Source organism: Stegostoma tigrinum, chromosome 9 (assembly GCF_030684315.1).
Source record: "Stegostoma tigrinum isolate sSteTig4 chromosome 9, sSteTig4.hap1, whole genome shotgun sequence".
In the NCBI taxonomy this organism is placed as follows: domain Eukaryota; kingdom Metazoa; phylum Chordata; class Chondrichthyes; order Orectolobiformes; family Stegostomatidae; genus Stegostoma; species Stegostoma tigrinum.
In genome coordinates this window covers 10,754,855-10,899,033 of record NC_081362.1, presented here as the reverse complement: position 1 = coordinate 10,899,033, position 144,179 = coordinate 10,754,855, and the positions used below count along the sequence as shown (strand labels likewise).

The window sequence follows — 144,179 nt, the reverse complement described above, 5'->3', positions numbered from 1 at the left end:
GACGTTTCGGGCCTAGACCCTTCATCAGAGAGCATGCATGCTTGTTACCTTTTCATCAGCCATTGTCTCAGACTGAATGAGACCGGCTGCTATAGAATGAGCATCCAATCCCATATCCATTCAATCACAAAAGTGACATACTCCAGGTCTGGCCAGCAGTAGCTGAGGGAAAATTCTGACCTGAGAGCCGACATGTTTCAACCAGAAACCAGTTTTGACCAGGATTGTAATTTTGAGGTACAAGTGAAAGCAGCATGTAACATTGCCACTCCGTCCATTCATATCACTATTCAGTCAGCTGATTTTTAAAGTATAATGAACTAACTTGGAAAATTCCACCCATATTTTTCCCTGTTGCATAAACAAAAAAAGGAATAAATGTATAAAATTCCAACAAGACAAACAAAAATGACCAATTTACCTGACTGGCTGCTAATTGGGCCAAACTGAATTGACACTAGCTTTCTAGAACAACACGAACAAACAACTATTCACTGTAACACACCACCTTAATGACAGCAAGTGGATGAAAGCATTTCTACACTCTCACTGTCTCTCTCTCACACACACACACACACAGTCTCACACACACAGTCTCACACACACACACACACAATGTCTCTCTCTCACACACACACACACACACACACACACAGTCACACACACACACACACACACACACACAGTCTCACACACACAGAGTCACACACACACACACACACACACACACACACACACACACACACAGTCTCACACACACAGAGTCACACACACACACACACACGCACACACGCACACACACGCACACACACAGTCTCACACACACACGCACACACACACACACACACACACACACACACACACACGCACACACACAGTCACACACACACACACACACACACAGTCTCACACACACAGAGTCACACACACACACGCACACACGCACACACACGCACACACACACACAGTCTCACACACACACACGCACACACACACACACACACACACACGCACACACGCACACACGCACACACACACACACACACACAGTCTCACACACACAGAGTCACACACACAGACACACACACACACACACACACACACGCACGCACACACACACACAATCTCTCTCTCTCTCAATTATGACTAAGACAGACCTATGGCTTGAAAAAGAACATAGACAGATTAATCAACAATCTGAAGATGTAAAGCCCAGACCGCATGGTTAAATGATATTTTTCGCACAGCCTTTTTGGTTTTTACAATGATACATTGCCCGGCAAGTGATCAGTTTCATTTGATTTGATGGTTGGTTCTTGAAGTCTTTTTTTTTCAGATTTGCTTGTTTTCTTTTCTGCTCTTCCCACAGAGATAGAGGATGCTTTCTGTTTGTAGTGTCTCGATGTTTCTTCCATTTTTCTTTGAAAAAGTCCATTTTTAACACTTTGCCATCAGCGTGCTGTTGTGCAGCAGAATTTCCTTAAATTGAGAGTCTGACTGCCAATCAGCCATGAAATCACCCTTGTACTGTTTTGTTTCAAAAAGCAACATTGTACTTACAGCTCAGCAACTGCAACACTTAATTTTCAAGTTGGACATTTTTTGGTTATATCAGTCTAACTTTCATTTTAGTGTATAGTTCTAGAAAAATTAAGATATAGAGTTTCCTGCAAAGGAGGCAAAATGCAAGCAAGAGGAGTAAATAGATTTGTATTTGAAATTGGTCAGATGTGGAGTTCCTGCGATTGGTAGGATGGATCTTTAGATTTCCTTGTATATAAAATTTGAAGTAGAAGCACAGGAAGAATGACACCAAAACGTACTGAGATTGGCAAATTAGAAAGCTTGGCAAATGTTGAGGAACAGCCCAGCAAATTACAGGCCTATGCAATCAGCCAAATGGACAGATGGATAGCGGACACACTGCAATATAGAGAAATGTGACCGACTTTGATCGGTTAGTGAATTAATAATGAGAGATCTGCACTTACAATAAATAGAAGAATGACATGGTATGTTAGCAGAATTCTTTACTTGGAGAGCAGCTGGAATTACTTGTGGTTATTCAAGCCAACACCATAATCAAACTTAAAATGAAATGGAAGCATCTTTGAAAAGGAAGAATATTAAATGATACAAGGCAAGGTGAGAGAAATTAGATCAGCATAGATTTCTCCAGCTAGCACTTAATTAATGCAAAGAACTGAATGGTTCCCTTTTGTGCTATAATTTCTAAGTCAGTAATTTTTCATCCTTAGTGTCTTTAATGCAGATTGCATTATGGCAAGAACTCATATCAAGAATTCAGGCACATAACTAATTTGTGTGCCCATGATTTTCTATTCCAGAGTACTAAAGATGGATAATTACTTATATCATTCTATAATTTTCCTGCAGTCTAGCCAAGACTTGTGTTTGCTTGTTTTGTTTTCTTTCCCATCCTCTTTTAGATGTTTCAAAGTGACTTCATGGCATTTAATATTTTTTCAATTATAAGGCATTTGTATGCCATTCAGTCTGTATTTGGCAAAATTCCACACACCTACACATTTTCAGAAATGATAAATTCTCAACCTGATTGTTACTGTATCAAAGTTCCATTTACAGTTGACTTGGCTATTAATATTCAGAAGGGTTTTACTCCTGAAAGTTTTGCCTTTCACTCTCAACTTCTGTTAGCCATTACAATACTTCCCAATCCAATTTTGTTGCCTGGAATGGAATCATAGAATTATAGAATCACACAGTGCAGAAGAGGCACTTTAGCCCATCAAGTCTGCATCTACACAACAACTTTAAATTTGTACTAGTCCCATTTTCCAGCACTTGATCCACAGCCTTGAATGTTTGCAAGTGCTCATTCAAGTTTTTTTTTAACAGGATTCTTCTGAATAATCTTTAATCATGGTGCATTTAATTAAACATTACTACATAGTCTCAAATTGATTTCCATTTTAAATATTTTTAAGGTAAAGGTAGACAGATTCTTGATTACCAAGGGAATGAAAGATTATGGGGAATTTGCAAGAATGTAGAGTTGGGTTTAAAATCAAATCAGCCATGATCTAATTAAAAGACAGAGCAGATTGGAAAGGCAGAGTAGCCTATTCTTGTTCCTTGTTGGTATATTCCTATGTTTGACAGTGTGTAAGATATGGGTATTGAGATATCAGCTTGAATACCAATTATTGCAAATCATCATTAAAAATACATCTACAGAAAATTAACTTCTCTTCCATTCCTTCTCAACTTATTTACATCCAATGAATATATAAACAAAATGATAATGAGTATAAGAGCAAATCTCTCCATTTTAAATCATTGTGAATTCGCAGTTAATTCAGTCCATTGTTGAGACTAGAATTTCTAGCATCAGTTGTAAAATTAACTACTTTACGCAAAGTCATGGGAGGACCCATTAAGCTCCACTTCAATAATTCCACGTTGATGTTTAAAACTCTGTTACTTGATCTAATAATAAGAAATGAATAATTGCTGAAGGGATCTAAGGGTAAACCTCATTCTGTGGACAAAAGAAATATCGGGCGAAAATCAACAGATAAGAAAGCAATAGCAACCAAGATACTCTCCCAACTCATTTTCTTTAACCTCACTTTAGAGTTGCTGTACGGCTCGAAGATTGCTGTAGAGAATCAACGACTGAATAACTCAAGGGTGAGTTGGATTAGATAAATGAATGGGGGTGACATTCTCAGGTTTGGTATTTGAAGTTTGTTTTTTTCTAAAAAAAAGACAAGTCCCGCATTAAATATTGGATGGAGATGAAAACTTAATGATATAACACGGGTTCTATCTATGTGTTTTTGTGTGGGGGCGTGTCTGGTGATTTTTTTTGCTAGAAGCGAAGTTTGCACTCCGCCTTCTCTGGCGAGCGGCGCGTTGCGTCTGTCGCTTTAAATTGGGGCCGGTGAGGCTGGGCTCTATCCAGAGACAAGCAGGAAGAGACAGAGAGAGCAAGCGCCCGGGGAAGAATCCACAGAGTGTTCCTCTCGCACGGGAGTATGCAGCTGCCGTCTCTCCTTATCTTCTTCATTCTGTCTGCCGTGACAGGTAAAAAAAACCCCTTAATTCTACTCCAGTATAGGAAACATTCACTTCAGCACCATGGACAGCGACTTCCATTTCAGACCCTGACCCAGTCCCTGGGTGAGCGATGTATGTAGGACCTTGTCCGGCATTTCTTTTGTGAGCATGTGTCTCAATCCTCATTACCTGGAAATTGGAGACTGGTCTGACCTTTACTTACGATAGAGAAGCGCGCGTTGGTAGCGATTCGGAAAATCTGCCATTACAAAGGCCCGTTACCTTTTGGAGACTAAAGTAAAACAAAGTATTGTAGGGATTCCGTGATTCTATTCCAGTAACCAACCGAAGATCTGATAGAAAAACAGAAATAGGTGGAGGAGCTCAGCGGTTCTGGCCAGTACCTTTGCAGAGACAGCAGAGTTTAAGTTCTGAACTGGACTCTAAATGTTAACCCTGCTTTCTCTCCACAAATGCTCAGCTTCTCCTGCAGTCTCTGTTTTTCTTTTGTTCGTTGCGGTGAGGCTAGGGGCAAAGATTGTCAAGGGGCTCACGCAGACGTCTCCGGGACGTGGGAACAACGCTGAAGAGGAAACTGAGGCGAAACTTGCTATCTAAGGGGAAAACTTGAGAACTGAGTGAACAGATTTAACGAGAGAGAATAGGTGGCCTCAGATTCAAACTAGTAAATTGGAGTTGGGGCGACTTCCACTAAGCTGTAAATTAACCGTTATCAGCTTAACTTAAACTGGCATCCACTCGCTGGTCTGAACGTGTTTTGAGGTGGGGGAGGGGGGAAGCTACGCATTGTGCAGCTGTTTGACATTGTAATTTGTTTCTTTCTTCTCCCTATCCTTGCCTTTATTCTTGATAGTGGCCAGATCACTGCCGGTGGAGAGAGAGACACAAGACGATCAATTGGTAGGTTTGCAATACCCATGTTGTACCATACACACTCAATTGTTTCGGTTCCGAGTCTGACCCAGAGGAAGCTGAGGCCGATGATGTTGTCTCGTCTGTTTCTGTTTGGACATTTAGGTGACGCGCTGCATAATCGAAGCCCTTTCCACTACTCTTTCCAAAGCCAACGCCCCTCCAGTGAGCTCAGACTGCCAAGCAGTCCTCCAGAGTAAGTAGTTTCAGAGATAGTAGGAACTGGAGATGCTGGAGAATCTGACATAACAAGGTATGGATCTGAATGAACACAGCAGGCCAAGCAGCATCAGAGGAGCAGAAAGGCTGATGTTTCAGGCCGAGACGCTTCTTCATTTCTGAAGAAGAGCCCAGACCCGAAACAACAGCCTTCCTGCTCCTCTGATGCTGCTTGGCCTGTGGTGTTCATTCAGATCCATACCTTGTTATCTCCAGCATAAGTACATTTCTTTTGTAATGTTAATAACATCTGTGTTTCCCATACCCCAGCCTTTAGGTGTTTAAGTACCTCAAATAGCTGACTAGAGCCACCGTTACAAGTAACTAGAGATAATGGGAACTGCAGATGCTGGACAATCCAAGATGACAAATTGTGGAGCTGGATGAACACAGCAGGCCAAGCAGCGTCTTAGGAGCACAAAAGCTGACGTTTCGGGCCTAGACCCTTCATCAGAAAAGGGGGATGGGGATAGGATTCTGAAATAAGTAGGGAGAGAGGGGGAGGCAGACTGAAGATAGTTAGAGTAGAAGATAGGTGCAGCGGAGAGTATGGGTGGGGAGGTAGGGAGGGGATAGGTCAGTCCGGGGAGGACGGACAGGTCAAGGAGGAGGGGTTGAGTACTAACTACTTGTGACCTGAGCAGTTTCCTTATTATCAAGACTTCACTCTGAAACACTGTACAATAACAGGGTATTAGGAAGCTGAATATTTGTTATTCATATAGGATGGTGTCAAAAACAACCCAATAGCTATGGCTTCTTTACTTGATCTGATGAGATTCATTTCAGACAAGGGCTATTTTCCCTGTAGCGTCGGAGGTTGAGGGGTGACCTTGTAAAAGTTTATAAAATCATGAGGGGCATCTATAGGGTGAATAGTCAAGGTCATTTCCCAGAGTAAGGGAGTCCAAAGCTAGAGGGCATAGGTTTAAGATGAGAGCCAAAAGATTTAAAAGGGACCTGAGTGGCAGCATTGTTATGCAGAGGTGATGCATGTATGGAATGAGCTGCCAGAGGAAAAAGTGGAAACTGGTACAGTTAGAGCATTTAAAAAACATCTGAATGGGTATATAAATTGGAAGAGTTTAAAGGGTCAAATTGCTGGCAAATGGGACAAGATTAGTTTATCTGGTTGGCATGGATGAGGTGGACTGAAGTGTCTGTACATCTCTATGACTCTATGAAAGCTCGAAAAAGTCAGTTCTGGAGTGTTATTGCTCCTTTATTCTAAAAAAGTTTCTTTTCTCACATCACTTTTCAGTAATGTTTGGTTTAAGGCCATTAATAAGTGATAGAAGTCAGGAACCTGGGAGATCTGGGGATTTAGCCTTTTTTAGGGGTTGGATAGGTGCAACTCAACAAAACACGTCTTCCAATATCACAATTTCTGTGTGTTTCATTAAGTATCTGCTGGGTCTGCACTTAAATTTGCTCCAAATTTCGGCTATCATGCTTTCCATTTGGACAGTCCATTTAGTGTTCCTATCTTTGAGCTTCATGTATAAGTGGGACTTTTGTTGGAAAATGGGTTGGTAAACATTCTCAATCAGCTTTCCACCATTGAGAAATGCAGACTGGCTTGCAGATATTTTAAATCAACTTGTTCAGACTCCTCTAGAGCAGGTGGGATGTCAGCCTTGGCCTCCTGCATCAAAGGTAGGGACACTATCTCTGTACCTCAAGAATCTATTGTGGCATGCAACTAGTGCAGAATAAGACATCATTGTAGTTGCAGGGCCCTTTAACTTAATGAGAAATTTTGTACAGAAACTTTTGAGGATTGAAGGATTCCGATGAATAAAACGGGAGATTTGGCCACGTCTGAAATCCTGGTCTTTTGCATTAACATTGCTTTTCTGTCTCAGATCCTCCAATACTGAAATCTTCTGAAAATATTCACTGGGGTATAAGATCCAGCATTTACCAAGGATGTTTGGAGGAGGATCAGTGAATGTAAATGATCTTTTATATCACTGATACTATAGTCCTGTAAAGAAGATAATTTAAATTACAATTGTACCACTTCAGCAAGTCCGAAAGAGGTTCAGTCATTGTCTTTTGGGATTTTTGAAGAAACTTTTTTTGATATACAGTCAGTATTTTGTTAACAGCAATGATACAATGATCAGCTGATAAGTTGATTGATGATGGATGAGCGACCCACATTAACCAGCATAATATGAATGACATCTTAATCTAATGAGAAATAACAACAAATGATTTTGGCCTTCATGCAGTGCAAAATATAACTGAGAACTCATGTCCACAGTAATGAAATTCTTAGTCCTTGATGCAAAATCCTTAAACCTTCATGGCATCTTATTCCAGGTGGGAAACATGAAGTAGCAAGAAAGAAAAATACAGAAGAAAACCAACACTACAAGGATGAGAGGCACATTCAGGAATCTGAAAAGCATCACTATGAAGATGAAGGAAGCCAGGAAGATAAGAAGCATGGAGGAGAGCAATATGAGGCAGACGAACGAGATGATGGTGAAAGTGAGGAACAAAAGCATTTCAAACAAGCCAATGGTGAAGAAAGAAACAGTGAAGATGACAGCAGGGAAGTTAAAGACTTCAAATCATTCAAAAGCCCCCATCAAGTGAAAGACCTCAGAAATGACCACACTGGCCAAGAGCACTTTAGCAATGAAGAAAGAAGGTATGCAGATGATCAAAGTGAAAATGATGAAGAAGAAAAACACGGGAAACAAAGACACAGTCAGGAGGATGGTGGGCAAGAACAAAACAGTCCATCAAAAACAGATGCTTCTGAGCTTACAAGCCATGGATTCCATCAAAGATGGCCTCATGGATATGACAAAGGAAATGAGGAGTCATCTAAGGAAGATAAGACAATTGGTTTAGGTGGACAGTCAGATGAAAAAAGACATAGTACTGGAGAAAGGGACAGTCACCAAGAGATGGATGGGTCTGAGGAAGATCTCAATAATCAAGACAAAAGAAATGGCTATTATGGCCATAAGAAAGCTGAATCTGAAGAGTCAGAAGAGAATGATACTGAAGAAAGAGGAAAAGTTCTTCATGATCATATATATTACAACAAAAGAAACAGTTACAGTCATTTCAATGAGGATAGGAGGAATCCCCACCAAGATGAGAAGAATGCTGATAAATCTGAAGAAACCAATAAAGAACTGGAACACATCAAGAACAATCACAATTACCTTAAGGGAAATAACAACCAGGAAGCATATGGGAAAGGCAAGAGTCATTATGAGGGTATAGTAGATGGACACAAGAGGAGTAACTCAGAAGAATCAGTGGAGGAAGAACAATACCATGGCAAAAGTACCCACAGTGAAGAAAAAGTACAGTCCAGTGAAGAAAAGAAACACCATAGCATAGAGGAGAAAAAGAGACATTATGAAGGGAACAAGAGACACAGTGAAGAGGAAGAGCCAGAGAAGGATGTGGAAAATAAGCATCACAGTGAGGAAATGAGGCATTATAGTGAAGAAGAAAAGAGACATATTCACGATGAAAAATGGCTCCGAACTGATGAAAGCGCAGAAGAGAAATTTGCCAACAATGAAGAAGATGAAGGAGTAGGGAGAAATACAAAACACTTGCCGAGAATGCAGAAAGTTTGGTGGCAGATAAAGCATAGCATGGACGACAGAACCCCTGGCAGTGAAGAAGAAATGAAGCGCAGTGAAGAAAACTACTACTACCCAGAATATGAAGGTCATGGTGGTAAATGGGAAAAGAAGCATGTGAAAAAATATGAGAATGAAGACCAGGGGCAGGAAGAGGAAGATAATGCAGAACATGCATCGAGACAACATTTTGCCCACAATTTGGATGAGAAAAAGATATATAATAGAATGGACAAGCTGGCACAATATTTGAAATCTAAGAAAAAATCATTTGAAATCCCAGAACTGTATGATTTTGAAGAAAATGAAAAACAACACCATGAAGATGAAAGAAGGAATATGAATCATAGGATGCTGACCAAAGAAGAGGTGAGCCAATTAATATTTTAGTTTGTTGAATGGGACTAAAATTCTTCTTTACTTTGGATTTCTTGTTTTGGATGATCAATAATTCAAAAAAAATTAGTTTATTCATTTTTCAATGTTGCTGTTTGATAAATAATCTAAAATTTGATTGACACTAAAATGTTACTTCAACACTCATGACAATTAATTTGAAAAATAGCATCCTGCTATTTTCAAGGTAAGTTTTGCAATCATGTATTTGAGAAAGGAGGCAAATAGAAACAAAGGGAATTACAGCAAAGTTAGCTAAACACCTGTCATATGAAAAATCTCATATTAAGGTGCTTACAGCAGGGCATGTTCAAAGTCTGAATTGGAATTCATGAATTAGAATTAGAATTAGGTTTTATTATCACTAAAGTATAAAAGTATAGGAGTACAGAGAAAAGTGTGCAATGTTGTCACACGGCACCATTTTACGTACAAAGTATCTAGTTACGAACCTTAGGTACTAAAATAGATTAGGTACAAAATAGAAAAATAAAGAAAAAAGCTAATGTTCAACATTACAGTTCCTCATACTATAAATTAGGCAAATAAAGAAATAACAACTCAAGGAAGTTAGGCAGCCTGGAGTACTGTATACAGTCCTCCCACCCACAGCCTCCAACCTCATTGTTCCCCAACCCCGCACGGCCCGTTTCTATCTCCTTCCCAAGATCCACAAACCTGCCTGCCCTGGTCGACCCATCGTCTCAGCCTGCTCCTGCCCCACCGAACTCATCTCCACCTATCTGGACTCCATTTTCTCCCCTTTGGCCCAGGAACTCCCCACCTACGTCCGTGACACCACCCACGCCCTCCACCTCCTCCAGGACTTCCAATTCCCTGGCCCCCAACACCTCATATTCACCATGGACGCCCAGTCCCTGTACACCTGCATTCCGCATGGAGATGGCCTCAAGGCCCTCCGCTTCTTCCTGTCCCGCAGGCCCGACCAGTCCCCCTCCACCGACACTCTCATCCGCCTAGCTGAACTCGTCCTCACACTCAACAACTTCTCTTTTGACTCCTCCCACTTCCTACAGACTAAGGGGGTGGCCATGGGCACCCGCATGGGCCCCAGCTATGCCCGCCTCTTTGTAGGTTACGTGGAACAGTCCCTCTTCCGCACCTACACAGGCCCAAAACCCCACCTCTTCCTCCGGTACATTGATGACTGTATCGGCGCCGCCTCTTGCTCCCCAGAGGAGCTCGAACAGTTCATCCACTTCACCAACACCTTCCACCCCAACCTTCAGTTCACCTGGGCCATCTCCAGCACATCCCTCACCTTCCTGGACCTCTCAGTCTCCATCTCAGGCAACCAGCTTGTAAATGATGTCCATTTCAAGCCCACCGACTCCCACAGCTACCTAGAATACACCTCCTCCCACCCACCATCCTCCTGCAAAAATTCCATCCCCTATTCCCAATTCCTCCGCCTCCGCCGCATTTGCTCCCACGATAAGACATTCCACTCCCGCACATCCCAGATGTCCAAGTTCTTTAAGGACCGCAACTTTCCCCCCACAGTGATCGAGAACGCCCTTGACCGCATCTCCCGTATTTCCCGCAACACATCCCTCACACCCCGCCCCCGCCACAACCGCCCTAAGAGGATCGCCCTCGTTCTCACACACCACCCTACCAACCTCCGGATACAACGCATCATCCTCCGACACTTCCGCCATTTACAATCCGACCCCACCACCCAAGACATTTTTCCATCCCCTCCCCTGTCAGCTTTCCGGAGAGACCACTCTCTCTGTGACTCCCTTGTTCGCTCCACACTGCCCTCCAACCCCACCACGCCCGGCACGTTCCCCTGCAACCACAGGAAATGCTACACTTGCCCCCACACCTCCTCCCTCACCCCTATCCCAGGCCCCAAGATGACATTCCACATTAAGCAGAGGTTCACCTGCACATCTGCCAATGTGGTATACTGCATCCACTGTACCCGGTGCGGCTTCCTCTACATTGGGGAAACCAAGCGGAGGCTTGGGGACCGCTTTGCAGAACACCTCCGCTCAGTTCGCAACAAACAACTGCACCTCCCAGTCGCAAACCATTTCCACTCCCCCTCCCATTCTCTAGATGATATGTCCATCATGGGCCTCCTGCACTGCCACAATGATGCCACCCGAATGTTGCAGGAACAGCAACTCATATTCCGCCTGGGAACCCTGCAGCCATATGGTATCAATGTGGACTTCACCAGTTTCAAAATCTCCCCTTCCCCTACTGCATCCCTAAACCAGCCCAGTTCGTCCCCTCCCCCCACTGCACCACACAACCAGCCCAGCTCTTCCCCCCCACCCACTGCACCCCAAAACCAGTCCAACCTGTCTCTGCCTCCCTAACCGGTTCTTCCTCTCACCCATCCCTTCCTCCCACCCCAAGCCGCACCCCCAGCTACCTACTAACCTCATCCCACCTCCTTGACCTATCCGTCTTCCCTGGACTGACCTATCCCCTCCCTACCTCCCCACCTATACTCTCTCCACCTATCTTCTTTACTCTCCATCTTCGATCCTCCTCCCCCTCTCTCCCTATTTATTCCAGTTCCCTCTCCCCATCCCCCTCTCTGATGAAGGGTCTAGGCCCGAAACGTCAGCTTTTGTGCTCCTGAGATGCTGCTTGGCCTGCTGTGTTCATCCAGCCTCACATTTTATTATCTTGGAATTCTCCAGCATTTGCAGTTCCCATTATCTCTGATACTGTATACAGTCTCCTTGTTTAAGAAAAACGGGTAAAAGGGCATTAGAAACAGTTCAGAGAAGTTCCACTTTGATTGATTGCTAGTTTGGAGTGGGGATGGATGTAGATGAAGTGAAAATACTGTGCTGGCTAGTCTGGTTTCTCACACATGAAGAAACGTCTTATTGTCATCCAATCTGTCCAGTCCCTAAATGATGGAACAAGCTCAGGGGACAGAATGATCTCCTGCTGTTTGTAATTTGCAATTTCGTAGATATCAATTTTCTAAATACTGCAATTTTATCTAAGGACATAGTCTTGATTCTTATTTCATGAGAAGTATAGAATTTCAGTAACATTTAGGAATTAAAATCATAGTATGCTCAGTTTCGAGCATGAGTTGATTTAAATATTTTCTATTCAACATATTTGAGCCTACAGTTGGCAAAGCAAAAGGTTTATGAAGTTTGATTTAAGGAAATTCATGTTTTGAAAACTAAATGAAGGTTAAAAATGTGAGTAGGATTTAATCAGGTAATGTCTGCTTGTAATTCTCCATGTCATCAAATTCAAGTGCTGTTGCTTGTGGCTCAGCTTACCAGAAGATGTGCTGTGATGGTGCATCATGTTTAGTACTAATTAGTTTGGTACTAATTCCTGTTTATGTGAGCTGAATATGTTTTTATTTCACATTTAATAAGTCACTATTTGTAGGTTTGTTGTGTGATTATACCCTTAAACATTTTTTTAATCACTGTAGATAAGATAACGATAAGTCATTAATTACATTTAAAACTAATACCTTTGATTAATTTCCACTTTCTGAATAATTTTTAGGTGTTTTAAACAGAAAATGATTCTTAAACTGAGATTCGGTGAAAACATGGGCAGCTTTATACCTAGATGGAATACTAAAAGTGCATAAAACACGTCCTTCTTGAAACCTTGAAATAAAATTCCACCTTAGCATGAATTATTAAACAAGCAGCACTATTAACTGTTAATTGAATAAAACAAGTGAAATGGTCTTGGTGACAGGAATTATTATGCACTAAGTATTACAGATACATAAAAATCAGTATAAAATTCAGAAATTTGTGAATGGCATAATCTTATGCAAACTAAAGTGTTCTGGGATCAAGACAGATAAAATAAAGTAAGAATACTCGGGGCAATACTGAATAGTGTTTATCTGCTAATGAAGCAAAATGCACAGCAGGTTAGATAGCATCTACTCAGAGAGAGAAGCAGAATTAATGCTTTGAGTCCGTGATCTTTCTGGTCCTGACGAAAGATCACAGACCTGAAGTGCTAACTCTGCTACTCTATCTACAGTTCTTCCAGAGGTCCTGAGCATTTCCAGCCTTTATTTTAAACTTTCAGCTGCTGTACTGTCATACATGCTCCAGGGTAAGCTCTGAGGCAATGGGAGGTTATAATCGGGATCAGAATATTAGTGAGAATGGGACTGTAGAATGCAATCAGCAGTAAAAGGGGACTAAGGGTGAATAGCTGTCAATGCTCTTAGCTCTAAGGCTGCGAGGAGAAGTCTTGTCACTTCTTGTTTTACATTTGGGTAGTTACTTTTGAAAAAACATACCTTTTAGATGACAACCACCCTTTAAAAGCTGCTGAGTAGGTCAAATATGGGCTTGGTTATCCTAAGGAAAGCCTCTATTCACCACATTCATGGAAGTTCAATTTTGGGAAGCAGGACTGGATCAGGTATAAAGTGTGCACTATTAAACGATTCAATCATAGAGCAATAACTATAATTAATAACACAACATTGTCTTATCAATAAAAACCAAAGGAACAGCAGATGCTGCAAATCAGAAACAAAATCAGAAATTGCTCGGAAAAGCTCAGCAGGTCTAACAGCATCTGTGGAGAGAAATCAGAGTTAATGAACTGGAAGGGTCACTTGACCTGAAATGTTGACTCTGATTTCCCTCCATAAATGCTGCTGGACCTGTTGAGCCTTTCCAGCAATTTCTATTTTTGGTACCTTATCAATAGAATTAAAATAATATTTTAATATGTATTCACAAAACATGTAGCTCACAAAAACTTCTTTACCAATATGGTTGCAGTGCATGACCAACAAAGAAAATACAGACTGACACCCTCCACCAGTTTAGAATATTGGGAGTCTATTTCATGGTTGTAAAATTGGCACAGCACCAATACATTTCTAGGTCACTGTGTTCCTGCACTGCATCTTTCTACTGTGGTAGGCCAACAGATAGTTCCCATCATTGTTTTTTTAATAATTCATGGAATTTGAGCATCGCTGGCTGGTAAGCATTCATTGCTCATCCCTCGATGCCCTTGAGAATGTGATGGTGTGCTGCCTTCTTTAACCTCTGCAGTCCATTTGATGCAAGTAGATTCACAAGTTAAGGAGGAATCTCCAGTGTTTTGCGACAGTGAAAGAACAGCGATATATTTCTAAGTCAGGATTGTGAATGGCTTACAGGGGAACTTGCAGGTGGTGGTGTTCCCATGTATCAGCTGCTATTGTCCTTCTAGATGGTAGTGGCTGTTTGGAAGGTGCTGTCTAAGCAGCCTCATTGAATTTCTGCAGAGCACCAGTAGATAGTATGCACTGTTGCTATTGTGAGTTGATGCGATGGAAGTGAATGTTTTGTGAATGTGATGCCAGTCAAGCAGCCTGCTTTGTCCTGGATGTTTTCAAGCCATGAGTGTTTTCGGAGCTGTGCTTACCCAGGTAGCTGCAAGTATTCCATCAAACTACTGACTTCTGCCTTATAGGTGGTGGACAAGTTTTGGAAAGTTATAAGGTGAATCACTTGTTGCGCTTGCGGTCACAGTACTTATATGGCCTGCCCAGTTTCTGTTCAATGGTAATTCCAGGACGTTCATAGTGGGAAATTCAGTAGTGCTATTGAATGTCAAGAGATGATGGTTAGATCGTCTGTTGTTGAAGATGGTCATTTCCTCGCACTTGTTTGGCATGAATGTTATTTGCCTCTAGTCAGCCCAAGCCTGGATATTGTCCAGGTCCTGCTTCACTTGGTCATGAACTGCTTCAATATCTGAGGAGTCCTATGAGGTGATGAACATAAAGATTTATCAGCAAATATCCCCACTTCTGATGTTATGATAGAGGGAATGTTATTGATGAAGGAACTGAAGAAGAGTGGACCAAAAACCCTACCTTAGGCACCTACTGCAGAGATGTCCTGCAGCATTAGTTGGCTTTGTGCTTATCAGTTTAGTCTCCACAACAGTTTACCCTATATATTCTTATATGAAAGTACCTAACCAGTTCTTTAGTGTCTGATCAAAAATATACGTGAAGACACGTGTGCTTTGATATAAAGCAAATTTATTAGTTTGGCCTCCTTTAGGTATATCCAAAATAATGGATGACTCTTTTAACTTAAACTACTTAGACATATTCAACAAATGAGTCTCACTGCCTTTTACTCATAGGGGATTCCTGGGTGATGGCTAGCACTTGGATGCCAGGGCACCAGTCTATGAACCCTAGTCCGATGGTGAAGGTCTATGGCCCCACTCCCATGAACCCAGTCTGGTGGGACTGTCACTGGTATTAATATTATTCTGGTTACATGCTGTAACACCATTTCATAATAACTTCAGTGTGTTTCCATCCATGAAAAATAGGCTTAAAAAAAGCCCAGGTGCCCCATGTAGACTGCTTAAGTGGATGGTTCCCACTGACCCTCAAGGTCAGGCAGCATCCTTCAACCCCCAACCACAGTCAAAAGACAGTTTTTGCATCAGGCCTGTTTTTCATCTACTTTTCCACTTCAATTGCTCATTGTCATAGCCAATTAATCCTCAACAACTAACCCTTAATGGTCTGGTTTGAAAATATCATTTTGTAGCCTAGAACTACACTCTTATTAATGTGTGAAATAGAAATAACACAGTACCCCCTCCTAAGGAGATGGAACTGTACATTTCCTTAACTGGTCAGATTGAGTGATATGGAACAGACAATGCAGAGGCTGAGCAAGCAGTAGTTAGCTAGAATGTTTTCTATACTGAATTTCCCCAAAGTGGAAATTCAAAAATTACATTGAGAGAAAGACAAAGTAAAAGATTTTAATTTTAATTTAGTAGATACCCAAAAACAAATTGAATATGAAATGAGACTATACAGCTGTTGAAATTAATTGAGTGTTCAAGTAGCTAACCAGCAGCAATTTGCACTTAATTGATTGGGGCAACTCGTCATGAAATGATTTGCCCTTACTTTCTGTATCAAGGTTAGGTTGTAGCTATTGTGCAAGCGAATGATCTTCACACCTCCAGTCAAACATCTGAAGGGAAAACAAGACAGCAAGATGTGCTTTTGCAAGCTAACTGCAGATCGGTGCATCTTGAACGGCAGTTTTTGATTTCCATGCTAACATGTTCAGCTGTCCTGCCCTGAGGGTGAATTTAGCCAATCCTTTATACATATCAGTATATTCCACCCCGCACTGTGTGCTTTAATTTTGATAACAAACCTCCTTTAGGGGACCTGTCAAGTCCAGCATGCTCTGATAATTAAAGAGGGAGGGGAAGCAAGGCCAAGGAAGAGTCAGGGCAAGTCAGGCATGACGAGTTGATATTTGGGACCAGAAAATGTCCCCCAAAATATATTTACAGAGCTTCCCATTTTGGAGTGTTTTGGAATGATATCTTTAAGGGATCGCTGGTTAAGCTGTGCTGAGGAGCAAAGGACCGAGAGCATGTGGCTTTGAGATTACAAAATCGACTTGGAGTCCCCTTAATGACAGATGATCTCAATTTGCATGAACTAGCATGACTCCTATTTGAAGATGTACTTGGATAGATGATCAAAAAGCTTAGTCAAAAAAGGAGATTTCATGGAACATTGAAGGCAGAGAGAGAGAGGTACACAGGTAATAGCATTTGGAGAGGCATTTCCAGAGATTGGGACGTCAGTCGGTTTTCTGCCAATTGTGGAGCAAGTAAGCTTAACTGAGAGGTCAGAATAAGAAATAGTATGAAGATCTGTAAGGACAGCAGGGCTGAAGGTGGTTGTGGAATTAGGGAGACAATTTCCTGCCCTATTCCTGACTAATGGGGACTGACAGTGAAAAATATTCTGTGTGTCTGCAACAACAAAGAAAATAGATAACATTGTACATACCAAAATAGCAAAAAATATCATTTCAGCTTCCACAGAGTAATGGCCAGAGTCAAAGAATTTGATCCCCAAAAAAACAGTAAAAATCTGCAAAATATCATGTAATAAAAAAAAATGGATTTAGTCAGAGTAGATCAGTGGCACTGCTCTTGTCCCCCAGATTGGAAAAAAAAAGTTATGTTGTCATATAAAAAAAACAGAATCCGCTGATTCACCATGTTCATGACCACAGGAGGTTTGCCAGTTATATTAAAGAAATGAAATCATCCTTTGTAACACTGAGGAAGGTCGAGGTGCCCTTAATGACTGGAAAATCACATTTCTCAAACATGCAATGTGCTTAATTACACTTCAATTTCCACAGCAAACTTGCAACATTGATTTATCTTCCAACACGAATACTATTAATATATGTAGAACTGTGACAGATTAGAAGACAGAAAACCATATATAGAGAGGGGTTGGATTGATGGATACAATAGAATACAATAAACTATTGACAGAGATATTTTAGCAATTTAGCTGAGGCTACAGGGTATCAGTTGATCAGAATTGACTTGTCATCTCAAATTGTGTTGTGTGATGTAAATTATGGGAATGGTGTATAATTTTTAATGTTACTTGTTTTGAGTTTGGGTTTATGGCTTGGAGTTAGTAACTGGTGGGTTTTCTGTGGTGTCTGATGTTAATAATCAATTTGCAAGTATTTTTGTAGCAATGGTGATTTCTCCTAAAAATGTTTTGTGTGCCATGAATGGATTTTTATTTACTTAGATATCTTTGTGACCCAGAATGGCAGATAATGGAGCATCAAAGTTCAAGTGTTCTGGACCTTGATTTTTAAGCTTAAGAGAAGCACTCATCATTGACATAGATACAGAAAGAGAGAGAGAGATTGAACCTTGATGCGGGTCCTTAAAACTAAGCTATTTCTAGTTGCAATGTAAAAATTGAAGTCACAAATGACTTAAACCTACTGAAGTGTTAAAATCAGGGTTGCACATATTTTATGCAAGCAGTATTTTTGAGTAATATACAAATTCTCATTTATTTTCAATGGAGTGTTTTGGGATTGATGGAATTATACATGCATTGTGAATTTGTGTGATAAGTAGGTGAATTAGATTATTTTATTTTGCAATAGACATCCATTTTCTTGCTAAAGTAAATCTTTAGCAGTGTGAGCTTATGTTTCATGTAAGCAGTCACTTTGATAAAACCAAAAGAAATAAAGATTTCAATTTATCAAGCCAGGCTCCTCGGATCTGACAATGTTTTGTAATAAGATTACCTAGGATCATAAATTAGCTGATAATTTTCATACTGAATGATCCTCAATTTCTAGTAGATGATACTGAATACTAAGGGCATTGAATATGTGTTTAATTGGTTCTTGCTATCTTGTTGCAAAGCTTTGAATATTATATACTTTGGAGGAGACACTTAAGTGTTTCCCCATCTGTAATGGATGCAAACATTGCATATATTAAAACTACACGAGAAGTAACTTATCCCAGTAAACATTATGGCCCATGGTTAGTTCATGAATAGAAGTTTGGGAAGACTTCAGAAACTCATTCCACATCTCCACCTAATGGTTGAAACCTGCAATTTAATTGTGAAAGTTTATACAGCAAAACTAAAGATGAAAATTATAGCGCAGTAATATTACAAAAGTAAATGTTGATAGAAAGGACTGATTTTTAAAAAAAAACTGGAAATACAGCTTGTGGATATGAAGTGCACATTAATCTTAAAGTTTTATGGAGATAAAGATATTACAGAGAAGGGATCATTGAAGACTAGGACAGGTGCAGCAATTTCAAAGTTATTTTACTTCCAGTAGATCCAGTGTTTGAATGTAACTTCAACTTATGGACTGCATTGCAGATTGTATGTGAGCTTAATAAATGACAGCTTAAACTTATCTCTTACTACTGACAGGTTTCCATCTCAAACTACATATAATTCACTTAGAATCAGCTATTCCTTTCAACAGGGATGGCTAGTGTGAGAAATTGAAACATCCTACTCGAAATGAAGCGAGTAGACAAGAAGAACTTTTGATTGAAACTGGCTTACATCTTTGAGGGCTATGTAATGTAATGCTGATATTGGCATCCATAGTATTCACACAAATAAATAACTCACATTTAATGCAGCTCTTCCAAAAACAGAAAAAAAAATCAGAAGGATGTTCTAAAGGACAGTATGTGTTCAAGAGATTATCTGTTTTACTGGAGTAAAATAATCTGATTTCTGTTTGAGGACAACCTCCATTGCATCAGGCAAAATATTTTAACCAATAGTTATTTTTGAAATTGAGTTGAGAACCAGAAGACACCAATTGAAATGAATGATTAATGAACCAAACAAATTCTTAAAAATATAGCCAGTGGTTAGAAGCTGGAATACAGGGACAATGCGTGATGGGGATAGATTTAATTGTTGCTTTCAAAATGAAATTGGATAATTATGTGAAAAGAACCGTCAGGTCATACAGAAAGTGTTGTAGGGCCTGATGCCCTTCAGTGATTTGTACACATACTCTCCTGGATCTCGGATACTATACTTCATTTAGAATTGTGTCCTTTATTTGACACTGATGCTCCATATTCTGTCTACCATAATGAATTACTTCACACATTCCTGCATTGAACTTAATTTACTACTTGTCACCAACCTACGCCCTCTTGAAGTTTATCTCTATTCTCTTCACAGTTCACAATACTTGCGAGTTGCATCATTTACAGATTTTGAAATTGTTTGCACACCCAAGATATTTATACCAGGAAAAGCAGATTCAAACAGCAACACATGGAATGCCACTCCATCCCCTATCCAGGCTGCAGCAAACTCAACCATTTACCATTACTGATTCCTAGACATTGGGCTTAAGGAATAAAACAAAGAGAGTATCAAATTTAATGTGCCATACAACAGACATTTCCTCAATGAAATCAATTGCATTACCTTCATCAGCACTATTACCTCATCAAATAACTCGTTAAAAGTGCTGCTGGTTTTCCATTACTAACATGCAGTTGTTCAAATGATTTAACTTTGTTCCAATTTGTTGTTTCAAAAAGATTTTCCACAATAGATTTGCCTGAATTTACAAAGTTTATACTTGTACCCTTTTTTGAATCAGGGTGCAGCATTTACCATTTTCTAGTTCTCTAGCAGCATCTCATTTTTTAATCAGTATTGGAAGATTATCATCAGTCATACCATCACAATTTCCACACATGCTTCCTTTTGTATCCATGGTCAAGCAGTTAATATTTCAGGTCTGGACTCTTTCAGCAGAACTGCTATTTCTTTCTACTTTGATGTTGCCAGGTCTAAGATTTTCAGATTTCCCACATCACCAAAATAGCATTCAGTTCTGTTGAAGTAGCATTTATTCTGTTGGAAAATTTCTGCTGGCACGATCTTGAATAGAGTTAAGACAAAATAATGACTTGTTTTTCATTGTCCCTAAAGGAGAAGGAACTGGAGAATTTGGCAGCTATGGATTTAGAACTGGAGAAAATGGCAAAAAAGCTACATGGAAGTCAAAGAAATTAACAAAATGTCAGAAAAGTCAATTAGCTTCTCTGCTATACCATATTTTTAAAAATAAAGAAGAGCCACATATATCATGCACTTAAAAGTGGAAAGGTGACTTGCACAGTATCACAATGTCTTTTGTTCACTAGGTGCGATGTTTTAGAATGCTGGTAATATTTCCATTGTGCATTTCCATATTGTTAAGTATTATGCAGATTTAAAAGCATGAAAGATTAAAAAACAGGTTGGGTTCCTTGTTCATGCAAACTGTCAGATCTTATCATCTTCACATTAATGTTGTACCATGGTTCAGCCTATAATTTGCTTTAAATAACAATAAAGATGAACTGACTCCAATCCTGCGTCACTGCTACTTTCAGCCAACTATGAAAAATAAGCAATACTGAATTGGCAAAATGCAATTGAATTCAATAACAATTACTTAAGTGCCAAGGCCTGAGCAGCATTTTGACATCAAATAGTTCTATCTTAAAACACATTTCTGGTGGGCTACAACTGTATGTTTTTTTAAAAACAGGTAAACAAACTGATGCCATTTACAGTCCACAGTTGGGATAGATATTTCAACACATTCATGAAAATAAGTTCAAATAAATTAAAAAAAAACATGCATTTATACAGCATGTTTCATGGCCTTACTATGCTTGTGTGTTACAACTGAAGGAGTAAAGTGTCCAATGGCATCCCACTAATGTTGGAAATGTTGCCATTTGTGCAAATGATCACCAACATTTTTAGCATTAAATCACCAGATTAATTAATTTCATGATTTTGATCTGGAAGTAAGGTAGTTGAGGTAATGATGGTGGGGTAGAAACGACCAATCTGAAACAAGGCTAAACATTACACTCAAGTTTTCATTGGGGATGAGGTGGTAGGACATGCTAGGACATGTAAAAGAGGATTGGTAGCCAGCCCACAATGTCCCCACACATCTCAGAGTTTACTGCATAATTAAAAACTCAATTGATCCCAATAATAAATGTCTCCATACAGTTGAGCAGTAGTGAGCTGTCTATTTACAGAAAATGGTGTTTATTTTGGGAGTGGATGGTGGTGGTAAGCAGGGAGACAAGAAAGAAAAACGAGTTCTAGTATAACAGGGTCCACCTCTCCACTTCCCCAAGTATATTCCCCTTCCTTTCTGGGAAAGCAAAACAGTTACATTGGAAATCTGAAATTAAAAGAACAAAGTGCACGAGAATCTCTGCAAGTCTAGCAGAAACAAAGTTAATGCTTCAAACCCAGTATGACTCGGATTCCAAAGAGGTCAAACATGCTGCCGTTAGTGTTACTTAGTTTACATTTCCTTCCTATCCAACTGTACTTTAAAACCTACCCTACACCTCTATCCAGAGGCCTCCAACGTACCTCAATTTGGGAATCCATTGGGTCCCAGTGCAGAGTCAACAGTGGTGGCAGAGCCCACTTCTGAGTTCTGATTACTAGCAGCTTGTAAAGGGTGCAATTTCCTGCCAGTGAGAAGTCTTGCTCAGCACTAGTTTAACCCACTGACAGGCTAGAATCTGGACTTGAACACTTCAGTACATGAGCTGTGTACTCTTTCATGGAGGAAGCAGGGTACCTACCTCTCCAGTTCAAATTTCTGCCCCTAATGTTTGGGGATCTTTTGAAAAATCACTTTTGTGGTGGTGGTTGTGAATGAAACCTCAATTTATCACCTCTGTTGAGATGCAGATGTTTTTCCACTTATTTTCTCATTCGCACTACTACAGAATTAATACCAAATACAATGCACAGCATGTTTTCAGGGCTGTGTGATGTACAGCATTTGATCAACTGGTCAGATGATGAGAGTTGGGAAATAGATACCCATCAATTTCTTTTTGAAATGGTCTTCCTGCATATGGTTTCAAGCACACAACTGCTTTAGGTCCACATTTAATCTAAAGTTGCAACTGAATACTTAATTCTCCACGCTTGTGGGAAATTTTATTAGCACCCGTTTTGAATAGGTAAATCTTCTTTGATAATGTCTACAGTACCTTTAAAGTGCATTGACCTCAGTTCCCATATTACACAAATAATCCAAATTCAACAAACTTTACAAATTGCTTTGTTATTTATCAAGACTGAAGTCACGTTACTTGAAATTGCAGATATGGCATTTTTAGGAGCTGCATGGTCTCAATCTCCATCTTTGCATTAATCTCAAGTTACTGCACAGAGCACTGATTTAAACAGGATGGCCCAGCTAAATTACAAGAGGTCAGCATTTACTCCAGCGTCATCACTGCACACAACAGAACAGATTGACCACCTCCTTCCTCTCACCCCTCCCCAACCTTCCCCAACAGGGACATGACTTGTATTACAGACAGTGAAATGCAACGTTCCTGAAATTCTGTAGTTCATGTCAAATATCAATTACAACAAAACAAATTAGGGTTGGGCTTTTTTTTTTCCAAAAAAAAAATCCATACTAACAAATATGAATCTGACTAAAAGCATAAGTATTAATATATAACAATCATGCAATAAGTGGAATAAATAATATTGCGTTGGGAAACTGAGCAGTAGCAGATTCAGTTCTAATATATTAAAAAATGCATGTTAATATAAATGGAACAAACTGTACAACCTACAAAAGGATACTAAGAAGAAAATTTCAAAAATGTTCAACTATCATGCAGGGAAGATGGCAAAAGCAATTATTTGGCTCCCAGTAGCCCTGATGAGCTGAGAAAGTGGGAAGGTCACTTGTCCTGCATTGGCAGAAGCTGAGACGACCTTGGAAGCATTAGTACTTCAGGGCAGCCGAGTGCATGAGGGTTGGAATATCTGCCGTAGTAACTGCTTCATACAACTGAGCAAGATTAGAGTTAAGGGAAAAACTCAAGGACATATCTGGCTTAGAGTGTCCAGCTGCTAGTGAAGACCAGGAGTTATGCTTAGAAGTTCACAGTGCAGATCTATAACCACAGGGTGATAAACTGGAAGAACATTCATTCAGTCACTCCATGATGAAACAGTCCTTGAAGGGAATTAATGCCAAATGAACAAAAATGAGGAATCGCAATCCCTTATAATATCTAATGATCCACGACATTAACAATTGGAGCAACTACTGAGAAATGGAAGGAATCTGTTTTGATAGTATTTACCAATTGATGTGCATTGTGGAATGTTTTATCACTGTATATTACCCATGCTTACAAGGCAACTGGGGGTGTTAGAAATAAACTGGACAGGTACTGGTAGATTGTATTACAGTTCTAATTTATAAAATATTGGTCTTTGTTCCAATTTTTGGCTTCAGTTTAAGTCCTTTGGAAGTCATCATTATCCACTTTAAAAATAAAGGGGAATGGTGTTAACCAGGTGGTAGCATAATTTGGTGACCCTGTCCAGGATAACAAGATATAGAGCTGGATGAACACAGCAGGCCAAGCAGCATTAGAGGAGCAGGAAGGCTGACGTTTCTGGTTTGGACCCTTCTTCAGAATTGGTGGAGGGGAATGGGATTCTGAAATAGAGAGACAGCGACAGCGAGCATGGTGGTGGGGAAGTGGATGGAAGGTGATAAAAAGGAACAGACAGGTGGAGAGGAGACAGACACTTCAAGCAGATGGGGATGCAGCCAGTAAAAGGACTTGATGTGGAAGGTTTTCTTGGGGCCTGGGATGGGGGTGAGGGACTTCACAAGTTTCAAATCTCCCCACCCCTGATCTCATCCCAAAACCAGCCCAGCGCCGGCCTCCTTGACCTGTCCATCTTTTCCTCCCACCTATCAGGTCCCCTCACCTCACTGACCAACCCCCAGCCCCATCTCCTACCTACCAGCCTCATTCCTGCCACCTTGACCTGTCCGTCTTCCCCTGACTGATCAACACCCATCTCAACTCCCCACCTACACTCACCTTTACTGGATCCATCCCGCCTTCTTGACCTGTCTGTTTCCTCTCCACCTATCTGCTCCTTTATCTACCTTTCATCCGCCTCCCCCTCCCTCTCTATTTATTTCAAAAACCCCTTCCCCTCCCCCATTTCTGAAGAAGAGTCCAGACCCAAAACATCAGCTTTCCTGCTCCTCTGATGCTGCTTGGCCTATGTTTATCCAGCTCTACACTTGGTTATCTCAGATTCTCCATCATCGGCAGGTCCTACTGTCTCTGAATCAGGATTATATCAAGATGTCTGGTCTGGTCCAGGATCAAATATTAAATCTATAGAATACATAGCCAGGTCAGAAACTATTAAACACAATTTTGGGTCACAAGTCAAAACTGAATAAAACACTAATTAGGAAGAATAAAATCCCAACGCTTGCATTTCATTTTCATTACAAAGATTAAAGAAGCCTAGTACACATTCCAAAAAGACTAAATTGGGGAAGTGAGAGGAGATTTAACAATAACTTGAGCTGTACCAAATAAAAGATCTGGTGAACTCTGTGTTACTGCAGGACAAACCAGTATGAACAGATGGGAATAAAGCATTTGGAACAGTCTAATTAATGAGACAGTACAGTGATGTAAAACATCTGGAGATCTCAAAGTATGGCTGCATTTTTGACTGGGGCGTTGGTTTGAGGTACAAAATTTCATTGGGGTTCTTAAAACATCAATGGAAGATAACGTTAGAAACAAAAGAAAACTAAACTGTTTTGTTTATATTTTTCCATGGCAAATTTAAGACAAGGCCGTTTGAATTGAAGAATATTTAAAATACATAAGCAGTACTGTAACAGTTTGACAGCCTGTCAAGTCTTTGCGATCCAAGCAGGTTTTCAATACATGCAAAATTCTGATCAAAAGTGAACTTTTTAAACACTGTAGAAATTGAATGTATACCATATTTGAACTTTCAAATTTTAGTGCAAGAAGCATGTAACTAGGGACAGAAAATGTTTTTGAACACTGAATCAAATCTTCCATACATGCAGTTCATGAAAACAGGACTATGTTAGACTAAATAATTATTTAGAAAGGTAATTAAGTTTAAAATAAGCTTGATTAAATGGATTTATCTGAGACAACTCAATTTTTGATAGTTGATTCCAGTGATGACACTTTCACTACAGATAAACTAGCATATGAAAACTACTGTACAAATTATAAATAAAATCAATTTAAAATAGCTAAATCCATCAAGAAAAATACTTCAGTGCATGAAGTTAGTTTCCATAACTTGATATGAATGAAACTGTGGAAAAAAGTCAATGTATTTTACAGCTGGTCGCAATTCCTAATTAATTAGGACCTTGGTTTTGTAAAGTTAGAGTCCCTCGACAACTCGGAGGTTGCCTGGAACAAATATTCAGGGAGAGTTTTACAACTTTCAAACTAAACTTTTCTTGTATGTAATTGCAGCATGCGCACATTTTTCAAAAAGACACTTCATTTCATTTCTTTTACTTTTTGCAGGATTGTGGATATAAAGAAACATTGTACACTGGTACATAGCAATACTTGTCTTTGCATTGAGAGCACCTACATCACAGATGCAAACTCACTTTTGCTGATGCTCCACATCATAGCAGAAAATTTCAAATGGCACAAATACCATTTATAAGAAAATAAACATATAGCAGTCTGTAGAAACTTGCAGTTTGAGTTTTACAATGAGCTCCACAATCAGCTCCAATATCAGTTTCAGGATTAGCTACAGTACTTGGAGGAAGGCTAACTTCTGGATTCCTCAATTTTTTGTCTTTTGGCCGGACGTTCTTCAGCTCTCTGAGAATTAGAAATATTGTCTACTGATTTCGTTCTGTCCATAGCAACAGTAATACCGGTCAGGATGTAGCCACCACTTCCACTCATTGTCAGCTTGGGATGAGTCCGGTTTGGCAAAACCTGAAATATTTGTACAATTTTTATACATTTTTATATATTGATGTAAATTAGTGCCACAAATTTAGAATATTTTTCTTTAAAAAAAGACTTGTTCTTTAGATAACTATTCAAAGAAAATGGTAAAAGGAGCGCAGGAGCAGGGGACCACACATACGTACACATAAGGAGGCATAACCAGTTGAGAGCAAGGTTAATAAAGCATACAGCGTTCTGGACTTTATTAACAGGGACATGATACAAGAAAAAGGAGAATATGTTGTTCTTGTTCAAAACACTTGGGCCTCAGCTTGAGTACTGCATCCATTTCTGCATGGCACATTATTAAGGACGTGAACACACTGAAATGTATGCAAAGAAGAAATTAATTACAAAGACAAAATGCAGATGTTTGGACTATTTTCCATAGAAAAACAAAGACGGTTGAAAGAAATTTTGACAGGTATTCTAAATCATAAGTGTGGACAGTTTGGAATAGTTACGGAGAAAATGTCACAATTAGTGGAAAAATCAATAATGAGTGCATATATTTAAAGTAATTGGTAAAAGCTGTAAAAGATTAAAACAAAAATTATGCAGTGAGTAGTTAGGTCTGGAATGTACTATCTTAAGTGTGTGGTGGAGGCAGGCTCAATCAAAGCATTCAAGGTTATGGGGAAACTTTTGGAGATTTGCACCAAATAACTTGTTCATTCAGACAGAGCTGGTACAAACAATGGACAGAATGGCCTCCTTCTGTAGTGCAACAATGCTATGATTTTGTGATGTTTATTTGGTCTCTCTCATGATGACAATCTTCAGAGAAACTGGATTTAGGCTGGACAACCTAAACTTAATAGTTTGAACATGTAAAATTAACTCAAGTATGTGGTGCTGTTCTGTACTATGGCCCCTTGCACAGTTCTCACTAACTGATTAAACTGCCATGTTAAAATTACAATGCAAGACCATTTCAGCAAAAGTACCTTTGTAATCTGACTTTGCTGAGAAACAAACCAGGTTTGATGGACTAAAAATCTAATAAAGCTATAGTGATAGAGCACATTCAACAGATATAATTGATGAGGAGTGGTGAGTTGGAATGAGTTAGCGGGAAGAAAACTGATGATATTACTGCAAAACAAGTGGAAAATCTGTTGATCTGTCTGGACAACAATTATTTGTATAAGCTGAAGACAGTCTTGGGCAAATTAATGCGCTTGGCTCAGGAAAACTCAGTTTAGAAAACATCACATGAATTAAAATACCCACTGCATTAACAATGTATCTACCTAATAGAGTACATGCAGCAGCGTAGCTCAATAGGACGTAAGATCATGGGTGCTAAAATTCTGCCTCTGAAATTCTATACTAGAAGTCATCTTGTTCAGTGTTTAATTTAGGTTCACCTGGTAGCCTCTCAGCCATGTTTCAGATAACCTCAGGTTGACAACGCCGCCCCTTTCTCGTAGATTTGAATAGCACACAAGCAAAGGCTACATGGAGGAAGAAAACAAGATAATGAACTGAATCATGGTCCCAAATATTTAATCAAACCAATCTGCTTTTATATAATTTTTCTTTTACCTCTTTGTACTGGCAGTAGATGACAAACGGTCTAGATGGTGCCACAAATTCCAAAAGACAAAGTAATAAGGGGCTGGGGTACAGGCGACTTGCAATAATTAACCTTCAATAAATAAAAACATTTAACTCTAAAAAAACTGAAGCTACTATTCACAGCAAATAGACTGACTTAGAGGACACAGTATTTATCACAGTAAAACATCCTACAGTGTTATATAAAAGTACGCTGGCCAAAGTAAACCAAAGGAACCAATATTTGGCAGACCTGTGGATTTTAGGGTCACATGTTGTCCCCATAACTAAGCCAGCACAACATGTCTGGGGTGTGGTGTATCAGTAATAGGTCCCTCAGATCAGTGGGGAGAAGAATCCAGTTGTCTTTTTGGGGTTGCAGAAGGCTGTCCTGCTCAGATCCCATTTCAGGGGACGGGGCATTTTACCCTGAAGACACTGAACTTAGAGCAGCCACGTCTCATAACATTAGCAGGCTCTGCACGTTAACTGATTGTGCCGATAGCAAAATGCTATTGAGCTGGTTATGTTACTCCTCATGGAAGCCTTAAGTGCACTGGCTGCTCATTTCCATGGTGCAGGTGGTTAATCAGCTTTCCTGCTCACCATTGGGATCTTCAAGGGCCATGGTAATATGTTGGGTGGTGTGGATCAGATATTTTTGAGACCTTACCTCCAAGCCCGTCACTCACTAAGGTGAAGAGAATTCAGCTCATTTGGACTGGTGATCAAAGTCTGACCAAAAGGGATGATTTTAAGGGGCTTACAGATGTTAGGTGGTTTAGGGAGCAAATTCCAGAAATTGTGGACTGAGATGATTGATAGTATGTTAAAGGAGATGAGACGTGGCCAAGATGCTGGAGTTGGAGGAATGCAGATTTCTGACAGGCTGTTGAACATTAAGAGGAATTTGAAGACAACATGTGAATTCTAATAAAGGTGGTGGTTACGGAGAAAAAGGTAACACGGTGGAGGCAAAGCACATGGGTGATGGATGAACGTGGCTTTGTGCAAGTTAGGATACAGGTAGAATTTTATATGAACTTAGGTTATGAAAGGTGAGGGTTGACCAGGGCAAAACTGGGATAAATTAGCTTTGTTTTACTTTCGCAATTTCTGCAAGTTTTAATTCACACTGGATAAATGTTGATTACTATTTGTACATGAATTTGTAAACATCAGGTGCATTCAAACTATCACATTGCCATTTTGAGGGCAGCACAGTGGCTCAGTGGTTAGCACAGCTGCCTCACATCGCCAGGGACCCAGGTTCAATTCCACCCTTGGGTGACTGTGAAATTTGCACATTCTCCACGCGTCTGTGTGGGTTTCCTCTGGGTACTCTGGTTACCTCCCACATTCCAAAGATGTGCAGGTTAGGTGGGTTGGCCATGCTAAATTGCCCATAGTGTTCAGGGATGAGTAGCTTAGGTGGGTGATAGGAGGATGGGTCTGGGTGGGATGCTCCAAGGGTCGATTTGGGCTTGTTGGGCCGATGGGCCTGTTTCCACACTCTATGAATTCTACGATTATAGAAAGATCTGCAACAGAATTATAATGGAGTTCATTTGTTACATCTGCTGACCCATCCGCATTTCTCTCCTGAAGCACAGCTGCAGCAGTCTGTAATTTCTTCAGCCGATCTTCTTGCTTACTCCTCCTCTCTTCAACCTGCCAAGAAACATATCAACAAAGATGGAGTCCAGTTTGACATTGGAAGGCCTAAAGTTGCACCAGAACAAGCATAAAACTAGGTTAGAACCTGGACTATACTGGGAAAGAGCAGCAAATAAATAAAGAAGGTTTGGTTTCAGATCAAGAGTGCTTTAAGTTTTGAGAATTTTAAAACACTTGTTTTCTTATAGGAAGCACGCTAAAGGAAAAAAGAACAAAGTTGCTGGAAAAGCTCAGCGGGTCTGGCAGCATCTGCGAAAGAAAAAACAGTTAATGTTTCAGGTCCGGTGACCCTTCCTCAGAACTGGGTCACAGGGCCCAAAACATGAACTCCGTTATTTCCTTCACAGATGCTGTCAGATCTGCTGAGCTTTTCCAGCAACTTTGTTTTTGTTTCTGATTTACAGCACCTGCAGGTCTTTTGGTTTTTAATGTTAAAGGAAAACATTGACTGTCTCTGTGACAGTCAGAATAAAGATGTATGGAGTCCCAAGGGAAGGGAAGGCATGATTTTAAAGGAATACTGTTCCAGTGCATTTAAAAAAAATGAATTGTGTCCATAGGTATAGGAAGCACTCAAGGATAGGAGCAATTAGCTACACATGTGGGTACAACAGAACTCAGACTATCAAACTACAGAGATATTACAAGAGTATTATGAATTTTGGGAACAGAGGGGAAAAAGTTCAATTGTTCATTGTCCTCTTAAGAAATGCATTTCAAATTATCAAGCATAGTAACCAAGGGAGTTCTGATGATAATGGTCAGAAATACACTTGCTGAAATCTACTTTTGCTTGAGAAGGCCTGAGCAAACTAGCAGCACCTGAAACAGCATGGTACCTAGAAAAGATAGAAATTTGCTAGTTTGACTAGAGTATTTGACTGAAGCAGAACAAAATGTTGAAGCCTTAGTGACAGAAAGCAATGACTTCCCACAACTAGCATCATCAGTAAATGAGTCTAAAATGTTTAGAATGATATAGCATAAACTAACATTACAAAATGAAAGGACAAAAATTGGAAAGATGTCTTATTCGAGATGAAATATGGAGAAGTGATTAGCACAAAAATTTTATAATACAGCTAATGACTGAAGCAAGTGTATTACAGTAAAGTGTAAGCATCTTTCCAGTTTAAAAAAGTGCAATGACAAAATTATATTTAAATAGGTGCAATTATTTAGCATTTTGCTAGGTCACAACACCATAAACCCTGCTTTAGTGAATCAATTTATTTGTCAGAACAAAAGCAGAAGTTGCTGGAAAAGCTCAGCAGGTCTGGCAGCATCTGTGAAGAAAAATAAAATTAGAGTTAATGTTTCAGGTCTGAGGAAGAACTGAGGAAGGGTCACCAGACCCGAAATGTTAACTCTGATTTGTCTTCACAGATGTTGCCAGACCCGCTGAGCACATACAGCAACTTCTGTTTTAGTTCCTGATTTACAGCATCCACAGTTCTTTCAGTTTTCAACTTATTTGATGGCCATTTTCTGCATAGAAGAAAAACATATCATTAAAACCAATATGCTTTGTGACATTGTGAATATTATCACTATTTCAGTATCGCTTTACACCAACTGTATCAGCTACCAGTAGATAAGAAGTCACAATCAATCTGGAAAAATTTCTGCTCCCATACGGTAACTATTCAAAACGCCTGGGCCATTGAAATTGTTGAAATTTACTACATTAGAATTTAACATTCCACATTACATCCGACAAGAATAAATCTTACATTGAACTTTCTGTCTGGATTTTTTTCTTTATTTTCAGCCTCCTCACAAGCAACATCCATGGGCTTAGTTTCCTCAGATTGGTTGTTATCCATCATGGTCTCACCACAAGGCATCCCATCACCCTGGTGGGTGTTCAGTGGGCTCCCACTATCTTCTTCCATCATAACTTCAGTTTGTTTTTGTAGTGTTTCCTTCTCAGCTGAAAAACTTCCAGAAAGAAGACTGTTCAATTTGTTGATAGGAAAATCAAATAGATGGTTATAGAAGGATCTTGGAAAGCCAAAATTCTCCATTGCTGACCTGACCGGCAAGCTACCTGGATACACGTGGATAATGGAGCCAAAACCTGCAGGAAAAGATTAAAACAGGAGACACAGAATAGATAGTTTATTATTATTTAGACACTCTTGCTGGGTGGTCACTTTGCAAGTGAATGACAAATTAGGATTTCAAATAACACTCCTGAACCAATGTCAGTTTAGTAAGGTGGGCAACGTGAAGGGAAGCAATTAAACAGGAGGTTCTTATAAGAAAGAGGCTAATAAGCAGCTCAAACAATAAAGATGGTGAAAAGTTGATTGGAGAACTACATGGAGTGGGGTATAAGTAGATTGCAAAGGAGGATGAGAATCAATCGAGCTTGAGATATTCTAGCCCGATCTGGTGATGGGGATTTCAATAAGTTAAACACCAAACACGCTCAATACTTTGCCCCCTGTACTAGAGTAAACATGGGGCCACACCAGGAGTGACAGATAGATAAAACTGATGACTGTGCTGGAATTATGTGGAATGGAGGATTGAAGCTAAATGGTTTGAAAATTCCAAACAGCTTAGCAATTCAGGGGAATATATTCTTACAGGGCAATATCAAACAGGGTTAGCTGACAGAATATGAGATAGCAAGAGCTGCACATGCTGGAATCAACACCACCTTCTGGTCACAGAACATTTTAACTCCCCTTCCTAATCCCTGGGTGACATGTCCACCCTGGGCCTCCTCCAGAGTCACAATGATGCCACCCACAAACTGGAGTAGCAGCAGCTCATATTCTGCCTTGGGAGCCTAAACATGGATTTTACCAGTTTCAAAATCCGCACCCCCTCCCCGACCCCCAGCCTCATCCCATGACCAATCCTCCCTCTCATCCCCACCTCCTTGACCTGAAACAACCTGTCCATCTTCCTTCCCACCTATCCACCACTCCCACTTCACCGACCAATCCCGACCACTGCCTACATACGCTCACCTATCACCATCCCACCTACCTTCCCCAGCCCCACCTCTCCTCTCCTCTCTCTATTTCTGAACATCCTCGCCACTCTCCATTTCTGAAGAAGGGTCCCGACCTGAAACATCAGCTTTCCTGTTCCTGTGATGCTGCCTGGCCTGCTCCACACTTCAGAAGACAGAAAAGTTAGGATTTGTAAGTCACGGTAAAACAATGATATTTAATGAGAGATTTGGGACTGGGAAATTGTGGTTTCCTTTTGCGTGTTATATTTAGTGGCAGAACTAATTCTGTCTGATCCTTCTTTCTTGATGATACTTTTGCTTGGTTTTTATATTCTTTATACGCTAAGTACATTGCTAATGATTCACTTCCAATGTATACACCACGATGTTAACGTTGCAAGTGCGATAAGGGAGGGATGTTCAATTATGAAATTAAAAGTTACACTGTTACAGAAAATAACGATAATTAATATTGCAGCCCTCCTCCAAACTTGCATTTCTTTGCAGTGAACCCTCATTTCTCTCACCAATCCATTGTTCACCATGTGCTCAGGAATTGAGCATGTGCCACAAAATTTGATTTTTTTTCTAAAATTGTAAAGAAGTGATAGTAGCAGATCAATAAACATGGCTGTGAATGAAGAGCAAAGCATGAATTTAAACAAGATATTCTGAACTCATTGTAACATTTGTACTTGAAGGTCAATTTGCACAAATACTTGTTGTGGATGATGGTTACATTTGGACGTACAACATTAAAATTTGAACCAGTACTCCCAATTGAGCTTTTCAAACTGCTAATAGGTTAAGCTTCACTCAGTCAATTAAAAGGTCAATTGGAAAGCTTCGGTAACCAAACAGGTCAGCTAAACTTACTACAATAAAGTTTCAACACATTAGGAATTCTCAAGTGAATATGGTGTAAATTCAGATTTTATTACCTCCTAATCTCTCCATTACAGCACCAAGCACCAGACCAGCACAGGTTTCTGCTACAATTACTTTGGAGCCTGCATGGATGTTCCCAAGAGTTAACATCTGAGCCAGCGTGTCATACCTTAAATAGCTAGAAAAAAATTAGTAATAATGCTGTTAATTCTGTTGGGGATAAAGCAACATTAACTATGCAGTTTAAAGATGATTGTGTAAGCAAGTAAGCCAGTCTTTTTCTCCCCTCTCACCCCACCACAAAGCTGTGAAAAAGTAACAGCAGACCGAGCAAATAGTTTCAAATGGGCAGAACAATTAATAAAACTTAAGTATGTTAAGTGTAATCCTATTTAAACTAAAACAAAAATAATACATGACATGAATTGGATTTCTTCCGATTCCTTTCCATATGCCCAAAAAGAAAATTCAGATATGCTAATATGCCAATTCACCTCTAACAGCTAAACTTAGATATGAATTAATACGGGACTGTGTTCAGCAGGTGCACAATAAACCAAATTATTGTCCCCAGCTATGCATCTTGTGTGTGAACTACTCCTAAATCAGATTTCACACCAGCTACTTCCAGTAAAGCAAGCTATTGTGCTTGTTTAGTCATGGGTCAAAGGTGATCATGGGCCTAAGACATTAATGAAGCAGATTCGAAACAAAACCAGTTAATGAAGGATTTAAAACAGGTAAACCAGGAGGAGGATGGGTCTCTTTAAACCTCACTTGATTAAAAGAAAGCTATCTCACAGCAAGTAGTTTTATTCATCTCAACCTATCCCAAGTGGTTGCAATTTTTATCTGAATAATCCACCGTGCTACTTTAGCACTCTACCTTGTGTGACCACAATAAATCCATAGTTTAGTGATGGCCTCAATTTAGTGGCTGTAATGTTAGCAAAGTGGTCACTGTCACCACTCAAATTAGCCAGCAACTTCACTGTACACTTAACTGACCAGTTAAAGGCAGAAATTCAGAGATTGCTGCCTGTGACTCTCCAATCCTCCAAAAAGGTAGATAATGTTATTAAATCCCTCTTACGGAAATCCTAAACCATTTTCATTGACGCAAACATTTTCTTGTGCAAGTAGTCTCATTATGAAATCACATTCAAAATGCTGTAGTATGTTCACAAGGTATAACAGAGTAGGACATTATAGTGAACTGAAAATACTGTCGAACAACCCTGAACGATTAATTTTGTATTTGTGGATCCTCTCTCCATTAAGCTCCAAAGATGGTATTTTCAAAAATTAAATTTAAGCTATTTCATTTTCTGCTTCAATCCCACATGTCAAAATCTTTAATACTAATTTTACAGAACAAAATAAATGAAATAATAAAAGATGCTTTTTTATTTCCTGCTTTTCTGCTGGTAAAAATCTTCCATGCAATGAGCTGCTTAGCAACTCTGATGACATTGCTGTTGCTGATGTCAGAGATCCACTGTAGCTGATGCCAGGATGAACTTAACATCAGGAAACATGAAATTCAGGCCAGAGACTACTCTGTTGGCAGCCTTCTTTGAGCACAGTGGTAAACGCAGTCAATTTGGCTGTAAAACTGAGACTAATAGCTCATGTTTTTATTATTCTTTGTTCGGGGGATGAGGGCGTTGCTGGCTAAGTCAGCATTTATTGCCCATCTCTAATTGCCGAGACTGTTAACAGTCAACCACGTTGCTGTGGGTCTGGAGTCACATGTAGGCCTGGCCAGGTTTCTTTCCCTAGAAGAGATTATTGAACCGGATGGGTTCAACAAGACAATGGATTCATGGTCACCACTTGACTCTTATTTCAGATTTTTAAAAAAATTGAATTCAAACTTCACCATCCGCTGTGGTGGGACTTGCACTCAGCTTCTCAGAATATTACTAGTCTCTGCCTTAACAGTGCAGCAATAAACTCATTAAGCTATTGCCTCACGTGACCAATCCAGGCAGAGTCTATGGTCTTGCTGTTGAAGCTGCAATCTCACTTCACAAATGATGTGACAACCACTAACGTGGCCTGACAAGCGATATCTTTCGAACACAGTAAAACAGATGCAGAGCTAGACCATTCATTCCTTCAAGCCTGCTTTGCCATTCTAGATCACTGCTGATTATCCACCTCAAACATATTTACCCATGCTATCCCTGTAACACTCAATGTCAATAGTATTTAGACATTTATTACACTACCCTCAGCATGCTCAATGATCAAATTCCCATAGCTGTCCTGGTTAGAGAAGTCCAAAGACTCACTACCCTCCAAATTAAGACATCCCTCATCACAGCCCAAGTAGTTTACCCTTTATTCTGATTTGCGTGTCTATCAGACAGCTGTCGTCAACAGATCATGAATTAATAGCCTCGTGACATGGAATTGTATTTCATTTATAACGCTTAGAAATGTTCAGCAATGTAACTTACTTGACTGGCATCTACTCAATTTCACGGAAACCAAAAGAAACAACGAAGAATCTACTTGATACATGCAGAAAGCATTCTGAACAATACTTTAATTAAAACAATATTATTTTTCAGATGGAGAAGTGATCTTTAAACCAACAGCAAAAGTAGTGTTATTTTTAAAATCAATAGAAGTGGATTAAATTCAAGAGTCAAGAGAAAGATACTGCAATTAGAGGAATAATTGGCGGACAGAATTAAAGTAGCTAGAAAAGATCAGATTTAGAACACCATCCTTCAATCAATCTGCCAATATAGGCAGGAAATAGTTCTCCATCATGCCTTAATGCCCAGCCCAGTTCTAACAAAACAGGATTTAAAATCGACCTCTTATCAGGCAGAAACCAAAAGAAATATAGCACGAGCCCTGCTAAAATTCAAAACTCAGTCACTAGTCTGAAATATGCTTCAGATATCAGAAAGCTAAAAAGACAGAGCAACTTTATTTACTCACCAAATTTTACCTGGCTCACGGGAATGATACATCATAGCCATTATGCGAGTGGTAGGCTTTAGGATAGTTATAAATGCTTCGTACCTATCAATAAGATTTAACTATGTTAGAAGATGTTGAGAATTATTTCTCTGCAAGGTGAAAGACATCAACATTTGTGTTTTAAACAGTGACATAACTGAATTTCTTGTTATAATCTGTGACGTCAAAGTGCATTTTAAACAAACAACTTAAGAACAATGCTTCTGAATTTTAGCATTACACTGTAACAGTTACTGATATTTCTTTGCCATTGTACAGCCTCAGACTGATTCAATTAGGATTTTATAATTAGAAGGCTTACTACTTGCACAATTAAATTATTGTTTTTAAAAAGAAGAAAAAACATATCCTGGAATGTCAGTTTATCTCAATCAAGGCAATATCTCTTTCTACTAAGATGAGACCCGATTCCTATGCTAAAAACAGAACCTTACTTTTTCTTTTTCTTCTTGATGTACTTTTCTTGAGCAAATCCAGTTTTGTCTCTAAATGTTGTGCTATTCTCTATCAAATGTTGGACAATATCCTGCGTAAAATAAAACCTTGGTTTTAACAACAATTAATTGGGGACACAAACAAAATTTCTGTGGAGAAAATTCTTTGTAAATATACAATTTCACCAGTATAAAAGTCATTTCTCAGGTTTTGTAATATTGGAAATGTCCTCATCTCTGGACTAGAAGTTCAAGTCCCACTTGCTTCAGGAGGTGTATCATAACATGTCTGCTGATTGAAGAAAAATCAAAAAGTCATCCCTACCTGACCTTTTAATCCTTGCTCTTTAAGTGCCTCAATATCATCTCTGCTGAGCTTTTGGGACTTGCCATCATCAATTATGTTTCGGTTATCAATACCAGCTTCATTTGCTTCTGGTGGAATTAAAAACAAGTCATGGACTGCTTGAAAACAAACTAAAAACCACACAAATCCATTTAACTTGCATAAACCAAGGTCAAACTTAGCAAACAGCATTAGACTGAAGATTTAATCATTCCACATGAAATAACTGGCCAGCTTCAACACAGATGCAAGTGTAGAGCCCTGAATATTGTACCCAACTCCGTTAAACTCATAAAAACCAAAGAACTGTGGATGCTGTAAATCAGGAACAAAAAGAAAATTGCTGGAAAAGCTCAGCAGGTCTGGCAGCATCTGTGGTGGAGAAAACAGTTAATGTTTTGGGTCCGGTGACCCTTCCTCACAGTGGTCCTGAGGAAGGGTCCCCGAACCCAAAACATTAACTCTGTTTTCACCTCCACAGATGCTGCCAGACCTGCAGAGCTTTTCCGGCAACTTTGTTTTGTTCCCGTAAACTAGTACCTACAGTTAATGTTACTTTTTAAACACAAGAGCTAAGACAGCTTTGACTGAAACAACTACATATGGATTATTTTCTTAACTATAACATGTAGAAAAGAAAAAGAAATAACAATTCATTTTGAAAACAAATTTTCTTTTACTGCTTTATTAGCTTTGGCACATAACATGGGAAATATACCATTTGTCTTCTCTTTCAGTTCAATAAACACAAGCATAGAAAATGAAAACATAATATGGAAAACCTAATCGCGAATCAGAAATAACTGACTCAGTTCTGGAACTGTAAATGTTCAAGTTGCACATTTATTGAATTAAATCCCAACTGAATCATCTGGTCAAATTTTACCCACAAGGCAGAGGATGTAAGTATACAAAGAATAAGCATATTAACAATCACTATATGAGGTTATAGCTTCATACAGAGCAAATAAAAATTGAAAGAATAATATTCATTATAAAGTCTACAAACATGGCATTTGTCAAACCTGGGAAGGAGTTATCAAAACAAACAGTTGGAATGTACACACACTCTGGTAGAATATCTAACTTCAGAAAACTGTTTTTATTTTTCAGCAAAACTGACATTAAAATGTCCATGACACAACTTACAGATACAGATAGCAACACTTTCCAATATTACCTTTGGCAACTTCTTTAGTTTTTACTTTAAGTGGCTGGAGTACTCCTCCACTGGAAACCTCAAAAGTGGTTCCATACTGCTGGCCAATTGCATTGTCCAAGTAAAACCACTGTTTCTCAAAGGTGACTTTTCTGGAAAGCAAATTTTGAGATCCATCAAGTTCTGAATGGAATATTAAATTCATCCATTGTCATAGCAAAAATCAGTGACATACGTTCAAAGTATTCTTAGAAAATTCCAGATATATTTTAACATATGTCATGTGAATGGCTGTGGTCCAGACTTATTTCACTCACTCAGAAGGGTTTAGACTCAAGATACCAAAAAAAAGGTGTTTGCTTCACCAGGTTAAATAAAATGACAATGACACAGTTTTAAGGCAGTGGAGATCAAACATTTTCAACTAGTATTGAAGATGTAAATAAAAGATGCTTTTGGGTTAGCACAGCTTGTTGGCAGCAAACGGAAGCACCCTGAAATGTAATATTTTTCCTGCTACTCCAAGTTCCCAGTTTTAGCCACACTGCTGTGGGGAAGCAATGAGCATCTTTCATACCTGTGGATGAAAGCTAGGGTTAAAAGGACGAAAGTAACGCAAGAATGGAGCAATAATTGGACTGCTTCAACATCAATTCGTGGCTGTAGGAAGCACAAATTGTCAGATGAGGAGAAAGCTTTTTATACATGTACAAAATGGAAACTATACTCAAAGATTTGAATTGATGCTGTTTTAAACAAAATTTCAAGTTATATCATGCAAGTAAGCAGCTTTTTGACAATCAAGCTGTGCTGACATTTACACGGATATAGAGAAACAAAGAGTAGTATGCTATTCTGCCCTTTGAACCTGCTCTGCCATTCAATATGATCATGGCTGATCATCTAACACCGTATCCTGTTTCCCAACCCATATCCTTTTGTCCCATTAGTCCAAAGAACTATGTCTAACTTCTTGAATACATCCAATATTCTTGCCTCATTGCTTTGAGGCAAGAAGTTCCACAGCATCACCACTTCCTGGGTGAAGACATTTCTAAATGGCTGAACCTGCATCTTTAAGATTGCGACTCCTGGTCCTGGACTCTCCAATCTATAGCAATATTTTTCTTGCATCTTGTCTAGTCCTGCTGGAATCTTTTAGTTTTCTGAGATACCACCCATTTTTGTAAACTTCAGTAAATATAAACCTAACTGATCCAGCCTCCTTTCACGATGTCAGTGGTGGATAAGTTGTTGGAAGGGATTCTTAGGGACAGGATTTACATGCATTTGGAAAGGCAAAGGATGATTAGGGATAATCAACATGGTTTTGAGCATGGAGAATCTTATCTCAATAACTTGATCGAGTTTATTTTTTGAACAGGTGATGGAAGATTGATGCAGGTTGAGTGTTAGACATTGTCCCTATGGATTTCAGCAAAGTGTTGGACAAGGCTCCGCATGGTAGTTTGGTTAGCAAGGTTAGATCACATGGAATCCGGGGGAACTAGCCAATTGGATACAAAATTGCCTTGAAGATAGGAGACAGAGGAAGGTGGTAGAGGGTTGCTTTTCTGGAGGTCTGTGACCAGTAGTATGCTGCAAGGATCAGTGCTGCATCCACCGCTTTTTGTCATTTATATAAATGATCTGGTTAGGAATATCAGAGGTTTCGTTAGTAAGTTTGCAGATGACACCACAATTGGTGGTACAGTGGACAGAGAAGAAGGTTACCAAATTACAACAAGGCCTTTATTGATGGATCAACAGGCTAGGTCACTGAATCCCTATAGTGCGGAAACAGGCCCTTCGGCCCAACAAGTCCACATTGACCCTCAAAGCATCCCATCCAGACCCACATTGCAAAAAATTTGGAGGCATGGGATTGAGGGTGGTTTAGAGGTTTGGATCAGAAATTGGCCAGCTGGAAGAAGACAGAGGATGGTGGTTGATGGGAAATTTTCATCCTGGAGTTCAGTTACTGGTGGTGTATTACAAAGATCTGTTTTGGGGCCACTGCTGTTTGTCATTTTTATAAATGACGTGGATGAGGGCGTAGAAGGATGGGTTAGTAAATTTGTGGAAGACACTAAGTTGGTGGAGTTGTAGGTAGTGCGGAAGAATGTTGCAGGTTACAGAGGGACACAGATAAGCTGCAGAGCTGGGCTGAGAGGTGGCAAATGGAGTTTAATGCGAAAAAGTGTGAGGTGATTCACTTCGGAAGGAGTAACAGGAACACAGAGTACTGGGCTAATGGTAAGATTCTTGGTAGTGTGGGCGAACACTAGAGATCACGTGAGATCTCGGGGTCCATGTACATCGATCCCTGAAAGTTTCCACCCAGGTTGATAGGGTTGTTAATAAGGCATACGGCGTGTGTTAGGTTTTATTGGTAGAGGGATTGAGCTTCAGAGCCATGAGGTCTTGTTGCAGCTGTACCAAACTCTCGTGTGGCTGCACTTGGAGTATTGTGTACAGTTCTGGTCGCCACATTTTAGGAAGGATGTGGAAGCATTGGAAAGGGTGCAGAGGAGATTTACCAGGATGTTGCCTGGTATGGAGGGAAGGTCTTATGAGGAAAGGCTGAGGGACTGGAGGCTGTTTCTGTTAAAGAAAAGAAGGTTAAGCGATGACCTAATAGAGACATACAAGAATATCAGAGGACTAGATAGGGTGGACAGTGAGAGCCTTTTTCCTTGGATGGTGATGGCTAGCATGAGGGGACATGGGTTTAAATTGAGGGACGATAATTATAGGACAGATGTCAGAGGTAGATTCTTTACTCAAGAAAGTCGTAAGGGCGTGGGATGCCCTGCCTGCAACAGTATTAGACTTGACAACTTTAAGGGTATTTAAATAGTCATTGGATAAACACATGGATGGTAACAGAACAGTGTAGGTGAGATGGGCTTCAGATTGGTTTCACAGGTTGGCGCCACATTGAGAGCCGAAGGGCCTGTACTGCACAGTAAAGTTCTATGTTCAATTCCCCTTTAAACAACCTACTCGACACATCCCTGATCAGAATGGGCAATTTAGCACGACCAATCCGCCTAATTTGCACATCTTTGGGCTGAGGGGGTAAACCAGAGCACCCGGAGGAAACCCAAGCAGACACTGGGAGATTGTGCCAACTCCACGTGGGCCTGGCAGGGGAAATCGAACCCAGGTACCTGGTGCTGACCCACCATGCCACTCCTAGTGGCAGATGGATTTTAATTCACATAAACATGAGGCTTGACATTTTGGTCAGGCTAACCAGGGCAGGGCTTAGAGTTAATGGTAGGGCCCTGGAGAGTGTTGCCAAACAAACAGACCTCGGGATGCAGGTGCATAGTTCCTTGAAAATGGAGTCACAAGCAGACAGGGTGGTGAATGCAGCATTTGGCATGCTTGCTTTCATTGGATAGTGCACTGAGTACAGCAGTTGGGACATCACGCTGTGGCTGTACAGGACATTGATTAGGTCACTTTTAGAATACTGCGTACAGTTCTGGTCTCACTGCTCTAAAGACTTTGTTAAGCTTGAAAGGGTGCACAAAAGATCTCAGGATGCTGCCAGGATTGGCAAGTATGAGCTACTCTGACAGGTTGAAAAGGCTGTGGCTATTTTCCCTGGATCATCAGATGCTGACGTGTCACCCTTAGGTTTATATAATCACGAGGGGCATGGATAGGGTGAATAGCTAAGGTCTCTATCCCCAGGGTAGGGGAGCCCAAAACTAGAGGGCCTAGGTTTAAGGTGAGAGGGGAAGACATGAGATGGACCTGAGGGACAGTTTTTTTTAAAATGCAGAGGGTGGTGCATGCGTGGAAAGTGGTGCCGGGGAGGTGGAGGAGGCTGGTAAGTTACATTTAAAAGGCATCTGGATGGATACATGGACAGCAAGGGTTGAGACGGATATTGGCCAATTACTAGCAAATGGGACTGGACCAATTTAGGATATCTGGTTGGCATGGGCGAGTTGGCCCGAAGGGTCTCTTTACATGCTGTATCACTATGATTGATTCTTAGGATGAATCAGTTTTGTCAACCTTTATAGCCATATCATTTTGCCCTCAGATAAGGAGATCAAAACTGCACACAAAACCCTAGAATAGGCTCATCAATGCCCTATACAATTGCACCAAGACATCCTTGCTCCTATATACAAATCTGCTTGTTATGAAGGCCAACATAGCCCCTGCCTTTTTTAAAACCACCTGCTGTATCTGCATACTTACTTCTAGTGACTGGTGTACAAGACACTCAGATCTCATTCCACCACGAGCTTCCCAAATACATTGCCATTATAACAATCGTCTTCCTGCTTTTGCTGCTAAAAAGTGGATGAGCTTATGTTTATCCATTTTCTATTTCATCTGCCATGAATTTGCCCACGAATCAGATCAAATCACACTGAAGTATTTCTGCAATCTCAACTCAACCTCCCATCCAGCCTGTTGTTGTCTGAAAACTTGGGAAACATTCCATTTAATTCCCTCACCTAAATCATTTAATGCTGTGAGTAGCCATGGTCCAAGCACTGATCCCTGTGGTACCCCAGAAGTCACCGGCTGCCACTTGAAAAATGATCAGTTTATTCCCACTGTTTCCTGTCTGCCAAATAGATTTCTGCCCATGTCAGGACATTACTTAAATTCCATTCACTTTAATTTTCCATGTTAATCTCTCAGTTTGGACCTTACTGAAATATATATTCATTTGCCTTACATTTTCTCTTTGTGATTTAAAGCATTACTTCCATAAATCTACATGAAACTACTATCAAAATTTGACAATTTTATTTTGCAAAAGTGGAGTTATAATGTGTAACTTGACTTATATACCAGTCAAGTAACTGGAGTGATTAACAAACTTGGTTGCAAGTAGGTATATTAGTTGAACATTTGTATCAGTGATAATGGGAACTGCAGATGCTGGAGAATCCCCCTCCCTACCTATCTTCTTTTCTCTCCATCTTCGTCCGCCTCCCCCTCTCTCCCTATTTATTCCAGAACCCTCACCCCATCCCCCTCTCTGAAGAAGGGTCTAGGCCCGAAATGTCAGCTTTTGTGCTCCTGAGATGCTGCTGGGCCTGCTGTGTTCATCCAGCCTCACATTTTATTATCTTAGTTGAACATTTCTTCAGTTTCTGATTTTTCTTCTTATAATGATCGTAGCTAATGAAAGTTAATGACTGTACATAAATGTTATCTGAAAAATTCTTGAATGAGAAGTGTAAACCCCCCTTAATTTTCAAAGACAAACCCTAAGAATGGTATAAAAATAATTCAATGGCACATTAGTTTAGTAGCAGTTGATGTCATGTTTTAACAAACCATCCAATTACTTCGCTCATCCCTGCCTGGAACAAAGTTACCTGTCACTTAACCCAGTCTTCTGCCACACGCATACCACTTGCATCAAGGATGGACTGTGAATTCCACTACATTTCTCCAACAATATTCAGAAGCTGTGGAGATGCACAATAGCATCCAATCACAATACCCTCTCTCTCAAAAAAAGATGAGGTTATTACAATAACCTCATAAGTGCTGTTTTGTGTCCAAAAGCTGTGTATAATACTTTCCACAGATCATGGTATGACTTGCACTCAGCAAATACATTCCTGATAAAATTAAATAGCCTCAGCTAAAACACAATGAAATGTTCTTATTTTGTTCAGTCTTATAGAATTCTGTAACCTTAGTCCAATATTAACTATTCAATCTACAATGGTTGCACTCCATAGACAATTTCAGCATGCTCCAGGATAACAAAGTGTGGGGCTGGATGAACACAGCAAGCCAAGCAGCACCTTAGGAGCACAAAAGCTGACATTTCGGGCCTAGACCCTTCATCAGAAAAGGGGGACAGGGAGAGGATTCTGAAATAAATAGGGAGAGAGGGGGAGGCGGACTGAAGATAGATAGGAGGAGAAGATAGGTGCAGAGGAGAGTATGGGTGGGGAGGTAGGGAGGTCAGTTTGGCGAAGACAGACAGGTCAAGGGGGTGCGATGAGATTAGTAATCCAGGATATCAAACTTCTGTTTCATGTTAGGAATCAGCAGCCTTCTTTTTAAGAAATGTAGATCGAAATCCAGGGGTTATACTAATCAAATAAAGCCTTGCGATCACATGGTTGTGAACAAATAACAATAAACTTTGCCATACAATTTCTTCATGTATTGTACATTGTATTCGAGTACTCAGAATTATCGTATGGTCAATGTTGGCAGTTGACTAACCAAACATCCATAGTACACATGAAATTGCAAAGCCAGAGATCCTGTGAATAAATGTGAAATTATTTAAATGTGAATAAATGTTAAATATGAATAATACTGTAAATCCTAAAAACATTCCGCTTGCCTTCCCACATCCCTAGCTGTATTTGTTTAATACAGTCAAGGCGCCATAGTCTTACCAGACCAGAGCGCTACTCTCTCATTAGACAGACAACACTGGTGATTTAACCTGACAGCCAGTGTACCTCAAGCAAGGGGTAGAATTTGAGAAGGAGAATCATTAATGGTAACCTCGGCCATGTGGGGATTGAGCCTGGGGATCACCCTGCTTTGCAATCCAACAGTCCAGCCAATAATGCTCCTCGAATAACTTACAAAGACATCAGATCCTTCTGCACTGTTCTGCAACCTCTCCTCATTTGAGGATGTTGAAAGTGGTGGATGGGGTATCAAACAGGGTGTTTTGTTCTGGGTAGTGTCAGGCTTCTAAATATCAGAGCTATACCCATCCAGGTAAATCAAAAGTATTCCATCACCCTCCTGATTTGTACCTTGTACATGGTGGACAAGCATTGGGAGACAGCAAGTGATTTTCATATTGCAGAATTACTAGCCTTTGATCTGCGCTTGTTGCCACAGCATGTGTGGGGTTGGTCCGTTTTAATCACTGGAAAGTGATGTTAGCTTGTATGTTGACAGTTGGCGATTTAGCATTGTAACACCATTGACATCCAGGGCAACAGTTTAATTCTTGATTACTGGAGGCATTGCCCAGCAATTGTGTGGTGCAACTAACCTGGATGATGTCCAGGACTTTCTGCATATTGACAGACTGCTTCAGTTCAGAGCAGCAGTGAATGCACAATGCTCAGAATCAATCATCAGCGAACATTCCCATTTCCAGCATTATAATGAAGTCCATTAATGAAGCAGCTGATGATGATTGGGCCAAAGGCACAAACATTAGGGGCTTTTGCAACGATGTCATTGGACTGAGATGACTGACCTATATCTTCCTTCGTGCTTGCTATAACTTTAACAAGTGGAGAGAGTTTTCCCCGATACCCATTGACCTTAGTTTTGTCAGGGTTTCTTGATGCCATATTCAGTCAAAAGATGCTTTGATGTCAAGGGCTGTCACTTGCACCTCCCCGCTGGAGTTCAGCTGTTTAGCCTAGGTTTAAACAAAGGCTGTAATGAAATCAGGAATCAAGTGGCCCTGTTAGAACCCAAACCAAGCGTTAATATGCAAGTTATTGGTGAGTAAGTGGCACTTGATAGCATTGTTGATATCTTCTTCCATTACACTGAAAAAGATTGAGAATTGACCAATACGGCAGTAATTAGCCAGCTTGAATTAATTTCACTTTTTGTGGAAAAGATATCCCAAGCAAGTTTCCACATTTCTGGGTAGATGAAAATGTTGCAATTGTACTCGTACAGCTTGGCTTAAGCCAATTTTAAATTATCCACTACCATTCACAACAAGATGTGGCAGGAATGTAAAGCTTACACCTCTGCTTCTTGCAGAAAATTTTGATGTGGCACTTTAATAAACAACTTCTGGATAGACAAGTACTGTACAACTACCAGCTTGAGGTGGGTTGACTTGCCAAGCTGGTTTCATGTTTCAGATGTTTCGTTACCATGCTTGGGAACATCCTCCGTGCAGCTTCCAATGAAGCGTCAGTGTTTTCCTGCCTGGTTTATAACTCTGGGGTCTGTTGAGATGGATTGCCTCACTTCCAGTTTTCCTCCATAGTGGAAAATGCATGGGGTCGAGTTCAATGTGTTTATTAATAGCATGCTTCATGGAGTGCCATGCTTCTAAGAATTCTTGTGCCTGTCTCAGGATCTTGCTGTTGCCCCAGTTGAAGTGGTGATTCTCCTTGTTCATGTGGATTGAGATGAGTGTGTATTGGTTGTGTCTTTCAGTAGCCAGTTGGTGTTCACGTACTCTTGTTGTTAGTTTCCTTCCTGTTTGTCCGATGTAGTGTTTTTTGCAGTCTCTGCAGAGAATCTTGTAGACGACGTTGGTCCTGTACGTGGTGGGGAGTGAGTCCTCAGCTTCCTTTTATCTACATGACTTGCTACTCTTAAAAATCAATTAGTTAAACATGATCTCTTCCACAAAAACCAACTCAATTGCCTCAGTGCATCAAGACGTTTGAGTCCCCTGTTTTATCCCCTTATGAATGGATTCCATTATTTTCCCCTGCAACACATGTTAGGCTAATGGCTTGCAGCTGCCAGCTTGCTGTGACAGCTTTCTCCTTTCTTTCTCGGATATTTAAAAATAAACTTGCATTTATACAATGCCTTCAACTTTAGGACATTCCCTTAACCATTTTTCAAATGCAGTAATGTCTGGAATGCTTACAGTCAATTTATGGAGAGAAACCCCATATGTAACATAAAATAACTAAATAGAGATAATGGGAACTGCAGATGCTTTAACTTGTCTGCCTCCTCTCCACCCATCTTCTCCTCTATCCATCTTCAATCTCTCTCTCCCCCCTCCATATTTATTTCAGAACTCTCTCCCCCCTCCCCTTTTCTGAAGAAAGATCTAGGCCCGAAACGTCAGCTTTTGTGCTCCTAAGATGCTGCTGGGCCTGCTGTGTTCATCCAGCCCCACACTTTGTTAAAATAACTTCGTTTTTTTTTGCTGATGGTGACCACCAATAAACACAGATCAGAACACATTTCTCTGAATTGAACCTTGTGATCTTTAATACCCATCATTCTTACAAGTACGATAACAGCTACTGGACAAATTCAACATCAATAGTACAGATACAAACAACCATGGGGCATTTCAAACAAACCACGTGTTAAATGCAAAACTAACTTTTACATTAATGCAAAAACTGCAGCGATGATAACAGAGAAGCAAATTTAGCACAAACGTGACCTAGAGGACAATAAAAGTTGCATTTACATAGTACCAATATTAGTTTTCCAGGCGTCAGTTCAGTATAACCAAGCCAGAAATTCTTCAGGCATATTACATCCGTGAACCTTTGATGGCTCTACATTCTTAAGAGCATTCAAGGATATGAAAGCATTGTAGAGACTGCACAGGGATTAATAACTTCAGTGACCAAGACACATTGCAGAAATTGGGGCTATTTTCCTTGGATAATTAGAAGGTGGAGCGGAGATCTGATACTAATGATTAAACGCTTAAATGTTACTGCTGTTACTACACTTTCTCTGTGCGTTTGTATGGGTTTAGAAGTCACCACGCTCTAAGATTTAATGTATCTCGAGCTGAAACTTTGGCTGAAAGTATGGGCAACGTGCAGCTCTCTAAACAGAAGGCGGCGCGATCCTCTGCCCCCGCCCCGGGATCAATACTGCGGTGACCTTACCTTCCTCTGTGCACTTGCACGGCTTTAAACACCTCTTCTCTTTTCAGCACCACATGATCTCCCTCGCTGACAGGCTGGGCCTGGCCGCCGCCGGGAGCCGGCACTTCCACGGGATCGGACATTAACATGACCACGATCACGATCACCACCACCGCACTTTCCTTCTCTCCCCTACACTTATGACAGGTGTCCTTCAATCCATTTCCCCCACCCCTCCGCAGACCGAAAGAAGCACAGCCGGGCGGCTGGTGTTGAAGCGATAGCAACGACCACAAGATGTCGATGCCGCCACGCGAACGTTAACGGCGCTCGGGCTGACCGCTGAAAGCGTGCGCACGAGACACCGGAAATGAGGACGGGGAAAGGCAACATGCGCACCACTGCAAACCCAGGCCACCTCCGTCACCTGAACACACGCATGCGCCTCTGCATTCTGCGCGCTCGCGCTGAGCCCAGTTCTCCGATCCCCGGAGGACGCAAATGCGTCACCTCGTGCCCGCTCAACTCCACCGCGCACGCGTTCGCGTCACAGAACACGTCCCAAATAGCCGCGTGCGCGCGTAACTGTTGGTTCAATCGCTCTTCCCTTTCATTGCAATCATCTCCCACTTTCCAGCGACGGCCAATGCGTGCCTCACGCCGCGCCTCTTTACGTGACACGCCCCTAGGACCACCCCCACCTTACGACATTACGTCAACGTCCCTGCTGCCAACGTTAACGTATTTTAGGTCTCGCTCCGAGATAACAAAGTGTGAAGCTGGATGAATACAGCAGGCCAAGCATCATCTTAGGAGCACAAAAGCTGAAACGTCAGCTTTTGTGCTCCCAAGATGATGCTTGGCCTCCTGTGTCCATCCAGCTTCACACTTTGTTAATAAAATGTGAGGCTGGATGAACACAGCAGGCCAAGCAGCATCTCAGGAGCACAAAAGCTGACGTTTCGGGCCTAGACCCTTCATCAGTATCTCTTTCACACTTTGTTATCTCGGATTCTCCAGCATCTGCACTTCCCCTTATCTGTTAGGTCCCGCTCCGTACGCGTTTGCGTCACGACTTTCTCCCCGCCCCCTTCCCAGTGCGCACGCGCATTATTGTTCGTTTCCCCACCCACCGAAACGCGGGAATTGGGAACTGTTTGGTGACCGTTTGAACTGATTTGGTGGTTCTGTCCTGATCGCCCGGTTACTGCATGAAAAGCAGCGTCTGTGAATGGGCGGGAGGAGTGGGGAGGGTGATTATCGGAGATAACACAGGCCGCTTGTGGCGAAATTTGGAGAGCCGTAACCGTGACCTGTGTGAGTGGGGCCGGCCAGCCTTCCATTTCCCCCCCGCCTTCCCACTGCTTTAGGGCCATCATCCACAATGTGCTCCGACTGGAGAGGCGGCAGAAGCTGGAGAGGTGCCAGAGGGAGTCCGGCAGGCGGATGGAGGGGCAGACCCTGGAGAGGGAGAGGAAACTGGGACAAGTCCAGAAGAGGCGGAGGAAGTAAGTCCAGTGAATTGGTGTAGAAGCTGGATGAACACAGCAGGCCAAGCAGCATCAGAGGAGCAGGAAGGCTGACGTTTCGGGCCTAGACCCTGCTTCAGAAAATGGGGGTGGGGGAGGGGAAGGGGGCTCTGAAAAAAATAGGAACAGAGGGCGAGGCGGAGAGAAGATGGGTGGACGGGAGACAGACAGACCAAAGAGGCGGGGATGGAGCCAGTAAAAGTGGGGAGTTAGGGGGGTGATAGGTAAGTCCAGGAAGGATGGATAGGTCAAGGGGTGGGGGGAGGAGGAGATGGAGATAGGTGGGAGGAAGGAACGAGCTGGGCTGTTATTGGGATGCGGTGGGGGAGGGGAGATTTTGAAATTTGTGAAGTCCTTCACCAACACCTTCCACCCCAACCTTAAGTTCGTCTGGACGATCTTTAATACCTCTCTCTCCTTCCTGGACCTCTGTTTCCATCTCTGGGAACCACCTGGAAACTGATATCCATTTCAAGCCCACTGACTCCCACAGGTATCTAGAATACACCTCCCATCCACCTTCCTGCAAAAATGCCATCCCCTATTCCCAATTCCTTCGCCTCTGCCACATCTTCTCCCAGGATGAGGCATTCCACTCCTGTACATCTCACATGTCCTTGTTTTTCAAGGTCTGCAATTCGCCCCCCACCACCCCGTTGGTCAAGAATGCCCTTGACTGTGTCACCTGCATTTCCTGCAACTCATCCCTCACGCTCCATCCCTGCAATAACAACCAAAACAGAATCCCCCTCATCCTCACGTACCATCCCACAACCTCTGGATCCAACACATCATCTTCTGACACTTCTGCTATCTGCAATCTGACCCCACCACTAAAGACATTTTTCCATCCCCACCCTTATCTGTCTTCCAGAGGGACCATTTTCTCCGTGACTCCCTTGCCTGCTCCACACTCCCCTCCAGCTCCACCACACCTGGCACTTTTCCCTGCAACTGCTGGAAGTGCCACATCTCCCTCCCTCACCCCTACCCAGGCCCCAAGAAGACTTTCCACATCAAGCAGATGTTCACCTGCACATCTGCTAATGTGGTATACTGCATTCATTGTTCCCATTGTGTCTTCCTCTACATTGGGACTGCTTTGCTGAACACCTACGCTCGGTTCGCACTAAACAACTGCACCTCCTAGTCGCAAACCATTTCAACTCCCCCTCCCATTCCTCAGATGACATGTCCATCCTGGGCTCCTGCAGTGCCACAACGATGCTGCCCGAAGATTGCAGGAACAGCAACTCATATTTCGCTTTGGAACCCTGCAGCCCAACGGTATCAACGTGGACTTCTTAAGCTTCAAAATTTCCCCTCCCCCTATTGCATCCTAAAACCACCCAGCTCGTCCCTGCCTCCCTAATCTGTCCTTCCTCCCACCTATCGCCTCCTCCCACCTCAAGCTCCACCCCTCATCTCCTACCTACTAACCTCATCCTGCCCCCTCGACCTGTCCATCCTCCCTGGACTGATCTATCACGTCCTGAAGTCCTCACCTTTCGTGGCTCTATTCCGGCCTATTTGACCTGTCTGTCTCCTCTCCGCATATCTTTTCCTCTATCCATCTTCTATCTGTCTCCCCCTTTCTCCCTATTTATTTCAGAACCCCCTTCCCCTCCCCCATTTCTGAAGAAGGGTCAAGGCCCAAAACGTCAGCTTTCCTGCTCCTCTGCTGCTTGGCCTGTTGTTCATCCAGCTGTACACCTTACTATCTCAGATTCCCTAGCATCTGCATTTCCTACTGTCTCTAAGTCCACTGAATGTTACTTTGGGAGTCAGTGTACCAACTCCTCAAATGGTTCAATACTGATGCTTTGCTTCAACTTGCTCTGGGTGCTGATCCGTTGTAGCCTCCCCTCAAGAGCTGCTTCCGCAGTATATGGAAAGCATTATTTTCTCTCCTTTTTCAGGGCTAGTCTAGTCACCTCCAACCTTCAAGACTACCACGCTGTCTGTGTTTGCTTTCATTTCCATCATCCCTAAATGAGTACTCACTTATCTCTCTCACATCATCCTGGTTGAATTTCTTTCAACAGGTTTCTGGTTTTAATGACATTAACTAATATCATGTCTTTATAGAATCCCTGCGGTGCGAAAGTAGGCCATTTGGCCCATTGAGTTCAACTAATCCTTCCAAGAGCCACCCACCCAGATCCATGCCCCTACCCCATCCCTGTAACCCTGTATTTTCCATGGCTAATCCATCTAGCCTTCACATACCTAGACACCACAGGGCACTTCTAGTGAATAGTCACTGGACTAATTTCTCTCCACATATGCTGGCAGACTTGCTGAGTTTTGCCAGCAATTTCTATTTTTGTTTTTTATGTCTCCACTTTATCAGTGATACTTTATTTCTACTTTTTTGTTGCAACTTTGACACGATCAATCTCTCAATCATCTGTGCAACGTTGATGAGGGCATTTCCACAGTGGCCTTTGTTGCTTTTTCCAATGTATTTCCATTATCTACAAACAACCTTTTTTGGTGATAGCTTCCAAAACTATGGAGCATACTTCTTTATGTTCCATTTATTTTCATTTCCTGATCCCTCTTCTGCATTACCTGGCTAATTATTAGGCATAGTTCTGATTTTCTTCAGCTTTCAAAACTGGAAAGACCAAAACTACCACCTTATCCCATGTCCCCACTGAAAACTTCCTAATTCCTTATCTGAAATAAGATAACAAAGTGTGAAGCTGGATGAACACAGCAGGCCAGGCAGCATCTCACGAGCACAAAAGCTGACATTGTGGGCCTAGACCCTTCATCAGAGCCTTATCTGAAGTTGGGTTGATCCGAATACATTCAACCTTACGACTTGGAAGAAATTGGAGATGCAACATCTTTTTGAGTAAGGTCAAAACTTTACAATGAAGAAAGTGGGAAATCATTGATGGGTTGACGACAGGGATAATTAGATGACAAGAGAAATATTTTAGCAAAGCAAGACGAGTACTAATAAAACAGGCCAAAAATAGATCTGGAACAACTGAAAATCGTCATTGTAAAATGGCAAATATCAACGTTTCATTTTTTTTTGAAGAAGGTCCCAACCCGAAACATCAGCTTTCCTCTCCTTTGATGCTGCCTGGCTTGCTGTGTTCCATCAGCTCCACACTGTGTTATCCATGACTCCAGCATCAGTAGTTCTTGCTATTTTATTTTTCAAAAATTACTTTTAGTGCAGTTCTGCAGTTTCATTGAGTAACAGTGTGTTTTTTGGACTGTAAAGTAATATAGACTACTTGATGCTGTTCTTTGCATTCTGTACTGAAAGTCATGCCTTGTGCCTCTCTGGACAAAAGTATGATTCTTCAGCTACCTGACAGAGGAGATTATGAAGATCCTTGCAATGATTTTTCCTCTGGTAAACCACCTTCAAACCTGAACAAAGCTCTTCAAATCATTGAACTCCGATCAGCAGATGATGTATACATGTGGGAATGTGGGTGGGATTTGCTTGGAACCTGAACTCCAGGTCAACGTTGACTCGTTTCTGCCAACAACAAGCATATAGGCTTTTCACTAAACACCTGGAAAATTAAGGTCCTCTTCCAACCAACTGTCACCTCACCCTTCATTCTCCCACATTTAAGATCAGTGATGAGACCCTGGAAAATAGAGACCATTTTCCATATTTTTGAGAGTCACGTCTCAATGAAATCAGGCATGGACTGTACAATTTGTCATTGCCTCCAATGTGCAAGCTAGTGGTTGTACTGACTGAAGAAGTGTTTGAGTTCCTGGATCTCAAACACAAAGCTAAGTTTACCATGAATTGTACTCTGCATGCTGCTGTCTGCTTTGGAGACTGAGACAACCTGCATCAAAAACTTCAAAGCACTGGAGAAGTATAACTGGCATTGTGTTGGCCACACCTTCTAAATACAGTGGCAAGAAAGGTGGTCCAACAGCAGAGATCTCTCCCAAACCAATATACCCTGCTTGGAGGTCCCTGAAGCAGTTGTTCCACTCAGCCTTTGGTCATAGCCAGAAACACACTGGAAGGCAGGAAAAATACTTTGTACGTGTCCTTAAAGTATCAGTGAAAATCAAACATCTCCACTGATTATCTAGAGTCCATTGAGGTGTGTTCAGGAAGGCATATAAACCTTGAGGGATTTTGGGAAGTTATGGTGTCAAGGCATTGGAGAAAGTACATAAACCTCTGTACAGCCCATCTTCCCCATGCTCCAAGCGCCACCTGTCCTGCTTTTGGCAGATAACACATTGGCTTTATTAGCCAACTCTGAACCTATCAAACAAGAGCGGAAGCAAGTCATCCTTCAAGTTGAAGGACTGCTGAAGGAGAGAAGATGAGACCATAAATTATCGCTTAGTCTGTAGGCAATTGGTGGCTTTTTGATTGGAACAGCAACTTCCTTGCCTAATTACAGCATGCTGTATAAAATGTAGCTCCAGGACAAGTAATCTCCTCCTCTGGTGTTGTTTGATGCTGTTGGTATGTCTGCTTCTTTGAGCCAGTTCTTTTGTTGTGATTATTCTAACAAGTCATTAATACTTTTGATCTCCTGAGGCTGGCAGTGCTTTAAGGCCGTCAAAGAAAGTTTGTTCCATTCTGTGTATACCATCTTTTTCTAATTTATCGTTTATCGTAATGGGCCTGAGGCACATGTTGTATTTTACCTTAAAAGGTGATCATGGATAAGTTCCTGATAATTTGGGGAAAAAAAATTAATCTAATTTTTTTCAAGTTACTTTGACTTATATTTTATCTGCCTTTGTACATCCAGATAAGGAACATTTGTTGGAGAATAAAGGCAAGTTTCATTTCAGCCATGCAGTGCTAGTTTTCAAAAATTCTGAAAGGTGCAGGAACCGAAGTAGCTCATTGAGCCTGCTCTGCCGTTCCAGATTATGACTGATCATCTGCCTTATTTCTGTGCTATCCCTTTACCCCGTGGTCTCATTATTAACTAGAAATGCATCAACCTCAGTTTTGAACATATTCTATGATTCAGCTTCCACAGTATTCTGAGGTAGAGAATTGAAAAGATTTATCACCCGTTCAGTGAAGAAGTTCTTCATTTCAATCTTAAATGGTTTATATTTTATTCTGAGGCTGTGGCCCATGGTTCTGGAGCACACAGGCACTCTATGTATCCTTATAACAACACAAATTTCGATGAGATCACCTCCAATTCTTCTAAACCCCTGAGAATATCCACATTGCCAGGAATCAATCTGGTGACCCTCCAGTGCCATCCCTCTATGGCAGGTGTGCAGTTTGATACGGGGCCTAGAACTGTAAGTAATATTACAGGTGTGCCTACTGAAGTTCCAGACAATACCACAGGTTAATGCAGCTAACTGGATACTGCCCCAACAAGGTGCCTTAGCCCTAATCTCAGAAGACCTTCAAGCATGCATACATGTTTTTCCAATTCCTCACATGGCCTTCCTAAGTTAGATTACTAAAAATAGCAAATTAGTTTTGTGCATTCTCACATGGGCATCACATTCAAGACCATGTCAGTGCCCAAGAAAACGTTGGTTCTGTAAGTCTGCATAGAGTTTGAGGTCAGGAAAATCCAAGTCTAACCAGATTCAACCTGGTTTAACTCACTTGGGTCACATTCACTTGCTTTTATAAATAAAATAAAGTTTTGTTTGTTGTTATTTCTACTGAAATTACTTTTCTGTTAGAAATTTTATGCTCATTTATAGCTTTCAGTTATTCCCAAACTTTGCTCTGATAGAATTGTATGTGTAACTTTGGATTGTTGTTTCATGCTGTCTTGTCAATTTTAAAATTGCTACTGACATTACTAGTTTTTAAAAGCTGTGATTTGTCATAGAAGTTATAGATTAAATGATTGTAAAATGTGAAAGACATGTTTGAATTACTAGGTAATTCTGACTATTGATTGACACATTTTGTTCTAAGCTTTTCAACAGAGAACACCTCATCCACGCCTAATTCAGGGAACCTTGGATCAGTTTATACCATATAAAGGATGGAAGCTTTACTTTTCAGAAGGTGAGCCTTCCTTTTCAAACAATTTGTTTTGGGAAAAGACTTCAATTTCCATATATACTCACAAAAATTTCTACAAATAATGTTTTGAGTGTTTTATATAAAGTGTTTTAAATAAAAATCAAGAGGCTAACCTTTGTACTGATTTTGAGTTAGATCCTCTAACTTGAGGGGGTATGTAGTTGCATTGGAGGCAGTTTTAAGGAGATTCAGTAATTTGATTCCAGAGATGAGGGTTTTGTCTTCTGAAGTGAGATTGAGAAGTTTGGCCTATGTTCTTTGAAGTCAAGAATGAGATTGGCTCTGACTGAGTTAAATAAGATGCTATTTGATTTCCAAAGTAGATGCAAGGAGGATGTTTCTCCTTGTGGGGCAATCTTGAATGAGATGTCACAGTTTTAGGATACAGGTTGCAGATTTGAAATAGCAATCAGGAGAAATTATTTCTATCACAGTGTCATGAATCTGAGAAATTCACTAGAGTGTGGTGGACGCTAGTTCATGAAATTTAAGGAGTAGGTAGATTTTTAATTAGTATCGGATTGTAGGGTTATGCAGAGTAGGTAAGAAAGTGGAGTTGAGGCTGAGATGCGATCAACCTTGATCATATTAAATGGTGTAGCAGGCTCGAGGGCCTGAATTCTTCTGTTGCTAGCTCTTATCGTGCATGCTTGATTTGACCCCAGATCAAATCCAAAAATGAACATTGGGATGGAAAGTAAAAACCAACATATCACTTATAACCAGGTGTATGCTACTTGGCCCTTTGAACCTGCCCGGGACCAAATAAGGTTGTGGCTGAATGAATTGTAATCTCAACCCCACGTTTCTGCCTATCCCTTGATAACCTTTACCTTCTTGCTTATCAAGAAGCTATCTATCTCTTCCTTAAAAACAGTCAAAGACTCTGCCTCCACTATATTTTGAGGAAGACAGTTCCAAAGAATTACACTTTTCTGTGAGAAAGAGTTTGGCCACGTTTACTACTTAGACGGATAGCCCGTGATTTCGAAATAGTGATCCCCAGTTCTACCTTCTGTCAAGAGGACATCCTTCCTGCATCTCACAAATCTAATATGTTTCATTCAAAGCACCTCCTGTTCTTCGAAACAGCAAATATACAAGGCTAGACTGTCCAATCCTGCTTCAGTGGTCAACCTCTGCACACCAGGTGTTAGTCCAGTAAATATTACTGAACTTTTTCGAAAACATTCGCATCCTTCCTTAAACAAGGGGACTGTACTGTATACTATCTTCCAGATGTGGTGTCTCACCAATTCTCTGTAAAATGCAAGCTTAACCTCATGAGTTTTGTATTCAATTTCCCTTGAAATAAACAATAACATTCTATAGCTTTCCTACTTACATGCTGTACCTGTATAATAATCTTTTATGATCCACGCATCACTGCACCCAGATCCTACTGCATCTTGGAGTGCTGCAGACTCTCAGCATTTAGATAATAGGATTTTTTATTCTTCTGGCCCAAATGGACAATTTCATATTCTCCCATTTACCCACCATTTACCAGATCGTTTCCTAATTTCACCTGCATCTAATCCTATTTTGGCCTCCCTTTGCTTTCTCCCTCACTTAATTTCTGACCTATCTTTGTATCTTTAGCAACCATACTATTGATCTCAATCCCAGTTAACTTCATAAATGTATAAAGTTAATACTTTACTCTGATCCTTGTGGCACATTTGTTACATCTCGCCAATCAGAACATGACCCGTGGGTGGCATGGTGAATCAGTGGATAGCACTGCTGCCTTGTGGCACCCGGGTTTGATTCCACCCTCGGGTGACTGTCCATGTGGAGCTTGCATGTTCTCCTTGTGTCTGCATGAGTTTCCGACAGGTGCTCTGGTTTCCTCCCACAGTCCAAAGATATGCAGGTTAGGTGGATTAGCTGTGTTAAATTGCCCCGTATTGTCAAGGGATGTGTAGGTTAGATGTGTTAGCCATGGGAAATGTAGGGTGGGAGATGGGTCTGTGTCTGATACTCATCGGATGTCAGCATTGACTTGTTGGGCCAAATGGCCTGTGGATTCTATGGAGACCCATTTACGCCTACTGTCTGTTTTTTATCAGCTAACTAATCCTCTTTCCCATCTAATAAGTCACCCCCTAACCATGGGCCCATATTTGCAGAGTGACTATTAATGTAGCATGTGAAAGTGTTCTTATTATTTGAATAGAACTTATATCACCAGGCAGTGAACACTTCCATGTATTAATGCAATCTTGCACTGTACAATGTACCTAAACAACATATATGTGAACTTGTTTGATGATCAAATTCAATGGAAAATTTGAACAATCACTTATACGGAGTATAATAATTCAGTGTGACTTGGATGATCAAGGAGCTCTGGGAAAACAAAAATCACTCAGATTTAATATAACATGCTGAGTGGCTGAGCATCATACCAGATGCAAGTGGAGGCGTTTGTTAGAAATCAGTCATTAATGTCTCAGGATGTGGGTGAAAGAGGATCATGGCGGAGTATTTTGACAGCTTTTAGCAACAATACCAATGATCTTCCATGCTTTGTATAGTTGGGAGTGGGGGCTGTTTACTGGTCATTTCATGATGGTCAATTCCATTGGCAACAATATATTCTAACAGAGTTGCATCAGAACTTGGGCCATCCAGGCTGAATGACAAATACAATTAATATAAATGATACAAATATTAGGCTATGACTATCTACCATAAGAGAAAAGTGAATCACCTTCACCTGACTTTACGTGACACTTCTAACTATTCAGCAATATAGGGCAGGGGGTCATCGTTACCCAAAGTTTATCAAGCTAATCCTTTCAAAACTATGATTGTATGAGTGGGATAGGTGCAGTTTAATCATGTAACATAGGTAACAATTGCAAAACTGGTACCCCTGGTATCAACAAAAGAGGGACTCCTTTCCAAGGTATCCCCACAGGAGGCTTTAGGTCATAACCTAATTTTAAAATCTGTAACAGGAAAATTGGGATGATGGAATCAAGAAATAAAGCAATGTGCCAGTGGGAAATGTATGAAAACGTAGCACTTAAGTACTTCAGAAGTACTTCAGAACTTAACTGCTTAATCCCATGGAACCACAATGTAATTGTGATTTTAAACAAGATTAAAATTTTCTTTTATGAAAGAATTTTTGTGATTTCTTATAAAGCTGATGCAGAGTTCTTCTTTATTTGGGAATGTAAAGCATTTGGAGTAATAAAAGCTATGGTGCAAATATTCCAGATGTCGCTAAAGTCAGACATTTTGCTTGATGCCTGGAATCTTTCTCTAAATTAGTTGTAAAGTTAGATAGGAGATAGCAGGGACTGCAGATGCTCTAGAATCTGAGATAACAAGATATAGAGCTGGATGAACACAGCAGGCCAAGCAGCATCAGAGGAGCAGGAAGGCTGATGTTTCAGGCCTAGATCCTTTTGTTTTCTTCCTTGTGTGTCGAGAATACAGATGCTATTCTGACGTTGTCCATGGTCTAATTTGCATATGGGTGAGGGAACATTGGAAATAGCTCAGCAATGATCATAACCCTTGTGTTTGTAGAGTGAATTGATTTGTTTTTAGGCTTGTAACGTTATCTTTTAATCTTCACTGTGGAAGATTGCAGCATAGCCTTGAGTGATTTAGACTATTTCTAACATCTGCTTTAGAATACCTATTCCCATTTGTAGCTCCAATTCCCATCTCGAGGTTTGGATAGTAGGGAGACTTGTTCATTTCCATGAACTGAATTCCTGAAGACTGCTGCTTGATTTTTGATAATCATTGGTAGTTTTACTTGTGATTGGAACAACTATTTGTTAAAATGTAAAGGGATTTGAAACAAAAATTGATCTCCTGACATTTTCTTTTAAAGCATATGTTGGAAACTCCCCTTTTGTACAGAAGATTAGTGCATTTGAGAAATTTTTCACAAATCATATTGACCTGTATGACAAGGTAAGAGTCCTGGTGCTTTGTTTTTGCTAATTTCAATGTTTGTGAGTTTCCTTTCTTAACTATGATGATCAATTCCATTGACAACATCAGCAGTGACAGTATACTCCAGAACTTGGGCCATCCAAGCCAAGAGTGACAAGTGCAGGTAACATTGACAGAAGTACTGGATTGTGGTCGTCTGCAACAGTGGAAAGGTGAACCATCTTTACCTGGCACTTGTAAATACCTGGCATTATAGGGCAGTGGACATCATTGCCCAAAAAATACCAAGTTAATCAGTTCAAAACTACAACTGAGAGAATCAGTTTGGTTAACTAGTGGAGGTGGGGTTGAAGTTGGTGCTAAGGAAATAATATTTATCAGGTGTTACTATCTTTTGTGAATAAATTTGGCCATTTTTTCTAATGGTGGTAATTTTAATGAATGAGTTGAAGGTGAGTATTTGGTAGAATTAAGAATTTGATTTACAGCTTATTTGTTTATCAGTAGAAGAATAGATTTACTCCAGGAGATATATTACCTTTTGGATCTTTGAATGCATACCAATGCTGCAGCAGTCAGTGAAGTTTTGTCAAAGACATGCAGCACTCTTTGATACCATTTTTGTATTAAGAAAAAGAAAATCCATTACCTTGATGCTACTTGTTATACAAAAACTAATAAGAAAATTGAAAATGTGAAATATTTCTTTCCAAAGGATGAAATAGAAAGGAAAGGAAGCATCCTGATTGACTTTAAGGAGCTTGTAAATGATGAAGAGTTGAAAGCTCTAATGCCGAATTTAGCCACTGAATTCAGGGATATGCCAGAAAAATTATTGGATTGCTTGGGATTGGCAGTTCATCAGGTTAAGTATCACATGACTCTTTTCTGTGTAAATATACCTCTTGGGCAACACCATTTATTTTTACAATATCAAGATGTACATTTGTTTTGCCTCACTTATTTTGAAAATATGTAAAGTGTAAAGGGTTGTATTTCTTTCTTCATTATATACCATGCAGTAGTACGAACTGCTTTCCACTTCTGCAGTAGTACCATCTTGAAAATGCAGTTTTATTGCAAATGAATTGAACTCTGTTTTACAAATGTAAGACTTCAGGCTTAATTTATGTTGATCATATTGCACACATTTAGGTAATAACTAGAGATCTTGAAAAACAGGCGGCTCAATTGGATCAAGGGCTACCAAATGAAGATATTCCAATTGTAAATGTCCCCTTCATTCATGCAAGGTAAGTTTTTAAAAAAGACGTTTTTTGGCTATTTGGGAGTATTTTTCAAAGTAGAATTTCTGACTCATCTGACTGCTGTTAAGATAATTGTTCCAGAACATACCTTCAGTTGACACTGATTAAATAATTATGCAGGTACACAATTCCAAGTCCAGCTGTGTCAAAAGCAGACACTTTTCTCTTTGTGGGTGTGCTAGACATTTACAACATTTAGTTAATTTACCTGGTCTATTTTTTTAACCAGTGTGAACAGTCCATAAAATGGACTATAACAATGTACCAAAAATGCTCAAAAGATGAACTACAGCAGTTCAAGAATGTGGCTCACAGACAGCTCCAGGGCAACTGGAGATGGGCAATAAATGTCACACCACATTTCATGATTTTAAAAACAAACTGTTATCTTGGCAAAAAAAAACCTTACACCTTTAGTACTCGTATGCAGCGTTTTGCCTGGACTGTGTTTTTCATATCTAATCTTTTGTGGAGTGATTGATATGACCTTTCACTGACAGTGCATGATTTAAAAACAGGCCTCCATTGTGAATTTGGACAATGTTTACATTCGTTGGGCAATGGGTAGTCTAAAGCCAGGGAAAATCTGAAATCCAGCACAGTCTTGGTCCTGATGGTGTTGGATTTCAGATATTAACTGTACTTTGCTTGTGCAACAAGTTGTTGTACATTGAAAGCATTTTTATTCTGGAAATGTTTTGTTGATTCTTGTGTAGTTTGCTTTGTCATGTGCACGAATGATGGAAATGTCAATGGATTCTAAGAAATCATGGATTTCTTCAGTTTTTTTTCCCGCATTCCCTGCGGTACTCCAGATATTAAAGATGTTGTCATTTCTTCAAGAGTTCCAGCTAAGCTAGAATTTGCCATGAAGTCTAGAATCATCACATTTGTTCTCTCACACAAGATTGTAGCTGTATGTATGATATCGAACTGAACTAATGTTGAATAAGCCATTAATCTTATGCAACTTTATTTCCACAGGGCTCTGTCCTTGGGCCTCTACTGTTTGTAATTTTTATTAATGACTTGGACGAGGAGATTGAAGGATGGGTCAGCAAGTTTGCAGACGACACGAAGGTCGGAGGTGTCGTTGACAGTGTAGAGGGCTGTTGTAGGCTGCAGCGGGACATTGACAGGATGCAGAGATGGGCTGAGAGGTGGCAGATGGAGTTCAACCTGGATAAATGCGAGGTGATGCATTTTGGAAGGTCGAATTTGAAAGCTGAGTACAGGATTAAGGATAGGATTCTTGGCAGCGTGGAGGAACAGAGGGATCTTGGTGTGCAGATACATAGATCCCTTAAAATGGCCACCCAAGTGGACAGGGTTGTTAAGAAAGCATATGGTGTTTTGGCTTTCATTAACGGGGGGATTGAGTTTAAGAGTCGTGAGATCTTGTTGCAGCTCTATAAAACTTTGGTTAGACCGCACTTGGAATACTGCGTCCAGTTCTGGGCGCCCTATTATAGGAAAGATGTGGATGCTTTGGAGAGGGTTCAGAGGAGGTTTACCAGGATGCTGCCTGGACTGGAGGGCTTATCTTATGAAGAGAGGTTGACTGAGCTCGGTCTCTTTTCATTGGAGAAAAGGAGGAGGAGAGGGGACCTAATTGAGGTATACAAGATAATGAGAGGCATAGATAGAGTTGATAGCCAGAGACTATTTCCCAGGGCAGAAATGGCTAGCACGAGGGGTCATAGTTTTAAGCTGGTTGGTGGAAAGTATAGAGGGGATGTCAGAGGCAGGTTCTTTACGCAGAGAGTTGTGAGAGCATGGAATGCGTTGCCAGCAGCAGTTGTGGAAGCAAGGTCATTGGGGTCATTTAAGAGACTGCTGGACATGTATATGGTCACAGAAATTTGAGGGTGCATACATGAGGATCAATGGTCGGCACAACATTGTGGGCTGAAGGGCCTGTTCTGTGCTGTACTGTTCTATGTTCTATGTTCTATAACTGTTTTAGTATTGAAGACAACAAAATGTGAGGCTGGACGAACACAGCAGGCCAAGCAGCATCTCAGGAGCACAAAAGCTGACGTTTCGGGCCTAGACCCTTCATCAGCTTTTGTGCTCCTGAGATGCTGCTTGGCCTGCTGTGTTCATCCAGCCTCACATTTTGTTGTCTTGGATTCTCCAGCATCTGCAGTTCCCATTATCACTGTTTTAGTATTGGGTAGGTTTGGAGTCTGAAGCATAGATCCAGGCTGAACACAATCAATACGAACTGTACAGCCTGGACAAGTAACTGGGGGACAGTGAAGTCTTTGATAAAACAGCACAGTGGTCAATGAAGTTTTAACATGATGGTTCTGAAAGGGATGTAAAGTTAAAATAGGCTGAATGGAAAGGTTAAATGCAGCTTTTTCGTGATTTATCAAGGCATTCAAAATACATATATTTTAGCTTCTCTGTCAGACTAATTTTGAGGTGCAACTCAAATTTGAGTGCGTGGGACACAAATTCTGTTTTAGATTCACTATTGGTTATAATATAGTTAAGTATATTGTTTCTGTTTTCAGTTTGGTGATTGATTTGGCATTCAATTTGTAGTAAACTCAAGATTATGTTAATAAAATATCTGCATACAAGATCTAACATCCGTATGATAAAATAGTTTCTTTAAGTTTTATTTTTACTTGATTAAACACTCAGATCTCACGTAACACATAATTTTTCAGGATTTTTAACTATGAGCCTTTGACATTGTTGAAAAATTTGCGAGCTAACTGCTATGGAAAATATGTTTCCCTTCGTGGGACAGTTGTCCGTGTCAGCAACGTTAAACCTTTCTGCACTAGAATGGCCTTTACTTGTAATACATGTGGAGATACTCAGAGCCTACCTCTTCCCGATGGAAAATACACACTCCCTACAAAGGTACATTTTCATGCTATTATGTCTGAGAAAAGAAAATTGTTCTTGTTCAGAATTTTGAGGAGACTTAAGTTCAAATTCTTTCTGAAGTGTTTAGCGCCGGAATGTCGTGGCCGATCATTCACGCCGAATAGAAGCTCTCCCTTGACAGTTACTGTAGACTGGCAATCTATCAAGTAAGTGAACGCTGATTAAAGATACTTTCGTTTCTGCATTTCTAGTTTGTAGAAATAAATTACTATTCAATTCAGGTCATTAGAATTTCCTGACCTTGGCATTGTGATTATCTTCGGCACTTTAAGTAGCGGAGTTATATAACTGTATTTGTTGAAGACTTACACTCTGCTACTAACTTGTGGAGAGGTTGCAAAGAAAGTTCATAGCCCAGAAAAAATGGAATACTTGACACAAATAAAATGCAATGTCTATCTCTGCTTCTTCCTGAGTCTTGTATATCTGATATCTGATTTTGACCAATTCAATTCACACCATGTGATACAAAGAAACTGCTGATTATATTGATAAGGTAAAGATCATGGGCCCTAACAATATTCCAACAGTGGAATTGAAGACTTGTACCCTAGAACTTGTGCCTCTAATCAAACTGTTACAGTTACTCCACTGGCATCTACTCAACAGTATGGAAAATTGCTTGCTTTTGTCTTGCCCGCAAACGCAGGACACGTTTAATCTGGCCAAGTACTGTATCATCAATCTGTTCTTTCTTAGGGGAATAATGGAAGCTGACTTTGGAAGTGCTACCAAGCAGCAGTAGCCTGCTCACTTTAACTCCTGGCAGGCCCCTTGACTCCTAAATTATTTACATCTTTGATCCAAACATGGACAGAAGAGCTGAATTCAAGAGATGCACTTGGCATCAAGGACATACTTGACTGAGTGTGGGACCAGTGAACGTGAACAAAACACAACCAGTCAGTAGGAGAGAGGGAAAAATCTTTCACTGATTGGAGTCATACCTAGTTCAGAAAAGAGCTTGTTGTTGGAGGCCAATTATCTTGGTACCAGATCATCACTGCAGGAGTTCCCCAGGCCTGACCATCTTCAGCTGCACCATCAATGACTTTACCTCCATTATAAGGCTACATGTGGGGATGTTGGCAAATAAAACATTAGTATCATTTGTGACACCTTAACTACAGAAACAGTCCATGTACACATACAGCATGACCTGGACAACATTCAATCTTGGACTGCTAAGTGGCAAATAATGTTCGTGTCACACAATTGCCAGGCTATGAGTATCTTCAATTTGAGAGAATTTAACCATCTCCCTTTGAGATTCAATGGTATTACTATCACAAATTTGCCTCTTTAAGTATCCTGGGGATTACTTTTGACCATAAACTGACTAGAAACCATACAAATGCAAGAGTAGGCAGAACTGAGAATTCTGTGGAGAGTAACTTGCCTCATAATTCCCCAAAGCCTGTCCAGCACCCACAAGGCACTGTCCAGAATGTGATATTTTCCATCTGTGTGGCTGGGTGGATCTGTAACAACACTCAAGGTCAGCATCATCCAGGGCAAAGCAAACTGCTTGACTGGCACTCTGCCCACTACTGAAAACATTCTCTTCCTCCACCACTGGCACGCAATATCATCAATGTGTGCCATTTACAAGATCTACTGCAACAACTTTCAAACCAAGGGCCTAGGCACGTGGAAACACCACTATTTGCAAGCCCCACCCTCCAAATCATACAACATTGTGACTTGGAGCTTTATTTCCATTCCTTCACTGCTGCTGAATCAAAAGTCTAGAACTTCTTTCTGAGCAGCGCCAAATGGGATTGCAGAGGTTTAAATGTGTCTCACCACTACCTTCTACTGGGGGGAGTAACAGCTGTTGGTCCTATGGGTGGTGCTTGCAGCCTTCAATATCTTACCTAGTCAAGACCAAATGCACTTTTCAGTTTTGAAGTATGTAGAGATAATTGAACTAAGATGAGGAGAGTTTGTTTATTTTTTGGGGCTGGAGGAGAGGGTGTAATTTGATCTCTGAGGGGGAAGGATTGATTGCATCATTTCAAGAAAGAGGTAGAATGCAAAATTTGCTTCAGATATAAGTATTTTAGAAGAGAACTTTTACATTGGAGAATGGGGTGCTGATGGTATTGACTGCATTGCTTTATTTGACCATGCTATGCTCACATCACCAGTTAGGCATTAAATATGTTGTGACTGTATGCCATTTCTAATAATAGTTTAATGGCATGTGTAAGGTCAAATACTCATCTTCCTATTTTAGTTGTTTTGGTTAATGTAAAAATTCAGCATTGGTACCTAGTTTGTAGCTGAGGTGCTGTAGAACCGATGTGTCCCATGAATATGTTTGTTTTAAATAAAGTTTAAATTAGTTGTTCCTCTGTTTGGGTAAAGTTAGTCCATGTAATTTTTTTCTCTCCAAGATTGCAGGAGCTTGCATCAGATGACAAGAGAGAAGCTGGAAGAATTCCTCGAACTATAGAGTGTGAGCTTATCCAGGACTTGGTGGACAGTTGTGTCCCAGGTGATATGGTAACCGTCGTAGGAATTGTCAAAGTGGCAAACAGCAGTGAAGGTATGGTTGAAGTTTCCTTGAATTACAAGCCTGTTTTGTTTGTTGCCGATGATATTGCATTGACCATCAAATGTCAGTCTGATCAGTCTAAGTTTCAACTCAAGCAGTCATCCACTCCCTTGTCTTGTATTAGAAAGTCTTGATTTCTTTTCCATATCTTGTATATCCATAGAATAAAATACGGAAATAGTTTAAAGGAATTGAAATGAATGCATTGTGGAGTAAATATTCTCATCCGTGAACATCTTTTAAATCCATCAAAATTGGGTTTGTGTTGCTTTTCATAACTAGTTTCCGTATGTGTAAGAATTGCCAGTTTAAGCTTCACTTGGCATGTTTCGAATGATGGTGATTACCTCTGTGACCTGGATTAACAATGTGGGTTTACCCAGAGCTAACAAATGGGTGCATGTGACCCGGAGGCCCAACAAGTGCTTCCAGTTATTTAGAAACATGATGTTCAAGGGTGTGATGCAGTGGTAGCTTCCCTGCTTCTTGGTCAGAAGGCCTGGGTCCAAGTCCCACCTGCTCTGGAGGTAAGTTATTTATTACATCTCTGAACCGGTTGATTAAAATAATGTACAAGATCTGATAATTATTGACAGTTCTGAATCAGGTGTCCTCTAGAAACATCCTGTCAGTTACATATTGGAGGTGCTGGACATCTTAAAACGCACAAAGGTGGATAAATCCTGGGAATTGATCAGGTGTACCTAGAACTCTGTGGGAAGCTAGGGAAGTGATTGGTGGGCCCCTTGCTGAGATATTTGCAACATCAATAGCCACAGGCGTGGTGCCAGAAGACTCTGAGATTGGCTAGCGTAGTGCTCCTATTTAAGAAAGGTGGTAAGGAAAAGCCAGAGGACTGTAGACTGATGAGCCTGCCATCAGTGGTGGGCAAGTTGTTGGATGGAATCCTGAGCAACAGGATTTGCACGTATTTGGAAAGGCAAGGACTGATTATGCATAGTCGATTATGGCTTTGTATATGAGAAGTCATCTCACTAACTTGATTGAGTTTTTGAAGAAGTAACAGATTTCATGAGAGCAGAGTGCTGGACATGACCTATATGACCATTCCTCACGGTAGACTGGTTAGTAGGGTTAGATGACACAGAATGCAGGGAGAACTAGCCATTTGGATTGAGAACTGGCTTGAAGGTAGAAGACTGGTGGTGGTGGAGGGTTGCTTTTCAGACTGGAGGCCTGTGACCAGTGGTGTGCCACATGGATCACTGCTGGATCCATTGCTTTTCGTCATTTATGTAAATGATTTGGATGTGAATGTAGGAGGTATGGTTAGTAAGTTGCAGATGATACCAAAATTAGAGGTGTCGTGGACAGTGAGGAAGGTTACCTCGGAGAACAACGGGGCTTGATCAGATGGACCAATGGTCTGAAGAGTGGCAGATAGAGTTTAATTTAGATAAATACGAGGTGCTGCGTTTTGGAAAGGTGAATCAGAGCAGGACATACACGCTTGATGGAAGGTAGTGTTGCCTAACAAAGAGATGTTGGAGTGCAGGTTTATAGTTCTTTGGAGGTAGAGTCGCAGATAGAATAATGAAGAAGGCATTTGGTATGCTTGCCTTTATTGGACAGTACGTTAGTTACAGGTGTTGGGAGGTCATGTTCTGGCTGTTCAGGTCTTCGGTTAGGCCACCTTTGGAATTCTGTGTGCAATTCTGGTCACCCTGCTTTGAGAAGGATGCTGTGAAACTTGAAAGGGTTCAGAAAAGATTTACACCGTTGTTGCCAAAGTTGGAGGGTTTGAGTATAGGGTGAGGCTGCATAGGCTGGAGCTATTATACCTGGAGTGTTTGAAGGCTGAGCAGTGATGTGATAGAGGTTTATAAAATCATCAGGGGCAGTGGCTAGGCTAAATAGGCAAAGTCTTTTCCCTGGGGTTGGGGAGTCCGAAATTAGAGGGCACAGGTTTAAGGTGAGAGGGAAAAGATTTAAAAGGGACATAAGGGGCAATGTTTTCATGTAGACAGTGATGAATACACGGAATGAGCTGCCGGAGGAAGAAGTGGACGCTGGTATAATTATAACTTTTAAAAGGCATTGGATGAGTATATGAATAGGAAGGGTTTAGGGGGATATTGGCCAAATGCTGGCAAATGGGACTGGATTTAAACATTTTTTAAGGTGAGAGGAGAGAGCTTTTAAGAAGGCGTGAAGGGAAGATCTTTAATGCAATGGATGCTTTGTATCTGGAATGAACTGCCACAGGACGTGGTGGTTGTGGGTACAATTACAATGTTTAAAAGACATTTAGATAAGCACCTGAATAGGGATTTGGGCCAGGAGCAGGCAGGTGGGGCTAGTTTAGTTTGGGATTATGTTTCGCATGGACAGTTTGGACTGAAGGTTCTATTTCCATGGTGTGGAACTCTGATATTTGGTCGGTGTGGACGAAATAGACTGAAGGTTCTGCTTCCATACTGTACACCTTTATGACTCTATGTATCAGAAGATGGGTCATATCCAAATTTCACTCTGTTACTTTTGATTAAAGCCCTCAAATGTTCAGTAATTCTCTGCATTTTGACTATTAAATATCTATGCATTCAGTATTCTGTTCTACTTGACTTTCTAGGGAAGACTAAAAACAAAGATGACAAGTGCATGTTTTTTTTGTACATTGAGGCCAACTCTATCAGTAACAGTAAAGGGCGAAGAATTTTGAGTTCTGAAGAGGTATCTGGTGAAACAGCCTCCATGGAATTTACACTTAAAGAGCTTTATGCAATTCAAGAAATTCAAGCTGAAGAGAACCTTCTCAAGTTATTTGTTAAGTATGTTGTTTACTGATCATTTAAATTTGATTTTTGATATCATTTGGATGTACAACTACAGAACTTCATTTGTTTTGCAGCTCCTTATGTCCTGCTATATATGGTCATGAGGTGAGTGTCATGGTACAGTAAGAAAGATGCTTTTAGTCAGTAAGTGAATAATAATTTTTCTTGTGTGCTCAAACAACTTGCTTTTGTCTGTCAAATTAAACTTTCCAATGAAGGGTTGTTTGCTTTGTAGCTTGTCAAAGCAGGATTGGCATTGGCACTCTTTGGAGGCTGTCAAAAATATGTGGATGATAAAAATCGCATTCCAATCAGAGGCGATCCTCATGTGCTTATAGTCGGTGACCCTGGACTCGGAAAGAGTCAAATGTTACAGGCAAGTAACGTTATCGTGTACAAAATTTCCCTCTGGGCAAGATGTAAAATTCTTAGAAATAATTCTTTTTTTAGGAAATTGCTTTATCCTCTTAAGATATGGGCTGCTGCTGAGGAACAGTTACAGGAGTACCCTCAAATATTTTTTTCAAGTATCCATTCTTTTGTGAGAGTTGGCATATAATTAGAGCAAGGGAGACCCATCAAACTGAACATTCAAGTGCCTTGAATTGGTATCTACAGCAAACAGTGACTAAAGCAGAAACCCTGGCAGGTTTACTTTCTTCCAGTGCCCTATTATAATATCTCAGTTCTTGTCTGCCTTACAGTGCTTCACGCCATACTGGCACATGATGGAAATCTTGGTGCTTTCCACCCATCAGCTTAGTTCAATTCAACAATGTAATGTTTAATTTTCCAAGTGAGCCAATTCCCAGCTGAAGCTGATCCTGATATCAGTTGTAGTTGGCAAACTAAGGATTGTGAGGGATAAAAAACACATCCTTTACTCAATTTTTTTTTCTTTTGTTATTATATCTCTGTGTTATTGTTCTTTCCTGTAAAATAATTCCAGCCACTGGGTACTTTATATGAATTGCTTCCATGACTAAAAGAAATAAAGGAAGATATTACATTTGAATAGGTTAAATGCTGATATAACATGGAAGTAATTTGTCATGGATTAAGAAATATTTTAACTTACCTGGTGAAAGGCAATTATATTTTCAACAAAGAACATAATTGGATTTTTTGATTGGCACCATATTCACAAGCATCCACTCCCTCCACCACAGATGCTCAATAGCAGCAGTGTTTATGATCTAGAAGATCAACTACGGAAATTCACCCAAGATGGTGTGACAGCACCATCCAAACCCTTGACCACTTCCATTGAGAAGGACAAGGGCAGCAGATATATGGGAACATCACCAACAGTAAGCTACCCTCCAAACCACTGCTGTTCCTTCACTGTCGCTTGGTCAAAATCCTTGAATTCCCTCCCTAATAACATTATGGGTCTACCTATAGCACATGAACTGTAGTGGTTCAAGAAGGCAACTCGCCACCATGTTCTCAAGAACAACTAGGCCCCGGCAATAAATGCTGGCCAGCCAGCAACATTCTCATCCCATGAGTGAACAGAAAAAAAATTGTATACCAATTTCGTTGATCCCCTCATTCTAAACTGAGGGGATTTGTTGGTAACAGAAAAATATAAACATACACATAAATTCCTTATTCTTATTTCATGATGGGTTCCATTTTTCTCAGCAAATATTTCCTATGGGGTAAGCTTCTCTTTAAAATAGCTCTGGATAGTGATTTTATTTGAATTGTTGCGTTGTCGATTTAGTTTAGCATGTTAGTTCAAACAAATAACATAGTATAACATCGTAAAAATATAAACTGTGCTCAGAGGTACTGAATTTCCAAAAAAAGTATGAATTTTATGCTTAAGTACCCATTTGCAATTTTATTTTTAGGCAGTATGTAATGTTGCTCCACGTGGTGTTTATGTCTGTGGTAACACCACCACCAGTTCGGGACTTACTGTCACCTTATCAAAGGACAGTGGATCAGGAGATTTTGCACTGGAAGCAGGGGCTCTTGTACTTGGTGATCAAGGTAATTAGCACAGATAATATTGGGTGAAAATAGCTAATTAACAGTGTTCAACCCATAAAGTACATGTGCCTAGACGACTCCTGACTATGCTACTTGGCTAGAGGTGCTTTGGAAATTAGTTGTAATATTTATTCAATTGATCTGTGCAAGTTTTTGTTTCTTATGTTGCAATTATTGAAAGGCATTGATACTGTGTGTGTGGAGTAGAGGTGTAGGATACAGGCTCAGTGGCAAAACATGTTGCATTCTTCACCATAGTTGGTTTATCACCAAGGGACAGTGAGCACCGTTTACATTCTGAGAAAATAACAGCCTTGGTGTGTCTTTAGAGCTACAACAAAGGTATTTGTATTTGCAATAGAAGATTTTAGTGAGTGCTGAAGGATTGGGGTTTAATTTGAATTTATGTCATCTTTTGATTTTAACTATTAGAAGGCACCAGCCAGACTTGCTTACTTTTATTGTAGGTTCCTGTTGTTGAACCGTTCAAATTAACCACTATTTATGTTCTCGGACCTAATTCCAATAAGCTATGTACCTTCTGACATTGCATTCATTCTTATTCCTTGATTTTTTAAAAAAACCCAAATAAAGCTATATTTTATTTTTGTAGCTATTTAATTAAGTAGAGTTATAGTGATGTACAGCACAGCAACAGACTTTTCAGTCCAACACGTCCATGCTGACTGGATAGCCGAGATAAATCTAGTTCCATTTGCCAGCATTTGGCCCATAGCCCTCTAAATCCTTACAATTCAAATACTCACCCAGATTCCTTTTAAACCTGTAGTTGTACCAGTCTCCACCATTTCTTCTTCCAGCTCATTCCATACACGCACCACCCTCTGTGTGTAAAAGTTGTCCCTTATGTCCCGGATAAATTTTTCCTGTCTCACCTTTAATCTGTGCCGTTTAGTTTTGGACTCCCCACCCTGGGGACAAGACCTTGTCTATTTATCTTATCCGTGCCCCCCCCCAGTATTGTGCAAACCTCTCTAAGGTAGGCCATCAGCCTCTGATGCTCCACAGAAAGTAGCCCAAGCCCATTCAGCCTCTCTGTGTAGCTCAAACCCTCCAACCCTGGCAAAACTTTAAATTTTTTTCTGAACCCTTTTAAGTTTGACAACATCCTTCCTATAGTAAGGAGACCAGAATTGTGCACAGAATTCCAAAAGTGGCCTAACCAATGTCCCGTATAGTCGCAACATGACCCCGCAATACCTACACGCAATGTATTGACCAATAAAGGCAAGCCAGCCAAATGCCGTCTTCACTATACTGTCCATTGTAACTCCACTTTCAAGGAACTATGAACCTGCACTCTAAGGTTTCTTTGTTCAGCAGGACTCCTCAGGACCTTAGCATTGAGTGTATCAGTCCTGCTCTGATTTGTCTTTCCAAAATTAAGCACCTCACATTTATCTAAACGTAATTCCATCTGCCCATTGGCCCATCCGATTAAGATCCCGTTGTACTCTGAGGTAACCTTCGCTGTCCACTACACTTCTAATTACTTGCAATTTTTATTTTTATTTGGAAAGTTGTGATCAAATGAATCTATATTGTGGAATATACCTTGAACAAAATATTTTCAGTTCTTGCCGTATGATATCAAACTGAACTTTAAGTGTATTTGGCAAAGGGATAGGAAGCAATGTAACGACAGACAGAGGATTATTGACTGGAGACATGTACGCAGTGCGTTGGTCTATTCCTATTGCTTTTCTTATAAATAAATTACCTGGACCTGGAAGTACAAATTTTTGAAGCTTGTGGACAGTACAAAAGTTGGTGCTGCAGTAACAAGTAGGACATTTACAAGTTCAGAAAGAAATAAACTGTGTGTAATGGGCAGGCGCTTACCAGATACAAATTAATGTTGTTAAATGCAAACTTATTGGCGAACCACAAAGAGATACAGTGTAATCTAAATAGTATTATATTGAAAGGGATGCAAGAACAATGAGTCCGGATGCTACGTGTTTGCAATTTCATGAAGATGATGAGACAAGTTAATGAAGTTCAGAGGAATACTGGCCACGTGCAGGCGAATGAATCCTCTATATTGTGGAATATACCTTGAACAAAATATTTTCAGTTCATTTGGGAAACTTGGTTGGCATGGATGAATTGGCTCGAAGGGGGTTTCTGTGCTGTCAACTCTGACTGTAAGTGACTGAGAGCATTGAATACAGAATCAAAAAAAGTCAAGATTTTTTTTGCAGATCACTAGTTCGGTCTGCTGTCCTTGGAGCAGGGAACGTCCACTTAGAGGCATGTATAGTGCTGAGGGATTTTGTTACAGCATGTATCAAGGGCAACTAGGGATGGGCAAGAAACGCTGGCTAGCCAGCGACATCCATGTCCCACAAAATGAATAGAAAAAAATAATGTACGGAGACATTGTTTCCACTGACCAGTGGGCTGGTAACTAAAGGACATGAATTTAGAATAACTGGCAAAGAAAAGAGAAGGGAAATAAGGATAATTTTCTTTCGTAATAGGTTCGCTAACTCTGGCCTTAATACATGCTTGATTTTAGTTCTGTTCCATTGCTGCCTGTACCAGCTGCTGTCCAAATCCACAGTTTTGGAAGCCTCTTTCTACCCCTCACTGTATGACTTGCCTTTCTTTCTTCCCTGAAGTTACTCTTTAAAGCCTTCAACTTCATGCAGGCTTTTGGTCACCTGGCACCACTAAATGACTAAATTTTGCTCCTGTGAAGCATATTGGGATGTTGTACAAACATTGAAGCTGCTATATGAATTCTGGCTGTTCAGACTCTGAACGCATTCGACAGAATAAAATTCAGAAGATTTGAAAAGGCAATTGGACATGCAGATAAGTAATTTGCATCCTTATCCAGAAATATCTGGATGTGGAAATTTTAAATTGAACAATGTTTTGAGCACAGGTGCAGTAGGCTGAATGGCTTCTTTTGTGCTGTTATGATTCTATTTCTGCTCACCATCTATGCATAAGAGAAAGACTTAATTCATCTTAACCTGAGAAGTTGGGTGCTTTTTAATCAGGCTCATGACTAGGCCTCTGATCTTGGACATCAGGTTGGGTTTAATTAATCCCAAATTGTAATTTGAGTAAGTGCTTTTTGCAGTTTATTCCAAAGTAATGGCATGAGTGTTATTTTAGATATGTGCTTTATTCTGCTGGAATTACTGATTTGTTTTGGTAGAATTGACATTTTCTGTTTTATTCTCTCTGATCTGTTTAGGCATTTGTTGCATTGATGAATTTGATAAAATGGGTAACCAGCACCAAGCCTTACTGGAAGCCATGGAGCAACAGAGTATCAGTCTGGCCAAAGCTGGAATTGTTTGCAATTTACCTGCCAGAACTTCAATTCTTGCAGCTGCTAATCCAGTTGGGGGACATTACAGTAAAGCTAAAACAGTCTCTGAGAATTTAAAGTAAGTCATGTTTCTATAATTAACACTTCCGATTATCTGAACAGTCAGATTCAGAAAATAATGTTAAAACTCCAAAACTTATGGTTCAGTGTTATTTATTTTTAAAGTTTGGAATTATTTAATAGCAAAATATGTACTTGTTTCTACAATTTGACCTGTCACCATCTAATATCAGCTGTACTGTCAGAGGAACACCGCACCTGGAGTTGGAAGAAGGGAGAATGTTAAAACTAGTAAATGCGAATTACTTTTGGAGTGTTAAGAGGCTGGGTGTAAATGTTAAAAATCAAGAAAGAAAGCTGTTAGATTATTCAATATAAAATTGTCCAATCTCTTTGAAGCTCGCAGATACATGTATTGGAAATGGTCTTTCTCTGATATAAAGAAATAGTCAGCAAAGTATGAAATATAGGCTGTGTTGTTCTACAGATTGAATAAATGCAAATACACCTTTAGCAACAATTAACATTCATGTCTGAGGTAGCTTTATTATATTTGTGATTTCAGAATGGGAAGTGCCCTACTTTCAAGATTTGATTTGGTATTTATTCTGCTTGATACTCCAAATGAAGATCATGACAACCTTCTTTCAGAACATGTCATGGCTTTGCATGCTGGGAAGAAAGCAACCTTGAGCAGTGCCATAGTTTTACGTCAAGGCACACAAGACGCTAATACATCGATCCTTGAAGTTGCTTCAGATAGGCCATTATCAGAAAGATTAAAGGTACAAAAATATGCAGAATTGGTGATGTAGTGAGGCCCAAAATGGTATGTTTGACTGTATAATTAATGTATTTCATATTATACTTTACAAGTAAGATAGCAGCTTGACAGTGCCTGAGATTAAAGTACTAATCACACCCTGTCCAATCATAAAACCTTTTAGACATCAGATTGAGTTATACAGATTTGCCATTGGGTTGTGCCAAGGGATTCCTGAATACCAAAATCCCTCAAAACCTCAACATTTACAAGAGAAAGAAAATGTTACATTTAAACACTTTTTCTGATGTCTGAAATGTCTGTGCTTTACTTAGGAAACAATGTCTATAATGCACCAATGACAGCATTGTAACGTAGTCTGCAGCACACCAAATTGTCCACATTGGCAAATTCAACAGCCAGTATCAAAACACCGAGAGAGCTCAACAACAGCATTGTAGGAGAATAACTATTGGAGTAGACCCATGTGTGTGTGATCCAAAAGTTGTGCAAATAGTTTACCAAATTCCATTCTGTCGAGTGCATTAAAGAATTCCTCACTTATACTTTGCTCCACAGCAGAGATGCATTGATGTACCCCTGACAAGTGCTGCTCATCTTGCCAGTCACCAGAGAACTCTCAGACTTCACATGGATTAATTTTAAATGCAAATCCAAACCATGCTGGGATTTGCAGAACAACAGCTATCTTGCTTGTAACGGGTACTCTGAATTACCACTGACCATTCCACCTCACTCAGAATGATAACTGTTTTGCCTGACTTCTCAAACTGGCAGTCACCAAAGCTTTATCCTGAGGCTTCCTGTTGGATTTCAGAATGTGAATATCTCTCGAAGAATGTGGAAAGATCCCAATGTGGCATGAAGCAATTGAACTCTTGAGTCCCTTGATGAAAGATGCCTCATAAGATGACAGGAAGGAGCACAGAGGATTGACTTCACATACTCGAGCTGAAAAACATGAAAACTCCCTTGCTGCCTGCGAGTAACCAAGCAACAAAAACACAAAAGACTTACAATCAATGCTGTTGCTATTTTGCTTTATAACTGCTAATAAACATAAAGATGGCCATTGGTGGGCAAGAGCGGCGGGTAATAAAAATAGTCCCGCTGTAGTCTCTTGACTGTCTTTGAGCAGCCAGTCTTCTCTTACTTATGCACCAGAGAAATTCCTGAGAACAGAGGATAACAGGGAAGGCAATAAGTACCAAAATAGCCTCCCAACATGGGCACCAATCCAAGGTGGTGTCCGTCGTCAAATGAGGGAAACTACTCGACCTTCCGTGCAGCTAATGCCCTGTCACTCTGCTGTCAATAAGGTACACTTTGATGGAACACCACCTGATAAATAGCCTGAATCCCACCTTGGATACAGCAATGCTCCCCCATTTAAGGAGGTTTCTTTCTCCTCTAAAACTGCACCATGCAGGTCCTGACACTGATTTCCCATATTGAGGTTGGCTTGTGGGAAGGCCTGAAGATAGGAAACGCTTTTGTTGACTAGTTCTGTGCTTTTTGACACTATATAGACTTTCAGCAGCATGTTTGAATGCTATAAAATCATCCTGTTTTGTGAGAACCAACAACTATTTAATTAATTTATTAACAGCCGACAATTCAGTCTGGACCTTGGCGATGCAGTCAACTGCCCTGCATAACCAACTACAGAGTCTTCCAGGGATTAGTCCTCCAGCTGGCTCTCTTCAGAATATATGTCCTGACTTTCTCGCAATCATAGCTCTTTGCATGTGCTAACTATTTAGTCCTGAGTTATAAAGCTTTAGAACTCTGAATTTTTTCAATGGGATAGATAGTATCTGTATTAATATATGCAAGTTGGGAGGTAAGGTGTTAAGTTAATGTAAATTCAAATGACAAATTCTCTACCAATTTAGCACATCCGTGGTTTAAAATTATATGCTGAATTGCTCATGAGGGCGAATGACTTACATGCTATAATTTGGAGCTTAATTTGGAGGCTAAGCAAAAATGATCTGATGTGGAAAAACTGAACAAAAAAAAAGTTATTGAGTATGCTAAAGATACAAAATTTAGAGTTGAGAAATTGTTGTTTGTAACTTCAGACTTGAACAATGCTCAGAAAAGGACACATCTTGCCAAAGATTTTGCTCTTGCACTGATCCAGACAATTTTTAAAGTTGACTAGTACAGTCTTCATGGCAACTCCTACTAATCAGCTTCACTGGCCAATGAATCAGTATTCTCCTGATATGGTAGGTATTATTTTTCCCCTTGAACTAGTATTCTTGCAAATTGTCTGGAGAGAGCATGACAAAAAAGTTTGACAAAATGTGTTCTTTTTCAGCAAAACTGAGCAGTAACTGGGAATGGGTATGAGATTGCTTAAGAGTTTCCTTTTTAGTTTTGGTATGTGGGCTTGAAGCCATCCCATCATATGCTGATGCAATGGAGTGAGTTATCAAGAGATGAGGGCCTACAGTTTAACAGTTTCACTCAAGATAGGATGGGGGATAAAGAGAAAACTCATCAATACTTTGTGAAGCATTTCTAAAATCAAAATGAAGGTAGATAATCAATAAGAGGAATGTATATATTTGTTCACTTCAGATGGACTGCCTGCTGCCATCATTAAATGTGGAAAGTAAAACTGTTTCTCTTCACAACTCTGTTTGAATAGTAACATCTTATTTGAGTTAATCTGTTTTTTTTTAATGTGCTACTAGACTCTGGACGAGTAAAATTTTAATCTCGAAGCAAATACCTAAATTCTTGATAATTTAGAACAATGCCTTCTGTATGATCGGGCTAACAACCAGAAGTCCAATCGTTTGTGTTATCAACTGCATGTTAATTCTGATCCAAAGTATTTTGTGTTCAAAAGGTTTACCCTGGAGAACACTTTGATCCTATTCCTCATCAGTTACTGAGAAAATATGTAGGATATGCACGCCGTTATGTTTGTCCAAAGTTATCTGCTGAAGCAGCTCAAGTACTTCAAGACTTTTATCTAGAGCTGAGGAGACAAAATCAAGGTCCAGATAGTACTCCAATTACTACAAGACAGCTGGAGTCTCTTATAAGGCTTACAGAGGTAAATATGAATGCGTGGTTAAAAATATTTGGGACATTGCTGAAACATAAACTTACGATAAATGAAAATTTATAAAGCTTATGCCAAATTTGTTTCATATTATTGTATTTTTTCCCGCTTTGTTATAAAAACAATGCATGCTAATGGGCATTGTTCAGAGTAGGAATTTGTAAGCTAAATAAATTCAGATATGTTGCACTTCTGACTGGCAGCCTTGCTCAAGGGGAACACAGTCCTAAAGATCAGTTTTTTTTTAATCATTTTATCCTGTTGAGTGAAGTTGCCAGCAGGGAGTGTGTGAGTTCTGATTTTATCTTAATAAATTCAACAAACTTGCAGTATCCGTTTGGCGCACTGAGGTCAGATATGTTTGTGAGTTTGATGTTTTGGGTCGAGACCCTTCTTCAGTTTTCTGAAGAAGGGTCTCGACCTGAAACGTCAAACTTTCCTGCTCCTCTGATGTGCTCGGCCTGCTGTGTTCATCCAGCTTCACACAGTGTTATCTCAGATTCTCCAGCATTGGCAGTTCACACTATCCCAGATATGTTTGTCATCCTTTATGCTGAAAACAAGGTTACTCTTTTCAGGAGAATAAATGATCTTGATGGTCCGGTTTGTGGTAACCCCAGAAATTGGATTCTGGACAAAAATGTGGAAAATGATCCACTCCTTGAAACTCTTGTCAGTTTTTAGGAGTTTTCACGTGTGGCGATCAGAGTTCAGCAATTGAGTGTTCTCAGGCTGAACCTTGGGTGTTGACAATTTGGGACATGATGTTTTATACTCATATCCAAATCTATATTGTGAACATCACTGTAATGACTCATTGCTACCTTTGTCCCTGGCTCCTGACTCCATGGCAACAATCTGAGATTATGCCAGTCTGTTTGCAACCTGAGTATCTCTCAATCTCAAGATGTCCTTCTGACTGCCCATTTGTGCCATCACTAAGACTGTCTGTTTACACCAACCTAACTTTGCCCATTCTCAGCTCATCTACTGTTGAATCATTCATTTGTGCCTTTGTTACCTTTTGGCTTGACAATTTCAATGCTTTCTCAGTGATCTGTATTTGAGATTATCTTAATTTGACACCAAATCCATTTTTTTCTCTATCATAACTGTGCTTGCTGCCAATATTAACTCCGAGTCAAATAACATCTTTATTTTAAAATTCACCTCCTTGTTCTTGAATTCTTCCGTGGCCCTGATCCCTATTCGTCTGTAATCTTCTCCTGTCCCATGATAGTCCAAGATACCTATATATCGCTAATTGTAGTGTCTTGTGTGTTCCATATATATTCGCTGTACCATTGGAGGCCTCACCCCTGAGTTACGAGTGCTGCAAGGAGAAATACCCTCACTACACTTCTCTGTCTCACTTTCCTCTTTGAAGATACTCCTTTAACTCTTTGATCAGGTTTTTTGTGGTCATCTCTGCTAATATCTCCTTATGTGGCTTAGCTTTGTTTCATAATGTTTCTCTGAAGTGTCGGGGATAGTTTGATATTTTAAAGATATATGACTATAAATTAATAATAAAAACTTTTCTGTAATTTGAAAGGCAAGAGCAAAATTAGAACTCAGAGAAAATGCAACAAAAAGTGATGCAGAAGACGTCGTGGACATCATGAAACATAGGTAAAGAGGTTTTTCACAATTATCTTAGTTATTGCAGAATGTGAGTGAGCAAACAAAAAGCATAATGGTACAAAATATGCAAATCTGCAACACAAGAACAAATATTACACAGTGAACACAGGCTAACTGACTGTTGACTGAACGTAGGAGGATGTGCAAGGAGCTAACATATGTCAGTGGTGTGCACAACATTTGGAGGGGGAGTAGTACAAATCTTCATTTTATTATGACTAGGTATTTTATTTGTTCGGCACTTATTGCAAATAAGTTCATTCTTAGTACCTACTTCAGGAACCGTTCCTCAATATGAAGATTAAAAGAGCTTTTCATATAAGAAGGTACAGACCTTTATGAAATAAAGCATGAAGTTCTGTTTCTTCGTAGGCCAAAAAAAAATTGGTGTTATGGGTATAACAGGAAACTTCATATTTGAAGGAATAATAAGAACATAAGAACTAGGACCAGGAGCAGGCCATCCCGCCCCTCGAGCCTGCCTCGGCATTCAATAAGATCATGGCTGATCTTTTTGAGACTTCGCTCCACTTACCCGCCTGCACACCATAACCCTTAATTCCTTTACTGTTCAAAAAATTATGCAGCCTTGCGTTAAACACATTCAGCGAGGTAGCTTCAACTGCTTCACTGGGCAGGGAATTCCACAGATTCATAACCCTTTGGGTGAAGAAGTTTCTTCTGACCTCAGGACTACATCTGTTTCCCTTTAATTTGGGGCGATGCCCTCTAGTCTTAGTTTCACCTGCTAGCGGAAATAACCGCCCTGCCTCCACCTTATCTATTCCCTTCATAATCTTATATGTTTCTATAAGATCTCCCCTCATTCTTCTGAATTCCAACGAGTATAATTCCCAGCCTACTCAGTTTCATTATCCACCCCTCTCAACTCTGGAATTAATCGAGTGAATCTCCACTGCGCCCCCTCCAGTGCTAGTATATCCCTTCTCAAGCAAGGAGACCAAAACTGCGCACACTATTCCACGTGTGGCCTCACCTCCTGCACAGCTGCAGCATAGCCTCCTGGCTTTTAAACTCCATCCCTCTAGCCATGACAGACAAAATTCCACTTGCCTTTTTAATTACCTGCTGCACCTGCAATCCTACTTTTAGCGATTCATGCACAAGGACACCTAAGTCCCTCTGTACGGCAGCGTGCTGCAATTTTTTACCATTTAAAACTGTCAATTTTGCTGTTATTTCTACCAAAGTGGATGACCTCACACCAGCATTGTACTCTATCTGCCGGACCTTTGCCCACTCACTTAGACTATCTATATCCCTTTGTAGACTTTCAGTGTCTTCTGCACGCTTTGCTCTACCACTCATCTGCAAATTTTGACACACCACAATTAGTCCCCAATACCAAATTATCTGTCTAAATTGTAAACAATTGCAGTCCCAACACTGATCCCTGAGGCACACCACTCGTTACTGACTGCCAACCAGAAAAACCATTTACCCCTACTCTTTTTGCTTTCTATTTGTCAACCAATCCTGTATCCATGCCAATACATTACCTGTAATACCGTGCAGCTTTATTTTATGTAGCAGCCTTTGGTGTGGCACTTTGTCAAATCCCTTATGAAGATCCAGATACACTACATCCACGGGTTCACCATTGTCCACCATGCAAGTAATGTCCTCAAAGAATTCCACCAAATTAGTTAAACGTGACCTACCCTTCATGAACCCATGCTGGGTGTTGCTATTGGGAGAATTTATATCCAGATGTATTGCTATTTCTTCCTTAATGATAGATTTAAGCATTTTCCTCATTACCGAAGTTAAGCTAACTGGCCTATAAGTTAACAAGGCGTAGAACTGGATGAACACAGCAGGCTGAGCAGGAAAGCTGACTTTTCAGGCCTAGACCCTTCTTCAGAAGATGAAGAAGAATCTAGGCCTGAAACGTCAGCTTTCCTGCTCCTCTGACGCTGCTTGTCCTGCTGTGTTCATCCAGTTCCACACCTTGTTATATCAGATTCTCCAGCATCTGCAGTTCCTACTATCTCTGGCCTATAGTTACCTGCTTTTTGTCTACTTCCTTTTTTAAACGGTTGGGTCACGTTGGCTGTTTTCCAATCTGTGGTAACCACCAGAGTCCAATGAATTTTGGTACATAATTACTAGTGTATTTGCTATTTCCCCATCACCCTCTTTTACTACCCTGAGATGCATTTCATCAGGGCCAGGATATTTGGCAAAAACCGGCTGATAATACCCAAACCAAAATCTCGCTTGAAACTTTACGACAATTTGGAAAAGAGTATCTGGATCATTATTATGATCCCACTTGATTGTAATACTGGGCAAGCTTGATCCCAAAGTAAAATCAGACTTAATAAATCAAGTTTAATTTATGCAATTATTGTTGTGATGGTCAGTCACTCGACACATCCAGACGAGGCTGCCAGTGTTCGTTAATAAATGAACGCAAGGTTATTATTCAGAAAAAACAAGATTTTAATTTGCCAGAAAAGAGTTTTTAAAATTTATTTATCAGCATAAGGAAGAAAACAAAGTTTTGACTGGTTTCTCAGCAATCTCCCTTGTAGATACTCTATTCTAATGAAGTGTTTCTTCTGTCTTCGCTCTTAATTTGTTTCTTAACTAACTGACCATTTCCAGTATTGATGACCTTGAGTCATATTTTTGGTTCGGATGACCTAAACTTCTTTTCTATTTTGACAGCTCAAAAACAGTTCTGTAGTCCCTGAATTTGTAGACTTAGCAAACTAAAGCCCTTTTGCTGTGGTAGAACTGTTCTGAACTGAACTAAAATCACAGGCAACCCTTGGTCTGCTCTCTGTCATACATGTTCAACTTTGTAAACACTTTGTCAATTACTATCACAGGTATCCTGCCAGACACTAAAGTGAAATCATATGCTTTCTTTGGAAATTGTCTTTAGTTTACTGTTCCAAAGATTTTCTGACCTATTTAAAAAGTCACCAAAAAGAAACCACAAATCTAGTTCACCTCTACCTTAAAATCTAAGTTCCAAATCATCATTATATATTTTACAAATGCATACCTTTATCACTGTCAGCAATAGAATTTATCTAAATAATAGGGATAAATTGACAGGTTACAGGAATGGTATGAATGGTGCACACATCATCACATAAAATCTAGGTGAGAAGGTCACATTGCAAGAATAGAAAACATCCCTCAATTGTATCACAATCTGTGAGCCATTTCTAAAGTGAACATTCCAAAAAAAAATGCTTTCATAGGATATGAGTGTCACTGGCAGGGCCTACATTTGTCGTTCTTCCCTAATCACTTTTGAGCAGTTAAGAGCCAACCATGTTGCCATGGGCCTGGAGTCATATGCAGGCCAGACTGGTTATGGATGGTAGATTTTCTTCCCTAAATGACATTAGTGAACCAGAAGAGATTTTACAATTGACGAACAGTTGACATGGTAACCATTACTGAGACTCGCTCCCTATTCCAGATTTTAATTGAGCTTTCATTCCATTGGCTGCCATGGTGAAATTTGAACCAGTGTTTCAGAGCACAAGTCTGGATCGTTAATCCAGTGTCATTATCATTATGCCATTGCTAAATGAATAGTTTATAGAAGTATGGCTTTTTGACATCTTCTGATTCCATCTCTAACCCAGGTAACACTATGCATTTAAGTTTTAAATGTTTCTGATTGTTTCTTTTCGAAAATGAGTAAAATGTGATATTTGAGTACTGCAGAATTGAAAATGAAGGTTGATTACATAGCCAGGTAAAGTAAGCAACAATCTACTTCTAACCCCATTCTTTCTCTTTCTTTAATTTAGATTTAGTTGCTTTCATAAAATAAATGTATTGTTTTAACAGCTTATTAGATACTTTCTCTGACGAGTTTGGAAGATTGGATTTTCAACGCTCGCAGCATGGTTCTGGAATGAGCAAACGGTCCCAGGCAAAAAGATTTGTGGCTGCTCTGAACAGAATAGCAGAACAGACTTACAAGACTGTTTTTGAATTTCACCAACTCAAGCAGTTAGCTAGAGAAATACAGATACAGGTAATTTGGAACTACTTTATTTCTAGTTTGGAAGTACTTTGGCTGTTGAGTGTTTTTGAATATTCTGAGATTGTGAATGGTGTTAATGTAAATCCACGTTGATCTGATTTTCTCTTCTCTTCTTTTATTATTATTGCTTCCTATTGACTTCCCCTTCCAATCCCCCCATTCATAGACCCCTCAAACACTTGTGATCCTCTAGCTCAGGTTCTTGTTTTATATATTGCCTTGTCTCACGTTTGATGCCAAAGCTTTGTCATCTTGGTCCTACTCTAGAATCTGCTCCCTAAATTTCCCCTCTGTGCTCTTTTCCTTCTCTTTAAAAAAAACTGTTTAACTCATCTTTTCTAGCTAGTCTTCAGTCAGTTTTCAATAACTGTCCATAAGTTGTGCAAGTATTTCTTTATAAAATGCATTGGAATATCTTGTATATTAGAGGTGTTATGTAAATGTATGATGTTACAAAATGTACCACACCATAGAAAATGTTTATTCCACTTTATTTTTATGTTTAAATGTGCAGGTGTCTGACTTTGAAGGATTTATCCATTCTTTGAATGACCAGGGATACTTGTTAAAAAAGGGACCAAGACTTTATCAGCTCCAGACCGTGTGATTGCAGATTGATCACAAAAATATCTTTGTGGAATTGTACTAACTCCTTTAAAGGAGAACAAAAGCAAGGAGAACTGAAATGACATCCACCTTTGGTGATTTGGTTATTATATTATAAATGTCTGAAGGTTCAAATTAGTAAAATAGTGTGGAATGGTTGAACCATTTAATAATAACCTGTGAAGAGAAAGTATTCTTAACTTTTCAGGTGCAGTGACCTTTCTGATGTGAAGAAGTGTCACTGGATTTGTAATGATGCAGAGGTTCTCCAGAAATTTCTGTTTTTATTTCACATTTCCAGCATGCACAGTTATTTGTTCAATTTAGTTAATATCTGAGATTTGAACGAAATACTCATCTGGCTTTAAAAATGTAACTAGCCCATTCAGGTTAGATAGATGCACACATTTGTTTCATTTCATAACCTTTAGAAAGTATTGATTGGAATAGATTTGTTTGTCCTCATTACATCCCCAATTTCAAAGATAAGAGTTACTGTTGAACTCTAAATTTGAGGTAGAGCAGCATGTTGATAATTTGCTGTGTTACAGAAAGATGGGCTTGTACCACAGCCTGTGTATTCCACGTAACTAGTTCTGGTGTTGGCTGTAGTTTTGAAAAAAGAATGTAAATTGATTTGGGAACATCAGAAGGAAGAAAGTTGCACTACATTGTTCCTGTGGACTTTCCATCTTATTGGTGCATTGCATCCTGCTTTGGAAAGATGGAGAATAGAAAGCTGACAGTTGTTCTCTGTTGAAATTATATAGTGGGCTGGATGGAGTTAATTGGACCAGTGTGTTTAGGTGGACGATAATTGCAATTTTAAAATTGTACAATTCTGACTATTTAATATCTGCCTGTATGAAATTCTTAACTTAAATTCTATGCTGGAAACGTCTTCTGTTAACTTGCCACTTCAGAGCTGCACCCTACCAGTGGTAGCATTATAGAATCTCTACTGGTGGTAGTGTAATTACAAATATAAATTTTACATCAATTTTCATCACAAAGGCCAAAGCGCTAAGAATTTATACTGGAAGAAGGTTGATTTAAGTCTGAGATGCATGAGTTTTAATAATCATACAAATGAGTCACAATAAAACCTGTTGGAGCTTTATTAATATGTCTTTGGGTATTGAAATTTAAATAATATCTTGGCCTTGAGGGTGCTTATTACCTCAACAGATTTTTATCTGTGATTGTCACAAAATATGATGTGGAAGTATTTGGTTTATGTGGATTCAATGCATTAGTAGGGATGAAGGGCCTGTTTAGACCACCTCCACAAATGTGTAGTGAGAAGTCAGAATTTTTGAAGAAAGAACCTTTTCAATGTAAAACCATTGCTGTTAAATGAGTCTTTTTATTTTGGTAGATGTTTAGATTAGTAAATAAGTGTTTTCTCAATTCATTGTAGAAATTTTACTTCAAATGTTGGTGAAAAGTGTAACTTATACCAAAAATCTGTAATTCTGTTATGTGTAAAGTATGGAAAATATCTATTTATGTAATACATTCTATGTTGAAAATTGTAATGAAGAAGTTGTATTGAAATTTTATTTTTAAGCATTAACAGAATAAATGTGCAATGTACATATTTCGATGTTTGTGCTGATACCTGTGTTAAGAATTTTATGCTTCATTTTTATTCTGTCATGGTCTGTGCATTTTGTTTTTATTTGTTCCTGGAATGTCACTGGTTATGCCAGCATTTGTTGCCTATCCAAATTTGTCTAGAGAATTGTAAAGATGATATTGTCCAAATTTTTAATTGCATCCAGAAGTGAAGGGGCATTGAAAAGTTTGGTACTCAAGTAGCCCTTCTTTACATGTGACCCAGAATAACAGTGTAGCATGTAGTTCATTGGAGACACATGAAATATTGGAAAAAGCACCAATGTCAGGTCAATACATGCCAGTCAACCATGAAAAGCAACATTTCAGTATCATTGTAATGTAGGAAATGTGGCAGCTAACTGATATAAACAGAAATATGACAACCAGATTTTTTGTGATGTCAATTAAGGGATAAATATTGGCCAGGGCATCACGGATTACTCCATTGTTCTTCAAAGTAGTGGCATGGGATCTTTCATATCCACTGTGCAGACTGTTGTGATTTTAATTCAGTGTCTCATCAGAAAGATGATGCCTTCAGCAGTGCAGTGCAGTGCAGTGCCTCCTCAGTAAAGTATACTGGAGTGTCAGCCTTGATTTTTATTTTGGTCCTGGGATGGAACTTGAATCCTGCATCTTCTGATTCAAAAGTGCAAGTGCTACCAACTGAGCCATAACTGACATTCTGTTAAGTCTTAAATTTATTCACAAATTAAATAACAAGTCAAACGAGTGAAATTTTGAAACAACATAAGCGTAAAAACAAAATTAGTTTCCATCTACAAGAGATTTAACTTAGCCACTTTTAGGTTGTTTCTTGGTAATTGATAAGTGACAAGATGAAACAATCAGGTTTGTATTTTGATCAACCTTCCAAATTAAACACTTGTATAAATGGTACCAATATCAGTGCTCCACAAATCTTCCAGCAGAATGAAAATTGAGCAATTAAAGCTGTCATCATGTCACAACAGTTTCAGTTCTATCAACTGAGAATTTTATAAGTACCTATTGTGAGGAAATATCAGTGCCTGAATACCCATTTCTTCCTCAATACATTTGCATTGTTAGTTTTGCAAAGTGACTACATTTAATTTATTCAATGCTACCAGTTTTCATGGTAACTTTTTGAATCATTGGTCAAGCCACTAAGTAACTTTTTCATCCATGCAAAGGCATTTGGTATAATGTTTCCCAGTGAATATGCCATTTCAGTGGTAACCAGTAATTGACTAAGGCTCCTTTGATAGCAAATTCCAAACCCGCAATCTTTGTTGTCCATGAGGACAGGGCAGATGAACGAGAACACCCACCCTTTCACCCCCTACCCTCCCACCCCCCCGTCACCCTTTTCCCCTCAGCACTCCCCACTCACGCTTTTCCACCCAATCCCCATTTCCCTCAACCTCCCCACCCACCTTTCTCCCCCTCAAACCCACCCACGCTTTTCCCTCTCAAACCCACCCACGCTTTTCCTTTCTATCCTCCCCACCCACCCTTTCCCCTCTACACTCCCCACACACCCACCCACCCTTTTCCCCTCAACCCTCCCCACCCACCCACCCATCCTTTCCCCTCAACCCTCCCCACCCTTTTCCTGTCAACCTTCACCACCCACCCACCCTTTTCCCCTTAACCCTCACCCCCACTTTATGCCCTTTTCTCCTACCTCAACTTTGCCATCTATCCCCCACTCTCCCCAACCACGTATTATTTCTCCCCTACCCCACCCACCCATTCACCCACCTCTCTCCCCCGATCACCACCTCTTAACCCTCCCACCACCTCTTCCCCACTCTCTCCACCACCCATCTCTCGCCATCCACACACCCACTTCTCCCCCACCATTTCTCCCCACTTCCCTCCTTTCCCCGTCCCCTGCACCCACCTCTTTCACCCTCTTCCCCCCTAACCCACTCCACCTCTTCCCCCCCCACCCACACCTCTTCCCCCCCCACCCACACCTCTTCCCCCCCCCACCCACACCTCTTCTCCCCCTCCCCCCCACCCACACCTCTTCCCACTTCTTCCCCCCCGCACTCCTCTCCCCCCCCACCCCCCCGCATTCCGACCCCTCGCATTCCAACCCCCCCCACCCCCCCGGCATTCCGACTCCCCCCCGCACTCCTCCCCCCCGCACTCCTCCCCCCCCACCCTCCCGCACTCCTTTCCTCCCCCCCCAACTTCACCCCAAACCTCTCTCCACCCACCCACCTACTTCTTCTACACCCACTTTGCCCCCCCCGACCCTGCCCCACTCGCCCCCCACACCCCGCTCGCCCCCCCCGCCCACACCCCGCTCGCCCCCCCCGCCCACACCCCGCCCGCCCACACCCCGCTCGCGCCACCCGCCCGCACCCCGCTCGCGCCACCCCGCCCGCACCCCGCTCGCCCCCCCCGCCCGCACCCCGCTCGCCCGCCCGCACCCCGCTCGCCCCCCCCGCCCACACCCCACCCCCCGCCCACACCCCGCTCGCCCCCCCCGCTCGCACCCCCGCCCACACCCCACCCCCCGCCCACACCCCGCTCGCCCCCCCCGCCCACACCCCGCTCGCCCCCCCCCGCCCACACCCCGCTCGCCCCCCCCGCCCACACCCCGCTCGCCCCCCCCCCACACCGCACCCCCCGCCCACACCCCGCTCGCCCCCCCCGCCCATACCCCGCTCGCACCCCCCGCCCACACCCCGCTCGCCCCCCCCACACCCCGCTCGCCCCCCCCCGCTCGCGCCCCCCCGCTCGCGCCCCCCCCGCCCACACCCCGCTCGTGCCCCCCCCGCCCGCGCCCACACCCCGCCCGTGCCCCCCCCGCCCGCGCCCACACCCCGCCCGCGCCCACACCCCGCTCGCGCCCACACCCCGCTCGCGCCCCCCCCGCCCACACCCCGCTCGCCCCCCCCACCACCCCCCCCGCCCACACCCCATCCACCACCCACCCCACTCACACCCCATCCACCACCCACCCCACTCACCCACCCACAACCTACTCACCCACCCACAACCTACTCGCCCACCCTGCTACACCCCACTCGCCCACCCACCAACCACTTTGCCACCCGATCCCCGCCTTGTTGCCATATCTCTTCCCAATAGCTCACCCTGGTGGTCGCGTGCTGCCTGCGCACCGGTGACTTTAAGGGATTGGTTTTCGGTCGGCGAACAGCACGTGCCGGCCTGCGCCTTTCAGCGGCGGCGGTGCTCCGGCCCAGTCCTCGCAGCCCCGGGCCGGGTCCTCGCCGGGAAGTGATGGCTCTTCAGGGTTCCCTCCCGAGGCTGGCACAGGGCGGCGGCCGGGGCTGTTTGTACTGAAGCAGCTTTCTTACCCCGGCCGGGCCCGGTTTGCCTCCGGGTCATGTTCCTGCGGAGAAGCCCCTGGGAGATCGGGCGGAGGGCGGCGGCGGTTAAACTGGAGACCGGGCCTCGGCCTCCCGGCTGGGCCCGTGACCCGCGGCGGAAGCTGCTTCTCTCCCTGCTTTACCCCGGGCCCGGGAGGAAGCGCCTGGGCCTCGGACTCGCCTGGTGGTCCCCTGCCCGAGTCCGGCGGAGGGAGGCCGCCCCAGGCCCCGGGCTCGCCTGTACAGGTTGCAGCCGCCGTTACGGAGCCGGCAGGCCGGCTGCTAAAAGGGAAGATGCCGAACCGTCATCAGGAGCCAGTGAGAATGGAGAGGAGAGGGCGGCGGTGGCCTCAGGGTGTCCGGATCTGGTAAGGAGATGGTAGGGGCTGGGGGACAGTGACCCTGGAGAAAGCTATGCTCACTCAATGACATTGTCTGACTCAACATTTCACCCCCTAGCCCGAATATTGATTCAAACTCTGCCATTAACACTATGGCTTCCGTCACATTCACTCCCTCTCTCAAAGGCGGACTGAATGACAGTCCACCACTGTCATTTCTTCCTACTCTCTCACACACAAACTCAGTCACACTTGTCTGTGCTCGCTCGCTCTCTCACAAACTCAATCACACTTGTCCTTGTTATCTCTCACTTGCAAACTCAATCACACTTGTCCTTGCGCGCGCTCTCTCTCTCTCACACACACAAACACAATCGCACTTGTCCGTGCTCTCTCTCTCTCTCTCACACAAACTCAATCACACTTGTCCTTGCTCGCTGTCTCTCTCTCTCTCTCGCAAACTCAATCGCACTTGTCCTTGCGCGCGCTCTCTCTCTCTCTCTCTCTCTCTCTCTCTCTCTGTCTCTCTCTCTCGCAAACTCAATCGCACTTGTCCTTGCTCGCTGTCTCTCTCTCTCTCGCAAACTCAATCGCACTTGTCCTTGCATGCGCTCTCTCTCTCTCTCTCTCGCAAACTCAGTCGCGCCGTTGCCCTTGCGCTCGCCCTGGGGTCGCGCCGTTGCCCTTGCGCTCGCCCTCTCCCGCCACCTCAATCAGTGTTGTCCTTGCACACACACTCTCTTGCAAACTGAATTGCTCTTTTGTCCTTGTGTGTTTGCTCGCGATCTCTCTCTCTCTCTCTCTTTCTCTCTCTCTCTCTCTCTCTTTCTCAAACTCAGTCGCACTCTCTCCTGTAAACTCAATCACATTGGTCCTTGCCCTGTCTCTCTCTCAAACTCAATCACACTGTTGTCCGTGTGCACGCTCTCTCTGCCTCTTTCTGCCACAATCTCAATCACACTGTTGCCCTTGCTGTGTCTCTCACAGAAATTCAACCATCCTTAGTGTCTCTCTCTCTCTCAAGCACAACACACTTGCACACACGCGCGCACACACCATTGGTCACATGGTTACTCTTCCCAAGCACTTATCCTTACTCCCTCATACACATACTCGATCAGCCTGACTCTCTCACATTGGCTTGGACGTAAACTCAATCACACACTTGTTGCGTTCTCACTGTCCTATCTCTCTCTCTCTCACACACATGGATTTTTATACAAACTCAATCACATTTATCCTTACTCTCTGTTAGGCGCACACCCACTGATGAAATCATAGAACACAAAAAGCACAGAAGAGGCTCTTCAGCCTATCATGTCTGTACCACCAAAGGACAACTAAATCACTAGTGTCACAGAAGTATGCAGCATGGAAACAGGGCCTTCAGTCCAACTCATCCACCCTAGCCCGATTTCCTAAACTGAACTCGACTCATTTGGTCCATGTCCCTCTCAACATTTCCTATCCAAGTACCTGTCTTTGTCTTTTAAATGTTGCATTCGCCTCTATCACTCCTGTGGCAGCTCATTCCATGTACACACCACCTTCTGTGTGAAAAAGCTGTCTTCAGGTCCCTACTAAATCTTTCCCCTCTCACCTTAGACCTATGCTGTTTAATTTTGGACTCCTACCCTGGAGAAAAGACTTGGCAATTCACCTTGTCTGTGTCCCTCTTGATTTTCTTAACCTCAAATGTCACCCCTCTGCCTCTTCTCCAGGGTAAAAGGTCCCAGCCTAACCAGCCTCTCCTTATGACTCAAAACCTCCAGGTTCAGTAACATCCTTGTAAATCTTTTTTGCACTCTTCAGTTTAATAGTCACCTTCCTGTGGCAGGGCGACTGGAATTGTATGCAGTACTCCAAATGTGGCCTCACCAATTTCTTGTACAACCGTAACATAATGTCTCAACACCTGTACTAAATGCTCTGACTAAAGCAGGGAAGTGTGCCAAACGCTGCCTTAACCACCTGTCTACCTATTTTGCCACTTTGAAGGAACTATGCGCCTGTACTCCTAGGGGTCCCTGCTCGACAACACTCCCCAGAACCCTACTGTTATTTGTTTAAGAGCAAATTACGCAGATGTTGGAATCTTGCCAAAATGCAACACCTCATGTTTGCCTGCATTCAACTGTATCTGTCAATCCTCTGTCCTCTGGCCCAGTTGATCAAGATCCTGTTGTACTGTTCAATAACCTCCATCACTGTCCACTATACCACCAATTTTGCCATCATCCACAAACTTACTAACCATGCCTCATATATTCACATTTATTAACACGATTTTTATAAATAACGACCAACAGTTGACCTAATACTGATCTTTGCAGCACACCACTGGTCGCAAGGCTCCAGACTGGAAAACAGCCCTGAACCACTACCCCATATCTCCTACCATCAAGGCACATTTATGACGAATTGGCTAGCTGTTCCTGGATCTCATGTGATCTAAGCTCATTAATCAGGCTACCGCGCGATACCTTAGCAAAGACCTTACTAAAGACCATGTAGACAACATCTACCATGTTGCTCTCATCTATCTCCTTGATCATCTTTTCAAAAAAACTCAACCAAAGCTGTGGGACGTGGTTTCTTTGCACAAAACCATGCTGGCTATCTCTCGTCAGCCCTTGCCTTTCCAAATGCATGAAGATCCCGTCTCTCAGAATTCCCTCCAACAACTTATCCGCCACTGACAGGCTCACTGGTCTGTAGTTCCCTGGCTTTTTCTGGCAGCCTTTCTTAAATAATGGCACAACATTAGCCACTCTCCAATCTTCCAGCACCGCACCTATGGCTGTTGATGATAAAAGTATGGCCGCCGTGGGTCCTGCAATTTCTTCTCAGTTTTCCACAATGTCATGGGATACACTTGATCAGGTCCTGGATAACGTATCTACCTTTGTGCATTTTAAGACCTCCAGCACCACCTCATCTGTAATGTGGACCCTTTTGAAGACATGATTATTTACACCCCTCAGTTCCCTAGCTTCCATATCTTTCTCCATGGTAAATACTGATGAGAAATATTCATTTAGGATCTCATGCATCTCCTGGGTCTCCATGCGTAGATGACTTCTTTGATCCTTAAGGGACTCTAGTTCGTATTTTGCCCTTAATATACTTGTAGAATCTCTTTGGATCTACCTTTATCTTATCTGCCAAAGGTATTCCATGTCCCCAGTAGTCCCACTTTCAGCATCAAGCCCATAGCCTTGAATGTTATGATGTTCTAAATGTTCATCCAAGTACTTTTTGAAGATTGTGAGGTTACCTGTCTCAGGCACTTCATTCCAGATTCCCACTGCCATCTGGGTGGGGAGAATGAAAAAGTTTTCTCAAATCCCCTCTGAACCTCCTGCCTTTCTTCTTAAAATTATGCTCACTTGTTATTGACCTTTTGACGAAGGAGAACAGTTGCTTTCTCTTCACCCTGTCCATGCCCCTCATTCTTATACACCTGTATCAGGGATTCCCCCCCCCATCCCTTAACCTTTTCTGCTTCAAAGAAAACTTGCACACAAACAAGTCACAAACATTCTTATTCTCGCATTCGTGTGCAAACTCAATTACTCACCTTTCATGTAACAGTAATGGATGTGGAGAGCATGTTTCCCCTTTTGGGCGATCCTAGAATTTGGGGTCACTTTAAAAGTATGGGGTTGCCCATTTATAGCAGAGATGAGAGTTATTTTTCGTGTTGAGAGGCTTCAAAACTCATTTTCAAAGCTGATGGAAACTCAAACTGTGAATCTTTTCAGACAGAGATCGATGGATTCTTGGTAAGGAACGGAGCTGAAAGTTATCAGGGTTAGGTACAAATGTGGAGCCTAGGTTAAATAATCAGATCAGCCATGATCTTATTGAAGTTGAATGGCCACCTCATGCTCCTAATTCATATCTTTAAACATAATGTATCTCTTGAATCACTGTTTTTGCTCCTTCCCCCTTGTGGGGAGACATAGACCTTCCTCCCTTGATCTTACACATACATCTACCCCTCTGGTGCACATCGCACCCTCTTTCTTAGATACGTGTGTGCATTCATATGCTCAATCACACTCCTGCATGCTCATTCTCAAACATAGGTATTTGCTAGTCAACCTGTTCAGAGACATTATTATGCACCTCTGGAGCAAGTGGGACTTGAACCCAGGCCTCCTGGCTCAGAGATGCGTTATAACTGTGTGACGAGAGCACTCATTCTCAAGCATACTGACTGTCTCATGATCACATGCTCACCTTTTCCCCCTGTTGAGGTTCAACAATACAAGATGCTACATTTATCACGCAAATTGACACCATTACATTACACAGCGAGGAAATTGAACTATGTTTAGGTTGCTGGCCCAGTACAGTAACCACTTGGTTAGTATGAACTTGGTTGACATTTAAAATCTAACGTAATGTCTGGTGTTTGCTGCTTTTGAAGTAAAGGAAGATAGTGTGGAGACACATAATGGAACCATAGACTAATGTATTTCAAATTTGTCTTCCGGCTAGGTTCGAATTCATTTGGAAAAACAAACTAAAGACTTTGCGATCTGAGGTTTTCCGTTGAAAAATAAGTACACTTTTGACAGATGGCAATTATTTTGGGTTTCTGAATCTGAATGCTGGAAGGCTCAGGCCATGTTAAATTGACCAGTTGTTTGTCTGGTTCACTTGCTATCACTGAAGAAAAACTGTTTATGATAGATTATGTTGAAACAGCAGTTTGTATTTCTGTGCATGTTGAATGTGGGAAATGCTTCACAGAAGCATAATCAGACAAAATTGGGCTTTGAGCAACAGAAGATGGTGGATTATTAAGACGGATGACCAGAAGCTTGGTCAAAATGCCCAGTTATAGGAAAAATATCATTACACTGGAGAGAGCTCAGAAAAGATTTACCAGGATGTTGCAAGTATGGAAGGATTGAGTTATAAAGAAGACTGTATATGCTGGTTCTTGTTTCACTGGAGTGTAGGAGGTTGAGATGACCTGATAGAAGTCTATAAAATAATGAGGGGTATAGATAGTTGTTAGTAGTTGTCTTTTACCAAGGATGGGGGATTTCAAGACCAGGGGGCACATTTTTTAACGTGAGAGGAGAAAGATTTTAAAAAAGACATGAGAGGCAAATCTTTTACACAGAGGGTGATTCGTGTTTGGAATGAGTGTGCTAGAGAATGTGGTATATGTGGATACAATTAAATATTTAAGAGACATTTGGATAAGTACACGAGTAGGAAAGGTTTGGAGGAATATGGGCCAGGAACAGGCAGGTGGGACTAGTTTAGTTTGGGATTGTGTTCGGCCGGAACAGATTGGACTGAAGGGTCTGTTTTTGTGCTGTATGACTCTGACTCTGGAACAAAGTATGTTTTAAGAAGAAGCTTAAATGAGGATTTGCAGAGATCTAAGGAGCAAATTTAGGATCTTGAAACCTTGACAGTCTCATGGCACATCACCTAATGGATTGGGTGATTGCCAAGAGACCAGTGTTGGGGGAAGTCAGAGTTCTTGGGTTGTAGTGTTGGAGGAGGGAAGGGTTGACATTTAAAATCTAACGTAATGTCTGGTGTTTGCTTTTGGGAAGGGTAAGACCATGATAGTATTTTAACATACATAGGTTAGAATTCAGAAATCTTCATTGAATATGAGGAAGCAAAAATGTGAAATACTTGAATGTTTTTGTTATATTGTAAAATTTATCGTGGAAGTATGTGAAAGATATCCATCAATATCCACCCCCTCCCCCTAAACAAAATAAGGTTTTTTTAGATGGTAATCAGGAATAAGCCAATATGAAATTAATACATTATCTATCTTTGTAGTATGAGAATCCATGGACAATTCCAAACTTACTATGCATGGCACGGATTGGCATGTCACCGTACTTGGGCTACTTGATTGTGGAAGAAGAATTCAATCTAGCTCTGGGTCTTTTTACTCTGGCAGGAATTACTGATCTGGTGAGTAATTGGCTTATGATAATTGAACACTCTTTGCCAATTTACACTATTTAAGAATAATGTACCTCTCATGTGCTAACAAAATATACAATTTGCTTTGAAGCAAATGCTTCTGTGTAGCACATTACACCCACCCTCTGTATATGAAATTCTTTAAGCTTCTTTATGACAGCTGTGTGGATTTTGTGATTACAATGACGAATTTGTCAGCCTTTGTCTTTAATAATAATGTCAATCCCAATTGCAATTTATGACAATTGCACACGTCCCATTAAACACAGAAATCTGTAACTGTTGTCAGGAATTCTGGCATATCTCACAAAGGGAGCTTGAAAAATCACTTGGGTTGATGTGAACTTGAACATTTTGACTGATAGTCTTGGTGTTTTTAAAAAAAAAGTGAAAAATGTCTGCCTTTTTAAATGAGGCCTAACTGGAGTATTTGACAATTAATTACTGCTCACGAAAATGTTCTCTGACACTGAAAAGTAAATGTTATCTTTGTCAAATGGCTTGATTATAGATGAATCATAGAATTCCTACAGTACAAATAGAGACTATTTGGCTCGAAGAGTTTGCACTGACCCTTTGAAGTGCATCTAGCCCTTGATGCCATTACTATTCAAAAATGTATCAATCTCTTTCTTGAACACACTCAATGACTCACAGACCTCTGGGTTAGAAAATTTAAATATTCACAACCCTCTGAGCGAAGGAACTCTTCTTCATCTTCTGTCCTAAAAAGCTACTGAATCTAGCCCTTAAATTTTATATGCATTAGTGGGAATATTTATTGTTCTAAACTGTAGAAAATACAGGTCCACTCTCCTTAATATCTCCTCATAGGACTTCCTTGCCATCTAGGGAATTAGACTGGTGGATCTCCACATACTCTGTAGAAAATATATCCTTCCTCAGGTAAGAGGACCAAAACTACACACAATACTCCAGCAGCACACTCAGTTGTGTTTTATGCAATTAAAGCAAGAAATCTTCACTCCTATAGTCAAATTTTCTTGTGATAAAGACAACATACATTTGCCTGTCTAATTATGAGCTGCACCTGCATGTTATTCTTCAGTGATTAGTGAATAGGTACACCCAGATCCCTTTGGATGTCAACACTTCCCAATCTCTCATGCATTTAAAATGCACTATGCATCTCAGTTCTTCTTACCAAAGTGGATAACCTCCTACTTAACCACGTAATAGTTCATCTGCCATGTTTCTGTGAACCAACATGTCCTTCACCTCAAAGATAGTAGGAACTGCAGATGCTGGAGAATCTGAGATAACAAGGCGTAGAGCTGGATGAACACAGCAGGCCGAGGAGCAGGAAAGCTGACGTTTCAGGCCTAGACCCTCCTCCAGAAATGGGGGAGGGGAATGGGGTTCTGAAATAAATAGGGAGGGGGCAAGGTGGATACAGGAGAAAATAGGTGGAGAGGAGACAGACGGGTCAAAGAGGCGGGGATGGAGACAGTAAAGGTGATTGTAGGTGGGGAGTTAGGGAGGGGATAGATCAGTCCAGGGATGACGGACAGGTCAAGGGGGCAGAATGAGATAGTAGGTAGGAGATGGAGGTGGAGCTTGAAGTGGGAGGAGGGGAAAGGCAGGAGGAAGGACAGGTCTACTTGGGGCGTTTCCACATCAAACAAATGTTCACCTGCACATCTGCTAATGTGGTATACTGCATCCGCTGTGCCCGTTGTGGCCTCCTCTACATTGGGGAAACCAAGCAGAGGCTTGGGGACTGCTTTGCGGAACATCTACGCTCGGTTCGCTCTAAACAACAGCACCTCCCAGTCGCGAACCATTTCAACTCCCCCTCCCATTCCGCAGACAAAATGCCCATCCTGGGCTGCCTGCAGTGCCACAACGATGCCACCCGAAGGTTGTAGGAACAGCACCTCCTATTTCACTTGGGAACCCTGCAGCCCAATGGTTCAATGTGGACTTCACAAGCTTCAAAATCTTCCCTTCCCCTACTCCATCCCAGAAACAGCCCAGCTTATCCTTGCCACCCTAACCTGAACCTCCTCCCACCTATCCCCTGCCCACCTCAAGCTCCAACCCCATCTTCTACCTCCTAGCCTCATCTTGCCCCCTTGACCTGTCCGTCCTCCCTGGACTGACCCCTCTCCTCCCTAACTCACCACCTACACTCACCTTTTCTGGCTCCATCCCCACTTCTTTGACCTGTCTGTCTCCTCTCCACCTATCTTTTCCTGTATCCATCTTCTATCCTCCTCCCCACAACACCCCCCCCCCCCAATTTATTTCAGAACCCCATTTCTCTCCCCCATTTCTGAAGAAGGGTCTTGGCCTGAAATATCAGCTTTCCTGCTCGTTTGATGCTGCTTGGCTGGTTGTGTTCATCCAGCTCTACACCTTGTTATGTCCTTCACCTCTTTGCATTATCCTGATGACACAACCTCCCATCTAGTTTTGAGTGCATGCAAACTTGGAAATGTTGCATTTGGTTCCCATCTTAACACTGCCTCCTTTTTTAAAGTAGTGGGATTAAATTTGCAACCTTCAAATCTACAGACAACATTCAAGAACCTGCAGTTTGAAAGATGACCACCAATGCATCTACTATCTCTACAGCCAGCTCTTTCAATACTCTGGTAATAGATTCAATCCCAGTAATTTCTCCAGTGCTACATTTTCACCTCAGTGTTAATTTACCTGCTACTATTTTGGAGCTCTAATTTATTAGTGGAGTGTGCGTGCATTTATGGCTCAACTGTAACTGCCCTGGTGAAGATGATGGTGAGCTATGTTGTTGCAGTCCTTGGATTGAATGCCGAAGGTGGTGGATGGGGTGCCTATCAAATGAGCTGTTTTTTTTCTCAATGATGCCATTCCTCTTGTTAGAGCTGCACTCCTCCAAGTAAGTGGAGAGGATCAGACTTTTGACTTGTGCCTTGTCGATGTGGGACAGGCTTTTGGGGGGGGGGGATAGGAGATGAATAACCACCTGTTCTTATATTTGTATGATTGCTCAAGTTTCGATCTCTGGTCAATGATTTTGGTAGTGGAGATTCAGCAATGGCATAGCATGTCAAGTGAGACTCTGATTTTTTTTTGTCTTCCTTTTGTGAAGATCAGTACATGTTAATTTAGCTTCTCTGCCATTTCCCTTTTCCCATTATAAAAAGCCTGTTAGCAGCCTGTAATTAATCCACTTTTGACTTTGTAAATCTTTTCCTTTTCTCGTACCAGTAGAAGTTTTGTTTTTGTTTTGTTCTTATTTGCGTTCATATTCTGTAATTCAGAAGGTTAATTTAATCACCAAGCTTATTCAGCATGCCTGTACTAATATCCTGTAGGAAAAAAACCATCAAATAACATAATTTATTTTTGTATTTCGTAAATGGATTTCTTACACTTTTAATTCCGATCAAATTGCGTCTGCCACAGGTGATGATCAGTAGGTAGCTAGTATTTCACTGTGTGGAATGTTTCTTCATATACATCTGAAGCTTAAAATAACAAGTTCGGTTTTTCCATTGTTTACATTGGTATGTAACATGATCATGTATATCGAATTTTCAGCTGTTCATATTTCATTTCACTGGAACCTTAGTTATGATATGGAAACTTAAAAAAACTTTAATCAATTATTAAGTTTTATTTTTAAAAATAACATTAGATGAATCATTTACGTATATAAAATACAAGCTTGTAATTTGCTGCTCAACCGTGATGTGCAACCTGTAAAAACTCAGCTTAAGATGAAAATTTCCATTCTTGTCTGTAGCTAAAATGGGAGAACACAAACAGTGATAGGTCAGTTTTGAATTTCAGCAAGCTTACAACTTAGAACAAGCGTATTGGGAGGTAGTACGATTCCTCTGTTTATTCTAGAAGTGAGGTTTCAGGTCTTTGGAACAAGCTGGGGTAATTCACTACTTTCCACTCTGTAATGTCATTATGTAATAATCATTATGTGTGATGGGTACTCTAAAAATTGAACGTCGATAATTATCTACTGCCTGTAAAAGGGGTATTTTGGAATTCAAAAAGTGCATGTGTATGTTAAATTCGTAGGCCTGTTTTCACCCAAAATGCATTTTTCACCATTGGATCTGTGGGCATGCTCTATTCTTGACACATTATCAGTGAATTTAGTACCAGGATTTGTAACTTTGCCTCTAAGGCTGTGATGTTTTGTTGAATATCATTTTGATTGGTATGTTTAAATTGTTCTTCGTGACTGACGAATGCAAGTAACTTATTTCATAAAAGTGCATTCATATAGTGCCTTTCACGATCTCAGGACATGTTTGTACTGTATTTTGGGAAGTGTAGCAACTCACTCATTGTTTTACAAACAATAAAATTTAAATGACAAGTAAATCTTTTTATTTATATTGGTTGAGAGCTATATATTGGTTAGGTTGCTGGAAGGCTGTTAACCACTCCTCATCAAAATGGGGATAATCTTGCCTCCAGCTGAGAGGGCTGTTGGGACCTTTGTTTTTAATACAACATCCAAAAGACAATAGTTTGAAAAAGTCATTTAAAATCAATAGTCTGAGCAATAGCTGAAGTAGCAGATTATATTGTTCAACCTAAATCAGTGATTGATGGACCTTTGTACACAAGGATTCCAATCAATATCTTTGGAAAAGTATTGCTTTTCAGAAATTCTTTGTCTCACTCCCCAATGATCTGTGATTGAATTACATCTTCAAGCATGATGGATGTGCTGAATTTAAAGTAGACGTTGTTTCCATGAAGCAGCCAGAAGTCACACAATATAATAAAATGTGCGGCTGGATGAACACAGCAGGCCAAGCAGCATCTCAGGAGCATAAAAGCTGACGTTTCGGGCCTAGACCCTTCTTCAGAGAGGGGGATGGGGTGAGGGTTCTGGAGTAAATAGGGAGAGAAGGGGAGGCGGAACGAAGATGGAGAGAAAAGAAGATAGGTGGAGAGGAGAGTATAGGTGGGGAGGTAGGGAGGGGATAGGTCAGTCCAGGGAAGACGGACAGGTCAGTCCAGGGAAGACAGACAGGTCAAGGAGGTGGGATGAGGTTAGTAGGTAGGAGATGGAGGTGTGGCTTGGGGTGGGAGGAAGGGATGGGTGAGAGGAAGAACAGGTTAGGGAGGCAGAGACAGGTTGGACTGGTTTTGGGATGCAGTGGGTGGAGGGGAAGACCGGATTCTCCAGCATCTGCAGTTCCCATTATCACAGAAGTCACACAATGTTTCCTTAACTAGTTTTCTGAAATGACCCAAGCATTTAACTTCTTCATACCTTGATAGCCTGGTTAGTGAAGTTGTGCAATAATCACCACTTGGCATTATTAATGTTACTGTAAATCATGGACGCAGTGCTAGGATGCTGAGTTAATGTCATAAAACATTTTTTTAAAAATGTAGCAATGTTTTTGGCTCTTGTAGAGGAGGATGGAATTTAACAAGTGAAAACATACATGCATGCTTTGTTCTGTGTTTATATATAAAACCAATCACCTTCAAGGTCTGATGTTGTTTCTGGAGACCTCAACTTATGAATTATGTAATTCATGTGATTATGAATACAAGCATCTTGAAAATAAAATGCTGTCTATTCATTCATTTTCGGAATGAATCTGGACCAAAACTTGGGTGTCTGTTTTTTTTTAAAGTGTCTGCTATCATGCAGTTTCATGCTTTTAAGTGTGAACTTTTGGTTTTTAATTTTCCATTGGGCTAATTTTAAGTGCTTTTTATTTTTGCTTTCTGTTTGGCCGGTAATGAATGAGAGATGTTTTATTCATTTCAGCTATAGAATACTTGAACTGTTCTCTGCTTTGGAAGGGTTTAAAGAATCCTAAGTTTGAGTAAACAATTTGGTATTCCATGGAGCAGATAATTAAAAGAAAACAAAGAACTCCAGACCCTGGAAATCTGAAGAAGGGTCAATGGACTCCAAATGTTAACTCTGCTTTCTCTCCTTAAATGCTGCCAGATCTGCTCAGTTTCTCGAGTGATTTCAGTTTTTGTTCGTAAAAATAGTGGTTTGCAATAAGTAATAGTTTTTAGTTTTTTATTATTGATGCCACCACATCATGATGACCATCAACACTGGAATCAAAGGGACAGAAATCATTCCAGTGATAATGCATGTACATATTAAGAATGTTAAACTGAGCTTGCAAAATTGATTGCTGTCTCTTGTCATCGTCCCTGAGCATACCATAAGCATGTGCTGAATGGCTGAAACATGTAATGTGTCCAATATTTTAGTATATGGCTATGACTGTAAAGTTTGTTTTTAAACTAGAATGCGAACACACTTTAAAGAAGAACACTTGGATACAGTTAATTTGCAATCCTTTTTGAAAAGAAGATCTCACATCCTGAGATGAGACACCATTCGTGGGAAGTTTGCCTTTGTTTAAATTTGATAAGTATCTGTTCGAATTTATGTAAGCAGTTTCCTATTCACAGTTTGCATCACAATTTATTAATGCACTTGGGAAGAATGCAATTAATACTTTGTTATACATGTGAAGGAATCTTCTGTCTTCAAACCTTCTCCCAGCCTGTTAGGATTTGAAATAGTGTGTTGTTATCCAGGCTACTGGTCAGATGTTGTGAATCCCATGTCTGATATCACGCAGCAAATTACAAAATAAAGGTTTCTTCAAACTGCCCAAACAGCATTCTGCAGTCCTAGTCTAAGACCCACTTGCTGTGACATTAATATGACCCCTTCTACTCGATTAAGAGACCTGGTGTCCGGAAGGAGGGAAACCACTGAAAGCTACCCTGCTGCCTTGCCTCTGCCTGTACCTCTTCTCACCACTCGCCCTGCCTGGAACAAGTTAGAAGAATTGAAAAAAAGCAGCATGTTATTTAAAAAGAGATTCCAGAACTCTGAGCTACAGAGGGATCTCTGCATCCTGATACATGAATCACACAAAAATTAATTTGCAAATAAAGCAAATAATTCAGAAAATAAATTGAGCATTGTCATTTACTACAGAAGGAATGGCGCAAAAATAGGAACATTTTGGTACAGTTGTTTAGGGTATTGATGAACCAGCATCTGAAGTACAATGTACGGTTTCAGTGCTGTTATTAGAGAGAAATCGGTAGGAACAGTTTGGAGAAGATGCACTTGCCTGATTCCTGGAATGAAAAGGTTTTCTTCTGAGATAGGCATGGATGGGCCACCAGACAATGAAAGGCGACCTTATTGAAATGTTCAATATCTGAATAAACTCAACAGTCTGATTGCTGAAAGGATGTTTCTCCTCGTGGACGAGCCTGGAGTTAGGTGTGTAGTTTAAAATTAAGGGGTATCCCATTCTAAAATGGAGATAGACAGAGCATCATTGGACTTTGGCATTGTCTTCCCCAGAGAGCAGTGCAGACTGTATTACTGAATACTTTGTGTATTTGAGTTAGCCTTGTTTGCCAAAGGTGTCAGAGTATTGTGGACTGACAGGAAGCAGAGTTGAGGCCACAATCCGACCAACCATGATCTTATCATAGATTACACCTAATCGTAATTGTATCCTCACGTCTGTGTTTGTGCCCCATGTCCTGTCCTGACTCGCATTTGGCCTGGTGTCCTTTCGCAGTACTGTGCCTGTCCCCTGTTAACCCTTTTGGCGAAGCTGCTGTGGGCTCAGATTCGCTGGCAGCACCAGGTGGGTGGGACATCTTGCTGTAGGGATCCTGAATTCTAAAGAAGGCCCATTGTTGGTCATTTAAGTGTCTGCCGGGCATGTCTCCTCTTGGATACTCTGATTATGTAGTTGTCTGCTTCCAACAACAGGCATCTCAAAATTCAAATTCAATTTGAATCTCAAATTGTAGTAAGTGACAAGTTAAAATGACAAGTGAAAAATGAAACTTTGAACTTGCCAACTCCTGTATTACTGTGCAGAATATTTTAAGTTGGTTTCCACATTGGTTAGTTTTTAGCACAGTTTACGGTATTTTCATATATTAATTAGGAAATAAGTGTGGAGTGGGACAAAACTCTTTGAAGAAGATGGAATAATAAAAGATTCCATTATCTTAGGAAACAGAAGACGTGTGTTTTAATCTTAGAAAATGCACATTTATTTAAATGATTCCTTGAAATCAATGAATCTTGTACACTTTTTGAAGGTCTTTTTGAAAATTGCTTGACTGCTTGAATGACAACTGAACTTGATGAGATGTAAACAATACCGAAATATTCGTCAAAGTTGTGTTTTTCCACATTTAGGCATCTATTTCTAAAAGGAATAGTGTTTTGTTTTAAATTTTGGCATCAAGGAATCTCTTCAGAGTCTGCACTTATTATGCCAAATGTTCTTGGATCTGCCATCTCCAAGTGGTTGTCAAATGCGGGATTTTGCAAAGCTAAAGGATTCAAACTCATTTGAGATAAATCTGTTAATCGTACCTTTTGACAAATTCTCCATAGGCAAATTGATAATATAATCACCAGTATGAAGAGAATGGCAATAATTGCAGTGGAAGCTATATAAAATATGTTATTGTAGTTTGGCTTAGTCTTGAAAATATAACAAGGGCCCTTTGAAGGCCAGATACTGCTTGCAGAGCTGGATCCTGCTTTATTCACAGCCACCACACAAGTGTGGTATGTGCTATCTGAAGTAAGATCATGTAAAGTATATCTTCGATATGTAGGATTAATGATGTCTGTCTTGTACAAGTGTCTGTTGTCATCTGATTGATAAATAATATAGTAATGCAGGACTGTAGAACTGGGGGCACACCAGTAGATTTCTGCTGAATTGTCTGAAATCTTAATCACCTTCTGTATCTTCACTGGATCTGGTGGGATATCTGGCCCAGATATGCCAGGACAGCTGCAGCCTGTTAAATGTCGTAAGTCATGGCATGGTACCTGCCAGTGTCTGCATGGATCATAATTGCAGTCACCAGCGTGAACGGGCCTTGCAGTCTCCTCCTCTTTCAGGGACTCTGAATTATTGTCTTCAACTATTAAAAATATGGGTCCCCTTTTAATGGCTGGAGAGATTGAGGGGAATTTTGGTGATGCTGAAGCCACTGATAGTGTTGTTGCATGATGTTTGGCTCCTGTTTGATCTGTTGTGGTGGATGAGTCATGCTTGGTCATATGGGGAAAATGCTTGTTAGAGGTTGCATAATGTTTGATCCCAGTTTGATCTCTGGCAGTAGTTGACCATGTTGGAAATTTCACCCCTGATTTACTTTTAGCTGAGTTTTGATCATTTTGCCCGGTGCTTGCTTCAGTTTGTAATGTACCTGGATTTGAATTCGAATGCCAGCCATGGAAAGCGTATGCATTCAAGAGGATAGTACTGTTTGGAGATGGTGTGCTAATACTAAATTGGATTGGTAACTTGCTGCTTGGTATTGTGTCGACGTTGCCTGAAGAATAGTGGAATCCTGCTATTGTTTGTTCCGGGGGCTGAGTTTGCCCAGTACTTGCTTTAACCTGCAGTTCTTGTGTCTGGTTTCCATTAATATTGCACTCGTATATGAGATCAGTCAATAAAATATCTGTCTGTGCGCCATTCTTGAGACATGTGGTATCATTTGCCCTGTTAAATATGGAGGGATAAAGTTTAAAAAATCAAAAAATGATTTTAATAATGAGCTTCATAATTTGATTTAACATTAAAAAACAACATTCTTGTCAAGAATATTGAATTTGTGAAGAATATTGATGCCATCAGATAATAGAAACTAATGTACTCCAGCCAATGTCCATTACTCTTGAAGAATAGCTCTGAAGTAATTTACTGTACAAATTTTTTGTTGGCAATTTTTTCTTTAGAGCTAGAGCTTAAACCACTCATATGTTGTCTTGGCCTTGTATCACTCGGAATGTTCTGCTCGCAGAATTGTTATTGCATAGAAAGAGGACATTCAGCCCGTCCTGACTATGCTTGCTCTCCAGGCATTTTGGCTTTGTGCCAATCTCCTGTCTTTCCCTCATAACCCTGAACATTGTGCAGTGCTGGATTTATGAAAAATCTGTAGGGTTGGTCATTGGTATGCTGCATTGAGGCCCATGAGGGAAAGCATGGAATGTGACTACATAAACATTTTACAAACTTAATATTGAGGTCTACTAAAATTTGAACAGCAATGTTGTTTTAAAAATGTTCTAAATCGGTGCAATGGAGCACAGTAATACTGAGAGACACATGTCAAAGATGATTAAAATGAGTGCTCTTCACAGCTGTTACATTTGCATGTGTTGTTGATCTTGTGAATTTAAAAAAAAGTTCTGTCATTTCATGTTTATAGATGGCAAAATTCTGAATGGAAACAGCATTAAAACTGTAGCTGCAATGTTTAAAACCTTTTAGAGATTGTTAGTTGATACATACTAATGGAAAATATCTTTTGGGTTGCATAGTAGAATGTTTGTATTGCTTAAGTCTTCAGCCATAGGAATTACTCCATTTGTCTAGTTTTGTGCGTAATCTTTTTCCATATTTGCATCTTAATTTTGCCTCAAGATTTTTAAAAATAAGTTAGTCAGTGTAAATGTACACGATGGACTTGATATTACTTGTTAGAATTATTCACTGCAGTCCTGTTGTTGTGTTAAGTTGAAATAAAAATCTCTAATTATGAGCATTTAAAACAGCGAGCACAAATTTGTTAAAGGCAAGTCAGGTATGTTAAAAGTAATTACCTGAAAAAAAAGCAAACAGATATCTTGTTGCCCACGCTTTATCACCTTGGAATTATATTCAGAATTGTAGAGTAGAATCAGTTTGGCTTTTGTTGGTCGTTGTTTAGGCCAGATGCCTATTTTTCATTCAGAGATAGTGGTTTTAATAATCCATTATATACACTGTACTCTTATAATATTCAAGGCTATCTTTATGGTTATCGCTGTTTGTTAAGGGATTAAATGTTAAACTGGTGCAGTTGCTGTGGTTCAAACAACACAACGAGCAGTGTCTCCCTAAAACTCTTCTTTGTCCAAAGCCTGGAATTTACATTTAAAATTCTATTTGTGTGGTTTTCCCCACGTCTCATCATTATACCCAGTGGACTGTCTTGCTTTGAGTTTTGGAAATGAAGTTGATGCTGTTTCTGGTGAAGCTAAAAAGAACTCTTACCTGTTCAGTAGTACCTTATCTGGTTCAGTCATCAGCCAGGTGAGTTCACAGCTACAAACTAGGGGATTGTCAGAGAGGATTACTCTGACGGTTGAATTAGTGAAGAAGTTCCAGGGTCTGAATTCAGTCAGGTTACAGCTGGAAAGGGAGAAGGAAACACGTCCTCACTTTTTTTTCGTGTTTTACCTCGACTGTCAAAAGTTCTGACTGTACAAATTATTCTATGTTGTCAACTTATTGGAACAGATGTAATATAATTGAGGAATGTAGGACAAATTAAAAAAAAATCTTTCGAGGGGTATGAGGATCATTGGCATTTGTTGCTCATTTCTAAATTCCTCTTGAACTAATTGGGCTGCCAGAGCCATTTCAGAGGGCACTTTACTGTTTACAAGTCCAGTGACATGAATCTAGAGGCCCAGGCTAATGCTATGGGAATGTGCGCTTGAGTTGCAGCTGGTAGAATTCACTTCACCAAACAAAAACTACCTGACTGTTAGGAGCAGACAGTTATACATTTCTAGCCTCTTGAAGACTTTCTCCTAAAGTAAGAGAGTGCACTTCCACAGTAGCAAGAGCATAGAAATTGATTTTATGGACAGGTACTGCTTCAAGTTGTCATCATTGTTCACAAGTCAAGTTAAAGTAGTCCAGCTTAACTATGTATAAATATTTCCTGAATATATTCTTCAGACAGTGATAATAGCAACATGGTTATATGGTGTTTCGATAATGAGTGAATAAGGTAGTGTCTGAATGAGAAAACGTTCCCCATTATTTGCAAACATGATGCTCCATTTTAAAAATCTGAATTTATAATATGAATAGAAAATGGTGCTATTTCAAAATTAAACATGTTGTGAAGAAATGATATACAATTGTTTTTGCTTTGGGTCACTATTCTAAAATGTTAGCCAGGAATGTAAAACCAGTTGGTCATATGGAAAGTCAAGACTGGATAATTCATAATAGAAAATAAGGAAATAGCAGGTGAATTGAACTGACTGTGAATCGAATTTTTACATTGGTCTTCACTGTAGAGGATACAAGTAATAGCCCAGAAGCAGAGCTGCAATCAGGTACTGGGAGTAGGGAGCAATTCGAGGGGAAATAAGTGAATTGTTGAAGCTGTGGGCTGACAAGTTTCTATGTCTTGATGCACGTCATCCTCAGAGTCTTCAGAGGAATGACTAGAAGGATAATTGCATCAGCTTTAATCTTTTAGAACCTTTTTGACTTGAAAGTATTCCAATTAGATTAAAAGGTAACAAATGTTACTTCATTGTTCGGAAAGGGATGGAGACAGAAAGTCAGGAACCTCAGCCCAGTTAGCTTAACCTCTGTCATTAGGAAGCTGCAAGAAGCTATTAAAAATAAGTTATAACAGGGCACTTGGATATGTTCAAAGCAATCAGGCAGCATCATCATGGTTTTGTAAAAGGGAAATCATGTTTCATCAAGCTAACCCAGTTCTTTGAGGAGGTAACGTGCTGTAGACAGAAGGGAGCTGGTAGATCTATTGTAATTAGATTTCCAGAAGGCATTTGGTAAGGTGCCATATCTGAGATTCTGTGAAAGAGAAAAGCTCTTGGCATAGGTGGTAACATTTTGGCATGGATGAAAAGGTTGACATGCTGAAAGGGTGCAGAGAATCTGTATAAGTGGGTCGTATTCAGGTTGGTGAGATGTAAAGAGTGGTGTGCCACAGAGATGAAAGCTGTTTACAATTTGTATAAATTGGTAGAGGGACAAAGGAGTAGAAGGTATCATGCCCCCATTTGCTTATGACACTAACACAAGTAGGAATGTAAGTTGTAAAGAGCCTACAAAAATATGAGCAGCCAGAAGGCAGAGATGTACCCAATGGAGTACAAAATGAGGGATTGTCTTACGAAGAGATGTTGGACAAATTTGGCTTATATCTCTTGGTGTTTAGAAGATTAAGAGCCAACTTGACTGAAACCTAAAAGGTCTTGACAGGGTAGATGTGGAAAAGATCCTTCCAGTTGAACTCAAGGTCATTTTTTAAAAACAGGAATTGCCCATTTAAAACAAAGACGGTGATTTCTTTTCCTGAAAAGTTGATGGAAGCAGTGCCCTTGAATATTTTTAAGGCAGAGGTAGAAACATTCTTGATGAGCGAGTAATGAAAGGTTATCAGAAATAGAAGGTGGAACGGTTTTGAGGTCATAATCAGATCAGCCATGATCTTACTGATGGATACAGCTTGCTTGAGGGGCTGAATGACCTACTCTTGCTCCTAAGGTCACATGTAAGGCTTGCTTCAGTGAATACAAATCATTTTAAAATTTTAATTGTTATATTTGGCTTTGAGAAAAATGCATTTTCTTGACAACAGCTTTAAATATTGCATTAATGAGTAGAAATTTCCAAGTAATCCTAAGTAAAAATTAGGCAGGTTGGGAATAGAACTCAGTAAATCTGGATATTTAGCAGCATAGTTGTTTGTTGGGTTCATTATCCAGATATCAGGGCTAATGATCAAGAGATTGAGAATTCCTACTCTGCTACTGGAGTTAGCAAATTGAATTCAGTTTAAAAACCCTAGAAATGAAATACTTGAGGCTGTATAAAATGCCAAGAGGGGTCCCAACCCGAAACGTCAGCTTTCCTGCTCCTCTGATTCTGCCTGGCCTGCTGTGTTCCTCCAGTTCCACACTGTGTTATCTCTGACTTCAGCGTTGGCAGTCCTTACTATCTCCATGAAACTGTTGGTTGTTTTTAATAAAACTGAACTGATGCATTAGTACACTGCCGCAAACTTGATGACCTCACATATCTATGCAAGGCTTTAGTTCTCTTAACGTGGTTGACTCTTAACTGCCCTTTGTAGTAGCTGAGAAAACCGAGTGGTTCTATCTAAACTATCTGGACCAATTAGAGTTGGATAATAAATGACGACGTTATCATGGACCATCTGGCCCCCCTCTATCCCCACAACTGGGTAAATTATAAGAAAGAACTTGGTACAATCCCTTCTAATAGTTTGGCTTAATGTTTGGAGCAAAAATGGTTTGTACATTGAAAGTATCGATTGCTTAGACTTCTTGTATTTTACAAAAATCTCTTTGAAGAACCATGACAGCTTTACAAAGCTAAACCAGTTTTACAGCTGCTAGGGTATCATGAACCTGCAAGCAAAATTCATGGAAATATTTACCCAGGTTATTCCAAAAATGATAACTAGCTATCCAGTGTGAACAGTTTTTGCTGAAAGGTGATCTCTTGTCTCACAGACTGAACTGTCAAAACTTATGTGGCTGCTAAATATTTACATGTATAAAGATATTTTTATGGTTAAAGTGTATTTTTGAAATTAAAAAAAGTTGTAGGATATCTAGATCTAACTGTGAATGATATTTTTGTTTTACATTGCAGTATTTCATGGATGCTATAATCACAGTGACCTTTCTGCCCATTTAGTAAGGAGGCATGTTTTTAACTGCTTATTCGGTATTTACAGACCCCTGCCATCGGTAAACTCTTTACACATGAACAACATGTACTGTACTGTCTGCATTGTGTGTGTTTCTTTCTTCAGTTGTTTCTAAATTTATGACACAGATTGTTCTTTGTTTGTTCCAGTGCTGGCTAAATTTGTCTCGTTTTGGGTAGCTCTGTTATTGTGCCTTTCATATACATTTAACCAGCACAGTCGTTGTTGACAGATACTTGTTTTCAGTTACTGGATAATTTCAGTCACGCAAAAAAAAAAGTTTAATTGAATCTGAATGATGGGTTTTTTTTTCTTGTGCATTCTTACAAACAAAAGGCAATGAATTTGAGGATGAAAATGTTATGCTTCTGTAACATCTTTTACAAATTCAGTGCTACCCAAAGTGCTTTACAGCCAATTAAGTGTTTTTGAATATAGTCCCTATTGAATTGTAGGAAACCTAACAGTTTAATTTGTGCACAGAAATCTCACACATACAGCTCAGTGATCACGTCATTAGTTTTGTTGATTTTTATTTGAGTAATAATTCTTTTGTTCTTCAAAATTAGTGCTATGCAAATATTTTATGTCCACATGTGAGAGAAGATAACCTATGTTTTCAATGCCTCAGCTGCATTTACCTAACCCTAGCACTTAGTGCAGGAATCTTGGTCTAGGTGATCTCAACAGAGAGGTGTATGTATGTTGTATAATATTGCATACAGTTTATTTTTATTAGTTCATTGATGTCAGTATGTCATTAGTAAAGACGAATGATGACCCTGCAAAACTGCTGTATTTAAAGTGGGAAAGATACTTATCAATGCATGTTAGATTAAATCCTATTCACATACATAATGATTGCAGAGAATGATGACTATATGTTTCCCACTGCTGATGTGACCAGATTAAAGTCATGATTTAAGATAGCATGCAAGAAACATTTGGACTTATCGATGCAATTTTAAAAATGCATATTTACCAGTACAGTAAATATTTCAAATGACAACATTGAATGTATTTTAGTATATTGTATAAAAAATGTCAACAAAAGATCAGATATTACTATGGCAAAAGTTCAAACATTTGCTATTGTGAAATATTTTGTAAAATAGTGATGTTGAATGGTTACCTTTTCAGGGAAAGAAACTCTAGATGAATGAGGAATTCAAACATACTACTTGTCATAAAATGTAGTTGGGAATTTCTTTCCAAATTCACATACACAAGGTTTGGTGTATTGGCAAACAGATCTGCAGGCAGAGACTGAAGAAAGGGCATCTGCCTCATCCAAAGGAACTGGAGATTGTTTAATCCCTCAAAGCACTGTGGATCATCTACAGATTGTAAATAAACAGTTAGATAGCATATTGTTCTGCAGACATCTTTTGTATGTGAGTTACTAACATTCAGAACTGTAGTTCATGTATGTAAATTATGGCAGTAATTAAAGCTCCATCAGTAATGAGGATCTTGTCTTAAAATTGTCTTTTATGCAGATTAATTTGAAAATGGTTAAATGATACTGAAGAGAGCAATATTGTTTTTATAGGCTCCTATTGCTAACAGCTGTTAGCAACAGCTGACCAGCACGAGTGTAGATTTTAAGGCTACTAACAACAGATGCAGTAGTACACTTTTTAAAATGTTTAATTGCTGATCTTTCACTTCTCTGACGACTTTATAAATCTTGTCCAGATGCAGTTGATCTGGCTCTGTTTTTTGTCATAATGAAAATTGGTGCAAGCAACCCTTAGGTTCTGACCAGAGAAAGTTATTATAAAAGGTGTGGAAGTGAGCTTTACCATTTAAGGAACTTGTATTGGAAAAATGATAAACTTGTACATAAAACTTTAATATACAGGAATATCTGTGGTCATTTAGATGTGAAAAACACTAGTCTCAATTTTCAATCTACAGTTACTTTATTGTTTATGATTAATCAAAAATTGGGAGATTATGAAGCCTCTTTGTAATCTTTCAAGCTTCTCATACAGTAGAAAAACATATTTGGCATGTGCCTAATGTAGTGATTTAAAATTAAATAATTTAAAAATCTTTTTGTGTGGAATTTCGTTTTTAATACAATAATCTAACCAGTTATATCCCTAAAGTATTGTTTGAAATGACTTTAACAATGACATAGACACTTTTCTTTCTATCCCAATTTATTTCTGTAGTCATTGACTACCATCTCAACAACTTCAGTGGTAATTTAGTCGTTTATCAATTAACAAGCATGTTTCTGTACTTAACTAATTTGGTACTTTTTAAGAATTAATATCTGTTTTATGTATAAGCTGGGTGGTTTCGATAAAGTTAAGCCTGCACTTATACAATAAACTATACCATTGTAACATCTGTCAGTGACTACACAAATACTAGATCACACTTCTGGTAACTTTGTTTGGTAACCCTTGGCTTCTTTTTAATGAAACTGTTTGGGCAATGCCAATTTACCCCACAAAACTAAGTCTCAAAGATATTAATCAACATGTTTGTATTATTTTAATTATGTTCCTTGAAGTTCGGGACCTTCTTATGTGAAGTTTAAATGCTCTCTTTTTGCAATGACCAAGGACCTAGTACATTTTTTGTAATTTAAAATAAATTCTGAATGGCACACAGAGTGGTACTTACAGGTTTTGAATAAGTTTGCACTCAGGTCAAGTATTTTGAGATTTTCCATTCCAGAGGCAAATACTTTGTAAATGCATACTTCCAAAGAAGTCATGGACAGGTTTAAGCTATGAAGCTTCGGGAAATGAGAGAATTCATATGGTTTGAGCTGTTGCAAAGGGTTCCCTTCAAGTTTTAGCATGATGAGATTAGGCATTTGAAATTTCCATTGTAACTTTGTCAAGTTATTGTAGCTTAGATCCAGAGATGCAAGTTGTGTGAGCACTTCCTCTGAAGGCACAATTTCTGAGATTTTGTTGTGACTTAAATGTAGCATTTCTAAGTTTTGAAGACCTGTAAACTCTGAAAACCTAATCTGCCGGATGAAATTCTTGCTCAAATCCAGAAGTTCAAGACCTGCAGGTAGACAGGATGGGACAGTTTTGATTTGATTGCCGGCTGTGATTAGATACCTTAATGTTGCTATGCTGAGGGATCCACAAGGCAGACCATCGTACGTCAGATTGTTGCCCGACAGGTTCAGTATTTTCAGGGCACTGAAATTTTCGAAGGCATTGATTGGTATATCGCTGATGTTCTCATTTGACAGTTGGAGCTGAGTGTCATTTTGAGAGTACATTTCCAGCTGGTAAATTGGAAAATGATTTGGTTGGTTAACCGGTATGCCATTAATTCTTGGAAGTAACATCACCACCTCCAATAGTAGGAAGAAAAGAGCCACCACTTTCATTTTTTCTTCGAAAAAGTACAGGTCCTGAAACAGATCACAATTAAACTTTGAGGTGGGCTGATATTCCTTGCAATTCTATCTTTAAATCTAAACAGATTTTGAACTTGTTTCATTCTTAGCATCGGTGTACTGTTCTGTCCAAATTTATATTTTAATAAATGAAGTACATTTGCAGTTTCTACAATATTTAGCATGAACCCTCCAAAATGGTTTGCACATCACTAATAGACATTGGACAATTTGTGTTGCAGGATGAACTTGAAGTTGTAATACTAGCCCGGCTGATATTTATTATTATTTGGCAGCAGATTGCCTATTAAAAATTTCGTACTATTGTGCTAACTTGTTATGAAGCCGATATTGTCTTCTTCAGGACATGGTTCACTTCTCCAGAAGTCATTGTAGGCTTTGTGTCATGGAAAATGATTTGGCTGATTAACCAGTATGCCATTAATTCTCAGGAGTAACACCATCACCAGGAATAGTAGGAAGAGAAGAGGCATTACAAGTGTTAGGGAATTCTGAGACTACTGCAGTTTTACGACAGTCATACATATGTCCCTTATCACTATGAAATGATCCCACCCTTGCTGCCTTTTTCTTCAAATAAGATCATTCAGTTAAATTTGCAACATTTTGCAGTCTGCCTGTACCAATGTGAGCGAGGTTGAAATCAGAATATTTTGAACACTGCACAATGACTGAGTATTTTATTTATGAAGTTGGAAAGAACTCTCATCACAAGAATACTTTTGGACTATCCCAAAGTTTGAAGTAGCTTTACAGTGCATTACAGAATCGAGCACCATGCTCTGAACAATAGTACAGCCTAAGAACTTAAATAGTAAAGATTGGGCTTTTGATCTTTTTTTGTGCTAGGTTGCAATAAACTTCCAGTTAAGAGTGTATGCAATCAATTGGATTATTGGTTGACTTTAACTCAAGACACTGACAATTTGCACGCCTTTTAAAATGCACAACGTAGCTCATTTATTTTATGCACGTGTTTCTAACCTTACAAGATCGCCATCTAGCTTTTAAAATGGTGCAAGCAGCATTTAGGTCTGGTATTGATTTGCAGAGAAGCGAATTGCTGTGCTGCACCCAAGCCAGCCAGTTGTCTGTAGCTATAAGTACTGGCTCACCTTAATTTCAAAAGTCTTGTAGAAGTAAAATGTAAAATGTGTACATCAAAAACAGTTTACCGATTATCATTATTTTGTTATGGTTCGCAGAGTATGAATTGAATTCTTTCTTCAGATAAATAATTCAACAGTCAGAAAAACTGCTTTAATATTTCTCTCTAAACCCAAGTTGAATAGTACCTGTTTAACTTAAACTGTGTTCAGTTATTAAAATGCATCTGGATTAAACTAAATTTGCACGTGCAACGGAGATTACGTATGATTCCCTCAAATCTGAAACCATTCACAATCGGGAGTAATATCTTAATTTTTTTCTTAATCTATGATCTAAATCTTTACAGAAGAGGCCTCAATAACAGCAAAATAGTACATTTAGTCATTAGAATGTTCTTTAGTTTCTACTAACAATTGTTACATAGATGAACCATTTTAAACATGCATTAACTGTTGCACTTACCAAAACTGACTAGAGCACTGAATATTTGGGTATTTTCAGCACGTTGCGCTTAGACTGCAATGTTGTTGTCCCAGTTTTACAGGCTGGATGATTGAGATGATTTTTAACCCCTACTGTTTGCTGTAAAAGCACTTCTATACAATGTCAAAGAGTATCTGGAGGATGTGCACAAGAAGTGCATGTAATAGTAAGTCAGTATCGACTCTGGACACGTACTTTACGTCTTTTGTCTGATTGCTTTGTTTCTTTTCTTGAACACATGCATTCCTCCAGCAGAGCTCTTGGAATGTAACCTGCTTTTCATAATTGAAAGTCTAGGATAAGTGAGGGCTAGCAGACTATAATTATCTGGAAAGATTGTTCGTTATCTTCAGGCGTAATAATGGCTCTGGTCTTAATGAGAAAAAGGAACAGTTGAGCAAATGGCTGTGAAATAGATTACTGAAGCTGCTCTTAAGAAGATGAGGAAGACTGGAACTTCTACAGTTCTCTTTTTTTTCATAAAATGATATGACTGGTGTCTGTAATTGGTTAGGAAAGAGGATATTTTAACGTCAGCATTATGATCAGTTGTGATTTGTGAAGACAGCGGGTTTCTGAATCTATATTCCATACAAGTCTTGATGAGTGGACTGATGAAGTCATTGATAATTAATAAACATATTTAAAAAGTGCTTTACAGGCCAGTGTTGCCATTACTGATTTTTGTCTTTGTACTTAGCAAATAGGTCTTGAAGTTTTATGTTTTGAATCTGAACTGTTTATGGGAAGAAGTTTTAAAAACAAAAGTAGCCCGAAGTGCCGTAAATGTAACATTATTGAAGATTTAGAAAGAATCTTGTGACTGCTATGCTGTAATTTTGTGGAACAGATGACACTTCCACCCATCCTATCTGTTATTTTGTGGAATGTTTGCAGTTGATTAAAGATCCAACTATCAGTCATAACCTCCTGCCATGTGCCCTGTTGACACCCCATAATTTATTGTCAATAAAATGTGACCTGAAAATTGTGTATTTCTATGATAAACATGGCTAGTGCCTGTGAGGTAATAATATTTGCACCTAACCTCTTTCCTTTGTTCACTGAACTTCTCAATTCTCATTCCCTTGCCACAGAAATTCCGGTGTTGAAAATAACCCACATATGAATGGCAGAACAGACTTGGGAGGCAAAATTGCTGACTCCGGTTCTTGTGTCCTCCAATGCTTTAATTTTACAAGTCAGTTTTTCACACCAAATGATTTAAGGCAACTGCAAAACCTTTCAAAGTAACTTGTAAGATTCAGGCACTCGGGTGCTTTTCCTTAAGTCTGGTGTGAAAAGCTATTCTCATGAACCAACCTCCAATCCCACTAACCAAACTTGGGTATGTAATTCTTTGAAATTTGTGTCACAGGTGAACACAGTGGTTAAGTTGTTTGGCATGCTTGCCTTCATTGCTCAGACCTTTTGAGTATAGGAGTGGGGACATCATATTGAGCTATACAGGAGATGGGTGAGGCCTCTTCTCTGGAGTATTGTGTGCATTCTGGTCGTTCTGTTCTAGGAAGGATATTATTAAATTGGAGAGGGTTCAGAAAAGATTTACTAAGGGATCTCTCCAGGAATGGAGGGTTTGAGTTATAAAAATTAGCTGGATAGGCTGGGACTTTTTCACCCAAGTGTAGGAGTTTGAGGGGTGACCGTTATGAAGTTTATAAAACCATGAGGAGCATTGCTCGGGTGAATAGCCAAGGTCTTTTCTCTAAATTGGGGTGGGCGGGAGAGGAGTTCTAAACTAGGTGGCATACTTTTAAGGTGAGATGAGAAAGATTTGAAAAGGACACGAGGGGCAGCTTTTTTAAATGCAGTGGTTAGTGTGTGAAATGAACTGTTGGCGAAGTGGTGGATGCAGGTACAGCTACAATGTTTAGAATGCGTTTGGATAAGTTCATGAATAGGAAACGTTTGGAGAGATGTGGGCCAGACAGTTGGGACTGTTTAATATGGGATCTTTGCCAGCATGGACTAGTTGGACCGAAGGGTCTCTATTTCCATACTGTGTGGAACTATGACTATAGCTCCAGTGTCCTGATGAGAAGTTTAACTTTCTATGTAGCATATCTGATCTGGTATGTCTGCTGTAAAAGAGAAAATGAGAAATAGAACAGACACCTTGTACTCCTCTGACATTTATCGTTGCTCAACTTTCCACTGACACCGATCACATTTTTTAGCAACAACCCTACTATTGTGAAATGCGACTTGGATCTTTTCATTCTGTGAAAAGGAATATAGACGCACAGCACCCAATCCATCTAAGTCCACCTGCTTATGGTGCCCAGATTAGTAAATCAGGTTTCTTTTCCCATTTATGAAAGAGGTTGTTTGATATCATCCTTAAGTAATTCACTCACTATCTGAAAAGTGCTAAGTTGAGTATCGACTAAATTGGGCAGATAATCATGGTTATAGGCACCAACTTTCTCACAAGAGTATTAATAGAAGGATATACAGCCCCATCAAGCCTCTTCCACTTGTCAACAAAACAACTTAGAGTGGCTTTAATACAGTGAAATATCCCAGGGTACTTCACAGGGGGATTATGAACTCATATATGACATCGAGGCACATAAGGAAAAATTTGGCCAGTTAATCTAAAGCTTGGTCTAAGGGGAGTTAAGGGGGCATCTTAAGTTGAGACTGAGCAGTCTGGGGTGAAACAACAGAGTCCTGGACCTAGACAACCAAATGTAAGGTTACGCTGATGCAATTCAAATCAGGGATGCGTAAGAGGCCAAATTCAAGGAGCGCATATTACAGGGCTCGAGCTGGGTGAGGCAGTGAGGGATTTTTAATCTGGAATGAAAGTTTATAAAATCATGACATTGCTTTGTTGAACATGGTGTTATTGGGGGAAAGGCTTTTGGTGTGAGTTAAGACATGGGCAGCAGAGTTTGAGATGGCCTCAGGCTTATGGTGGCTGTAATGTGGGAGACTACCAATATTGGAACAGTTGAATCGAGAAGTAAGACAGTAACGCTGAGGGTTTCAGCAGCACTTGGGCTGAGGGAAGTGGGGTATAGTGGGCATATTATGGAGTGAAAATAGCCACTTTCAGTAATTGTGTGAATATAAGATTAGAAACTTGTTGCAGAGTTAAATGTGATGCCAATGTTGTAAACATCTCAGATTCTCCAGCATCTGCAGATCCTAATATTTTGTCCAGTTTGATTTCTGACTTGTCAGAGAGAAGGATGGAATCGGTGGCAAGGGGACAGAATTTGGAATGGTGACTAAAAACTGTGGTTTCAATCTTCCCAATATTTAATTAAAGGAAATTTTTTGCTGATCCAGTAGTGAATGTTGAATTGCCATCTCATAACTTAGCAACAACAGAGAAGTCAAGAGAGAGGTCTGTTGGTATTCAGATTAAATGCAAACTCAACATGTAGACAATGAAAAAAGAAGGGACCAAGATTAATCCTTGGGTTCTATTAGAAGTCAACCAGAAGGCACAGTGCAGGAGCAGAAAGGAAGGCCACTGCAAGTAATTCACTGGCTCTGAATAGATAGGTAGGATTGGAACCAGATGAGAGCAGCCCCAGACAGCTGGAGAGCAGTAGAGAGGCATTGGAGGATGTTGGTGTAGTCATTTGAGTCAAAGACCTTAGACTGGTTCTGAGCGCTAAGGAAAGAAAGTTTACTTTTGCCACTGTCACACAGATTGTAATTTGATAAGAACTATTTTGGTACTGTGTGATTGGAGAGATTCAAACATGGAGTGCTTGAGAAGATGCAAAGGTGCTTTGGAAAGAAAGGGGAAGTGGGTGACTGAATGGTAGTCTACAAGGATTAGCTAGAATAGGGTAATTTTGAGGAGAGAAGTGATAACAGACTTAAAAAATTGAAGGGCAAAATTAGAAGAAGAGAGCATTCAGTAAGATCACGGCTAATCTTTTGCATCACTCCTTTTCTGCCTTAATGTTGTGTCCTTGATTCTCCTCTTTCACCAAAATTTAAACAGTGAATTAAGTTACAACTTCCTGAGTGAAGAAACTTCTCAGTCCTGAATATAGTCATAGAGTTATTTGTTGCAGAAACAGACCCATCTGTCCAACTCATCCATGCTGACCAGATATCCTAAATTAATATAGTCCCATTTGCCAGCATTTGGCCCATTTCCTTCTAAACCCTTCCTTTTTATGTACCCATCCAGATACCATTTAAATGATTCATTTGGATCTGCCTTCACTGTTTCCTCTGGCAGCTCGCTCCATATGCCCACCACCCTCTGCATGACAAAGTTATCCCTCAGGTCTCTTAAATCTTTACCCTCTCACTTTACAGCTGTGCCCTCCAGTTTTGGATTCCCCTACTCTGGAACAAAGATCTTGTTTATTCGCTCTGTGAGTGCCCCTGTGATTTTAGATACCTCTAAGAGGTCACTCCTCAGCCTGAAGAAAACATAACCCCAGCCTGTTCAGCCTCTCTGATGACTCAAACCCAAATGGCTGAAGCCAACTCCTAAACCTGTCAAATATCTCCATCTAGAGGTCATGTGCCGTTGTAATGGTCTAAAGTTTAGTCTGTTGTTAACACACAGCATATACATAATATAAAATACCTCATGTTTGTCAGTAGGTGTAGCTCTGGGTCATTCATTGCCTTGAAACTGTTCCATCAACCATGGCTGACCTCCATCTTAATTCAATCAGTCTTGGTTCTGAAGCCAAGGTGGCGGAGGGCAGAACAAGAATGCATTTGAGAAATAAGCTATCAAGCAATCAGAAGGTCAGGGTCACATCCAAGAAGTGAAGGGAAATGTTCACTTTATATTTGGTCTACTTGCAGAAAACTGCATTATGGAGTGGATAAAGTACTTGCTCTTTTACTTGGAATGTGTTTTAGGCCCTGGAGGAGGCAAAGTTTTATTTTCTAGACCTTAGACAACATCCACCAGTGAGCCATTCAACTCACCGAACTGCCAACTGCTTGGAGTAATCTGACTTAGTGGGAAAATTGGTTACCTAATAACTAATTTGGTTTTATTTTCACCCCCTTCTCCTTCTCCTGAACGTACTGAGTCCTGCTAGGACAGTAGCTGACCCAAGTGGCTTTTTGTGAAAAGAACAAGAGGCATTTTTGATTCATGTAGCTTGGTATTATGCTGAGCAGAGCTTGTAACTTCTAGGCAACAGGGAAACTGCTTGGTAAAAGAAATAGTTTATCTTGGATCAGTGTCAGAATGATAACCGAATGCATTTGGATTTAAGGTTGCTGTCATAGCTGTGGAAATGTGGCTTTTGGGGGAGGAGGTAGGTATCTGAAATTCCTATGCCATTATGAAGATAAACAGCAGTGATGAAGTGTTTGTAGGAGTTTGTACCAGCTACAAATGGCTCTAAGAAAGCACCAGAGCATGGAATATACAAAGGAAAGATGTATTCAAGCTGTTTGCAAGTTTGTGGTAACAAATTGACCGATGTTGTTTCTGGTTTCAAAAGTTGAAACCTCTAGTGTGAGATGGTTTTAAAAAATGAAAATGGATGTTGTGGTCATTAATGTTGCATGAACTAAAGCTAATCTTAGTGTGTTGGAGTCGCCCCATTTTAATAGCAGCATAGGATTATGATTATGTTTTCATAGTACATAAGTGATATAAGGTACGACACTGAAATTTTATTGTTATATTTAATTTTCTTATGATCCATTCCACTTTATTTACAACTTTAATTCTTAGCACCATTCACATATAAGAAGAAAAAAAAATGAAAAACCTAGTGATGCTTGGAGTAATCTGACTTAATGGGAAAATTGGTTACCTGATAATCAATCTGGTGATTTTTATTTTCTTCCCCTCCTCACTCCTGAATGTACTGAGTCCTGCTAGAACAGTATCTCACCCAAGTGACCTTAATCAAGTTGTAAATGTTTACTGTGAAAAGAACAAGAGACATTTTTGGTTCATTTAGCTGGGTGTAATGCTGAGCAGAGCTTGTAACTTCTAGACAACGGGGAAACTGCTCAGTAAGAGAAATAGCTTTATCTTGGATCAATGAAGGGATGATAACCAGATACTAAAATGTGAGGCTGGATGAACACAGCAGGCCAAGCAACATCTCAGGAGCACAAAAGCTGACGTTTTGGGCCTAGACCCTTCTTCAGAGAGGGGGATGGGGAGAGGGAACTGGAATAAATAGGGAGAGAGGGGGAGGCGGACCGAAGATGGAGAGTAAAGAAGATAGGTGGAGAGTGTGTAGGTGGGGAGGTAGGGAGGGGATAGGTCAGTCCAGGGAAGACGGACAGGTCAAGGAGGTGGGATGAGGTTACACCCCAAGCCGCACCCCCAGCTACCTACTAACCTCATCCCACCTCCTTGACCTGTCCATCTTCCCTGGACTGACCTATCCCCTCCCTACCTCCCCACCTACACTCTCTCCACCTATCTTCTTTACTCTCCATCTTCGGTCCGCCTCCCCCTCTCTCCCTATTTATTCCAGTTCCCTCTCCCCATCCCCCTCTCTGATGAAGGGTCCAGGCCCGAAACGTCAGCTTTTGTGCTCCTGAGATGCTGCTTGGCCTGCTGTGTTCATCCAGCCTCACATTTTATCATCTTGGAATTCTCCAGCATCTGCAGTTCCCATTATCTATGATAACCAGATACGTTTGGATTTAAGGTTGCTGCTTAGCTGTGGAAATGTAGCTTTTGAGGGAGGAGGTGGGTATCTGAAATTCCTATGCCATGATGGAGATAAACAGCAGTGAAGAAGTGTTGGGGGAGAAATGTAAAAGTTCCCTTAAAATTATCCAATGTATTGTAGTAAAAAGATGAAAACAGAAAATGCATTAAGTATGTAGAAATCAGCACCTGCGTAAAGAAACAGATGATAAATGGTTGTATGACTTTCTGTCGGGATTGATCTGTCTGAAAAATATTTATACTCCCTCTATTCTGATTCAACATGACTTGCTCTGTTTTTCCAGCATTTTCTGTTTTTATTTAATTTTTCCTGTATTAGAATTTCTTCCTTTTCATTCATATATTATTTTGCTAAAGACTTTGGTTCTGTCTTCCTTTGTACCAAGTACCTGGTCGCAGTTGTGCTAGCATGAGAGTCACAAAACTGGAGTATAGTGGACCGTTCCCTTGCAGTAAATGAGGAAGGGCCCTTGGAGGGAGATTGTTCAAGCTTTAATGGAGTTCTCTCCTGTTAGCTGTTTTCTAACTTGTATATGACCTTCATTGAGTGGAGGAATAGGCTCGAGGGGCCAAATGGTCTACTCCGATCTTTATGATCTGTAATCCAATATGGATCATCTTTCAGTGAAAGTGATGAGTCTTGTCTATTCCCTCCAAAAGGAGCAAGCTTGATAAATTTTCACCCTGTGGCTCACAGAATGATCGTAGCTGTGACTCCTGATGACAAGAATTTAAAACATTGTGAAAACATTTTTAAAATTGTCATGTCTGGCTAATTCATAATCTGAATCATTGCTAAAATCCCTTCAGAATTATGCCTGTATTGAAAATGCTTAATTCTCAGTACATGTTACAGCTTTTGCCTTTAGTTTAGAAGATTATAGAGTAACCTGCTAGGTATTTAAAATGAAAATAATGATTTGTTAGTTAAATACAGAAAAACCATTTCCTCTTATTGGGGGGAGTTACTATCAAGGAGATGTAAGAAAATTAGACCTAGCCCACTTTAAGGTAAAATCAGTAATTCCGCATACGTGGATGTGTTCATGTGCTACTTCCTGTAGTTAGGTACCTAAAGAAATTACTTTAGTTTTATATGGCATGGATCATTACTTTTTAAAACCGTGTTTGGCAATTCCCTCTGATACCAGTTTTCTTTAAGTACCCTGTAGTCACGTGGTAGCAGAGATCTTGAAAGTAGCTCAAAAGCAGGATGTGTTGCTGAAGGTTTTCCTCTTGTGCTCATCAGGACAAGAATACCAAATTTCAAATGATTGCAACAAGGAAGAAAAAAAGTTGATTGGCTGACAAATTGACCTCTGATTCCAGTTCCAGGATAATTTTAAAAAATTATGCAATGACTGAACATATTTCCTGTAGCTTTTTCAATAGCAAAGCCTTGGCCAAGCAGGGCAAATTTGCCAGCCCTTTTGCCCTGCTAGTATAAACTGCTGTAATCATATGAAATTTGGCAGTCTTGCATTGGTGTTGATGAATGAGATAAAAATCTTCAACGGCAACAATATGTAAGTACTCAGTTACAGCATTTTGCTGAACACCTGCACACATTTTACTATTATAGATTAGTTAGTGTAATTTACTCTGATTATCAGGACCAAACCTTGATCCCTTTTTAAAAATTTTGAAACTATTTACCAAAATTAGATGTACTTTTTGAAGGATATCATCTGAAGTTTCACTGATTTCTTCTTTTAAATCCTTGAGAATTCTGGGTTATATTCCATTTGGCCCAGGAGAATTAGACAGGTTTAAGGTTTTTAGTTCTTGCTCTCCTAACTTAAATGTGCAAAACTGTGATTTGCGTTTGCTATGTCTGAAATTTTTCTATTGTTCTAACTGAAGTTAATGTGAAGATTCTGGTTGCTGTATCTACTATATGCATAGATTACTCATTGCAGTTGTAGTCAAATTATCATTTGACAGATTCAAGTATTCATTAACTTTTTACTATTAACATTTGTAAATTTTTTGGGGCTTCATTTGTTGATCTGATTTTTTTCACTCACGGTATTTTTCTTTGCAGTGTAGTATGTTGCTCAGAGTGTGAAAACCTAAGTTCCTACTGCCTTTTCTTTTACCTACCTTTTGCTTTGACAATTTCAAATCGAACCATATAACCTTCAGATCTCCGATCACTGATTTTTAGGCTCCTTATCAGCCCTCTTTCTCTTTGTGTCATCACAGATACCCCTCTTATTGCAGCTCCTCTGCTCGCTATCTGCTTTCTCCCTGTAGTTTGCTGGTCAGCAACGGTTATGATTTGATATTTTGCCATCTTTCTCACTCTGTTCTATCTGCATTTAATCACTCTTATCTCATCCTGCTTTGTCTGATTTGTGGAGCTCCTATGTAATTTACTTATCAATAATATAAGCTGAAAAGCCTATTGCAAAGCATTTCATATTCCCTTAGTTTGTTGCATAACTCCCAGTAATTTATTTCTTACTGCTTCTTGTACAGTATTTACGTAATACTGTTTAAGTTTGTTCTTAAGGGCAATTATTTTCTTATTTGTCTTTCTGTGTTATTTTTCTAATCAACCTGTTCAGAGATGTTATTTCACACCTCTGGGGAAGATGGGACTTGAACCCAGGATTCGTGGCTCAAAATTAGGGACACAGCCATGCATCGCAAGAGCCCACTTATCATTCCTAACAATGATCACATTTCAGTGTTGTTTAAATGACTTTGAAGTTTTTTGGAATGCCCTGAGGTCCTGAGCTTTTCTTTTTAATTTCTGTTTTGCTCACATCCTGTTAACCGCTTGGCTCTTCATCAAATCTTTTGTCACTTTAAATCCGTTCCCACTATCTTCTGTATAAGGACACTGGCCTGGTATAGGCTGCTCATACCATGTGATCATCCTTCTCATGTCTACGACATTTGTAACAATCCTACATCAATGCTTACAACATTTTCAGGGTGCTGTTCTTGCACACATTCATTGAAAATCCACAGTGTCTTTGGACTCCTGCCTCGCATTAGGGCTGGAATTCTTGACATTGGGTGACATTCAGAATCACAGCGGGCAGTGGCAAGTCTGGCCCATTTGTAAGGGAGTCAAAAACAGAGAGAGAGAGAGAGAGAGAGAGAGAGAGAAATCAAGAAAACTGTAGAACCAGAACCAGAACCAGCACTTGAGCGATGCAGAGAGCAGAAAAGCCTGATAAACCTTGGAGACTGGTGGTGGTATGAAAACAAAAAATCAGAAGCAGGGCATGTTTCTGCTTGTGGGTGATTGGGTGAGATGACAGGAGATGGTAGGATACCCTATGTAAATCTAGTTGTTGCAGCAAGGAAAGAGTTCACATAAAATTCAAAGCTCTCCACAAGTTTATATAACAGCTGTCCCTTTTAAAAATGAACATGATCATACCAAGGTATTTATGTGGTTCAAAATTTGCTGCTGACAGCTTCTAATTCTATCTATGCTCAAAGGTTTAAATTAGATTGTTGCCTACTTTAAAAGGAAAGTGAACTAAAACTTTTTTTTTGTCAGTTCATGGTCTTCTGGATGAACAAAGTTTTAAAATATGCAGACAATATAATTACATTCTAAGTGGCAAAAAGGAGACTAGTTTGCAAAAGTAGATGCTTCTTGAATCTTGGACTCTAAAATGCACGAAATAAGAGCCTCGATTTTTCACTTCTTCAAGATATTGGATCTTTATTTACTGGTAGTGGGTGACAAATCTGCTGTTTCCATTACATAATTCCTTAGCTTTGTGTCATGTATTCTGTAATGCTTCTAGTGAATTTATGCTTTTGAAAAATGTATTCTATTCTTTATAAATCCTGCTAGACAAATTTAATCAGTCACACCTAATTTGAGTTCAAGTGACTACAAAAAAACTTAGGTAACAAAGTGTGAAGCTGGATGAACACAGCAGGCCCTTAAACATCTGCAAGAAGTCCTAAAACTTACAACCTTATGGAAGAATGCTTTGAACTGTAGTGAGTAATTTAGCAAATACAGTCATTGGTGTGAACTCAGCAAAGACACAGTGAATAGTAATGTGTTTAACCAGTTAATGAGCTTTCTTGGTTTAATTCAGAGAAGAAACATTGACTGGGGAGAATTCTCATGTTCTTCAAAGCAGTTTTATGTTCACATTAACATGTGAAGGTAGGTGGGGGTCTTTTTAATGTCTCATTTGAAAGATGTCACTTTGGAGACTGCCGCACTCAATGTAATTTTGAATGTCAGCCTAGATCTTCTATTCAACTTTCTGCAGTGGGGTTTGAATCCAGTGATATACAGATAAGAGAGCTATTGACTGAACCAAATCAGCTCCTGTCCCTGACTTTTGCTGCCTATGGATTTGTAACAACTCACAAATAACTGTTTAAAACTTTAAAACAGGCTGAAAGGAATTAAGTTGCTCTGTGCCGATGTACACTTTTTAAAAGTTGAAATAACATTTGCTATAATTAGAATAATTACTTATCTCCTCCACTTGGGTTTCTTGAAAATACAAATCTTGTAGTAGTCTTTTTTTTTAGCTCTCCTTTTATTATAATTCCAGATTGGTCTGTTGGTTTAAAAGCATCCTAAACAAAGCCAGGAATCTGAACTGCAATCTAACCTGAAATGAATTCATAGTTCATTTCTGGGACGTGGAACAGGTACACCTTGGCTTTAAGGCGCACATACGTAGGTTCCATTTTAGATTATATGATCTGCACATCCTCAAAAAATGGCATATCCCTGCAGAAATTGAAAGCAATCTTGCAACGCTTGTTTCTAATGTGTTTGCTCAATATACATTAGCTTATCAGAAGTAACTTGTGGGCCAAAAAAGAATTGCATCAATGTTGAAGTATTTTGCATTATAAGCAAGCTATGCTGAAAGATGTTTTAAACAGGTATCTTTGATATCCCTTTCATTCAGTTGTTGATTTGACTGTTTAACACATTTCTTTCTGTTTGCATTTTTCAGTTGGATGGGTATATTGCACGAAACTGGGCTAATCAGAAATCAGCTTTGGGGAGTGCCCTGGACCCATTGGCAGATAAGATTCTGATCAGTGTCCTATATGTCAGTCTGACCTGTGCTGAACTCATTCCAGGTACACTCTTTATTACCTTTCTGCTTGCCTTTCTAGTATAGAGTTCAGAAAAGGGAATAGCATGCTTCCATTCCTGAATGTTAGCAACTAAATCAAAAGCCTTAAATTTATTCTGCTTAAAATAACTATTTGTGTAGCTGTCGGTGTCTTTCCCACGTTAGTGTAATTAGTTTTGAGATTGTAGGACTTAATCAGTGTTTCCCAAGATCTTTTACCAGTGTGACTGTATTTGAATGAATCAGTGAGACCTGTGGAGGAGTTGAGGGCCCTGTCCTATTCATTACAGTAGGAGCATATCTGTTATCCCTCGCTTAGAGCTCGGGGGTGATCACTGCTTACTTTTGAGTTTGTGACCCCACTTGGGAGGTGGTATACTAGATGAATAAGAAAAATAATGTGTTCTTACAGCATCTACATAGGACTTCCCAAAGAGAGTGCTGACCAAAGATATATTTTTAAAGTATACTTCCTGCTTTTAAAAAAGGTTCTTTCATAGTATGTCAGCTATGAAGGAAAGTCCAGCGTTTGTTAACCATCCCTGATTGCTGGTGAGCCAGATTTTTGAACTGCTGTTAAAATGTGCGCAGTCAAAAATCTCTGCGTCTCCAGTTACCTGGATACTATGCTGTTGAGTAGCTACAACAGTTTTAGATTTGGGTCATTCATGACTGATTTAAGGAGTACACAGGTACAGATTAGATATTTTCCAATCCATCAGAGATTGATACTGACGACCTGGAACAGGTGGGATTTGAACCTAGGCTCTTGGCTGACAGGTAGGGACACTACCGCTGCACCAGAAAAAAACCCTTAACAGGCACAGACTATGTTTGTGAGTGACATGTCATGGTGCTGTGGCTTTAAGACGTGTGTTTTTTTTCCCTGGTTTCTTCTAAAGAGAGATTAGAGAAAAGTGCTGAGCAGTCAAAGAGAAGATAATACTTTGTGGAAACTTTGATTTTTGTTTTAGAAGTTGGAAAAATAGAAGCAGCCTGAGTGGGTGTAGTCAAGCTCCTGCCCACAAAACCAGGGATTTTCGTATTTGCTTTCAAAACAGTTGCTGCTCGGGTCTTGGATAGGTGGAAACTATTTTTTCTCTCTCGATAACAACCAAAAGCTAGGGGTTCTCTTCCTGGGCTGCTGGATTACAAATGTGACAAATCCGTTTTCTGAATTTGCCTTTTGCAAAGGGTGTGTTTATGGGATGTTACTATATTGGAACAGTGGGCTCATAATAGTTACTGTATCTATTATTCTGTTAATTTTCCGGTAGAGTTGTTATTCCAAGTTCTTTTGTTGTATTTCAGCTTTAGTATTTGAAACAGTTGTGTTTTGCTTAATGTCAAGTAGTTTGACTAATCGAACAGTATATGGAGCACAATACCTGACGTTGTCTTTTTAAAAGTTAGAAAAGTTTAGGGTTTAGGCTACCTTTTTTAATTTAATTTGAGGGGGTCTGGTCCATAACAGACAGTGGATGAATTAAAGTTAAATAAACTGTGTGATCCATAATGTAATCAACAGTGTACAGCTTTGTTATCCATGACTCAGACCTTGCCTCCTGGATAGCAGTGGCATTGTCTCTTCAAGTGTTCTGTTGATGGTTTTTTGATTTTTCTTGTATTGATGTGCACTGATGTTTAATGCACCTCACCACTTATCCACTTCTCTAGTTGACTAGATTGATGGGCATATTCCAAACTCTGCTGATTGTTTTAGTCTGATGTTCAAATCTCTTTACATTTCAGCCCATGGAAGCCTGCAGATTTTCTGTTCAACTAAACAGTTCTTGCATAAAGAGTCCAAAGGTCATAATTCTGAATAGTATTTCCTATTCAACAAATTCTAAACATGTTATAAGGTTTGTAACCACATTTTCTTTTCCAAGGCATTGCTGCATATAGTTAGACCATTAATTTACTTCCAAACACAATGACTTGTTTCTTAAAATTGAACAAGTGTGAAAAATGACAATGCTGTGTAATTGCTATTTCAGCTTTAGATGTTAGGCAGACTATGATTAAGTTTGTCAGATGTCTGTCTGCTTTCTGCATATCACAGCTTGCTTAACTGCATTATTTAACCACAGCAGTTCATTTAACCACGTATATTACCAATTGCATCTTGACATTTTCTGGACCAGATTAACCATCATTGTTTGCTATTTGGCCTTGGCATAAAGCGAATTAACATCATAAGATCATAGGTTCACCATAAAAAGACGACTAAACTCCATGAGTCCGTCACTAGTGTCCTTCCAGATTTCCATGTAAGCAAGTAAAAATGCAGTCACTTTAAAAACTATTCCATGAGTATTTACATTGAGGAATTCTAGGACATACACCAGTCATCCAATTTTAAACTTTGTGAAATTACTTCCACATAAGAATATGCTTTGCCTGTGTTGCTGGTCAGGTAAATGTTCACCTAGAAATTGTACTTACTGTTATTGCACTGTAAATCTGATATTAAGTCAATGCCAGTAGTTTTCTAACACGGTTTATTTTAGTTGAGCATCAAAGGTGAGGACACAGAGCAGGACACCATTAAAACGTTATGTGATGCTGATAAAATCCCCAAATAGTAATGGTCTCAGCTTTGGATAGTACTGTAAGTGAATGAGACTGCATGATGAATGGATTCAAATGCCCTTTCTTTCATCATCTGCGGGGAGAAATCAGATTAATGTTTTAGATCCAGTGACCCTTCCTCAGATGATGCTAGACTTCCTGAGCTTTTCCAGCAATTTCTATTTTTTTTCTCTGATTTCCAGCGTCCACAATTCTTTTGGTCCTTAATTTCAACAGAACCATAATTAAACATACGTGTTTTAAGCAATGCTGTCAGTACTTTTGGAAATATAGTAGAGTTTTCTTCTGTTCCATGGTTTCTAACACTTAACTTCCGGCTTTATTGAGTTGGTACTAAAATAGTGGAAACTAGCTCATGTTTTAGGTTAACTTTTCAGTGATGCCATTATTTTGCCCTTCTGTAATTCATGGAGAAACACAGGAAATTGCATTGATTCTGTGTTTTTTGCTTCCAGTTATACCTTTCACGCTGCCACTCTCTTCTAGAATTAATTATTTTCCAAAAACATTTTTAATCATCTAACAGAAAGCAAACTGCTTTTATCCAGTCAATGTAGACCCACACTTGTGGATGACCGTAACAAATTATGAAAATGAAATTTAAGGTTTTAGCAAAGATTTATAGCTCGGGTTGTGTGGATGAGGTTGTTGACTTTTTTAAATTCATTGCAAAGATTTTGTATAGGTGCTGTTCCTCTTTTCTGTCTAGTTTAGGCGTGTTGCAGTGAGTGGTGGCCCATTTAAAAAGTGTCCTAACACGGTTTTGTTTGTGGACGTCAGGGTGGCTGCTGTGGAAGCTGAGGATTTAGTCAGTGTGTGTTGTTTTCCTGCATTCTGAGGTTTGGAACTCCCCATTGGTCATATTCTGACCTCTAGAAACAGAAGCTGACTGTTGTTTTCTTCTTCTCTCATGAGTTTAATCCCGGCGAGTACGTTGTTGATGAGGTGATGGGCCTCTTGTAGTTTGGTGCATTTAACAATGGCAAATGTATTGTCCATGTACCAGATCCACAGTTTAGGTTGAACGTAGGGAAGGATGGTGTGTTCCAGACCTTGCATGACTGCTTCTGCAGTGAGTCCTGAGGTGGGTTACCCCATGGGTGTACCATTGATCTGTTTGTGTACTTGACCATTAAAGATGAAGATACCGGTCTCAGCAACCATCCCAATGTCCACAAACAAAGCTGTGTTAGGATACTATTTAAATGTGCCACGACTCACTGCAAAATGCTGGAACCACGCAGGAAAGAAGAAGAGCACCTACACAAAGTTTTTGCTATGAATGGATATCCCTGCAACTTCATTCGCAGGTGCCTACTAAATGGACAACCAGAAGAGGACACAGTGCACCCTAACATACTAGCTGCACTGCCCTACATCAAGAACATGTCAGAACTGACAAGACTCCTATGACCACTAGGAATCATGGTAGCACACAAGCCCACAGCGATGCTCCAACAAAAAGTCACCAGGATTAAAAACCCCATTCCCACAACATGCAGAACCAATGTAGTTCACAAAATACCATGCAAAACCTGCCGCTAGTATTACATCAAACAGACAGGAAGTAAACTAGCCCTCGGCATACATGAGCATTAGCTAGCAGCAAAACAGCACGATGAACTCCCCTTAATATCAGTACACTCAGACAATGAAGGCCATCAGTTTAACTGGGACAAGGTAATCATAGTAGCCCAAGCCAAACATCGACCCACATGGGAATTCCTAGAGATGTGGTTTTCCACCCATAGTGCAATCAACAAACATATAGAATTGGACCCCACATACAAACCCATACAGAACAAAACTGGAAATGATACAAATCACCATAATTGACCAGACAATATAAATTCAAAGCGGAGTAGAACAACATCGTTCATCAGAGGCCTCACTGATGATGTTACCTAGCATGGTGTCGAAACAAAAACAAGCCAGCTTGGCGAGTATGTCAACAACCTCATGAAAACGCAATGTTGTGAAGCTTTGGCTGAATGTAGGAGAGAGAAATGATTGTGCAGCTCAATTTCTGTCTTAACTCATGACTATTGTGCTTTAATCATTTTCAACCCAAATATGCATTTTTGGGTTTGTTTTGGATCACGAAAATAGCCACCAAGTACACCCCTCGTTCTAGATACAGTAAAGCTGACCCAGACTGTTTGCAGCTTTGATTTCATTTCTGAGCCACACACGAACTCATCAATTATCTGCACCATCTCAAAATTACCAACTGCATTTTATTCCTCTCATAACCTATCCCAGTCACAGTTGATTGATCTGCTGAAATCCACATTGTTACCTCCATTTGATACTCCAAATCATTCTTCCCTGACCTCCCACACTCTTATCATTTGTAAACTCGAGATCAACAACAACTCTGCTGCCCGTGTCTCGACTTGACCATGTTTATGTTCACCATCACCCCGTGCTTGCTCACTTAGATTTGCTTCCAGCTAAGCAACGTGTCAACTTTAAAACATTATTTTCAAATCTTATCTCCATTGCTTTCTTCCTCCCAGCTGCTCCAGCCACACAGTCATATAAGATATTAGAAAACGCATGGTGGCCACAGTGGCTAGCACTGTTGCCTAACAGCACCAGGGACCCAGGTTCGATTCCACCCTTGGGTGACCGTCTGTGTAGAGTTTGCACATTCTCCCCGTGTCTACATGGGTTTCCTCCGGGTGCTCCGGTTACCTCCCACAGTCCAAAGATATGCAGGCTAGGTGGATTGGCCATTCTAAATTTCCCGTATTTGTTCAGGGATGTGGAGCTTAGGTGGATTATAGGGAGATGGGTTGGTGTGGACTTGTTGGGCCGAAGAGTTTGTTTCCACACTGTAGGGATTCTATGATTTTATGATTCTAGAACCTCTCGTTCTGACTTGGAGCATCCTTGATTTTTAATTGATCCGCTGTAGTGGCCATGCTATCAACCCTAATCTTTGAATTCCTTACTTACATTGTTAGTACTCTTTCTCTCGTCTTTTATTTAAGATGGTGCTTCTAATCTAACATTGCCCAAGGCTTTTGACCATCTCACCGAATATCTCCTTGTGTGGATTGGTGCCTGTCTAATTTTGTCGACCTTACAAAATGGGATGATTTATTCTTGTAAAGGTACTAAATGGATAGAAATTGTTATTTGCTGTTCAAGGCAAGAACTAACAACGCTTCTTGCATTTGGTTGAAGATTCTACGTGGGTTTGCATCAAACCCTCATTTGTTCTTTTAAGCACTTAATTTTCTAACTTGCGCTACCCATGCTTTACTTTCCATTTCTCTTGAGAAGATGCCGTTTATTATTCTTCTGATCAATTCATATTTTTAAATGCCTTCCCTTTCCCCAGTGTATCCTGCTGTTATGAGTATCATACACAACTATCCATCTTTGTGTCTGTGTTGGTCAGGTAATTCACTGGTAATACAAAAGCTGTTGTTCACTAAATGTCTGCATACCATTTACGGTAAATGTGTAACATTAGGTGTCGTACTGGAAAATTATAGTAGTAGTATCCCTACAGTGTGGAAACAGACGCTTTGGCCCAACAAATTCACACTGACCATAAGAGCATCCCACACAGACCGAATCGCTGATAACCCACCTAGCGAGTTTTGAGAACATTTGTAGCTCAGGTTGAGGTTCTGGAGGTGAGTTTGCTCGCTGAGCTGGAAGGTTAGTTTTCAGACGTTTCATCACCATTCTAGGTAACATCATCAGTGAGCCTCCGGTGAAGCGCTGGTGTTATGTCCCGCTTTCTGTTTATGTGTTTAGGTTTCCTTGGGATAACCCACCTAATTTACACTCCCCTGGACACTGTGGGCGATTTAACACGGCCAATCCACCTGGCCTGCAAACCTTTGGACTGTGGAAGGAATCCAGAGCACCTAGATGAAACCCACGGGGACAATGTGCAAACTCCGCACAGATAATCGCCCGAGGGTAGATTCGAACCCAGGTCCCTGGCACTGTGGGGCAGCAGTGCTAGCCAGTGTGACACCTGTGAGTTATGCTTTGAGTTTACAGTAAAGAGTAATATTTGAATTGTCACATCTTAAAATTTTCTGACATGATCCACTTTTAATGACCAACTTTGTAACTGCAGTAATATTTCAAATGTGCAGTAGTTTGTGATGTCATTTATTCACCTATTTCTCTTTGTACACTGAGTTCCATGCAGTTTCGCTCTTGCAGGTATTTTTAGTTTGTAAAGTCTATTTCAAAGCCCAGCTGTCTTTCTCCATTTGTCGCAAACTATTTTTTGGTTGGTAGGGGAAAAATTAGTTCAAGTATGCATTAGGCAATTTAAAGCTCTCAATTCAAATCTTGGAAAAATCTAAGGGATTAACTGCGCTGACCATCTTCTCTCTAAGGACAGAAGGACATTTGCAAACACGTTTATTTGCTCCATCCAGGATTTGTGCACATAAGGCTTTCTGTTCCTCCTGTTGAATATATCCACATTCCCCTCGGTCTCCCAAACCCCACCTCATATCCATTTCATATGTTCTGTCTTTCAGCTCCTCTTACTGCAGTGGTCCTTATACGAGATATCACCTTGATTGCAGCTGGGTTTTATATTAGATATCGAACGGTTCCACCACCAGTAAGTAACACAAAGTAGTTGATCTCATTTTAACTTCTTCCTCTTGTTCTCCTCTTCCCCCCCCCCCCCCCGCCTCTCTCTCTCTCGCTCTCTCTCTCTCTCTCTCTCTCTCTCTCTCTCTCTCTCTCTCTCTCTCTCTCTCTCTCTCTGTTTCACCTCTCTGGCACCCAACCAGCCCACACCCCTACACTTGCTTGTGCCCCACCCACCTCACTTTCCCTTCTGCCCCCTTTCCTTCATAGTGGCTTGCGTTTCAGTGCTGTGGTTTTTCGTGAAATCAGAGCTATGTCTGAAAGGCTCTAACTTATCATGGGCTGATGCTGATGGAGTCTTTCCTTGAATGTGTTTTTTTTTGCTTCCTATTTGATAAATCCTTTGGGGATGAATTTACTGTTGCTCATTAAGACTCCTTAGATTCACCATCTGGAGGCAGCTAATTAATCAAATTATGTCTTTCGTATTTTATGTATGAAATAGTGGCAAAGGAGGAATGATGAATAAGGAATTTTTGTGACTATGGATGAGCTGATCCCTACCTTACAAAACAGGTCCCAGGTGAACGTGAATGTGATCGCTCTATGGCGTGTCTTGGCTGGGGGCATTTCCAGAATTCTTTCCTGCACTGGAAAAGAATGGGATAATTTCACTGAATTGACACCAATCTGTAAATCCTCTGTCCCAAAGTATATTTCAGGAAGTTAGCATTGATATCAATATGGAATAACTTCGCTTTGATCTCATACTCGCATAACGTTACATACTTTGTGACTTCTGTACAGACAAAAATGAGAAGATTTCCTACTTGCTTCTCCCTTCCTTCACCCGTATTGCATTGTGAAACCATTTGACGTAGAGTTTGGATTTTGTAAAATTGGTTGCACGCAACTAAATAACTACTTTCGTCTTTCACAGAGGACTCTCAGCAAATATTTCAACCCATGCTATGCCACAGCACAGTTGAAACCAACGTTTATCAGCAAGGTGAGATGAATTGATCACTTTTCCATACTTTGAGCAAAATTTTGATTTTTGCAGTTCTCCGTGTACTGTGGGCAGATCTAATTGCCAGCCAAGGACGTACCCTGTGAAGCACTGATCTAACTTATGACATTATCTTTTAAACTCCTGCGCAGTTTGAGCAGATGGGATGGTTTCAAAAAACAGATTTATTCATTTGACAGTTTCCTGCCACCTTCATGCTGCCAGTGAGTTGACAGTGTGACAGAGACAGTGAAAGTTGCTGGCTGGCCTTTCCTGGCAAGCGGGTGAGTTGTGGGGCTAACCTATCAGTGAGGTGTTGCAGGTTGTGAGGATGAAAATTAGACCACCTTTTTCCGGAGCAGTTATTCTGCAGCAACTCATCCACTGATGCCCAGGATAACATTCACATCAAATTCCCTCGACCTCCTTGGCTATTGAATTGTAATAATTTGTGAGACTTCTGTCTGAAATTTCAGCAGTGTAACTGCAGTGAACAACTAAAATGGGTGGCTGGAGGGTTTTTAGTGATAAGAAGTTGGTTATTGCAAAAACTCCCCATGCTTCATTCCTGCTTAGCAATGTGGGCTAGTTTTCCTTCCTGAATTTTGGTGAGAGAAGGAATCTAGTGATTCGAGTGTTGATTGTTTTCTATCCAAGTGACATCTTTAGCGTTCGAAGACTGTTTTACTCGTACTTCTTTCATGCTAATCCTCAGTATTCATTGCTCACAATGTAGTCTCCTTTAAATTGGTGAGACCAAACAGAAACTGGGTGACTGCTTTTGGGAACACATGTGCCTTGTCTGTAGGAATGACCTTGATCTTCCAGTTCCTCCCATTCTAGCATTTCTGTCCTGGGCCTTCTGCAATGGTCCAACAAAACACAGTGCAAACTGGAGGAACAGCACCTCATTTTCCACTTAGGCAACTTACAGTCTGTGAATCTCAATATTGAATTCCATAACTTCAGAGCATGGCCTCTACATCCTCAATTTTTTTCTTTCATCCTTTAACCCCTGGGCATACATGCACAGCTGTAACTTCGGCCTCCACAGAAATTATCTCCAACTTCTTCACCATTAGCAGTCCCTCTGTTTTTGACTGTGAGCCGTATCACAATATGTTCCACTTGTTCTCCTCTCCCTCTTGTCTACAGCATAAAAATCATTTTTACAACCCCTTTCAGTTCTGAAGAGGAGTGATGTCAGACTCAACATTAGCTGTATTTCTGTCTCTACAGATGCTGCTGAACCTGCAGAATTTCTCCTCCACCTGTATCTTATTGTTGCTTGAATATGTCTAACTCCATCTTTATAATAATTTACTCGGTCAGAGCTTCACTTCTTTTCAAAAAGTGATCATTGTGCTCTATTTGTGGATTTCTAGACATTATGCGTATCAGTTTTTGTTCCTTCATTTCTATTAAGTTATGAAGAATTGGACAATTCTTGGATGTACTACATTAATTGTGCTAAGAAGTTGCAAAAAAATGTGGTGTTCAGTGATTTTTGATAAGCCTATGTAAAAATGATTGAAGAGCTCTTTTCAAATGGACTTAAAGAACTTTTTGTGAAATGTTAAAAACAGAAATCTATACAGAGGTTGTAGGCCTTGAGGTTTGTAGTACTTATTGTAAGTATTGTCTCAATGTCCCCTTTCCTTATATTCAATGATTCTATTCTGGAGGTTATTTTTTGTCTTATTGCGCATTGCATATTTGAGTCCTTCCGTGTGGCTTTTACTCAGTAATTTCCAGCACTGAACAACATGTCACTGCTATGGCCTGTTTGTACAACATAACTTGTAATATAATCAAACTGAAACAGAGAATCCCAGAATGTTGCCTATATTAAATATAACATTTTATTTGGCAGTGGTTTAATTCATTGACTTTCATTTATGTTGCAGGTTAACACAGCAGTTCAACTTGTACTAGTGGCAGCATCACTGGCAGCCCCAGTTTTTCAGTATGTGGACAATGTGTTCCTTCACAGTTTATGGTGAGATTTGCCTGAAACATTATGGAGATCAGAAAAATGTGTGTTTATAGCCCTTTTCTTACAGCAAACTAGCCCCTTACTTCACTAAAAGGAACAGTTGGAATGCAAGCAGGAGTTAGGCAAGATTGGAGTGGTTGTGGCTCTAGGCACAGATAACGAGGTGTAGAGATGCCCAGCATCAGGAATGCCATGAAAGTTGGATTTGGTGTGTGTTGGTCGGCATAGACGTGGTAGGCTGACAGGCTTGTTTCTATGCTGTGTGATGCTATGACTGCATAAGGTAAGGCATAGCTGTTGCTCTCCTGAACCTTTGCAGTGTGTGTGGTGTCAGGACATCTATATTTCTGCGAGGGAGGGAGTGCCAGCATTTTCTGTCTACTGACAGTGAAGGAACTGTAATATATTTCCAAGTCAGAATGGTGAGTGCCTTGCAAGGGAGCTTGTAGGTGGTGGTGCTTCCATGCATCTGCTGCCCTTGCCCTTCTAGAGATTATAGGTTTGGAAGGTACTTTCGGAGGAGCCTTGTTGAGTTACTGCAGTATGTTTTGAAGATGAAGAGCGCTGCTGTCAGTATGTATTCTTGGTGATAGGAGTCAATGTCGAAGGTGGTGGATTCAATACCAATTAAGTGGGCTGCTTCGTCCTGGGTGATGTCAAGCTTTTTGCATATTGTTGGAGCTACACCCATCAGGCAAGTGGAAAGTATTCCACCAACTCCTGACTTGTGCCTTGTCAGTGAAGGGCAAGCTTTGGGAGAGATGTGGTGAGTTACTGGCCATAGAGTACCCAGCCTCTCACCTGCTCTTGTAGTCACAGTATTTATCTGGTCCTGTCAGTTTCTGATGGCTACTCTGATAGCATTTTAACATCTCTTTTCATAACCTGCTTTGTGGGAGTTCCAAGCTTCAGATTGGCAAGTGAGGTGGCGAGGTGGTCACCGAAAATGATTAGGTAAGCCTTTGGAAGGTAGACTGTCTAGACAATTTGTACCTTGTCTTGTGGTGTACCAAATCATTCAGAATGAAGAAAAGTGACTTGAAAGATCCATAGAATTCCTACACTGTGGAAGCAGGCCATTCAGCCTAATAAGTCTATGCCAACTGTCTGAAGAGCCCACCCAGACATACCCCCGATACCCAATCCCTGCAGCTCCCATGGCTAATCCACCTAAACTACACATCTGTGAACACTATGGGCAATTTAGCATGACCATCCCACCTAACCGGCACATCTTTGGACTGTGGGAGGAAACTGGAGCACCCGGAGGAAACCCACGTAGACATGAAGAGAATGCGCAAACTCCACACAGACAGTCACCCGAGGCCGGAATTGAAGCCTGGTCTGTGGCGCAGTGAGGCAGCAGTGCTAACCACTGAGAAACTACTGCTGAAAGGGTCAAATGGAACAAACAACTAACCAGCTGAACAAAACAGAGGTGGTCTGTCAGGAGTGGTGTGATGAAACTTGTGGTTATGAGGAAATCGAATTAGCAAAATAGTCTGTAGGGGATGGATCAGTGGGAGTGAAGTAATTACATGTCAGTTTGATGTTTGTGATTTTATTTTAATTACTTTATCATTTGACGTTTTGAAAATATTCTTGTTGCATGTGGAGCAAAGAATGTTTGAACTGGTCGCCGGTGATGACCGTTTGCTTTTGTTCCCGAAGTCATTCGGTCACTTTTCTATGCTTCCTAGCAGGATGTGGAAAACTGCCTTTTTTAACTGGATAATAAATTGTCACAAGCAGCTTCCAAAATCAGCCACTTTCTATCAGCAAAGACTCAAACAAGGTAGAAGAGAGCAACAACGTACAGGGATCCGTTTATACTTCCTGCTGCCTCGGGAAAGCAACCAGCATAATCAAAGACCCCTCCACCCTAATTATATTGTCTTCAACCATCTTCCATTGACAGAAGATATAAAGGTTTGAGAACATGTACAACAGACTCACAAACAGCTTCGTCCCTGCTGTTATCAGACTTTTGAACAGACCTCACAAATGTTAATTCTGGTCGCTCTCCCCCTCCCCGCTCCCCGATCTCCCCCTCGCTCTCTACCTTCTCCGTGGCTGTAACACTGTATGTGACCCTGATGCGCTTTATATGGTACAATTTGCTTGTATAGCACACAAAACAACTCTTTCACTGTATTTCAGTACATGTAACAACAATAAATCAAACTTGAATTCAAGACCATTGGGTGGATAAGTAGTGAGTGAGGAAATGAAAGTTAATATAACAAATTGTGAAGTGGTTAATTTTGGGAGAAAGAATAACTGTGCCATGTATTTGGCTGCCTACATCTTAAACTCACAAATTTTCTCCCTTGGTCTGCATCTCTACCTTTCTTTCACTCCAGTTGTTAAATTCTACATCTTCAACCCAAACGTTTTGTCTCCTGTTCTAATACCTCTTCACTTAAACTGGCATCAGATTATGTTTTTGACCCAGCTTAATGTTCTAGTATTGCCTCCATCACCTTGGCCATCAGTTTGTCTGATTATGCTCCTGTGATGTGCCTTAGGGCATTTTAAAAGATTAGAGGTGATATGTAAATGTAGCGTGTTTTTGACTTTTTTTTTGAACTATTGTTGAGATCTTGCATGAGTTCTGGGTTAATGATTTTGACGCTGCTGCAATATTTAGTGACTATTGATAATGATCCGATTATCATATTACCTTGTTATTTCAGGTACATCACTGCATTGACAACAGCGGCATCTGCGTACAGCTATTACCTCCATGGCAGAAACGCAGTGCAAGTTTTAAACCGGATGAAGTGAGATAAATTGGTTCATAATGTTCCAGTGTTTTTAGAAACAGTACAATGAAATAAAGGACTGGACCTTTGACTTCTCTGCTTTAAAAGAAAAGGACATTGTTTAAAAATAATGTAGATATGTGGACTTTGTACCTGCAACATTGTCAATTTAATAATAAAATTGAAAAATTATAGATTTCTTACTTTATAGTTTTAATATTTTATTTGCACTTCACACAATAAATTGAATCTCGGCTGCAAAATGTGCAATGATAATTTGAGTGGTATCCAAATGATATAGTTTAACTCTTTAATACTGAGATCCATCTGTTTTCTTTTAACTATGTTACTACAATATACTTTTAAATAATGTAACAATTACAGTATGGGACAGTTGATGTAAAGATTAGATGCTTCTCGCATGGTTAGTCAGAGGGTCTGAAATTCTTTCATGAATGGGAGATTTCCAATGTGTTTTACACAAAGGGATATTTGTACTGTTAATGTGATCTTTGCCTTTGAAGCTGCAAGCTAGGATTTTCTGGTTACGTATTCACCAGACTAGTTTTCCCCATTCATGTTCATAGTCTAGAAAATCCTAGCTTAGCGAGCTCTGAAACCAGACAGAGAGCCTGAATATTGCGCATTAACTATAAAGTCCAGTAATGCTTGAGTGGACTTGCATTTGGATTTCTCAGTGTACTGTAGTTTATTTTAGCCTATCTTTTGCATGCCTCTTTTTGTAGAAATGCTTTATTTAATCTGTTGTAGTTACATTTTGTCCTTAATACTATTCCTGCTATTCTGGGTACAATTTATGTTTTGGTTATTTGGGCAGTTTTGTTTTAAAACTGTGCTGCTTTTTATACTGTTGCTTCCACTTTGGTCTTGCACTGAGAACTTTGGCATGCTTTGTGATCACAATTTCAGATTTGTTCATGCACTGATTTGGTAAATGTTCTCATTTTAGGGATTTGCATAGAAAAATTCCTAAAAGCAGAGGCCTTGTGAGTTCTTTTTATGCAGTGAATTGTTCTGCACAACTTGAAAGAGTGATGGAAGCACATTCAATAATTGCTTTCCAAAGGGACTTGAAGAAATACCGGCAAGGAAGGAAATTGCAGTTCTTTGGGGTAAGTGCTTTCAGAGAATTGGCACAGGCAAGCTGGGCAGGAAGGCCTCCTTTCGCTCATTGCTCTACTTTAGGTGGCTACAGAGTTGAATAGGTAGGAGCGAGTACAGAGACGAAAGGAGTTGAATGGCGAATCACATTCAGGGACAAAGAAGATCGCAGTTTTGTGATGACTCTAGGGATCAGTGCAAATATGGTGGGAGGTCAGGTGAACAGGATGGCTGCAATCAAGAGCAACTCATCAGTTTTGCAAAGTACAGCCAGTGGAAATGAGGCCAAAATCCTGAAGGTAGAAACCGTAAAGTTTTCAGTCCCATGTTAAAGGAACTTGAAACCTGTTCGTTACTGATTCTCCTTGCTTTTTTTAAAGCAAAAATTACACTAAGCACAGAATGCTGAATAAACTCAGCAACTCTGGCAGCTTCTGTGGAGAGAAACAAAATTCATGTTTCTCGTATGACGTTACTTCTTAAAAGCCTTCTTCAGAAATGAGTGTTTTTTTTCTACAGCCAGTGGACCTTTTGAACAAAATACAAAGGGTGCAGGTTTGCTAAATGTAATGCTGCACCTTGTGAAACAATATTAAGAAAGCTGGTACATAGCTTCTGGAGAAGGAAAACTGATGGATATAGCCTCCAGTAGCTACTGTATTCATTTTGTCTTTTTGTATTCCATTTGGGACAATAGCTGCTTGTCCAAAGGTGTGTGTTTCTTTTGTGTTCGAATAATTATTGCCAAAACTGGCATGATCTTTCTGCGACCTAATGGGAAATTAATTTTCTGCAGAAGGAATTCAAATGTTTTCTGTTCGCCACTTGCTTGCAACTAATTCACTTTCCCAGAATTTGATATGCCAGAATTTGTAGTTTATGCAATTATAATTTTGAAGATGTGGTTCCTTCTATTGCAATCTTTTGGAGAAAGAATAAGATCCAAATGGTGATAACATTATTTGCTGCAAATTAAATGGAGCATCTAGTCTATCTATTATATCAATGGTGAAAGAAAGCTTTCTGTACAGTAACGTAATATGGTTGTGATATCTGCTAAACATTTGTGACGAATGTAAATATCTTGTGTTTCAGATGACTAGCTTCTCTTTGTTCACAAAGGTCATTGTCATTTGAACATATCTTCTTATAATCACTTGCATTTAATTTTCTGATGACACGAGACTCCCTGTTAAAAGACATTACTTATGTATCGTTGCTATCTGAAGTATGAAAGTCAGTAATATATAAATTTCATAAGTCATAGAAATGAACAAAACCAGAAAATGCTGGAAATGGTACAGGCAGCATCTGTGGAGAGAAATAAGAGTTTACAGTTCCACTGAATGATGACCGTTTGATAGAATTGTATTTGTATTGTATTCCTGTTTAATTATGTTATATTAATCTTTAATTCATAGATATTGACCATTTGTTGCTGTTTTCTGGTATCATTAGCTGCAAAATTGAAGTTAAATGGCATTTATATGTTATGAAGGTGGATTCCAAAGTTGTGTATCATCAAAAGATCTCGATGAAATTAGCAAGTTGTATACTCCTTGAAGAGTTACTAACTGGGGCCACTGAAACCCACAAGCTTTTCTTCCTTGTTCAGGCTTTTTTTTTTATGTGCGTGTCATTAGCTAGGCCAGAATTTATTGCCCATCCCTTTTCACAATGCAGGCCAGACCAGGTAAGGATTGGAGTTTCCATCCCTATAGGACATTAGTGAACCAGATGGGTCATTCCAACAATCAGCAATCATTTGAGATAATAAAATGTGAGGCTGGATAAACACAGCAGGCCCAGCAGCATCTCGGGAGCACAAAAGCCGACGTTTCGGGCCAAGACCCTTCATCAGAGACGGGGATGGGGTGAGGGTTCTGGAATAAATAGGGAGAGGGGAGGCGGACTGAAGATGGAGAGAAAAGAAGATAGGTGGAGAGGAGAGTATAGGTAGGGAGGGGATAGGTCAGTCCAGGGAAGACGGACAGGTCAAGGAGGTGGGATGAGGTTAGTAGGTAGGAGATGGAGGTGCGGCTTGGGGTGGGAGGAAGGGATGGGTGAGAGGAAGAACAGGTTAGGGAGGCAGAGACAGGCTGGGCTGGTTTTGGGATGCAGTGGGGGGAGGGGAAGAGCTGGGCTGGTTGTGTGATGCAGTGGGGGGAGGGGATGAACTGGGCTGGTTTTGGGATGCGGTGGGGGAAGGGGAGATTTTGAAGCTGGTGAAGTCCACATTGATACCATTGGGCTGCAGGGTTCCCAAGCGGAATATGAGTTGCTGTTCCTGCAACCTTCGGGTGGCATCATTGTGGCACTGCAGGAGGCCTACGATGGATATGTCATCTAAAGAATGTGAGGAGGAGTGGAAATGATTCGCGACTGGGAGGTGCAGTTGTTTATTGCGAACTGAGCGGAGGTGTTCTGCAAAGTGGTCCCCAAGGCTCCGCTGGTTTCCCCAATGTAGAGGGAGCCGCACTGGGTACAGTGGATGCAGTATACCACATTGGCAGATGTACAGGTGAACATCTGCTTAATATGGAAAGTCATCTTGGGGCCTGGGATAGGGGTGAGGGAGGAGGTGTCGGGGCAAGTGTAGCATGTCCTGCAGTTGCAGGGGAAGGTGCCGGGTGTGGTGGGGTTGGAGAGCAGTGTGGAGCGAACAAGGGAGTTGAAACCAGAAATGATCACTCTGGTAAGAAGCCAAAGAAACAACTGGGGATAAAAGGAGCAGTACACCGATATTGCTTGTAGTCTGGCAATTTGTTATTCAACTTCTGAAAAGTTAGACAATAACACGGGTCCAATTTTCCACCCCAACTACTGACCTGTTTTTCATTTCCTTCGAAAATCAGAGCTCTGGTTTAACTGGGGAGGTGATGACTTAGTGATATTATTGCTGGACTGTTAATCCAGAGACCCAGGAAATGTCTGGGGACCCAGGT

General features: G+C 40.4%; 5 protein-coding genes across 7 annotated transcripts; 3 read left to right on the top strand and 2 right to left on the bottom strand.

The window, feature by feature from the left end:
• Positions 1-3,903: 3,903 nt before the first annotated feature.
• Positions 3,904-20,964, top strand: chgb (chromogranin B). Its single transcript, XM_048536838.2, has 5 exons — positions 3,904-4,071; positions 4,919-4,965; positions 5,083-5,173; positions 7,525-9,185; positions 20,542-20,964. Exons 1-5 carry the CDS (start codon positions 4,023-4,025, stop codon positions 20,623-20,625), a joined length of 1,932 nt encoding a protein of 643 aa, XP_048392795.2. The 5' UTR covers positions 3,904-4,022; the 3' UTR covers positions 20,626-20,964.
• Positions 20,965-25,240: 4,276 nt separating this feature from the next.
• trmt6 (tRNA methyltransferase 6 non-catalytic subunit) lies at positions 25,241-48,835 on the bottom strand. Of its 3 annotated transcripts, none has more exons than XM_048536265.2 (11): positions 48,103-48,835; positions 38,519-38,649; positions 37,318-37,424; positions 36,993-37,084; positions 36,517-36,600; positions 33,612-33,736; positions 31,433-31,779; positions 29,608-29,693; positions 28,011-28,113; positions 27,833-27,919; positions 25,241-26,447 (listed from the first exon to the last, which is right to left on the bottom strand). In XM_048536265.2, exons 1-11 carry the CDS (start codon positions 48,228-48,230, stop codon positions 26,274-26,276), a joined length of 1,464 nt encoding a protein of 487 aa, XP_048392222.2. In that variant the 5' UTR covers positions 48,231-48,835; the 3' UTR covers positions 25,241-26,273. The 3 variants fall into 3 exon arrangements, with proteins under 3 accessions (XP_048392222.2, XP_048392221.2, XP_048392223.2); XM_048536264.2 differs by having other exon boundaries at positions 37,318-37,427; positions 48,103-48,831; XM_048536266.2 differs by lacking the exon at positions 25,241-26,447 and having other exon boundaries at positions 29,598-29,693; positions 37,318-37,427.
• A 378-nt stretch (positions 48,836-49,213) lies between these two features.
• Positions 49,214-86,113, top strand: mcm8 (minichromosome maintenance 8 homologous recombination repair factor). The gene is made up of 18 exons (XM_059648341.1): positions 49,214-49,589; positions 55,531-55,623; positions 59,501-59,583; positions 60,281-60,430; positions 60,721-60,818; positions 63,515-63,713; positions 63,801-63,886; positions 66,140-66,291; positions 68,894-69,092; positions 69,173-69,203; positions 69,334-69,478; positions 70,962-71,099; positions 74,332-74,527; positions 75,035-75,254; positions 78,117-78,326; positions 79,891-79,967; positions 83,820-84,009; positions 84,533-86,113. Exons 1-18 carry the CDS (start codon positions 49,466-49,468, stop codon positions 84,623-84,625), a joined length of 2,484 nt encoding a protein of 827 aa, XP_059504324.1. The 5' UTR covers positions 49,214-49,465; the 3' UTR covers positions 84,626-86,113.
• Positions 86,114-89,382: 3,269 nt separating this feature from the next.
• crls1 (cardiolipin synthase 1) lies at positions 89,383-140,308 on the top strand. Its single transcript, XM_048536616.1, has 7 exons — positions 89,383-89,944; positions 95,741-95,878; positions 127,044-127,173; positions 134,285-134,370; positions 135,283-135,351; positions 137,259-137,350; positions 140,044-140,308. The coding sequence occupies exons 1-7, from the start codon at positions 89,594-89,596 to the stop codon at positions 140,132-140,134; spliced, it is 957 nt and encodes a 318-aa protein (XP_048392573.1). The 5' UTR covers positions 89,383-89,593; the 3' UTR covers positions 140,135-140,308.
• On the bottom strand, positions 104,145-115,513 carry LOC125455076 (leucine-rich repeat neuronal protein 4-like). Its single transcript, XM_048536615.2, has 5 exons — positions 115,398-115,513; positions 113,066-113,819; positions 111,558-111,762; positions 106,969-107,106; positions 104,145-105,429 (listed from the first exon to the last, which is right to left on the bottom strand). The coding sequence occupies exons 2-5, from the start codon at positions 113,793-113,795 to the stop codon at positions 104,145-104,147; spliced, it is 2,358 nt and encodes a 785-aa protein (XP_048392572.2). The 5' UTR covers positions 113,796-113,819; positions 115,398-115,513.
• Positions 140,309-144,179: the final 3,871 nt, after the last annotated feature.

Bases quoted from the DNA above. Each gene is read 5' to 3' on its own strand.
- chgb (XM_048536838.2), top strand. From the start codon at position 4,023: ATGCAGCTGCCGTCTCTCCTTATCTTCTTCATTCTGTCTGCCGTGACA. The intron at 4,966-5,082 runs GTAGGTTTGCAA...TTGGACATTTAG, and splicing joins AGACACAAGACGATCAATTG to GTGACGCGCTGCATAATCGA. The intron at 5,174-7,524 runs GTAAGTAGTTTC...ATCTTATTCCAG, and splicing joins CTGCCAAGCAGTCCTCCAGA to GTGGGAAACATGAAGTAGCA.
- mcm8 (XM_059648341.1), top strand. From the start codon at position 49,466: ATGTGCTCCGACTGGAGAGGCGGCAGAAGCTGGAGAGGTGCCAGAGGG. The intron at 63,714-63,800 runs GTACATTTTCAT...TTCTTTCTGAAG, and splicing joins AATACACACTCCCTACAAAG to TGTTTAGCGCCGGAATGTCG. The intron at 71,100-74,331 runs GTAATTAGCACA...TGATCTGTTTAG, and splicing joins TCTTGTACTTGGTGATCAAG to GCATTTGTTGCATTGATGAA.
- crls1 (XM_048536616.1), top strand. From the start codon at position 89,594: ATGTTCCTGCGGAGAAGCCCCTGGGAGATCGGGCGGAGGGCGGCGGCG. The intron at 134,371-135,282 runs GTAAGTAACACA...CGTCTTTCACAG, and splicing joins ATCGAACGGTTCCACCACCA to AGGACTCTCAGCAAATATTT. The intron at 137,351-140,043 runs GTGAGATTTGCC...TTGTTATTTCAG, and splicing joins GTGTTCCTTCACAGTTTATG to GTACATCACTGCATTGACAA.
- trmt6 (XM_048536264.2), bottom strand. From the start codon at position 48,230: ATGTTAATGTCCGATCCCGTGGAAGTGCCGGCTCCCGGCGGCGGCCAG. The intron at 38,650-48,102 runs GTAAGGTCACCG...TTTGCTTTCCAG, and splicing joins GTGCAAGTGCACAGAGGAAG to AAAAGTCACCTTTGAGAAAC. The intron at 27,920-28,010 runs GTAAAAGAAAAA...TCCTCCATGTAG, and splicing joins TCTACTGCCAGTACAAAGAG to CCTTTGCTTGTGTGCTATTC.
- LOC125455076 (XM_048536615.2), bottom strand. From the start codon at position 113,795: ATGAAAGTGGTGGCTCTTTTCTTCCTACTATTGGAGGTGGTGATGTTA. The intron at 111,763-113,065 runs GTAAGTACCACT...TACAATCTGTAG, and splicing joins TGCAAACTTATTCAAAACCT to ATGATCCACAGTGCTTTGAG. The intron at 105,430-106,968 runs GTAAGAGTTCTT...CATATTTAACAG, and splicing joins GATAAGGTACTACTGAACAG to GGCAAATGATACCACATGTC.